The 144179-nt window shown below is 45.6% G+C and overlaps 1 protein-coding gene across 1 annotated transcript; it reads right to left on the bottom strand.

Moving 5' to 3' along the window:
* Nucleotides 1-20843: 20843 nt before the first annotated feature.
* On the bottom strand, nt 20844-86725 carry FAM83C (family with sequence similarity 83 member C). The gene is made up of 4 exons (XM_077252164.1): nt 86080-86725; nt 70488-70655; nt 33718-33842; nt 20844-22059 (listed from the first exon to the last, which is right to left on the bottom strand). Exons 1-4 carry the CDS (start codon nt 86584-86586, stop codon nt 21276-21278), a joined length of 1584 nt encoding a protein of 527 aa, XP_077108279.1. The 5' UTR covers nt 86587-86725; the 3' UTR covers nt 20844-21275.
* Nucleotides 86726-144179: the final 57454 nt, after the last annotated feature.

Raw genomic sequence — 144179 nt, forward strand, 5'->3', positions numbered from 1 at the left:
ATCTGCTGCAACCTGTCAACCACAGAATCCACACCAGGACAGTCAGAAGGCTCAACCTGCCCAGAAGAAAAACGAGGATGAAAACCAAAATTACAAAAGAAAGGCGAAACCAAAGTAGCTGAACTAGCCCGATTATTAAGGGCAAACTCGGCCAATGGCAAAACGGCCACCCAATCATCCTGATCAGCAGACACAAAGCATCTCAAATAGGTCTCCAAGGTCTGATTAGTTCGCTCGGTCTGGCCATTTGTCTGAGGATGAAATGCAGAAGAAAAAGACAAATCAATGCCCAGCCTAGCACAAAAGGCCCGCCAAAACCTAGAAACAAACTGGGAACCTCTGTCGGACACAATATTCTCCGGAATACCATGCAAATGAACCACATGCTGAAAAAACAACAAAACCAAATCTGAAGAGGAAGGCAATTTAGGCAAAGGCACCAAATGAACCATCTTAGAAAAACGGTCACAAACAACCCAGATAACCGACATCCTCTGGGAAACCGGAAGATCAGAAATAAAATCAATAGAAATATGCATCCAGGGCCTCTCAGGGACCGGCAATGGCAAAAGTAACCCACTAGCACGGGAACAACAAGGCTTGGCCCGCGCACAAGTCCCACAGGACTGCACAAAAGAACGCACATCACGTGACAAGGAAGGCCACCAAAAGGACCTACCAACCAACTCTCTGGTACCAAAAATACCAGGATGACCAGCCAACACAGAACAGTGAACCTCAGAAATTACTCTACTAGTCCATCTGTCAGGAACAAACAATTTCCCCACACGACAGAGGTCAGGTCTGTCAGCCTGAAATTCCTGAAGAACCCGCCGTAAATCAGGGGAAATGGCAGAAAGGACCACCCCTTCTTTCAGAATGCCGACCGGCTCAAGGACCTCAGGAGAATCAGGCAAAAAACTCCTAGAAAGGGCATCAGCCTTAATATTCTTAGAACCTGGAAGATACGAAACCACGAAATCAAAACGGGAAAAAAACAAGGACCATCGAGCCTGTCTAGGACTCAGCCGTTTGGCAGACTCGCGGTAAATCAGATTCTTATGATCAGTCAGGACCACAATACGATGCTTAGCTCCCTCAAGCCAATGTCGCCACTCCTCAAACGCCCACTTCATAGCCAACAACTCCCGATTGCCGACATCATAATTGCGTTCAGCAGGCGAAAACTTGCAGGAGAAGAAGGCACATGGTTTCATCAAGGAACCCACAGAATCCCTCTGAGACAAAACGGCCCCTGCCCCAATCTCAGAGGCGTCAATCTCAACCTGAAACGGAAGGGAAACATCCGGTTGGCGCAACACCGGAGCAGAAGTAAATCGGCGTTTAAGCTCCTGAAAGGCAGAGACAGCCGCAGAGGACCAATTCGCCACATCAGTGCCTTTCTTCGTCAAATCGGTCAAGGGTTTAACCACGCTGGAGAAATTAGCAATGAAACGGCGATAAAAATTTGCAAAACCCAAAAATTTCTGAAGGCTCTTCACGGATGTGGGTTGAATCCAATCATAAATGGCCTGAACCTTAACCGGATCCATCTCCATAGATGAGGGAGAAAAAATGAAGCCCAAAAAAGAAACCTTCTGCACCCCGAAGAGGCACTTAGACCCCTTCACAAACAAAGCATTGTCATGAAGGATCTGAAATACCATCCTGACCTGTTCCATATGAGACTCCCAATCATCGGAAAAAATCAAAATATCATCCAAATATACAATCAAGAATTTATCAATATAAGTCCGGAAGATATCATGCATGAAGGATTGAAAAACCGATGGAGCATTAGTGAGCCCGAATGGCATCACAAGGTATTCAAAATGGCCTTCGGGCATATTAAACGCAGTTTTCCATTCATCACCCTGTTTAATACGAACAAGATTATATGCCCCCCGAAGGTCAATCTTAGTAAACCAACTAGCCCCCTTAATCCTAGCAAACAAATCAGAAAGCAAAGGTAAAGGGTATTGAAACTTGACCGTGATCTTATTCAAGAGGCGATAATCAATACAAGGTCTCAAGGAGCCATCCTTCTTAGCAACAAAAAAAAAATCCCGCTCCCAACGGTGAAGAAGATGGCCGAATATGCCCTTTCTCCAAAGACTCCTTAACATAACTCCGCATGGCGGTATGTTCAGGCACAGACAGGTTGAAAAGTCGGCCCTTAGGAAACTTACTGCCTGGAATCAAGTCAATAGCACAATCACAGTCCCTGTGCGGTGGAAGGGAACTGGACTTGGGCTCATCGAATACATCCTGAAAATCAGACAAAAACTCTGGAATTTCAGAAGAGGAAGAAGAGGAGATTGACATCAAAGGAACATCATTATGAACCCCCTGACAACCCCAACTAGTCACAGACATAGACTTCCAATCCAACACAGAATTATGTACCTGCAACCACGGAAAACCCAGCACGATAACATCATACAAATTATGCAACACCAGAAATCGACAATCTTCCTGATGGGCTGGCGCCATGTGCATGGTCACCTGTGTCCAAAACTGAGGCTTATTTTTAGCCAAAGGTGTAGCATCAATCCCCCTTAAAGGAATAGGGTTCTGCAAAGGCTGCAAGGGAAAACCACAATGCCTGGCAAACTCAAAATCCATTAAGTTCAAGGCGGCGCCTGAATCCACAAACGCCATGACAGAAAATGATGACAATGAGCAGATCAAGGACACCGATAACAGAAATTTAGGTTGTACAGTACTGATGGTAAATGAACTAGCGATCCTTTTTGTCCGCTTAGGGCAGACTGAAATGACATGAGAAGCGTCGCCACAATAATAACACAACCTATTCTGACATCTGAGTCCTTGTCGTTCTGTCCTAGACAGAATCCTATCACACTGCATTGGCTCAGGAATTGGCTCTGAGGACGACACCACAGCGCGCACAGTTCTACGCTCCCGCAGACGCCGATCAATCTGAATGGCCAGAGACATAGAATCACTCAGACCGGAAGGCGTGGGAAACCCCACTATAACATCTTTAACGGATTCAGAAAGACCCTTTCTGAAAATTGCCGCCAAAGCATCATCATTCCATTTAGTCAACACAGACCATTTTCTGAATTTCTGACAATACAATTCTGCCGCCTCTTGACCCTGAGACAGGGCCAACAAGGTCTTCTTCGCTTGATCCACAGAATTCGGTTCATCTTATAATAATCCTAAAGCCTGAAAAAAGGAGTCTACATTAAGCAAAGCAGGATTCCCAGATTCCAGGGAAAATGCCCAATCCTGTGGATCACCACGCAGCAGGGAGATGATGATTTTAACCTGCTGAATGGAATCACCGGAGGATCGAGGTCTCAAAGCAAAAAACAGTTTACAATTGTTTTTAAAACTCAAAAATTTGGACCTGTCACCAAAAAACAAATCAGGAGTAGGAATCTTCGGTTCTAAAACAGGAGTCTGAACAATATAATCAGAAATACCCTGTACCCTAGCAGCAAGCTGGTCTACACGAGAAGTTAATTCCTGAACATCCATGCTAGCACAAGACTCCTCAGCCACCCATAAATAAAGAGGGAAAAAAGACAAAACAGACTGCAGAAAAAAAAATGGCTCAACACCTTTCTTCCCTTCTTCTGAGATGCATTTAGCTCATTATTGGCCAGTTGTACTGTTATGATCCGGTGACCTTGGAGCCGCATGAAACTTTCTCTGGAGTAGGTGGAAACTATACTGACCGCAGATCCTGAACTAACACCGCAACTAGAAGTAGCCGTGGGGTGTGCCTTACAAACCCTAGACACCTCGACACAGCCGGAGGACTAAATACCCCTATAGATGGAAATAGGAATACTACCTTGCCTCAGAGCAGAACCCCAAAGGATAGGCAGCCCCCACGAATATTGACTGTGAGTAGGAGAAGAAAAGACACACGCAGGCAGAAAACAAGATTTAGCAAAAGAGGCCACTCTAGCTAAATAGGAAAGGATAGGACAGAATACTAGGCGGTCAGTATTAAAACCCTTCAAAAAATATCCACAGCAGATAATACAAAAAATTCCACAATCTAACTAAAGACGTGGAATGAATATCTGCAACCCCAGAGAATCCAACAAGATTGAGAAAATACTGACACAATCTAAGCTGGACAAGAAAACACAAAAGAATAGCACTGAATCATGAAGCACACAGCATGTGTGCCACAGAAAAAAAAACCAGACACTTATCTTTGCTGATTTGGCAGAAAGGTAGGAGGAACCAGGCAGAGGTCCAACACCTCCCAACAACAATTGACAACTGGCAAGGACTAATGGCTCCTACACACCTAAATACCCCAGTCAGAACTGCAATCAGCAGAAACACCTGACCAGTAGTGTTGAGCGATACCGTCCGATACTTGAAAGTATCGGTATTGGAAAGTATCGGCCGATACCGGCAAAGTATCGGATCCAATCCGATACCGATACCCGATACCAATACAAGTCAATGGGACTCAAGTATCGGACGGTATTCCTGATGGTTCCCAGGGTCTGAAGGAGAGGAAACTCTCCTTCAGGCCCTGGGATCCATATAAATGTGTAAAAGAAAGAATTAAAATAAAAAATATCGCTATACTCACCCTCCGACGCAGCCTGGACCTCAGCGAGGGAACCGGCAGCGTTGTTTGTTTAAAATTTGCGCTTTTACTTGGTTACGTGAAGTCCCGGCTTGTGATTGGTCAGGGCGGCCATGTTGCCGGGACGCGGACCAATCACAGCAAGCCGTGACGAAATTACGTCACGGCTTGCTGTGATTGGTCCGCGTCCCGGCAACATGGCCGCCATTAACCAATCACAAGCCGTGACGTCACGGGAGGCTGGACACGCGCGCTTTTTAAAATGGGCGCGTGTCCAGCCTCCCATGACGTCCCAGCTTGTGATTGGTTGCGCCGCGGTCAACCAATCACAAGCCGGGAGGCTGGACACGCGCGCATTTTAAAATTTTAAAATGGGCGCGTGTCCAGCCTCCCGGCTTGTGATTGGTTGATCGCGGCGCAACCAATCACAAGCCGGGACGTCACGGGAGGCTGGACACGCGCCCATTTTAAAATTTTAAAATGGGCGCGTGTCCAGCCTCCCGGCTTGTGATTGGTTGATCGCGGCGCAACCAATCACAAGCCGGGACGTCACGGGAGGCTGGACACGCGCCCATTTTAAAATTTTAAAATGGGCGCGTGTCCAGCCTCCCGGCTTGTGATTGGTTGATCGCGGCGCAACCAATCACAAGCCGGGACGTCACGGGAGGCTGGACACGCGCCCATTTTAAAATGCGCGCGTGTCCAGCCTCCCGTGACGTCACGGCTTGTGATTGGTTGCGTCTCCCATGTGACTGCGACGCAACCAATCACAAAGCCGGGACGTAATTTTAAAATCCTTAAGGACCTGAAATTACGTCACGGCTTGCTGTGATTGGTTGCGTCTCCCATGTGACTGCGACGCAACCAATCACAACGCCGGAACGTCATTTTAAAATCCTGAAGGACCTGAAATTACGTCACGGCTTGCTGTGATTGGTTGCGTGCCGGTCACATGGGCGGCACGCAACCAATCACAAGCCGGGACTCACGTAAAGGAAAGAAAAGCGCGAATTTTAAACAAAGAACGCTGCCGCTTCCCTTGGTAAGGTGCAGGCTGCGTCGGAGAGGTGAGTATAGCAATATTTTTTATTTTAATTCTCTCTTTTACACATTTTTACATTAATGTTGTTTCGATACCGATACCCGATATCACAAAAATATCGGATCTCGGTATCGGAATTCCGATACAGCAAGTATCGGCCGATACCCGATACTTGCAGTATCGGAATGCTCAACACTACTGACCAGGACTGCAACTCAGGGACAACTGCATTACCACCTACCACCACCGGAGGGAACCCAAAAGCAGAATTCACAACACTCCTCCATGCTTCACGGTGGGAACCAGGCATGTAGAGTCCATCCGTTCACCTTTTCTGCGTCGCACAAAGACACCGTGGTTGGAACCAAAGATCTCAAATTTGGACTCATCAGACCAAAGCACAGATTTCCACTGGTCTAATGTCCATTCCTTGTGTCTTTTAGCCCAAACAAGTCTGTTCTGCTTGTTGCCTGTCCTTAGCAGTGGTTTCCTAGCAGCTAATTTACCATGAAGTAATTACTCACACAATCATGAAGCACTAAAATAAACCGTGGCTGAGAGCGAAAGGCCTCAGCTCTCCCAGAACACCCACAGGGTGTCCAATCAATAGGACCACTCCAAGCAAAGATCAATACGAATAAATAGAGCAAAAAAGTCCACAGATGCATAGTTATATGCCAAAAAATATAAATGGCGTTTTATTACAATAAATCAATAATACAATACAACAACAACGTCATAAGTCAAAAACTGCAAAGATGTGCTGTATGCACTATGCAGAGTAGGAAGGGACAATAAAGAGGAAACATGATGGAAAATTGAGTAGGGGGAAGGTACTAATGGTAAATCCTTTTTGTCAAATGGAAATAAGCCAAAGAAACATTAATCTATACAGGGTCCCACAGGTATCCCATAAGCATAACCAGCGGAAGTTAAGTGTTAAATATCACAGGCTTACCCATGTCAGTTGTCAGAAAGAGTACCCCCTCCTTCTCAACACCCCCGAACGCACGTTTCGCCAGATGGCTTTTTCAACAGGGTTCCTGTTGAAAAAGCCATCTGGCGAAACGTGCGTTCGGGGGTGTTGAGAATTAGGGGGTACTCTTTCTGACAACTGACATGGGTAAGCCTGTGATATTTAACACTTAACTTCTGCTGGCTATGCTTATGGGATACCTGTGGGACCCTGTATAGATTAAAGTTTCTTTGGCTTATTTCCATTTGACAAAAGGGATTTACCATTAGTACCTTCCCCCTACTCAATTTTCCGTCATGTTTCCTCCTTATTGTCCCTTCCTACTCTGCATAGTGCATACAGCACATCTTTGCAGTTTTTGACTTATGACGTTGTTGTTGTATTGTATTATTGATTTATTGTAATAAAACGCAATTTATATTTTTTGGCATATAACTATGCATCTGTGGACTTTTTTGCTCTATTTATTCATATTGATAATTTACCATGAAGGCCTGCTGCACAAAGTCTCCTCTTAACAGTTGTTATAGAGATGTGTCTGCTGCTAGAACTCTGTGTGGCATTGATCTGGTCTCTAATTTGAGCTGCTGTTAACCTGCGATTTCTGAGGCTGGTGACTCGGATAAACTTATCCTCCGAAACAGAGGTGACTCTTGGTCATCCTTTCCTGGGGAGGTCCTCATGTGAGCCAGTTTCTTTGTAGATCTTGATGGTTTTTGCCAAAGCACTTGGGGACACTATCAAAGTTTTCCCAATTTTTCGGACTTACTAACCTTCATTTCTTAAAGTAATGATGGCCACTTGTTTTTCTTTACTTAGCTGCTTTTTTCTTGCCATAATACAAATTCTAACATTCTATTCAGTAGGACTATCAGCTGTGTATCCACCAGACTTCTGCACAACACAACTGATGGTCCCAACCCTATTTATAAGGCAAGAAATCCCACTTTTTAAACCTGACAGGGCACACCTGTGAAGTGAAAACCATTCCCGGTGACTACCTCTTGAAGCCCATCAAGAGAATGCCAAGAGTGTGCAAAGCAGTCATCAAAGCAAAAGGTGGCTACTTTGAAGAACCTAGAATATAAGACATAATTTCAGTTGTTTCACACTTTTTTTGTTAAGTATATAATTCCACATGTGTTATTTCATAGTTTTGATGCCTTCAGTATAAATTTACAATTTTCATACTCATGAAAATACAGAAAAATCTTTAAATGAGAAGGTGTGTCCAAACTTTTAGTCTGTACTGTATATACCCAATACAGGATCATTGGTAAGAAGAGAGCAGTATTTGTCCAAAGCCCCCCTCATTTCTCCCCAATAGTCATTGCAAGAAGAAATTAATCTTACCCAATTGTTGTCTTTTCTTTTCTTATATAGTGTCAAAAGATCCTCCCTCTTCCTGTTCTTTGCACTGTAGAATCCCTTCTGAATAACCTTCTTGTTGAAGCCTCCTTTTTGACATTTCAATGACAATACCTCAGCCTATTGACAAAAGAATGCATCATTCCAGCAATTTCTTCTGAACCTGAGGAACTGACCCACAGGCAGAGGTGTATCTAGCCTTTCCAGCACACAGGGCAAAGGATCAGTTTGGCGCCCCCCCCAAACCCTCCCACATTTGAACTTTAACTCTATTGAAACTGTATGACCAAGCCAAGGTACATTCCCGAATCTCCATAATGTTAAAATAGATACCAATAAAAGTAAAATTAATTGAGACATCAGTAAGTTAAATGTTTTTGAATATCCATATTGAATCAGGAGCCCCATATAATCCTGCATAAAGGTTAATAATGGCCCCATAAGATGCTCCATAGAGACATTTGCCTCATATAGTGCTGCACAAACGTTATGGCCCCATAAGATGCTCCATACAGACACTTGCCCTGTTATAGTGCTGCACAAATGTTATGGCCCCATAGATGCTCCATACAGACACTTGCCCCGTTATAGTGCTGCACAAAGGTTATGGCCCCCATATAGTGCTGCACAAACGTTATGGCCCCATATAGTGCTGCACAAACATTATGGCCCCCATATAGTGCTGCACAAACATTATGGCCCCATATAGTGCTGCACAAAGGTTATGGCCCCCATATAGTGCTGCACAAACATTATGGCCCCCATATAGTGCTGCACAAACATTATGGCCCGCATATAGTGCTGCACAAACATTATGGCCCCATATAGTGCTGCACAAAGGTTATGGCCCCCATATAGTGCTGCACAAACATTATGGCCCCATATAGTGCCGCACAAAGGTTATGGCCCCCATATAGTGCTGTACAAACATTATGGCCCCCATATAGTGCTGCACAAACATTATGGCCCGCATATAGCGCTGCACAAACATTGTGGCCCCATATAGTGCTGCACAAAGGTTATGGCCCCCATATAGTGCTGCACAAACATTATGGCCCCCATATAGTGCTGCACAAACATTATGGCCCCCATATAGTACTGCATAAACATTATGGCCCCATATAGTGCTGCACAAACATTATGGCCCGCATATAGTGCTGCACAAACATTATGGCCCCCATATAGTGCTGCACAAATGTTATGGCCCCATAAGATGCCCCATACAGATATTTGCCCCATTTGCTGTTACTGCGATAAAAAAAAAAATCACATACTCACCTCTCCGTCGCTCAGGCCCCTGGCACTTTCAATATTCACCCGACTTCGTTCCAGCCGCCGCACCATCTCCCGCCTCCTCTGCACTGACGTGTAGGCAGAGGGCGCGCACTAACTACGTCATCGTGCCCTCTGACTTCAGCGTCACTGCAGAAGACGGACGGGCGACTGGAACGAGGAGCAGGTGAATATCGCGCAGCGCAGCGCTCCCCTCCCCGTATACTCACCTGCTCCTGTCGCAGTGCAGTCCCTGCTTCCCCGATGCTGCTGCTTCTTCCTGTACTGAGCGGTCACCGTTACCGCTCATTACAGTAATGAATATGCGGCTCCACCCCTATGGGAGGTCCATTGTGATGAGCCACATACCCTTTTCCATATGGATGTTATTAACTTTGTTCAGCACATCTTTTATGTTCCTCAATTATGAGGATAGAGTCTGCGCCAAAGGTTTTAGATGGACATCTAAGAGTTTACAGATCGGATCACATAAATTCCCATTGCCCGATATTATTGCACGATGTGATGGACCTTCGGTAGTATGTAAAAACATGGAGTTCTTGGATGGTCAACATGCAGAAAATACTCAAGGATGATCATCAGCTGGATTTGGAAGGAAGTGTGTAGATTGAAAGTTAGCTGTTTGTAGCATTCGCCATTTTTCAACTGGTGAAATGCCTCCTTTACATAAAGATTATTTGGCCAAATAACTATATTTCCTCCTTTGTCTACTTGTTTGATTAGTACGCATTTCATCCTTTTTAAATCTTTTAGGGCTTTCCTCTGATCAGATGTCAAGTTGTCATTTCTAGGCTTCACTGAGATTTTCTTAAATTCATCTACCCCCAGTTTAACAAAGATCTCAATATTGGGAAAAAGGTGTAGAGATGGGAATTTCTGTGATTTAGGTTTAAAGATGTGAACTTTCTTACCTTCGGGTTCTGTTGTTACTTGTGTCCCCTGTAATTCTTTGAGGGTTCTTGTGTAGTCCACATATCCTCTTGTTTGTTAGATTTGTCAAATATTTTCTTGAAAACAAATTTTCTAATGAATGATCCATTTCTGTGGTGGCTGAGGGCTAGTCTTATTAGGCTGGGAAGGGGCCAATATCCATGGAATTTCCCAGCCTATTAATATCAGTAGCCAGCTGTCTGCCTTAACTGGATATTAAAAAAAGGGGACCCCACATCATTTTTTAGGGTTCCCAGTTTTAATAACCAGCTAAGGCAAAACAGACAGCTGAGATCTGATATTAATAGGCTGGGAAGCTCTGTGCATATTAACCCCTTCCCAGCATAATAAGACCATCTCAGAGCTGTCTGCTTTCCCTTGGCTGGTTATTAAAAATGGGGTACCCCACACTGTTTTTTCATGTATTCTTTTATTTATTAACAAATACAGGAAACTACACACACAAGGCACTGCTCCACTCTTCCACTTTGAACTCAGCCTCCTGGTTAAAGATTTTTTTCTATTTTTTTTATTATGTTATTTTAAGTAATTTCCCTATCCACATTTGTTTGAAATGCAATTGTCCTTCTCTTACCCCCATTTTGCTTCATTTTTCAGCCCCCTAGATATTACTATGACAGCACCAAAGTTCGGGTCCCCATTGACTTGTATGGGGTTCAGGTCCAGGGTCAAGTTCTGGTTACGTTCTGATACCCGAAACAAACTTTAGACTAAAGTTCAGCCGAACCTGATGAACCCGGACTAGATCTATTTTAAAATGCGCGCATGTCCAGCCTCCCGTGACGTCACGGCTTGTGATTGGTCGCGTCGCCCATGTGACCGCGACGCAACCAATCACAACGCCGGAACGTAATTTTAAAATCCTGAAGGACCTGAAATTACGTCACGGCTTGCTGTGATTGGTTGCGTCCCGGCCACATGGGCAGCGCGCGACCAATCACAAGCCGGGACTTCGCGTAAGGAAGTTAAAGCGCGAATTTTAAGCAAACAACGCTGCCGGTTCCCTCGGTGAGGTCCAGGCTGCGTCGGAGAGGTGAGTATAGCAATATTTTTTATTTTAATTCTTTATTTTACACATTAATATGGTTCCCAGGGCCTGAAGGAGAGTTTCCTCTCCTTCAGACCCTGGGAACCATCAGGAATACCGTCCGATACATGAGTCCCATTGACTTGTATTGGTATCGGGTATCGGTATCGGATTAGATCCGATACTTTGCTGGTATCGGCCGATACTTTCCGATACCGATACTTTCAAGTATCGGACGGTATCGCTCAACACTACTTACAATATGTAAATTGTATGTTTATTATATTTTTGTATTGCTATTTATTTATTGTTTTTCTATTCTGTTTGTTTCAGCGATAATGTGATCAAGGCCACAGGTTGGTCGAAACGCTTTTGTTGCCTATCGCTTCACCTACTGCACTGTTCCAATAAATTTTTCACTTAAAAGCAACAATTTCTAGAGTACGAGTGCAGTGATTATATGACTTAATTATTGTGCTTCCATCACCTGCCACACCCCTGCCTCTACTTTCCCCTCCCGGCATGGAGTATACCTGTTTCAGTAAAATTAACTTTAACCCTTGCTCTGCCTCCTGTCCATTACTGCATCCCGCAACCTGCTCACACAGACAAACCAAATGTGATGAAACCCACAAATAACATTTGAATACATGGCTTTTGTGCATTTTTTAACTGCAAAACCCACAGTGAAATTCCAAGTATGTACTTGATGTGAAAAAGAGAACATGTGGAATATAAGGGCTTGTGCACATGACCATATTATTGGTCCATGTGCGAACCAACAAATATTGGATTGCACACTGACCAACTTTTTGTTATGGGGCCATCCACATGTCCACTTTTTTTTCCTGGACAGAGATGGTCCGGAGAAAAAAGTGACAGCATGCCTGAGATTGATGTGATATTCAAATTGCACTTGGCCATGCAATCAATGAGTCAGTGGAAAATATCGGACTGCATTCAGATGATATCTGAATCAAGTCAGATTTCCACAGACTGGCACAATGGAGAAGATGAAAAAATTATTTTCTCCATCTTCTCGTCATCTGAGAAAGTCGGATCAAACTCTGATCAGAGATAGATTCGTGTGTGATTTGGATAACTTACACAATACTCTCAGATGAGAGAATATATGCTCGTGTGACCCCAGCTTAAACAGAAAGCATAAAATAATCATTAGATAATTAGCAGTCCAGTCCAAAACAAATAAGTGTATTAAAATCTGACTTTAAAATATTAATTACTATAGTTACTCATACATTTGACACACCCAATTTACACTAAAAATACTTCACAAAGCAGACTAGTTATATGCAGCTGGATTACACACCCTTGGTGGTGTGGTAATAACATATAAGAATATCACTTATTCTAATTACTTATGTATAGGTGTCAACCATCCATTGCATAAATATTAATTATACTGCTGGAGATTTTTTAACACATTGCTTCACTGATATCTGCGAATGGATTTTTTCATTGTTACAGTGTGTCTTACATCCTTATCTTTAAAGGGGCTGTCTAGATACTACTGTTACATACTTATGCCCTTTCCCCTCCTTATGGTGTCCCTTTTGTAGCTCTTAGGGTATATGCACACAGCATCTATTTCAGGTGGATTCTGCCCGGAATGCGCTTGAAACTGCGCTCAAGAAATGTTAAAAATAATTAACATATGTACAGCAATGTTGTTTTGACAATGCTGCATATATGTGTAGCTGTTTGTAACTTTTTTTAATCACTTCAGACTTTGTAAGAAATGACCCGAACATTCTTCACGTGGCTTCTGCTTGGATGCTGCCATTATTTTTCATGTGAAATTTTTTTTTAAAAGATGCCAGCATCAAGGCTGCCGATAAAATGCCATAAAAGACGAGAAAGACAATGTTTCAGTAAAAATAGTGCCTTTTTTTCCTAAAGTGTTTTCTGCTTCCAAAACTACACTGCTCAAAAAAATAAAGGGAACACTCAAATAACACATCCTAGATCTGAATGAATGAAATATTCTCATTGACTACTTTGTTCTGTACAAAGTTGAATGTGCTGACAACAAAATCACACAAAAATCATCAATGGAAATAAAATTTATTAACCAATGGAGGCCTGGATTTGGAGTCGCACACAAAATTAAAGTGGAATGTAATGTCCTTAAAACAAGTCAAAATGATGCTCAGTATTGTGTGTGGCCTCCACGTGCATGTATAACTTCCCTACAATGCCCTGGGCATGCTCCTGACGAGGCGGTGGATGGTCTCCTGAGGGATCTCCTCCCAGACCTGGACTAATGCATCTGCCAACTCCTGGACAGTCTGTAGGGCAACGTGACGTTGGTGGATGAAGCGAGACATGATGTCCCAGATGTGCTCAATCGGATTCAGGTTTGGGGAACGGGCGGGCCAGTGCATAGCTTCAGTGCCTTCATCTTGCTGCTGACACACTCCAGCCACATGAGGTCTGGCATTGTCCTGCATTAGGAGGAACCCAGGGCCAACCGCACCAGCATATGGTCTCACAAGGGGTCTGAGGATCTCATCTCAGTACCTAATGGCAGTGAGGCTACCTCTGGCGAGCACATGGAGGGCTGTGCGGCCCTCCAAAGAAATGCCACCCCACACCATTACTGACCCACTTACAAACTGCAAATGCTGAAGGATGTTGCAGGCAGCAGATTGCTCTCCACAGTGTCTCCAGAGTCTGTCACGTCTGTCACATGTGCTCAGTGTGAACCTGCTTTCATCTGTGAAGAGCACAGGGTGCCAGTGGCGAATTTGCCAATCCTGGTGTTCTGTGGGAAATGCCAATCATTTTGCATGGTGTTTGGCTGTGAGCACAACCCCCATCTGTGGACACCTGGCACTCAGACCATCCTCATGGAGTCGGTTTCTAACCGTTTCTGCAGACACATGCACATTTGTGGCTTGCTGGAGGTTATTTTGCAGGGCTCTGGCAGTGCTTTTCCTCCTTGCATAAAGGCTGAGGTAGCGGTCCTGCTGCTGGGTTGTTGCCCTCCTGCGGCCCCCTCCATGTCTCCTGGTGTACTTGCCTGTCTCTTGGTTGCACCTCCAGCCTCTGGACACTACGCTGACAGACACAGCAAACCTTCTTGCCACAGCTCACATTTATGTGCCATCCTGGATTACCTGCACTACCTGAGCCACTTGTGTGGGTTGTAGAGTCCATCTTGCATGAGTGTGAAAGCACAACCAACATTCAAAAGTGACCAAAACATCAGCCAGAAAGCATTGGTACTGAGATGTGGTCTGTTGTCCCCACCTGCAGAACCACTCCTTTATTGTGTGTCTTGATAATTGCCAATAATTTCCATCTGTTGCCTATTCCATTTGCACAACAGCATGTGAAATTGATTGTCAAACAGTGTTGCTTCCTAAGTGGACAGTTTGATTTCACAGAAGTTTGATTTACTTGGAGTTATATTCTGTTGTTTAAGTGTTCCCTTTATTTTTTTGAGCAGTGTATTTGGGCACTGTGTAAGATGCCGTGTGCACAAACCCTTAGAACGTCTAACTAATGTACTCAGTGCCAGTAAGAAAGATGCAGCTTCTAATTTGCCAGTAACTATTGACTGGCTTGCATAATAGCAGAGTACACGCTGCTGGCACTGATGTACAAGAGGCTCCGGACAGTGGAACTACTGGGCATGTGTGTCCACTGGCTCTTTATACAGTAGGTGGATCTTCTGGGTGAAAATGAAAAGAACACTAGGTGGCGTTATAACTAATGTGTGAAAGCAAAATGGAAAAACTGTAGAAAATTCCATTTTTACATTAGTTTGCCACTTTTCAAAGGCTGGCTAAAGAGAAAAGGCAAAATAAAAATGTGGTCCTTATACTCATGTACCCCCACTGCTCAGGTGGTCTCTGCAATGATTGGAAATGATGATGTGTTGCTCAGTGATCTGATCACTGAGACTATTAATTGACAACGAGGTCAGGTGAATGAAGAGTGGGTTACTTCTGTTTCTGGCATAGATCCATTCCCTCTAATCAGTTTTCAAGCAATTATTAGTGGAAAACACTGTGAATTGTATATAAATATGAGCTTTTGTCTAGCACCTTGGACACGACTATAAGTATTTTTGACTAATAGCATGCAATGATTTACGACCATGCACAGTCACCACTGAATTGAGGGAATGGGTAAAAAACAAATGATACCTCTATTTTAGGATTTGATCCTAAAAATATGATAATTTGTGTCATAAATTATACCATAGTTTACGGGTAACTACACGGCATAAAAATCCAACACAAGTTCTATAACTTTAACCCCTTTACACCCAAGGGTGGTTTGCATGTTAATGACCAGGCCAATTTTTACAATTCTGACCACAGTCCATTTATGAGGTAATAACTCTGGGATGCTTCCATGGATCCCAGTGATTCTCACTTCGTTTTCTTGTGACATATTGTACTTCATGATAGTGTTAAAGATTTTTTTATATGACTTGCAATTATTTGTGAAAAAAGCGTAAATTTGGCAAACATTTTGAAAATTTCGCAATTTACCAACTTTGAATTTACCCTTAAATCACAGAGTTATATCACACAAAATACTTATTAAGTAACATTTCCCACATGTCTACTTTACATGAACACAATTGTGGAACCCAAATTTTTTTTTGTTACAAAGTTATAAGGGTTAAGGTTAAACAGCGATTTCTCATTTTTGCAACACCAAATGTGAGGTGATCCCCCCAAAAAAATGAAGTCATTTTGAGGGGTCTATATGATAGAAAATATCCAAAAATGATACCATTCTAAAAACTGCACCCCTCAAGGTGCTCAAAACCACATTCAAGATGTTTATTAACCCTTCTGGTGCTTCACAGGAATTTTTGGAATGTTTAAAAAAATGAACATTTAACTTTTTTCACAAAAATATTAATACAGATCAAATTTTTTTTATTTTACCAAGGGTAACAGGAGAAATTGGACCCTTAAAGTTGTTTTGCAATTTGTCCTGAGTTCGCTGATACCTCATATGTGGGGGTAAACCACTGTTTGGGCGCATGGCAGAGCTTGGAAGGGAAGGAGCGCCGTTTGACTTTTCAATGCAAAATTGGTTGGAATTGAGAATGGATGCCATGTCGCATTTGGAGAGCCCCTGATGTGCCTAAATAGTAGAAAACCCCCAGAAGTGACACCATTTTGTAAACTAGACCCCCTAAGGAACTTATCTAGATGTGTGGTGAGCACTTTGAACACCCAAGTGCTTCACAGAAGTTTATAATGTAGAGCCGTATAAATAAAAAATCATATTTTTTTCACAAAAATGATCTTTTTGCCCCCAATTTTTTATTTTCCCAAGGGTGACAGAAGAAATTGGACCCCAAAAGTTATTGTGCAATTTGTCCTGAGTATGCTGATATGTGATATGTTGGGGTAAACCACTGTTTGGGCGCATAGCAGAGCTCGGAAGGGAAGGAGCACCATTTTACTTTTTTTACCCAAACTTGGCTGGAATTAAGATTTAACGCCATGTCGCGTTTGGAGAGACCCTGATGTGCCTCAACAGTGGAAACCCCCCAGAAGTGACACCATTTTGGAAACAAGACCCCCTAAGGAACTTATCTAGATGTGTGGTGAGCACTTTGAACCCCCAAGTGCTTCACAGAAGTTTATAACGTAGAGCCATAAAATTAAAAATTATTTTTTTGGCAAAAATGATCTTTTCACCCCAATTTTTTATTTCCCAAGGGTAACAGAAGAAATAAGACAACAAAAGTTATTGTGCAATTTGTCCTGAGAATGCTGATACCACATATGTGGGGATAAACCAGTGTTTGGGCGATTGGCAGAGCTCAGAAGGGAAAGAGCGCCAGATTTTACTGTTTTGGTTTGCAGGTGCCATGACCCACTGGGAGAGCCCATGATCCATGAGGTGCCAAAACAGCAGAATCCCCCCATAAGTAACCCAATTTTACGAACTATACCTCTCAATGAATTCATCTAGGGGTGCAGTGATCATATTGACACAGAATTGGGTGTGTCACAGAATTTTATACCATTGGGCAGTGAGGACAAAATCAGTACATTTTTACCACCAAAATTTTGTTTTAGCCAAATATTTTACATTTTAACACAAGAAGTGGGTAAAAATGGCAACAAAACTTGTAACAAACAGACAAGGAAGGTCATATATGGGGATCACCACACGATAGATTTAAACAAATTTTGAACACAGCTTTATTAATAGATGATCACAAATATGAAACATGCATTTAGGAAAAAACACGCACAATTAAAACCAATTAAAAAAGGTAACATACTTGTTCCTTTGAAACAAAAGCCTATAATAAGACTTAACACCTGCGCCAGGGAAAAGTGGGTAAAACCTGTCTGAAAGGGTGCCTATATGGACACCACTGTGCGGGGACTCAAAGTGTAGCAGGGCAAGCCCTAGAGTCGTCCCTAGGGGTAAGAAATAATAAGCAGCAATCCTACCTCACCCAGACATGGTGAGCACCAATCCACTCTTGATAGAAACAATGAATGGAGCCACCCCTTGGTGGTAAGGAAACCCTCATGCAATATATAAGAGTAATTTGCCCAAATTGTCTGGGTGAGGTAGGATTGCTGCTTATTATTTCTTACCCCTAGGGACGACTCTAGGGCTTGCCCTGCTACACTTTGAGTCCCCGCACAGTGGTGTCCATATAGGCACCCTTTCAGACAGGTTTTACCCACTTTTCCCTGGCGCAGGTGTTAAGTCTTATTATAGGCTTTTGTTTCAAAGGAACAAGTATGTTACCTTTTTTAATTGGTTTTAATTGTGCGTGTTTTTTCCTAAATGCATGTTTCATATTTGTGATCATCTATTAATAAAGCTGTGTTCAAAATTTGTTTAAATCTATCGTGTGGTGATCCCCATATATGACCTTCCTTGTCTGTTTGTTTCTTGTTATACTCAATTGTTGGTCAGGGTTATGATCCCACTTTTTATACCGTGGTGCCCCCTCAAACGTATATGAATAGAGGCAACAAAACTTGTCTCACAGTTTCTACTGAACGTGGCAATACCCCATATGTGGCTGTATAGTTCTAATTAAAAAATATGGCATGGGTACCCCTTTATTCTTGGTATCCAACCTTGCTGAAGCTGACAGCTGATGGTTGCAGCCCCAGCTGTGAGTTTTGTCTGGCTGGTTATCAAAAATAGGGGGGAACCCACGCCATTTTTTTTATTAATTACCGTATTTATTTACAGCTCAGTAGCGGCAGATGAAAACTCCTATCCGTCGCTCCAGCTGTCACTGTAATAACATGAAATAGCATGAAAGACAGAAAAACCTGGAATAAAAATCCAAGAAAAAAATGTACTAAAAAAGTTTTTATTTTATTACGTCACAAAAAGGCACATTACATTACAAAATTATATCATGACAAAAATAGTTTATACAGAGAAGGATTGATGACAAAAGATGAAGCCATCACAAAACGCGCATTGGTGCTGTGTTTGTGGTGTCTTAAAGAGGTACTATGGATAAGAGCACTCTTGTATTTATGAGTTAGGTAGCAGTGATATAATATACTAGCATATGGCACTTTATGGATCCTGATTGTTAAGAATTGTATATAACTAATATTGAGCTATGGTAATGCACCTGTCTATTTAAGCACTAGCACTTTATATGTTTTTCATGAATGCTGTACCCACCTCATTACATTTTTTTGAGACGCACATCTTTTGTCATCCTTCCCTCTCTGTACAGTATAAACTATTTTTGTCATGATACAATTTTGTAATTTAATGTGCCTTTTTGTGATATAATAAAGTAAAACTTTTTTAGTACATTTTTTTCTGGGATATTTTTACTCCAGTTTTTTCTGTCTTTCTTATTGATGAGGAGTGTCCATATGGGTATTACCCAAGTCCTAGAAATTCAGGCAGGTAACTATATCTGAGATGATATAGCAATGTATTCTGTTCTGATTCTCTTGTTTTCCACTGTTATTAGCAGCAGCAGGGGTAGGCTGATCGGAGTAACAGTCTCTTTTATTACTTAAATGTAACTCTCATCTTTCTCCCTTGCTCGTGCCGATCGCCGGCAGAGCAGGGGAGAATGATGAAAGCCATGTTCAGCACCCGCCGATGGGGAACAGCGCTTACTGTAATGCTTCTTCCCTGGCACCCATCCTTGTGGTACTGATGCAGCGCAGGCATGCCACACGTGTGCCGCAAGTAATACAGACACGGACACTGACATCTGTGGTACCGGAAATATCAGGATGTGTGAAAGAGACCTTATAGCAGGTTTTTATGTTTGGCTGCTATCACACACTAAAAGACGTTATTTTATTGAAAAAAATAGTTTTTGCATCACCATATTTTGAGAGCTATAATTTTTTCATATTTTGGCCGACAGAGTCATGTGAGGTCTCGTTTTTTGCGGGATGAGTTGACGTTTTTATTCGTACCATTTTTGGGAATATGACATTTTTTGATCGCTTTCTATTCTGAATTTTGGGAGTAAGAGCTATAACTTTTTTATTTTTACGCTGATGGAGCTGTATGGGGGCTTGTTTTTTGCAAGACAAAATTACGTTTTCAGTGGTTCCATGTTTATTTATATCCGTCTTATTGATTGCGGGTTATTCCACTTTTTGTTATGCAGTATGAAGATAAAGCATTGTTTTTTGCCTTTTTTTATGATGTTCACTAAAGGGGTTAACTAGTGGTAAAGTTTTATAGGTCGGGCCATTGCCAATGCGGCAATACCAAATATGTGTACTTTTATTGTTTAGATTTTTTTTCGTTCAAATATTTATTTAGTGATCGAACAAATATTGTTTTTTTATTATTATTTTTGATTTTTTTAAAAAAAAATATTTTTACAATTATTTAGAAAAATTGTAAACTTTTTTCTGACTTTCTTAATTTGTCCCACTATGGGACAATCATTTTTTGCGGGCTGATTGCTTCTATAACATGCAGATGAATCAGCATCTGCATATTATAGAAGCTGTATGCGCTGCACTCAGTGCACTGACACCGAGAGACTTCCTGATCATGCACTGCGCATGACAAGAAGTTTCTTAGCTATGGTGACCCGGATGTCATCATGATGACATTGGTTACCATGGCAGCAATTAGGACCCTGTGGCATCTCCGATCCAAAGGCAGAGGGGCTGTCAGCCATCTGCCTGCTCCCGGAATGCTGTGATCAAGTTCGTTTGCAGCATTCTGGGGTTAAAGTGCCGGGAGCGGTCTGTGACAGCTCCTGGCACCTAGTGCCGGGTGTCAGCTGTGAGAATCAGCTGACACTCAGCCGCGATCGGCCACGCACCCCCCATGTGCGCGCCGATCGCGATGACGTACTATTCCGTCCATGGTCAGACAGGCCAAGGTCACGGAATAGTACATCGGATGGCAGAAAGGGGTTAACAAAACTGTTTACTATTCAGTTTGTTGTGAGCATCCTGCTATATAGGACACACTCTATAGCTTTAAGTAAGAATTTTTAGAAACACATATAGGGTGTGCAGGGTTTTCGAAAGTAAAAAATATGGTTTTGATACTGTATTAGCCAGTTGAAAAAAGATTGATTGCTCCCAGTAGGAGAAACAAAATAATAATCTTGTAATTATAATATATTTTAATGGCTAACAAAATAAAATAAGTGATGTTACAAAGCAAGCTTTCAAGACTATTTAGGTCTCTTTATCAGGCACAGTGTAACAAAGCATCTGGGGAAGCACAAATATATGCGCAAAAAGATCAAAGGCGTGAGATAAATGGACATTTAAAAAAACAACAGGATTTTCGAAGCATGATGTTCCAAAACTGGTTTGGTAGGATTTTAGCAATAAATCCAACAGAACATATTGTACAATTTAGAATACATCAATAGTCCGTTAGGAGATGAATATGACATGGATGTAATTCATAGATCTTAGAACAGACAGTCCATCTTGTCGGACAGCAACATTACCCCACACATGACTTTCCAAGCAGGGGTAACATTTTGACATTTTTGTTAATTAAAGTACTTTCCACTACATCACATTGCTTAAGGCTGACCCTGAAAACGACTGTACACCTTATTCTCTAGTAATTTGTTATTAACTTGTGTAATAAGTTCTAATTTGCTATGTCCAAGGGTCATCCTTTTAAAATCTTTGCTAGCATCCTCCCTTTTAATATCAGCTAAAGCAGTCTTATTCGTGGGAGTGCTATCATAATTATTTTTTTTATTTATAGCCACATCACTTTTCATTCTTGGGGATATCTTGTTTTGTGGATGTAGAAGTTTGTTCTGAAAATGTTCAAGCTTGGCTCTAATAGTAGAGGGTGGGTCGATCAGATCAGGGGTAGATTTTGAAAATGCCTTTTGTTGCATGGCCATGAGGTTATTTTGTTCTGTGTGAGGAACTGACGGTCGTCTCTGATCTTTCGGTGATTCCACTTTTTGTTTATTTCTCTCGTCGTTTGTGTTTCTGTGATAGTACCTTGACAGCACTGGTTTTTCTTCGCGTATCACAGTGACTGCCTGGTTACTAATGAAGGGTGGTGTCTTTACACTGTTTTGGCTATCTGAGCTAGAGTTACTGTCAGATTGGTGTAAGCGATCAAGAGCTAGAGGTGATTGAAGAGGAATGTCTACAGCTTGCCATCTGCTCCTGGTGGGTGTAGACCCAAATGGTTTGTTGTTTTCATTTTCCGTATTACAGAAGTAGTCATTTTCTAATGAATCTGCATACAAACATCGAAATTCTCTGTCAAACTCTTCCACTATGTTCCCTTTGAAGTAGGTTGCCATATTACTGTGGACATGACCCGAAAGCCAGCTGAAACTGAAAGACAATAAATGTCAGAATAGGTTTTGCTAGGCAAACAAGTAAACATTTTTTAAAACATTTTTTTTAAATCACAAAATCTCAAGAAAAGGGTATGCTCACACTGGTGTATAACACGGCTGAGAGCTATCCAATGTTTTATCAAATAGCAATGGGCCCAATGTTATACTAAGCGGCAGTGCAGATCTGTGATTTTTTTCTCTCATGTTGATTCGGCATGTGAAAACAATCACAGCATCCTGCCAATGCGTCCGATAAGATCACGCTTACCCATGGATGTGAGGGAAACATCGGACTGCACTTGCATGTGTAGTGGGGTCGGGTTAGCCGTCCTAAATAGTGATGAGCGAATATACTCGTTACTCGAGATCAGGGCCGCCATCAGGGCATTACAGCCATGACTGGCGTAGGGGGCCCGGTGGGCAGAGGGCGCCCGCATCGGGCCCCGTCTCATCTGCTCACCGGCCCCCCCCTGCAGGCGCTGCGGCACGCTATTGACGTGTGGGCCCGCGCCCGCACGTCAATAGTTAACAGCCGCCAGCCAGTCGGAGGCTGGCAGCTGAGTTGAGCCACAGTGCGTGCTTCACCTGCGTGGAGGGAGTGAGCTTTGCCCGCCGCAGGAGCACGGCCAGGTAAGAACTCGTGTTTTTTTTTTTTTTGGAGAGCGGCGATCCAGGGGGCCCCGGGGCAGAATGCTGGACACGCTGGGGCAGAGATGCTGGACACAGGGGCAGAATGCTGGACACGCTGGGGCAGAGATGGTGGACACGCTGGGGCAGAATGCTGGACACGCTGGGGCAGAGATGCTGGACACAGGGGCAGAATGCTGGACACGCTGGGGCAGAGATGATGGACACGCTGGGGCAGAGATGCTGGCCACAGGGGCAGAATACTGGACATGCTGGGGCAGAATGCTGGCCACAGGGGATGCTGTGCTGGACATGGGGAAAGACTGTGAGACATGGGGGCAGAATGTGTTATGAACTGGTGGTTTAGGAGCAACATGGGACGTGCTCTGGAGGAGGTGGTACCTGTACTGACCGCAGTTCCTGAGCTTAACACAACACTAGAAGTAGCCGTGGGATGTTCCTGTCACTCCCTAGATACCTCGTCACAGCCGGAGGACTAACTACCCCTAAAGATAGAAACAGGAAAGCTATCTTGCCTCAGAGAAAATTCCCAAAGGACAGACAGCCCCCCACAAATATTAACTGTGAGTGGAGAGGGAAATGACATTAACAGAATGAAACCAGGATGTAGCAAAGGAGGCCAATCTAGCTAGACAGATAGTACAGGACAGAATACTGTGCGGTCAGTATTAAAAACTAGAAAAATCCACCACAGAGTTTACAAAAATCTCCACACCTGACTAAAGGTGCGGAGGGTAAATCTGCTTTCCAGAGCTTCCAGCTTAACTGAACAAAACATACTGACAAGCTGGACTAGAAAAAACATAGAATGTGCTGAACGATTAAGTCCACAACAAGTGAACTGCAAAAGAACAAAGCAAGGACTTATCTTTGGTGAACTGGACAGAATATCAGGGAAATCCAAGAGAGATGTAAATCCAACCAGGAACCATTGACAACTGGCACAGGCTGAAGGACAGAGCCAGGATAAATAGCCGAGCCAGAATAGACGATCAGTGGAAGCAGCTGCTGAATGCTAAATCCAAGAAGCAGCAGTTCCACTTAAATCCACCGGAGGGAGCCCAAGAGCAGAACTTATAAAAGTGCCACTTACAACCACCGGAGGGAGCCAAAGAGCGGAATTCACAATAGTACCCCCCCTTGAGGAGGGGTCACCGAACCCTCACCAGAGCCCCCAGGCCGATCAGGACGAGCCAAGTGAAAGGCACGAACAAAATCGGCGGCATGGACATCGGAGGCAACAACCCAAGAATTATCCTCCTGGCCATAACCCTTCCACTTGACAAGATACTGAAGCCTCCGCCTCGAAAAACGAGAATCCAAAATTTTCTCCACCACATATTCCAACTCCCCCTCAACCAACACCTGGGCAGGAGGATGAACCGAGGGAACAACGGGCACCACATATCTCCGCAACAAGGATTTATGGAAAACATTATGGATGGCAAAAGAGGCTGTAAGGGACAAACGAAAAGACACCGGATTGATAATCTCAGAAATCTTATAAGGACCAATAAACCGAGGCTTGAACTTAGGGGAAGAAACCTTCATAGGAACATGATGAGAAGATAACCAGACTAAATCCCCCACCCGAAGCCGGGGACCAACACACCGACGGCGGTTAGCAAAACGTTGAGCCTTTTCCTGAGACAACGTCAAATTGTCTACCACATGAGTCCAAATCTGCTGTAACCTGTCCACCACAGAATCCACACCAGGACAATCAGAAGGCTCAACCTGCCCCGAAGAAAAACGAGGATGAAAACCAAAATTACAAAAGAAAGGCGATACCAAAGTAGCCGAACTAGCCCGATTATTAAGGACAAACTCGGCCAACGGCAAGAAAGCCACCCAATCATCCTGATCAGCAGACACAAAGCATCTCAAATAGGTTTCCAAGGTCTGATTAGTTCGCTCAGTTTGGCCATTAGTCTGAGGATGGAACGCCGAAGAAAAAGACAAATCAATGCCCATCCTAGCACAAAAGGCCCGCCAAAACCTAGAAACAAACTGGGAACCTCTGTCAGAAACAATATTCTCCGGAATGCCATGCAAACGAACCACATGCTGAAAAAACAATGGAACCAAATCAGAGGAGGAAGGCAATTTAGGCAAAGGTACCAAATGGACCATTTTAGAGAACCGGTCACAAACCACCCAGATAACAGACATCTTCTGGGAAACAGGAAGATCCGAAATAAAATCCATGGAAATATGCGTCCAGGGCCTCTCAGGGACCGGCAAAGGCAAAAGCAACCCACTAGCGCGGGAACAGCAAGGCTTGGCCCGGGCACAAGTCCCACAGGACTGCACAAAAGAACGCACATCCCGCGACAAGGAAGGCCACCAAAAGGACCTAGCAACCAAATCTCTGGTACCAAAAATCCCAGGATGACCAGCCAACACTGAACAATGAACCTCAGAAATTACCTTACTAGTCCATCTATCAGGAACAAACAGCTTCCCCACAGGACAGCGGTCAGGTTTATCAGCCTGAAATTCCTGAAGCACCCGCCGCAAATCAGGGGAGATGGCAGAAAGAATCACCCCTTCTTTAAGAATGTCAACCGGCTCAAGGACTCCAGGAGAATCAGGCAAAAACTCCTAGAGAGGGCATCAGCCTTAACATTCTTAGATCCCGGAAGATACGAGACCACAAAATCAAAACGGGAGAAAAACAGGGACCATCGAGCCTGTCTAGGGTTCAGCCGCTTGGCCGACTCAAGGTAAATCAGATTCTTATGATCGGTCAAGACCACAACGCGGTGCTTGGCTCCCTCAAGCCAATGTCGCCACTCCTCAAATGCCCACTTCATAGCCAACAACTCCCGATTGCCAACATCATAATTGCGCTCTGCAGGCGAAAATTTTCTGGAAAAAAAAGCACACGGTTTCATCAAAGAACCATCAGAATTCCTCTGAGACAAAACGGCCCCTGCCCCAATCTCAGAAGCGTCAACCTCAACCTGAAAAGGAAGAGAAACATCCGGCTGACGCAACACAGGGGCAGAAGTAAATCGGCGTTTCAGCTCCTGAAAGGCCTCAACAGCCGCAGAGGACCAATTTGTCACATCAGCACCTTTCTTCGTCAAATCGGTCAGGGGCTTAACCACACTGGAAAAGTTGGCAATGAAATGGCGATAAAAATTAGCAAAGCCCAAAAATGTCTGAAGGCTCTTCACCGATGTGGGTTGAATCCAGTCATGAATGGCTTGGACCTTAACAGGATCCATTTCTATAGACGAGGGAGAAAAAATAAAACCCAAAAAAGAGATCTTCTGAACTCCAAATAAGCACTAAAGGTACCTTCGCACTAAACTATATCGCTAGCGATCCGTGACGTTGCAGCGTCCTGGATAGCGATATCGTTGAGTTTGACAGGCATCAGCGATCAGGATCCAGCTGTGATATCGCTGGTCGGTGGTTAAAGTTCAGAACTTTATTTGGTTGTCAGATCGCCGTGTATCGTTGTGTTTGACAGCAAAAGCAACAATACCAGCGATGTTTTACAATGGTAACCAGGGTAAATATCGGGTTACTAAGCGCAGGGCCGCGCTTAGTAACCCGATGTTTACCCTGGTTACCAGTGTAAAATGTAAAAAAACAAACAGTACATACTCACCTTCGCGTCCCCCGTCGTCCGCTTCCTGCACTGACTGAGCGCCGGCCGTAAAGTGAAAGCACAGCACAGCGGTGACGTCACCGCTCTGCTGTTAGGGCCGGCACTCACAGTCAGTGCAGGAAGCGGATGCCGGGGGACGCGAAGGTGAGTATGTACTGTTTGTTTTTTTACATTTTACACTGGTAACCAGGGTAAACATCGGGTTACTAAGCGCGGCCCTGCACCTAGCAACCCGATGTTTACCCTGGTTACCCGGGGACCTCGGCATCGTTGGTCGCTGGAGAGCTGTCTGTGTGACAGCTCTCCAGCGACCAAACAGCGACGCTGCAGCGATCGGCATCGTTGTCTGTATCGCTGCAGCGTCGCTTAGTGTGAAGGTACCTTTAGACCCCTTCACAAATAAAGCATTATCATGAAGGATCTGGAATACCATCCTGACCTGCTTCACATGAGACTCCCAATCATCGGAAAAAAATAAAAATATCATCCAAATACACAATCATGAATTTATCAAGATAATTGCGGAAAATATCATGCATGAAGGACTGAAATACAGAAGGAGCATTAGAAAGCCCGAAAGGCATCACAAGGTATTCAAAATGGCCTTCGGGCGTATTAAATGCAGTTTTCCATTTGTCACCCTGTTTAATACGAACAAGATTATATGCCCCTCGAAGGTCAATCTTAGTAAACCAACTAGCCCCCTTAATCCGAGCAAACAAATCAGAAAGCAAAGGTAAAGGGTATTGGAATTTGACCGTGATCTTATTAAGAAGGCGATAATCAATGCAGGGTCTCAAGGAGCCATCCTTCTTGGCAACAAAAAAGAATCCCGCTCCCAATGGTGACGAAGACGGCTGAATATGCCCCTTCTCCAAAGACTCCTTGACATAACTCCGCTTGGCGGCATGCTCTGGCACAGACAGATTGAAAAGTCGGCCCTTAGGGAACTTACAGCCAGGAATCAAGTTAATAGCACAATCACAGTCCCTATGTGGAGGAAGGGAACTGGACTTGGGCTCATCAAATACATCCTGGAAATCCGACAAAAACTCAGGGACTTCAGAAGAGGGGGAAGAGGAAATTGACATCAAAAGAACGTCACAATGTACCCCTTGACAACCCCAACTAGTCACAGACCTAGATTTCCAATCCAGCACCGGATTATGTTCCTGTAACCATGGAAAACCCAGTACAACAACACCATGCAAGTTATGCAACACCAGAAAACGGCAATCTTCCTGATGTGCTGGAGCCATGCACATGGTCAGCTGAGTCCAATACTGAGGTTTATTCTTGGCCAACGGTGTAGCATCAATGCCCCTCAAAGGAATAGGGCTCTGCAAAGGCTGCAAGGAAAAACCGCAGCGCCTTGCGAATTCCAAGTCCATTAAGTTCAGGGCAGCGCCTGAATCCACAAATGCCATGACAGAAAAGGACGATAATGAGCAAATCAGGGTCACAGATAAGAGAAATTTAGGCTGTACAGTACTGATGGTAACAGACCTAGCGACCCTCTTAGTACGCTTAGGGCAATCAGAAATAACATGAGCAGAATCACCACAGTAAAAACACAGCCTATTCTGACGTCTGAATCCCTGCTGTTCTGCTCTAGTCAAAATCCTATCACATTGCATAGGCTCAGGACTCTGCTCAGAGGACACTGCCATATGGTGCACAACTTTGCGCTCGCGCAGGCGCCGATCAATCTGAATGGCTAGAGACATAGATTCGCTCAAACCAGCAGGCGTGGGGAACCCCACCATAACATCTTTAAGGGCTTCAGAAAGACCCTTTCTGAAAATTGCTGCCAGAGCATCCTCATTCCATTTAGTGAGCACAGACCATTTTCTAAATTTCTGGCAGTATAATTCTGCCGCTTCCTGACCCTGACATAGGGCCAACAAGGTTTTTTCTGCATGATCCACAGAATTAGGTTCATCATACAATAATCCGAGTGCTTGAAAAAATGCGTCAACATTAAGCAATGCCGGATCCCCTGATTCAAGGGAGAATGCCCAGTCCTGAGGGTCACCACGCAGCAGAAAGATGACGATCTTAACCTGCTGAATGGGATCACCAGAGGAACGGGGTTTCAAAGCAAAAAACAATTTGCAGTTATTTTTGAAGTTCAAAAACGTGGATCTATCCCCAAAAAACAAATCAGGAGTAGGAATTTTAGGCTCTAAAGCCGGAGTCTGGACAACATAATCTTGGATACTCTGTACTCTTGCAGCAAGTTGATTCACACGAGAAAACAAACCCTGAACATCCATGCCAGCGCCAAAATCCTGAACCACCCAGAGATTAAGAGGAAAAAAAAAGACAAAACAGACTGCAAAAAAAAAAAAGGTTCAGAACTTTTTTTCCTTCTTTTGAGATGCATTTAATTCATTTTTGGCCAGTTGTACTGTTAAAACTGGTGGTTTAGGAGCAACATGGGACGTGCTCTGGAGGAGGTGGTACCTGTACTGACCGCAGTTCCTGAGCTTAATACAACACTAGAAGTAGCCGTGGGATGTTCCTGTCACTCCCTAGACACCTCGTCACAGCCGGAGGACTAACTACCCCTAAAGATAGAAACAGGAAAGCTATCTTGCCTCAGAGAAAATTCCCAAAGGACAGACAGCCCCCCACAAATATTAACTGTGAGTGGAGAGGGAAATGACATACACAGAATGAAACCAGGATGTAGCAAAGGAGGCCAATCTAGCTAGACAGATAGTACAGGACAGAATACTGTGCGGTCAGTATTAAAAACTAGAAAAATCCACCACAGAGTTTACAAAAATCTCCACACCTGACTAAAGGTGCGGAGGGTAAATCTGCTTTCCAGAGCTTCCAGCTTAACTGAACAAAACATACTGACAAGCTTGACTAGAAAAAACATAGAATGTGCTGAACGATTAAGTCCACAACAAGTGAACTGCAAAAGAACAAAGCAAGGACTTATCTTTGGTGAACTGGACAGAATATCAGGGAAATCCAAGAGAGATGTAAATCCAACCAAGAACCATTGACAACTGGCACAGGCTGAAGGACAGAGCCAGGATAAATAGCCGAGCCAGAATAGACGATCAGTGGAAGCAGCTGCTGAATGCTAAATCCAAGAAGCAGAAGTTCCACTTAAATCCACCGGAGGGAGCCCAAGAGCAGAACTCACAAAAGTGCCACTTACAACCACCGGAGGGAGCCAAAGAGCGGAATTCACAACAAGAATGCTGGACACGGGGGCAGAATGCTGGACACGGGCAGAATGCTGGATACAGGGGCAGAATGCTGGACACAGGGACAGAATGCTGGACACCAGGGCAGAATGGAGATACAGGGTATGACTGGAGACACAGGGGGCAAGATTGGAGACATGGGGGCACTATTGGAGCCATAGGGGGCAGAATGGAGATACGGGCATGATTGGAGACACGGGGCAGAATGGAGACATGGGGCAGAATGGAGATACATGGTATGATTGGAGACACGGTGCAGGATGAAAGACATGGGGGCATGATTGGAGACAGATGGAGCAGGGTTGGAGACAGATCATGCAGGATCATGGGACAGGATGGATACGATGGAGACAGATGGGGCAGGATGGGGAGATCATATGGGGCAGGATGGATACTCATGAGGGCAGGATGGGTGAACATATGGCTGAAGCCAGGAATAAGACACACGGGGCCAGGGTGGGGGATATTATTATTACCATAGGGGCTAATTAAGGGATATTATTACTGCAGTGATGTATTTATTTTATTTTTTGAGGACACTGTTTTAAATGGGGGGGCGGTCCTGTTACTGTGTAGAGTGACACTATGTTGCCTCTTTTTCTTCATGTGGTGTAATGTAGAAGTTGGAAAAAATTAAGTAATGTGTTCTGCAAGCGGAGCTTGAGATAACTGTGTTATTTCCTGCAGAGACAAGTCCTGGCTGGATGAAGTGATGGCGGTCTGTGCTGGATGAAAGAAGGACTTCACCTAGAGACGTCACTGGTGAGTCAGTGTGTTACCTATACACTGACACTATACACTGTATACTATATACAGAGGTCCTGTGTATAATGTCACCGGTTATCACTGTATAACCTGTACACAGACACTGCATACTAAGTACACATCTCCTGTGTATAATGGCACTTATGGTGATATTAGTATTGTGTTTTTTTTTATTACTGATCAGTATTGTATTCAGTCACTATGTGGTGTTAATATGTGGTCTTGATATGGTGTGGTGGTATTTGTTCCTTGTATATGCTATTATTTGGTCACTATGTGGTGGTAATATGTGGTCTGGTCATGGTGTGGTGGTATGTGTTCCTTGTATGTGATATTATTCGGTCACTTTGTGGTGGTAATATGTGGTCTGGTCATGGTGCGGTGGTATTTGTTCCTTGTATGTGATATTATTCGGTCACTGGTGGTAATATGTGGTCTGGTCATGGTGTTGTATTTGTTCCTTGTATGTGATATTATTGGTCATTTTAAAAATTGAAAAATAATTAAAAATATACCTAAATTGTATTGCATATTTTAACAAATATTTAGTAGGTTACAGTAGAGTAGGGCCCGGCCAAATGTGTCTACCGTGTTATGGTGGTGGCTTAAAAAATCTTTTGGCCAAAACAAAAGCTGCCGGCTATATGTGTGATCTGGTGATGGGAACTGTCAATGTGTAATAGGTGAGAAGTGGAGATTTTCCAAGAGAGAGCGGTGGGACTGTGGACAGTTTGAGGGGTGGAGCGTGGAGGCGGGGCTGGGGTGGAGCCTGGGTGGAGTCTCAAGGGGGCCCCGAAAATTTTGCCAGTATGGGGCCCCGAAATTTCTAGTGGCAGCCCTGCTCGAGATTTCCCGAGCACGCTCGGGTGACCTCCGAGTATTTTTTAGTGCTCGGAGATTTAGTTTTCCTCACCTCAGCTGAATGATTTACATCTCTTAGCCAGCTTGATTACATGTGGGGATTCCCTAGCAACCAGGCAACCCCCACATGTAATTATGCTGGCTAACAGATGTAAATCATTCAGCTGCGGCGATGAAAGCTAAATCTCCGAGCACTAAAAAATACTCAGAGGTCACCCGAGTGTGCTTGGAAAATCTCGAGTAACAAGTATATTTTCTCATCACTAGTCCTAAACCTCCCACCTAAGCATGTCTCGGTTTAGGGTCCCTTGGGTTAGAGGAAGGGTTCTTCATGTTTTCAGCCAGAAGGGGCCTGGGCACCCATAAAGCTCAGAAGGACTTAAGTGCTCAGAAACAAGATAGATACCTTGCAACGCTGGTGTTTAATCATATTGCCCAGCCATCCAGCCCCCCCATTATTAGCTTGGTCAAAGCCATGCAAGCATCAGCAGCTTCTGGATGAAAGCTTTATTTACCAGTAGACATGGCAGGAAAGACAGGCAGGTCGCTCGCCATGTGGCAGATGATTGTGTGGGCTAATGCCCTCGGAGCTGGGGCAAAACGGCTGCTGAGGAACCCACACGTAAGGCAAGGAATCTGGACAGAGAGGATGCTGAAATGCTGTATGAGATGGTAGGACCCGGGCTCGAGTCGTGTGTGGAGGAAAGGATAAAAGGGAAAACTGAAATGATGTACACTGTAAAACCTGATGTAACTATTGTAATGGAACTGGAAGACCTGCAAAGAAGCGAAAGTAACTGTTGTGCTTGAACTTATCCTTGGACTGTGTCTCAGTTAATCCCAAAGGGACTGTAGCAGTCTGACTGGAGTTTTGCCAGTGCAGAGAATGGAGCAGCAGGTGAGCTGTCAAAGGGACATGATTTTTATGTAGAGGGAGGCCAGGGCATGCAAAGCCCGAGTAGCTCAGCCACGACTACGGCCCTGGCCGACCTTTACACACGCACAGAGACAATGGAGAGGATGGAGGAATTAACTTCTCCGCACCTGTGCTGCAAATCAGATCACAGTAAGATGACACTTGGATCAAACTCTAACAAAGTTTGAGCCGTCATTAGCATAATCAACCAGATTCATTCGCATGAGAGAATATGCGACAGTGTGAGCGAGCTTAAAAAAATTCTATACCAGCCAGACTTTTCCATTAGGCTTCTTGAAAGCTAGTAGTTTTGATTGATGTAACAATAACAATTATGTATCAGCAATATTCAATCACTTGCAGGATTTATGCATACTGTTGTATCATGGCTTCATGTTTTGGTGGTCCTTAAAGGGAATCTGTCAGTAGGATTTCACGCCCCAAACTATGTATGAGCATGTAGCTCTTTAAAAGATAATTCCAGGAATACCTATACTTGACCAGTCCGTTTCTTCATTGCTGAGAAATTAGAGTTTGAATTGATATGCAAATGAGACTGAAGAACTATTTGTAGATCTGAAGCCTCTATCACTCCAGCTCTATTTCCCACCCAATTCTCCTTCTTGCTTGACTGAAAGCCTTTATGCTGTGTGGCTTCTGTTAAAGGATTCCTCAGTTAAGATGGGGGAAGTGGTGATGGATGGTGAGTTGGGTTGGAGTTACACAAGCTTCAGATCTTCAAATAGTTCTTCAGCCTCACTTACATGTCAGTTCAAATGCTGATTACTCAGTAAGGGAGGAACGGACTGGTCATGTACAGGTATTGCTAGACTTGTCTTTGAAAGAGCTACATGAGCATAAAAATAGTTTGAATGGTTAAATCCTGATGACAGCCCTTTACTACATGCAATAGTGGCACATCACATCATGCATTAAGAAGGTTTTCTTCCCTAGAATAATTTTTTCATGCGGTAATGATGCTGTGCCTCAAAGAGGCTTGACTCAAAATACCTGCCTACAAGTCAGATGCATGGAAACTCCATTTACTACCTTGCATGGTCTAAGCACATGGCTATGCTGTATCGATGAGCTCCAACAATGAGGTACATTTCCAATCCAGCAATGTAACAATTGACCAAAATATAAGACCACAAAACCAAGGTCTGGTTGAAGAGACCTAGACCTGCAGCTAGAGTGCTGGGGCACAATTTATTTAAAATGACTTTATGCACATCAGTATTAATGCTAGACTAAGATGCACCTAATTCTTCAAGAGGCACTTGCCACTTAATGGATCAGGTGCATCATGTAACTGGTGTACACCTCCACCACATTATGCCAGTCAGAAAGTGGAGTGTCATTTCTAGCATAAGGTATGTCACGACTTTTTATGAATTTGTCGGGCGAGTTTTGCCATGTCTTGTTCTGCCCCATCTCTGCCCACTTTGGTCAAAACTTGCATGAAAATGTGAAAAGTTGCAAAACTTTTGCTCATCTATGAAACATTTGATGGTGTTCTATGGCAGAATTGTGGCTGAAACATCTTCTTGAATCGGGGTCTTAGATTTTTTAGGAGTTAGAGTATCATTTACAAAAAATCTGATATAGGATTACCTGTAGGAACCAGCAATGACATGTTCACAGTCAATCAACAGAAATTTCTCTAGTGACTGTCCATAAAATTTCTTTCCAGACTTCGTACAATACGTGTCTCCAGTTATTGTACGGATCTTCATTTGCTATAAAACAGAAAATTGTGAAATATTAAAGTTTTTTTTTTCTTTTTTCTGTTTTCCAAAGAAAACATTGATTCACACACAGATATACAGGAACACAAGTCTAACTACCATAAAGTCCCTAAAATGTCAAGGTTTGTACTTTACAAAGATTGCATTAGTCTCCTCAATACTATAAGATAATGCAGACTACATTTAACGAACATGCACCTGCTTTTCCTTTGTTTTCTCTAATGTCATCCTTTTTTGAAATGCACAAAAGAAAGAAAATTCTAATATAGTAAAGTATTCATAACATCTGTAAAACTGAGAAATAATAGCTATAAACATAATAGATTGGTTATAATTAGGCATATTGGTAGCTAAAATAAAATAGACACTGATATAATCATCATCTACACAATCATCTCATGGTAATTTCAGACAACTTGAACTTGCTTGATAGATTATGTCATAAAAAGACGATCTGTAAATGATTTTAATATTAATGCTAATTAATGTGTGTGTCTCTGCTCATTGTCCCCTGTATGTGAAAAAGCATACATGCATAACCAGAAAGACATACTGTCAGTTCAGGGAAGGCATTGCATTGGGTAGCGGAAGGAGCAATGTGTCCAAGGAAGTGAGAAAATTGAATTTCCACCAACTATGGTACTAGCACAAGGTTAAGCCGTGGACACATTAGCCTGGAATGTCCATCAAAAGCAGTTTTAGTTTTTGCAGGATTTGTGTGAAAGAACAAATACACATTAAAATATTCCAATTAATCTCTCGGGCCTCCTTCTTTGTCTATAACATGCTATTTTATTGTTTTGGTTGTTTTCTATCCTGAAACAGAATGAAAAGACTGTGATACAATGGTGGTCACCCACGCAGGATGCCATATGATTGCTAAGGAACTAGAGCTACAAGATAAATAGAGTATATGCATAACTAAACTAAGTGTCTACATATATATAATACTAAAGCTACAGGTACCTTACTGGAGCTGAAAGCAAAATTAAAGTCCCATATAAATAATTTTATTTGCAGACTTTTTTACATACCCGTATATACTCGAGTATAAGCCGAGATTTTCAGCCCAAATTTTTGGGCTGAAAGTGCCCCTCTCGGCTTATACTCAAGTCACGGTCTGTGGCAGGGTCGGCGGGTGAGGGGGAGAGGGCGCTGAGGCATACTTACCTAGTCCCGGCGATCCTGACGCTCCCCTGCCCGTCACACGGTCTCCGGGTGCCACAGCTCTTCCCCTGTTCAGCGGTCACGTGGGACCGCTCATTAGAGAAATTAATATGGACTCCACTCCCATAGGGGCGGAGCCGCCTATTAATTTCTCTAATCAGCGTTGCCGGTGACCGCTGACAGAGGAAGAGCTGCGGCACCGGAGACCAGCTGTCCGGGGGAAGGAGCGGGACGCCGGGAGCAGGTAAGTATCGCATATTCACCTGTCAACGATCCACATGCCGGGCGCTGCTCCATCTTCCCGGCATCTCTCCGCTCTGACTGTGCAGGTCAGAGGGCGCGATGACGCATATAGTGTGCGCGGCGCCCTCTGCCTGATCAGTCAGTGCGGAGAGACGCCGGGACCGGACGCTGGGGAGCTGCAAGCAAGAAAGGTGAGTATGTGTTTTATTATTTTTATTGCAGCAGCAGCGTTATATATGGCACAGATTTATGTGGAGCATTTATGGGGCCAAACTGAACGCTGCAGAGCATACGAGGCTGAAGTTGGTTTCTTATTCGTTCAGTTTCTTATTCGGAGCTGAAGTTGGTTTCTTATTCGTCAGTTTCTTATTCGGCAATTTTTTTTTTTCTGTTTTTTATAGGTTTAAGAACAAAAAATAATCATCACAATAATAAAACACAATGCAGCGAGGTGCCGTGACGTGAATACGCTTAAAAACGGCTACAAAAACAATAAAACTGGCACAAAAATGGGCATCAAAGTGGGCAACAAAGAGCACTGAAGAAAGGGTTAAATGCCTTTGGGCCACTGATCTCACACTGCAGACATATAGAACAGGGTGCCCCACATCCAAACCAGTTATTTCCAGCCTGGCCCAAATGGGTTCTGGGCACCAGAACTGGCATCAAAGTGGGCAAACAGCCCATTTTCACAGATTTGAATAAGTAACTGATGTTTTTAAGTGGTTAAATGCCTTTGGGCCACTGATACCACAGTGCACAAATATAAAACAGGGAGCCCAACATCAAAAACAGGTATCTTCAGCCTGGCCCAAATGGGTTCTGGGCACCAGAACTGGCAACAAAGTGGGCAAACAGCCCATTTTCACGGATTTGAATAAGTAACTGATGTTTTTAAGGGGTTAAATGCCTTTGGGCCACTGATCTGACACGTAAAATACACAGAAAGCGATGCCCTGCATCAAACCCAGGTCCCTTCAGCCTGGCCCAAATGGGTTCTGGGCACCAGAACTGGCATCAAAGTGGGCAAACAGCCCATTTTCACAGATCTGAATAAGTAACTGATGTTTTTAAGGGGTTAAATGCCTTTGGGCCACTGATCTGACACTTAAAATTCACAGACAGTGATGCCCTGCATCAAACCCAGGTCCCTCCAGCCTGGCCCAAATGGGTTCTGGGCACCAGAACTGGCATCAAAGTGGGCAAACAGCCCATTTTCACAGATTTGAATAAGTAACAGATTTTTTAAGGGGTTAAATGCCTTTGGGCCACTGATACAACACTTAAAATTCACAGACAGTGATGCCCTGCATCAAACCCAGGTCCCTCCAGCTTGGCCCAAATGGGTTCTGGGCACCAGAACTGGCATCAAAGTGGGCAAACAGCCCATTTTCACAGATTTGAATAAGTAACTGATGTTTTTAAGGGGTTAAATGCCTTTGGGCCACTGATAAAACACTTAAAATTCACAGACAGTGATGCCCTGCATCAAATCCAGGTCCCTCCAGCCTGGCCCAAATGGGTTCTGGGCACCAGAACTGGCATCAGATTTGGCAAACAGCCCATTTTCACAGATTTGAATAAGTAACTGATGTTTATAAGGGGTTAAATGCCTTTGGGAAACTGATCTGACACTTAAAATACACAGAAAGTGATGCCCTGCATCAAACCCAGGTCCTTCCAGCCTGGCCCAAATGGGTTCTGGGCACCAGAACTGGCATCAAAGTGGGCAAACAGCCCATTTTCACAGATCTGAATAAGTAACTGATGTTTTTAAGGGGTTAAATACCTTTGGTCCACTGATACCACAGTGCATACATATAGAACACGGAGCCCCACATCAAAAAGAGTTCTCTTCAGCCTGGCCCAAATGGGTTCTGGGCATCAGAACTGGCATCAAAGTGGGCAAACAGCCCATTTTCACAGATCTGAATAAGTAACTGATGTTTTTAAGGGGTTAAATGCCTTTGGGCCACTGATACGACACTTAAAATTCACAGACAGTGATGCCCTGCATCAAACCCAGGTCCCTCCAGCCTGGCCCAAATGGGTTCTGGGCACCAGAACTGGCATCAAAGTGGGCAAACTGCCCATTTTCACAGATTTGAATAAGTAACTGATGTTTTTAAGGGGTTAAATGCCTTTGGGCCACTGATACAACACTTAAAATTCACAGACAGTGATGCCCTGCATCAAACCCAGGTCCCTCCAGCCTGGCCCAAATGGGTTCTGGGCACCAGAACTGGCATCAAAGTGGGCAAACAGCCCATTTTCACAGATTTGAATAAGTAACTGATGTTTTTAAGGGGTTAAATGCCTTTGGGCCACTGATAAAACACTTAAAATTCACAGACAGTGATGCCCTGCATCAAATACAGGTCCCTCCAGCCTGGCCCAAATGGGTTCTGGGCACCAGAACTGGCATCAAAGTAGGCAAACAGCCCATTTTCACAGATCTGAATAAGTAACTGATGTTTTAAGGGGTTAAATGCCTTTGGGAAACTGATCTGACACTTAAAATACACAGAAAGTGATGCCCTGCATCAAACCCAGGTCCTTCCAGCCTGGCCCAAATGGGTTCTGGGCACCAGAACTGGCATCAAAGTGGGCAAACAGCCCATTTTCACAGATCTGAATAAGTAACTGATGTTTTTAAGGGGTTAAATACCTTTGGTCCACTGATACCACAGTGCATACATATAGAACACGGAGCCCCACATCAAAAAGAGTTCTCTTCAGCCTGGCCCAAATGGGTTCTGGGCATCAGAACTGGCATCAAAGTGGGCAAACAGCCCATTTTCACAGATCTGAATAAGTAACTGATGTTTTTAAGGGGTTAAATGCCTTTGGGCCACTGATACGACACTTAAAATTCACAGACAGTGATGCCTTGCATCAAGCACAGGTCCCTCCAGCCTGGGCCAAATGGGTTCTGGGCACTAGAACTGGCATCAAAATGGGCAAACAGCCCATTTTCACAGATTTGAATAAGTAACTGATGTTTTTAAGGGGTTAAATGCCTTTGGTCCACTGATACCACAGTGCATACATATAGAACACAGAGCCCCACATCAAAAAGAGTTCTCTTCAGCCTGGCCCAAATGTGTTCTGGGCATCAGAACTGGCATCAAATTGGGCAAACAGCCCATTTTGACAGATTTGAATAAGTAACTGATGTTTTTAAGGGGTTAAATGCCCTTGGGCCACTGATCTGACACTTAAAATACACAGAAAGTGATGCCCTGCATCAAACCCAGGTCCCTCCAGCCTCGCCCAAGTGGGATCTGGGCACCAGAATTAGCCTCAAAGTGGGCAAATATAGTGGGTTGGTTTTGGGAATGCCTTGGTTACAGCATCAAAACCCTGTTATTAATTGGGTTACTGAGGAAATTGTTCAATGGTTCTTATCTAAGTCCTTGAAGTCTGTATCTGTGTTGTCTGTCGGTCTGGAAGCTATTCCGGAGTACCTGAAGGTCTTTGAAGACGTGTTCTCTGAAAGCGAGACTGAGGTTCTACCACCACATCCATCTTTTAATTGCGCCATCAATTTACTTCATAGGGCTAAATTGCCCAAGGCCCGTTTGTTTAATCTTTCTTGTCCTGAGCGGCTGGCCATGAAGGAGTATATTGCCGAGAGTCTTCGTAAGGGGCATATCCGCCCTTATGTTTCTCCTGTGGCAGCTGGCTTTTTCTTTGTAAAGAAAAATGATGGTTGTTTGAGTCCTTGCCTCGACTTTTGGGAACACAACAAAATCACTGTGAGAAACACTTACCCACTTCCTCTCATTCCTGACTTGTGTAACCAATTGTCTGGGGCCAAATGATTTTCAAAGTTGGATTTGTGGGGAGCCTATAATTGGATAAGTGTTTGAGAGGGAGACGAGTGGAAGACGGCGTTTCTGACGTGAGAAGTTCTTTTTGAAAATCTGTTCATGTCCTTTGGGCTAACAAACACCCCTTGCCATTTTTCTAAATTTTATTAATGTTGTGTTTGCTGATCTGATCGGTCGCTTTGCGGTTATTTATCTTGACGACATCTTGGTTTACTCCCCTGACAGTGAAACCCATTCGCACTAGTTGCGTACTGTCCTTTATAGACTCAGGGAAAAACTACTTTTTTCAAAATTTGAAATGTTAATTTTTTGTACAGGAGTTATCATTTTTGGGTTTGATTGTTTCCAATGAGGGGTTTCGCACTATTTGCAACGCTTCTTGGGGTTTGCAAACTACTATCGAAAGTTCATCAAGTGTTTTTTGCAGGTAGTTAATAGTGATGAGCGAATATACTTGTTGCTCAGGAAATCTCCCGAGTATTTGTGACTGCTCAGAGATTTAGTTTTTGTTGACGCAGCTGCATGATTTATGGCAATTATGGCACTTAGCCTCTCTCTTCCCACTGCTCTGTAGCGGTGGCAATGGGGTAATAGTTGGGTGGTTGATGTGACCTTTGAATTGTAAGGTCACATCAAGCCCGGCTTAGTAATGGAGAGGTGTCAATAAGACAGCTATCCATTACTAATCCTATAGTTGTTAGAGGTTCAATAAAGACACAGCCTGTGACGGGGTGTACGGCAGAGCAAGAAGGGACAACAGGCCAAGGGATGATTCCACAAATTTATTATCAAGAACGCTGGAACAACACATGCAGGTAGATCTACAGAGTCCACAATTAGTCCAACGGAACAGGTTCGGGGCACCTCCCGATAATCCTTGTGCCAGCTAACAAAGCAATAGTCCACACGAGTCCAAGGGATCCCAAAACAATCTCACGAATGACGAGATATGTCCTCAGCTCAAGTCTCGCAGTCACAGATGGACATGGGGTCTTGCCTCAGCTAAGAATCCCCACTCCTTCTCATACAAGGATCAATACACATCTGATCTCAAAAATAAGAATGGATTGTCTGAGCTCCTGGGATCCGCCCATGAATGGGGGTAGGAGTCACACCTATTCAATGGTTGGGTCCACCAGAAGAGTCTAGACTGGTCGGCTCCGCTTAGTCTATATAGTATGTACATTTAACTAGCCACCTGCTGTGAGGGAGAATGGCTATTCCTCCACTAGTGGTGTTGACAAAGCTTAATTACATTATAGCTTAGGGCTGCAAGTATTGGGGAAGGAGACATATTGTTACAGGTGAACTCCCAGCACAAGAAAATACATAAATTACAGCTAATAGAAACCAGAGAACAGTTACATACATCAAATGGCATATTATTCAAATATAGGACAGGGCAAAAGTACATATCATGACAATCCCTTCCCCTCCCAATTTGTGTACGTACTAGGGACCTCTACAGGTCGCTGGTTAAGTACACACAGGCAGAGCATAACTTACATGTGGCTTCATGCAGCCACGAATTGGCATTGTAGCTCTCCCACATCATTGCCCAGGAGAACATCTGCAGGCAGACCACCCATCACCCCAACCACACATCGCCTGACCCCAAAACCAAAGTTCAGATCCACAGTGGCTGTGGGAATAGTCCTCCATTGTCCACCAGCCAGTTTAATGACAATCCCAGGTCCTCTATGAATTGTCTCAGGCCGAACCACTCGGGTATCAGCCAGTGTGAGGAAAGCCCCTAAGTCACAAAATCCAATAAGTCTCTGTCCATCCAGCACGACCTCCTGCAAGTGTTTACCTCGATGAGCAGAAGTCGTCATAGCTGCAGGTCGCACACCATAAACTCCTAGTGGTGCAACATGGGTGGGTGAGGCACTAGGCCAGTCCTAACGTAGTGGTGACACGTCTTCCTCCATGGCACTTGGCTGTACATAATTATTAATACGACTGGGTACAGGATCAATCCTCATTTGAACAGCTGGGCAGGAGGCTTGCAGATGCCCCGGCTGCCCACATCGATAGCATCTGTGCTGGGTCTCACTCCATCCAAGGCGTCCTCTTGGGCGAGGGGTAAGGGAATCTGGAGGCCGGCTCCAACCTGAAGGTGCTGTAGGGGTTTGAGGACGACTCCCCCATGGGCTGGCTGGGCATAAGGCCTGCAGACGCCCCTGATGCCCACAACCATAACACCTGCACTCTGCTACTTCCTCTCCTCGTCGTATTCCAGAAAATGCAGTAGAAGCAACTGGAGGCACATTTACACTGGTATCAGCATGAGGTGGTGGCTTAGAGGAATGGGGAACAATGGGGACAGAAGAACTGGGGGCCACCGATGTTGTGGAGCTGGTAGGCCTCTCTCCATCCTCCAACAGAACCCTCCACTGAGGCCTGACCAGAAGAAAAACGGGGATGAAACCCCGAATTGCAAAAGAAAGGGGAAACCAAAGTGGCCGAACTAGCCCGAATATTAAGAGCAAACTCCGCCAACGGCAAAAAGGCAACCCAATCATCCTGATCCGCAGACACAAAACACCTCAAATACGTCTCCAAAGTCTGATTAGTTCGCTCCGTCTGGCCATTAGTCTGAGGATGGAAGGCAGACGAAAAAGACAAATCAATGCCCAACCTGGCACAGAATGCCCGCCAAAATCTAGAAACGAACTGGGTACCCCTATCAGAAACGATATTTTCAGGAATACCATGCAAGCGAACCACATTTTGAAAAAACAAAGGAACCAACTCAGACGAGGAAGGCAACTTCGGCAATGGCACCAAATGAACCATCTTAGAAAAACGGTCACACACCACCCAGATAACAGACATCCTCTGAGAGACAGGAAGATCAGAAATAAAGTCCTTCGAGATGTGCGTCCAAGGCCTCTTCGGAATAGGCAAGGGCAACAACAACCCGCTAGCCCTAGAACAACAAGGCTTGGCCCGAGCACACACATCACAAGACTGCACAAAAACACGCACATCTCGAGACAGAGATGGCCACCAGAAGGATCTAGCCACCAAATCCCTGGTACCAAAAATTCCAGGATGACCCGCCAGCGTAGAAGAATGAACCTCCGAGATGACTCTACTGGTCCAATCATCAGGAACAAACAGTCTACCAGGTGGACAGCGATCAGGTCTATCCGCCTGAAACTCTTGCAAAGCACGTCGCAGATCTGGGGAAATAGCGGATAATATCACCCCATCCTTAAGGATACCTGTAGGTTCCGAATCACCAGGGGAATCAGGCTCAAAACTCCTAGAAAGGGCATCTGCCTTCACATTCTTAGAACCTGGTAGATATGAGACCACAAAATTAAACCGAGAGAAAAACAACGACCAGCGCGCCTGTCTAGGATTCAGGCGCCTGGCAGACTCAAGATAAATCAGATTCTTGTGATCAGTCAAAACCACCACCTGATGTCTAGCACCCTCAAGCCAATGACGCCACTCCTCAAATGCCCACTTCATGGCCAAAAGCTCCCGATTACCGACATCATAATTTCTTTCGGCGGCAGAAAACTTTCGAGAAAAGAACGCACAAGGTCTCATCACTGAGCAATCGGAACTTCTCTGCGACAAAACCGCCCCCGCTCCGATCTCGGAAGCATCGACCTCAACCTGAAAGGGGAGAGAGACATCAGGCTGGCGCAACACAGGGGCAGACGAAAAGCGGCGCTTAAGTTCCCGAAAGGCCTCCACAGCGGCAGAGGACCAATTGGCAACATCAGCACCCTTCTTAGTCAAATCCGTAAGAGGCTTAGCAACACCAGAAAAACCAGTTATAAATCGACGATAAAAATTAGCAAAGCCCAAGAACTTCTGAAGACCCTTTAGAGAAGTAGGCTGCGTCCAGTCACAAATAGCCCGAACCTTGACAGGGTCCATCTCAACAGAAGAAGGGGAAAAAATGTACCCCAAAAAGGAAATCTTTTGAACCCCAAAAACACACTTAGAACCCTTTACACACAGAGAATTCTCCCGCAAGACCTGAAAAACCCTCCTGACCTGCTGAACATGAGACTCCCAGTCCTCAGAAAAAATCAAAATATCGTCCAAATACACAATCATAAATTTATCCAGATATTCACGGAAAATATCATGCATAAAGGACTGAAAAACTGAAGGTGCATTAGAAAGGCCGAAAGGCATTACTAAATACTCAAAGTGGCCCTCAGGCGTATTAAATGCGGTTTTCCACTCATCCCCTTGCTTAATTCGCACCAAATTATACGCCCCACGGAGATCAATCTTGGAGAACCACTTAGCCCCCCTTATGCGAGCAAACAAATCAGTAAGCAGCGGCAACGGATACTGATATTTGACAGTAATTTTATTCAAGAGTCGATAATCAATACAAGGCCTCAGCGAGCCATCCTTTTTAGAGACAAAGAAAAACCCAGCTCCTAAAGGTGATGAAGAAGGACGAATATGTCCCTTTTCCAGGGACTCCTTAACATACTCTCGCATGGCAGCATGCTCAGGTACAGATAGGTTAAACAAACGACCCTTTGGAAATTTACTGCCTGGAATCAGATCTATGGCGCAATCACACTCTCTGTGGGGAGGGAGAGAACCAATTTTAGGCTCTTCAAAAATATCCCCAAAATCCGACAAAAATGCCGGAACCTCAGAGGGAATAGATGACGAGATAGAAACCAAAGGTATGTCCCCATGAGCCCCCCGACATCCCCAGCTTAACACAGACATAGTTTTCCAGTCCAGTACTGGGTTATGAGATTGCAACCATGGTAATCCAAGCACTAACACATCATGTAAATTATGCAACACGAGGAAGCGAATCATCTCCTGATGGTCTGGAGTCATACGCATAGTCACTTGCGTCCAGAACTGTGGTCTATTACAAGCCAGAGGTGAATCAATACCCTTCAGAGGTATAGGAACTTCCAGAGGCTCCAAATCAAACCCACAGCGCCTGGCGAAGGACCAATCCATGAGACTCAGAGCGGCGCCAGAGTCCACATAGGCATCCACGGTAATAACTGATAATGAACAAATCAGAGTTACAGACAGAAGAAATTTAGACTGTAAAGTGCGAATAGAAACAGACTTGTCAGCCTTCCTAGTACGTTTAAAGCATGCTGATATAACATGCGCGGAATCACCACAGTAGAAGCACAAGCCATTTTTGCGCCTATAATTCTGCCGCTCGCTTCTTGACAGAATTCTGTCACATTGCATTTTCTCTGGCGTCCCTTCAGAAGATACCGCCAAATGGTGCACGGGTTTGCGCTCCCGCAAACGCCGATCAATCTGAATCGCCATTGTGATGGACTCATTCAGACCTGTGGGCGTAGGAAACCCCACCATGACATCCTTAACGGCATCAGAAAGGCCTTCTCTGAAAATTGCCGCTAGGGCACACTCATTCCACTGAGTAAGCACAGACCATTTACGAAATTTTTGGCAGTATATCTCAGCTTCATCTTGCCCTTGAGACAGGGCTATTAAAGCTTTTTCAGCTTGAATCTCCAAATTAGGTTCCTCATACAGCAACCCTAAAGCCAGAAAAAACGCATCCACATTGAGCAACGCAGGATCCCCTGGTGTCAATGAAAATGCCCAATTTTGAGGGTCACCTCGCAGCAAAGAAATCACAATCTTAACCTGCTGAACAGGATCTCCAGAGGAGTGAGGTCTGAGAGAAAGGAATAATTTACAATTACATTTGAAATTCAGAAACCGAGATCTATCTCCGGAAAATACCTCTGGTGTAGGAATCTTAGGTTCAGAAATAGGAGTACGTATAACATAATCTTGTAAATTCTGAACCTTCGTAGCAAGATTATTTAAACCTGCAGCCAAACTCTGAGAGTCCATCCTTAAACCGGAGAGATCAGAGCCATTCAAGGATTAGAAGGAGAGAAAGGCAAGGCTGTAAGATAGAGCAGAAATACAACTGAGCCAACTATGTAGCAAACATGTGAGGGAAAAAAAAAAAAAAATCTACAGACTTCTTTTACTCTCCTTTCTTCTGCCAATTACTTTAACAGTGGCCGGTCATACTGTCATGATTCCCCAATGGCATGGGAACATCAGAAACACAAAATAACAGACTAGCCCTCGGGTGATGGAAACTCAAGCTGACCGTGACCTAAATCTACCACACAACTAACAGTAGCCAGGAAGCATTCCTACGGCTGCCTAGATGCCATGCGCCAGCCGGAGAACTAACTACGCCTGGAAGAGGAAGGAACAGACCTGGCTTACCTCTAGTGAAATTCCCCAAAGATGATAGTAGCCCCCACATATATTAACGGTGAGTTCAGAGGAAAAGACATACACAGTATGAAGGTAGATTTAGCAAAGCGAGGTCCACTTACTAGATAGAGGAAGGATACAAAAGAGGACTTCACGGTCAGCTGAAAAACCCTTTCAAAAACCCATCCTGAAATTACTTTAAGACTCCTGTGTCAACTCATGACACAGGAGTGGCAATTTCAGTCCACAAGAGCTTCCAGTAACAGGAAATGACAAACTGTAAACTGGACAAAAAAATACAAAACAAAAAGGACAAGAGTCCACTTAGCTGATCAGCAGACTGGTAGCAGGAACATGCAACTGAAAGACTCAGGTTACAATGATGACCGGCAAGGAAGTGACTGGAGAGCAAGGCTAAATAGGGAACTCCCAAAACTGATGGAAGCAGGTGAGCTGAGGCAGAAAAGAACACACAAGTCTCCAGTACCACCAGCCACCACTAGGGGAGCCCAAAAAGCGGATCACAACAAGGTTCGGGGGCACCTCCCGATAATCCTTGTGGCAGCTAACAAAGCAATAGTCCACATGAGTCCAAGGGATCCCAAAACAATCTCACGAATGACGAGATATGTCCTCAGCTCAAGTCTCGCCCCGTTTGCTTCCGCAGTCACAGATGGACATGGGGTCTTGCCTCAGCTAAGAATCCCCACTCCTTCTCCTTCAAGGATCAACTCACATCTGATCTCAAAAATAAGAATGGATTGTCTGAGCTCCTGGGATCCGCCCATGAAGGGGGGTAGGGGTCACACCTTCTATTCAATAATTGGGTCCACCAGAAGATTCTAGACTAGTCGGCTCTGCTTAGTCTATATAGTATGTACATTTGACTAGTCACCTGCTGTGAGGAAGAATGGCTATTCCTCCACTAGTGGTGTTGACAAAGCTTAATTACATTATAGCTTAGGGCTGCAAGTATTGGGGGAAGGAGACATATTATTACAGGTGAACTCCCAGCACAACAAAATACATAAATTACAGCTAATAGAAACCAGGGAACAGTTACATACATCAAATGGCATATTATTCAAATACAGGGCAAAAGTACATATCATGACACAGCCAGAATAAAGTCTTTTAACCCCTTCAAGTCGCGGCCCTTTTTCGTTTTTGTGTTTTCGTTTTTCGCTCCCCTCCTTCCCAGAGCCATAACTTTTTTATTTTTCCGTCAATATGGCCATGTGAGGGCTTATTTTTTGCGGGACGAGTTGTAATTTTGAACGACATCATTGGTTTTACCATGTCATGTACTAGAAAATGGGAAAAAAATTCCAAGTGCGGTGAAATTGCAAAAAAAGTGCAATCCCACACTTGTTTTTTGTTTGTTTTTTTTGCTAGGTTCACTAAATGCTAAAACTGACCTGCCATTATGATTCTCTAGGTCATTACGAGTTCATAGACACCTAACATGTCTAGGTTATTTTTTATCCAAGTGGTGAAAAAAAATTCCACACTTTGCTTAAAAAAAAAAAAAAAAAAAAGTGCAATTTTCCGATACCCGTAGCGTCTCCAATTTTCGTGATCTGGGGTCGGGTGAGGGCTTATTTTTTGCGTGCCGAGCTGATGTTTTTAATGATACCATTTCGGCGCAGATACGTTCTTTTGATCGCCCGTTATTGCATTTTAACGCAATGTCGCGGCGACCAAAAAAACGTAATTCTGGTGTTTCGGATTTTTTTCTCGCTACGCTGTTTAGCGATCAGGTTAATGCTTTTTTTTATTTGATAGATCGGGCGATTCTGAACGCGGCGATACCAAATATGTGTAGTTTTTTTTTTTTATTATTGTTTTATTTAGGATGGGGCGAAAGGGGGGTGATTTAAACTTTTATATTTTTAATATTTTTTTCACATTTTTAAAAACTTTTTTTTTTCACTTTTGCCATGCTTCAGTAGCCTCCAAGGGAGGCTAGAAGCAGGCACAGCCCGATCGGCTCTGCTACATAACAGCGATCATCAGATCGCTGTTATGTAGGAGAATTGCAGGTGTGCTGTGAGCGCCGACCACAGGGGGGCGCTCACAGCCACCGGCGATCAGTAACCATAGAGGTCTCAAGGACCTCTATGGTTACCTTCCTGATGCATCGCCGACCCCCGATCATGTGACGGGGGTCGGCGATGACGTCATTTCCGGCCGCCCGGCCGGATGCGGTAGTTAAATGCCGCTGTCTGCATTTGACAGCGGCATTTAACAGGTTAATAGCGGCGGGTGAATCGCGATTTCACCCGCCGCTATTGCGCGCACATGTCAGCTGTACAAAACAGCTGACATGTCGCGACTTTGATGTGCGCTCACCGCCGGAGCGCACATCAAAGCAGGGGACCCGACATGCGCAGTACATGTACGGCGCATGTCGTGAAAGGGTTAATTAAATAAAACAATAAACACAGTTTGCCATCTTTATTATTCAGCTAATCCATGAGACACCCTCGATCTCCTGTAATGAATAAAAAAAAAACAACAAAAAAAAAAACAATATTCCATACCTGTCAGTTGTTCTGTCCCACGCAGTAATCCATATCTGGGGAAAATACAGTTTGCAACCAGGACTATGCTAAGATGCTACCAGCCCAGCTGCAAACTACTGGGGAATGAGGAGATGCTGCCAGCGCAGCCTCAGTGACTAGCGGTGAAGTCACTGAGTCTACCCTCCCTTCTGGCCTGACCCGCGCTGAACTCTGGAGCGTGGGAAAATGCCAGTTCATTTTCCCAAGCTGCAGAGTTCATTGCAGTTCAGGCCGGAATAGAGGGCAGACTCAGTGACATCAGCACTAGTCTCTGAAGCTGCGCTGGCATCATCTCATTAATTCACCAGTAGTTTGCAGCCATGGTGGTCGCATTTCAGCACCGCTCCTAGTTGCAAACTGTATTTTCCCCAGATATGGATTACTGCGTGGGACAGAACGACTGACAGGTATGGTATATTGTTGTTTTTTTTTTTTTTTTTTTTTTTTAATTACAGGAGAACAAGGGTGTTGTATGTATTAGCTGGATAATAATGATGAAAAACTGTGTTTAGTGTTTTATTTCATTGAAAGACTTTATTCTGGCTGCGACTTTATTGAGCCTGTAACAACTATAGGATTATCAATGGATAGGTGTCTTCTTGACAATTCTCCCTTACTAAGCCGGGCTTGATGTGACCTTACAATATAAAGGTCACATCAACCCCCAAACTATTACCCCATATACCACCAATACAGGGCAGCGGGAAGAGAGAGGCTAAGTGCTGAAATTGGCGAATCTTAAAAATGCGACATTTCTGGGGAGGCTGAGAGCTAGTGTTTGTAGCCAGGAGGGGTCAATATCCATGGCCCCTTCCTAGGCTATGAATATCAGCCTGCAACTGTCTGCATAGCCCTTTCTGGGATTTAATTATAAGGGTACCCCATGTCATTTTTTGGGGGCCACCCTATTTTAATAGCCAGTAAACCCTAAAAATACAGCTGTGGGCTCATATTCATAGCCTGGGGAGATCCATGGGTATTAACCCCTTCTTAGGCTATAAACATTGGCCTCCAGTCGCTGGCTTTCCCTCTCTGGATTGGAAAATTACGCGGGAGCCCGCAACATTTTTTCCCTCCAAAATAATATTTTATTAATTACATACATGTCCTCTAATTTGCACACACACTATACTAATTGTATTGATCACTGACATATACAGTACATATCTAACTATTCTGCATCTGCTTAGTGTATGTAAACCATGTCTTCTATCCTGTCGGCTCCAGCAGTGATTTTAGAGAGGCTGACAAATGAATTACCGGCTATTCTTCTATGTATCTCTCATTGCAATATAAAGACTATATATATACAGTATATATATATATATATATATATATATATATATATATATATATATATATACACTCACCGGCCACTTTATTAGGTACACCATGCTAGTAACGGGTTGGACCCCTTTTGCCTTCAGAACTGCCTCAATTCTTCGTGGCATAGATTCAACAAGGTGCTGGAAGCATTCCTCAGAGATTTTGGTCCATATTGACATGATGGCATCACACAGTTGCCGCAGATTTGTCGGCTGCACATCCCAAAGATGCTCCATACCAGGCAGGATGAATCCATGCTTTCATGTTGTTTACGCCAAATTCTGACCCTACCATCCGAATGTCGCAGCAGAAATCGAGACTCATCAGACCAAGCAACGTTTTTCCAATCTTCTACTGTCCAATTTCGATGAGCTTGTACAAATTGTAGCCTCAGTTTCCTGTTCTTAGCTGAAAGGAGTGGTACCCGGTGTGGTCTTCTGCTGCTGTAGCCCATCTGTCTCAAAGTTCGACGCACTGTGCGTTCAGAGATGCTCTTAGGCCTACCTTGGTTGTAACGGGTGGCAATTTGAGTCACTGTTGCCTTTCTATCAGCTCGAACCAGTCTGCCCATTCTCCTCTGACCTCTGGCATCAACAAGGCATTTCTGCCCACAGAACTGCCGCTCACTGGATTTTTTTTCTTTTTCGGACCATTCTCTGTAAACCCTAGAGATGGTTGTGCGTGAAAATCCCAGTAGATCAGCAGTTTCTGAAATACTCAGACCAGCCCTTCTTGCACCAACAACCATGCCACGTTCAAAGGCACTCAAATCACCTTTCTTCCCCATACTGATGCTCGGTTTGAACTGCAGGAGATTGTCTTGACCATGTCTACATGCCTAAATGCACTGAGTTGCCGCTATGTGATTGGCTGATTAGAAATTAAGTGTTAACAAGAAGTTGGACAGGTGTACCTAATAAAGTGGCCGGTGAGTGTATATATCCATATGCAAGAAGAAAGAGAAGGCACTCACCGATCTAAATTTCCCAACTTTATTTCATCTTAATGTTAAAAAAATTCCATGGCCGGGGGAGTGAGGAGCGGAGTTGTTGTGAGCAGGGATAGACGACGGCCGTTTCGCGCTGTGCTTGCGCTTCCACGGGTCGGTATTTTTTTAACATGAAGATGAAAATAAAGTTGGGATTTTTAGATCGGTGAGTGCCTTCTCTTTCTTCTTGCATATGGTCATGGATTTTCGTGTATTTTCAGAAGAGCACCTATGATCTTGATGCACGGCATTCATTAATACCTGGGCCTGAAATTTTTGGATAACCTCGTTTCACAGACAGTGCCGTTCGTTTTTGGTCTTCTTGGTGTTAGATATATATATATATACACACACACTAGCTATTAAACCTGTTCTACGCCCGGTGGCGAGCATTTATATTGGTATATGGTCTCCATCCTGGTATGCGCCTCTTCCATCCTGCCCCCTAATCTTGTCATGTGCTGCTACCATCTTGCACCCCCATCCTTTCATATGCTGCTCCCATCCTGCGCCCCCTTCCTGTCATGTGCAGCCCCATCCTGCACCCTCATCCTGTTTTGTGCGCCTCCATCTTGTCATGTGCTACTCTTTTCCTGTGCCCTCATCATGTCATGAGCTCCCATCCTATCATGTGCTGCTCCCATCCTGCGCCCCCATGCTGTCATGTGCTGCTTCCATCCTGCACCCCATCCTGTCATGTGCTGCTCCCATTCTGCACCCCCATTCTGTAATGTGCTGCTCCCTGTTGTGAATTCTGCTCTTGGGCTCCCTCCGGTGGTTGTAAGTGGTAGCGCTGCTGTTTCTGAATCACAGCATTTATCAGGTGTGTTCACTTTTTGCAATTTTGACTGGGCTATTTAGTCTTGCTTCACCCTTTAGTCAGTGCCAGTTGTCCATTGTTCCTGGAGGATTCACATCCCTGCCTGGTCTCCTCTGCTTTGCAGTTCAGTTCTTCAAAGATAAGTTCTGGCCTTGATTTTGCTGTCCACATTCTGTGGCCTTGTTGTTCAGTTCTTTTCTATGTTTTGTCTTGTCCAGCTTGGTCTGTATAAGGATTTATTTAGCCAAGCTGGGATCTCTGAAGATGAGTTTTTGTATTTTCTGTGGTGGATATTTTTCTAGTGTTTTTATACTGATTGCATTGTCCTATCCTTTCTATTTAGCTAGAATTGGCCTCCTTTGCTAAATTCTCATTTCAGTCTGTGTATGTTTTTTCCCTCTCCTCTCACAGTCAATATTTGTGGGGGGCTGCCTATTCTTTGGGGATTTTCTCTGAGGCAAGATAGTTTTCCCTTTTCTATCTCTAGGGGTAATTAGTCCTCCAGCTGTGTCGAGATGTCTAGGGAGCGCTAGGTACATTCCACGGCTACTTCTAGTTGCGGTGTTAAGTTCAGGGTCTGCGGTCAGTACAGCTACCACCTTCTCCAGAGTACGTCTCATGCTGCTCTTAGGCCACCAGATCATAACAGCTCCCATCCTGCGCCCCCATTCTGTCATATGCTACTCCCATCCTGCACCCCCATTCTGTCATGTGCTGCAACCATTCTGCGCCCCCATTCTGTCATGTGCTGCTCCCATCCTGCGCCCCATTCTGTCATGTGCTGCAACCATTCTGTGCCCCATTCTGTCATGCGCTGCTCTCATCCTGCGCCCCATTCTGTAATGTGCTGCACCCATTCTGCGCCCCCATTCTGTCATGTGCTGCTCCCATCGTTGATGGCCCCCATAAGATGCTCCATAGCATAATATGCCCCGTATGCTGCTGCTGCGATTTAAAAAAAAAATGACATACTCACCTCTCGTCGCTGGGTGCCGAGTGCCTAAGCAGGCAGGGACACCAGCGCAGTATGGGGGTCAGGTGCTGGAGTCGCCGCTGGCTAAGGCCCCCAATGTAACAGCGTTTCCCTCCCCCGGCCTGTGTCCCTGGACTGCTATGTAATCAAGCTTGAGTCAACAACCAGAAGGGCGAGCCCTCCCCCATGGAGGGGTGGATCCCAGGACACAGAACAATAGACTCATGTGTTGGCTGATTCAATTGTGTGGTGACTTGCGAAGGGCTGGGATCATATGCTGAGGTGAGACCCTGGTGCCCGTGTGTGGAGGGTTAAAAGCTGCCATGCGGAATGGTGTTGTGTCCCTCATCTGTTGGATCCAGTAAACCCATCCCAGGATTATTTTTCTTTTCCCTGGCATCGGATTGTCAGGTGACGCCCCCGGATCTGCTCCCTTTGTGTGGACTCATTGTAGACTAATTACGGACGCTGCAGAATTACTTTAATTTGTGTTGTCCTAGTTCCCTGTTCCGATAAATTTTATTGGATTGATTACTGGCGTGTTGTCTCTTCCTGCTCTGTCGCATGCCCCATCACACCGGGCACTTGCGATATTCACCTGTCCCTGTTCCACCACCGCGCGCCACTCTGTCATCCGTGTCCTCTGGCTGTGACTGTTGAGGCAGGGGGCGCGCACTAACCACGTCATCGCGTCCTATGACCTGAACGTCACAGCCAGAGGATGCAGAAGACCCAGCGGTGGAACGGGGACAGGGGAATATAGCATGGCTCACCCTCCCCCTTCATACTCACCCTCCTGGTGCGTCTCTGCTTCTCTGTCGGAGATCGCGGTATGTGTTCAGTGCTTACTCATACCGTGATCTCCTGGACCACAATCCTCCTCCCTGGATGCGTCACACTGTGGGATCCAGACTGTGCAGACGCGTTGCGCTTGCGCAGTCTATAAAGGCTTTGGACAGAGTGACGCTATCAGCGTTATATTATATATATATATATATATATATATATATACTGTATATATATATATATATATATATATATATATATATATATATATATATACAGTATATATACACACACACACACATTTATTCTATGTGTATATCTCTACTCTATCGTAATCTAACCTGTCACTCTGATTAAAATGTACGTGGCTGATCATTTGCCGGCCTTTAATCTATCTATCTATCTAGAATATATATACTAAATATAAATAAATAAATATATATATATACGTTTTGAAGAATATTACGTTTTAAAACTATGTGTAAATGATTAATAAAATTTCTGTATGTAAAATCTCATGTTAAAATCGCACTGCAGTCGGATGTAGATCGGATGCTAGGTGTGAAAAGTCAGATTGTACTCGCACAAAAAACGCCTGACACTCACATGACACTTGCATTGCACTCGTCAGACTTTCCTGCAATAAATCGGACCGATTTTTAAATCGCTAGTGTGTCTCCAGTCTGTGTATGTAATAGTGGTGTGAGATCAGTGGCCCGAGGTCATTTAACCCCTTAAAATTCAGTTACTTATTCAAATCATTAAAATCAATGCCAACTTTGATGCCAATTCTCATGGCCAGAACCCAATTGGGAAAGCTAAAGTGACATGAATTTCATGCAGGGCATCAAAATGCATGTCATAATGGTGTCAGATCAGTGGCCCAAAGTCATTTAACCGCTTACAAAATCACTTACTTATTCAAATCTGTGAAAATGGGCTGTTTGCCGACTTTAATGCCAATTCTGGTGCCCAAAACCCATTTGGGCCAGGCTGGAGGGACCTGGGTTTGATGCAGGGCATCGCTTTCTGTATATTTTATGTGTCAGATCAGTGGCCCAAAGGCAGTTAACCCCTTAAAAACATCAGTTACTTATTCAAATCCGTGAAAATGGGCTGTTTGCCCACTTTGTTGCCAGTTCTGGTGCCCAGAACCCATTTGGGCCAGGCTGAAGACACCTGTTTTTGATGTTGGGCTCCCTGTTTTATATGAGTGCACTGTGGTATCAGTGGCCCAAAGGCATTTAACCCCTTAAAAACATCAGTTACTTATTCAAATCTGTGAAAATGGGCTGTTTGCCCACTTTGATGCCAGTTCTGGTGCCCAGAACCCAATTGGGCCAGGCTGAAGACACCTGTTTTTGATGTGGGGCTCCCTGTTTTATATGTAAGCACTGTGGTATCAGTGGCCCAAAGGCATTTAACCCCTTAAAAACATCAGTTACTTATTCAAATGTGTGAAAATGGGCTGTTTGCCCAATTTGATGCCAGTTCTGGTGCCCAGAACCCATTTGGGCCACGCTGATGGGACTTGGATTTGATGCAGGGCATCACTTTCTGTGTATTTTACATGTCATATCAGTGGCCCAAAGGCATTTAACCCCTTATAAACATCAGTTAATTTATTCAAATCTGTGAAAATGGGCTGTTTGCCAACTCTGATGCCAGTTCTGGTGCCCAGAACCCATTTGGGCCAGGCTGGAGGGACCTGTGCTTGATGCAGGGCATCACTGTCTGTGAATTTTAAGTGTCGTGTCAGTGGCCCAAAGGCATTTAACCCCTTAAAAACATCAGTTACTTATTCAAATCTATGAAAATGGGCTGTTTGCCCACTTTGATGCCAGTTCTGGTGCCCAGAACCCATTTGGGCCAGGCTGGAGGGACGTGGGTTTGATGCAGGGCATCACTGTCTGTGAAATTTAAGTGTCAGATCAGTGGCCCAAAGGCATTTAACCCCTTAAAAACATCAGTTACTTATTCAGATCTGTGAAAATGGGCTGTTTGCCCATTTTGATGCCAGTTCTGGTGCCCAGAACCCATTTGGGCCAGGCTGAAGGGACCTGGGTTTGATGCAGGGCATCGCTTTCTGTGTATTTTACATGTCAGATCAGTGGCCCAAAGGCATTTAACCCCTTATAAAAATCAGTTACTTATTCAAATCTGTCAAAATGGGCTGTTTGCCCACTTTGATGCCAGTTCTGGTGCCCAGAACCCATTTGGGCCAGGCTGGAGGGACCTGTGCTTGATGTAGGGAATCACTGTCTGTGAATTTTAAGTGTCGTGTCAGTGGCCCAAAGGCATTTAACCCCTTAAAAACATCAGTTACTTATTCAAATCTGTGAAAATGGGCTGTTTGCCCACTTTGATGCCAGTTCTGGTGCCCAGAACCCATTTGGGCCAGGCTGGAGGGACCTGGGTTTGATGCAGGGCATCACTGTCTGTGAATTTTAAGTGTTGTATCAGTGGCTCAAAGGCATTTAACCCCTTAAAAACATCAGTTACTTTTTCAAATCTGTGAAAATGGGCTGTTTGCCCACTTTGATGCCAGTTCTGGTGCCCAGAACCCATTTGGGCCAGGCTGGAGGGACCTGGGTTTGATGCAGGGCATCACTTTCTGTGAAATTTAAGTGTTGTATCAGTGGCCCAAAGGCATGTAACCCCTTAAAAAAATCAGTTACTTATTCAAATCTGTGAAAATGGACTGTTTGCCCACTTTGATGCCAGTTCTGGTGCCCAGAACCCATTTGTGCCAGGCTGGAGGGACCTGGGTTTGATGCAGGGCATCGCTTTCTGTGTATTTTATGTGTCAGATCAGTGGCCCAAAGGCATTTAACCCCTTAAAAACATCAGTTACTTATTCAAATCCGTGAAATTGGGCTGTTTGCCCACTTTGTTGCCAGTTCTGGTGCCCAGAACCCATTTGGGCCAGGCTGGAGGGACCTGTTTTTGATGTTGGGCTCCCTGTTTTATATGAGTGCACTGTGGTATCAGTGGCCCAAAGGCATTTAACCCCTTAAAAACATCAGTTACTTATTCAAATCTGTGAAAATGGGCTGTTTGCCCACTTTGATGCCAGTTCTGGTGCCCAGAACCCATTTGGGCCAGGCTGGAGGGAACTGTGCTTGATGCAGGGCATCACTGTCTGTGAATTTTAAGTGTTGTATCAGTGGCCCAAAGGCATTTAACCCCTTAAAACATCAGTTACTTATTCAGATCTGTGAAAATGGGCTGTTTGCCTACTTTGATGCCAGTTCTGGTGCCCAGAACCCATTTGGGCCAGGCTGGAGGGACCTGTGCTTGATGCAGGGCATCACTGTCTGTGAATTTTAAGTGTTGTATCAGTGGCCCAAAGGCATTTAACCCCTTAAAAACATCAGTTACTTATTAAACTCTGTGAAAATGGGCTGTTTGCCCACTTTGATGCCAGTTCTGGTGCCCAGAACCCATTTGGGCCAGGCTGGAGGGACCTGGGTTTGATGCAGGGCATCGCTTTCTGTGTATTTTACGTGTCAGATCAGTGGCCCCAAGGCATTTAACCCCTTAAAAACATCAGTTACTTATTCAAATATGTGAAAATGGGCTGTTTGCCCACGTTGTTGCCAGTTCTGGTGCCCAGAACCCATTTGGGCCAGGCTGAGGACACCTGTTTTTGATGTGGGGCTCCCTGTTTTATATGTATGCACTGTGGTATCAGTGGCCCAAAGGCATTTAACCCCTTTAAAACATCAGTTACTTATTCAAATCTGTGAAAATGGGCTGTTTGCCCACTTTGATGCCAGTTCTGGTGCCCAGAACCCATTTGGGCCAGGCTGGAAATAACTGGTTTGGATGTGGGGCGCCCTGTTCTATATGTCTGCAGTGTGAGATCAGTGGCCCAAAGGCATTTAACCCTTTCTTCAGTGCTCTTTGTTGCCCACTTTGATGCCCATTTTTATGCCAGTTTTATTGTTTTTGTAGCCGTTTTTAAGCGTGTTCACATCAGGGCTCGTCGCTGCATTGTGTTTTATTATTGTGATGATTATTTTTTGTTCTTAAACCTATAAAAAACAGAAAAGAAAAAATTGCCGAATAAGAAACTGACGAATAAGAAACCAACTTCAGCTCCGAATAAGAAACTGAACGAATAAGAAACCAACTTCAGCCTCGTGCAGAGCATTCCATATGGGGCAGCTTTATAATGAGCATCTATGGGGCCAAACTGAACGGTGCAGAGCATATATGGCACAGATTTATAAGGAGCATCTATGGGGCCAAACTGAACGGTGCAGAGCATATAGGGCACAGATTTATAATGAGCATCTATGGGGCCAAACTGAACGGTGCAGAGCATATAGGGCACAGATTTATAATGAGCATCTATGGGGCCAAACTGAACGGTGCAGAGCATATATGGCACAGCTATATATGGATCATCTATGGGGCCATAATGAATGGTGCAGAGCATATAAGGCACAGATTTATAATGAGCATCTATGGGGCCAAACTGAACGGTGCAGAGCATATAGGGCACAGATTTATATGGAGCATCTATGGGGCCAAACTGAACGGTGCAAAGCATATAGGGCACAGCTATATAAGGAGCATCTATGGGGCCATAATGAACGGTGCAGAGCATTCTATATGGCACAGCTATATATGGATAATATATGGGGCAATAATCAATGGTATGGAGCATTATATATGGCACAACTTTATATGGAGCATCTATGGGGCAATAATGAACGGTATGGAGCATCTATTTTTATTTTTGAAATTCACCGGTAGCTGCTGCATTTTCCACCCTAGGCTTATACTCGAGTCAATAAGTTTTCCCAGTTTTTTGTGGCACAATTAGGGGGGTCGGCTTATACTCGGGTCGGCTTATACTCGAGTATATACGGTAGTTTAGACTTTATGACATACAGCTCTGGCAAAAATTAAGAGACCACTGCAAAATTTTCTGTTTGTCTGATTTTTCTCTTTATAGGTATATTTTTGAGTAAAATGTAAGTTGTTCTTTTATTCTATAAACTACTAACAACATGTCTTCGAAGTTCCAAGCAATACATTTTGTATTTATTTTCTGAAAATGAAAAATGGTCAAAATAACAAAAAATGCAGGGGGTAGTGGCACCATCACCTCAGTATTGGTAAGGTCACACTTTCTATTATTATCCTTGTGGTTTACTTGGTATGTAAACGTGTTGCTGTCAGACGTACTGTTAAGTAGTGGTAACCTGGGCACGCCACTATGGTTTGTGTTGTGAATTTGCTTTTTGCTCCCTCTAGTGGTTACTAGTTTTTTGACTCTGGTTTTTCTGTCATTCCTTTTATCCGCACCTGGGTCGTTAGTTAGGGGTGTTGCTATATAAGCTCCCTGGACCTTCAGTTCAATGCCTGGCAACGTAGTTATCAGAGCTAGTCTGCTGTGCTCTTGTCTACTGATCCTGGTTCCAGTTTTATCAGCTAAGTCTGCCTTTTGCTTTTTGCTATTTGTTTTGGTTTTGTATTTTTGTCCAGCTTGTTCCTAATCTATATCCTGACCTTTGCTGGAAGCTCTAGGGGGCTGGTGTTCTCCCCCCGGACCGTTAGACGGTTCGGGGGTTCTTGAATTTCCAGTGTGGATTTTGATAGGGTTTTTGTTGACCATATAAGTTACCTTTCTTTATTCTGCTATCAGTAAGCGGGCCTCTCTGTGCTAAACCTGATTCATTTCTGTGTTTGTCATTTCCTCTTACCTCACCGTCATTATTTGTGGGGGGCTTCTATCCAGCTTTGGGGTCCCCTTCTCTGGAGGCAAGAAAGGTCTTTGTTTTCCTCTACTAGGGGTAGCTAGATTCTCCGGCTGGCGCGTGTCATCTAGAATCAACGTAGGAATGATCCCCGGCTACTTCTAGTGTTGGCGTTAGGAGTAGATATATGGTCAACCCAGTTACCACTGCCCTATGAGCTGGATTTTTGTATTCTGCAGACTTCCACGTTCCTCTGAGACCCTCGCCATTGGGGTCATAACAGTTTGCCAGGCCCGTATTAAATGTTTAATGCATTGCAGAAGAGGGATTATAAGAAAGAAGATTCTGAGTTTTTTTTTTTTTTTCTTCTTCCCCTTTACCTCAGAGTGGCTATGCTTGCTGCAGACATGAATGTCCAGACCTTGATTACAAGTGTGGACCAGCTGGCTACTCGTGTGCAGGGCATACAAGACTATGTTATCAGAAATCCTAGGTCAGAACCTAAAATACCGATTCCTGAACTGTTTTCCGGAGACAGGTTTAAGTTTAGGAATTTCGTGAATAATTGTAAATTGTTTTTGTCCCTGAGACCCTGTTCATCTGGAGATTCTGCTCAGCAAGTAAAAATTGTTATTTCGTTCTTACGGGGCGACCCTCAGGATTGGGCTTTTTCGCTGGCGCCAGGAGATCCGGCATTGGCTGATCTTGATGCGTTTTTTCTGGCGCTCGGTTTACTTTATGAGGAACCCAATCTTGAGATTCAGGCAGAAAAGGCCTTGCTGGCTATGTCTCAGGGGCAGGACGAGGCTGAAGTGTATTGCCAAAAATTTCGGAAATGGTCCGTGCTGACACATTGGAACGAGTGTGCACTGGCCGCTAATTTTAGAAATGGCCTTTCTGAAGCCATTAAGAATGTTATGGTGGGTTTTCCCATTCCCACAGGTCTGAATGATACTATGGCACTGGCTATTCAAATTGACCGGCGGTTGCGGGAGCGCAAAACCGCAAATTCACTCATGGTGTTGTCTGAACAGACACCTGATTTAATGCAATGTGATAGAATCCTGACTAGAAATGAGCGGAAAATTCATAGACGCCGGAATGGCTTGTGCTACTACTGTGGTGATTCTACACATGTTATCTCAGCATGCTCTAAACGTATAGCTAAGGTTGTTAGTCCTGTCACCGTTGGTAATTTGCAACCTAAATTTATTCTGTCTGTAACTTTGATTTGCTCACTGTCATCTTATCCTGTCATGGCGTTTGTAGATTCAGGTGCTGCCCTGAGTCTCATGGATCTCTCATTTGCTAAGCGCTGTGGTTTTACTCTTGAACCATTAGAAAATCCTATCCCTCTTAGGGGTATTGATGCTACACCATTGGCAGCAAATAAACCGCAGTATTGGACACAGGTTACCATGTGCATGACTCCTGAACACCGCGAGGTGATACGTTTCCTGGTTTTACATAAAATGCATGATTTGGTTGTTTTAGGGCTGCCATGGTTACAGACCCATAATCCAGTCCTGGACTGGAAGGCTATGTCAGTCTCAAGTTGGGGCTGTCGTGGTATTCATGGGGATTCCCTGCCTGTGTCTATTGCTTCTTCTACGCCTTCGGAAGTTCCGGAGTATTTGTCTGATTATCAGGATGTCTTCAGTGAGTCTGAGTCCAGTGCACTGCCTCCTCATAGGGACTGTGACTGTGCTATAGATTTGATCCCAGGCAGTAAGTTTCCTAAGGGAAGACTGTTTAATCTGTCGGTACCTGAACATACCGCTATGCGTTCATATATCAAGGAGTCTCTGGAGAAAGGACATATTCGTCCGTCTTCTTCCCCTCTTGGTGCGGGATTCTTTTTTGTGGCAAAAAAGGACGGATCTTTGAGACCTTGTATTGATTATCGGCTTTTAAATAAGATCACTGTCAAATTTCAGTATCCTTTACCGCTGTTGTCTGACTTGTTTGCCCGGATTAAGGGTGCCAAGTGGTTCACCAAGATAGACCTTCGTGGTGCGTACAACCTTGTGCGCATTAAGCAAGGTGATGAATGGAAAACCGCATTCAATACGCCCGAAGGTCATTTTGAGTACTTGGTGATGCCTTTTGGGCTCTCCAATGCGCCTTCAGTTTTTCAGTCCTTTATGCATGACATTTTCCGGAAGTATCTGGATAAATTTTTGATTGTTTATCTGGATGATATTTTGGTTTTTTCTGATAATTGGGATTCGCATGTGGAGCAGGTCAGGTTGGTCTTTAAAATTTTGCGTGAAAATTCTTTGTTTGTCAAGGGCTCAAAGTGTCTCTTTGGTGTACAGAAGGTTCCCTTTTTGGGGTTCATTTTTTCCCCTTCTGCTGTGGAGATGGACCCAGTCAAGGTCCGAGCTATTCTTGATTGGACTCAGCCCTCGTCAGTTAAGAGTCTTCAGAAGTTCTTGGGCTTCGCTAACTTCTACCGTCGTTTTATTGCTAATTTTTCTAGCATTGTGAAACCTTTGACGGATATGACCAAGAAGGGCTCCGATGTAGCTAACTGGGCTCCTGCTGCCGTGGAGGCTTTCCAGGAGTTGAAACGCCGGTTTACTTCGGCGCCTGTTTTGTGCCAGCCTGACGTCTCACTTCCCTTTCAGGTTGAGGTGGATGCTTCGGAGATTGGGGCAGGGGCCGTTTTGTCACAGAGAGGCCCTGGTTGCTCTGTTATGAAACCTTGTGCCTTTTTCTCTAGGAAGTTTTCGCCTGCCGAGCGAAATTATGATGTGGGCAATCGGGAGTTGTTGGCCATGAAATGGGCATTTGAGGAGTGGCGTCATTGGCTCGAGGGTGCTAAGCATCGTGTGGTGGTCTTGACTGATCACAAAAATCTGATGTATCTCGAGTCTGCTAAACGCCTTAATCCGAGACAGGCCCGCTGGTCATTGTTTTTCTCCCGCTTTGATTTTGTTGTCTCGTATTTACCAGGTTCAAAGAATGTGAAGGCCGATGCTCTTTCTAGGAGCTTTGTGCCTGATGCTCCTGGAGTCGCTGATCCTGTTGGTATTCTTAAAGATGGAGTTATCTTGTCAGCTATTTCTCCGGATCTGCGACGTGTGTTGCAGAGATTTCAGGCTGATAGGCCTGAGTCTTGTCCACCTGACAGACTGTTTGTCCCGGATAAGTGGACCAGCAGAGTCATTTCCGAGGTTCATTCCTCGGTGTTGGCAGGTCACCCGGGAATTTTTGGCACCAGAGATCTGGTGGCCAGGTCCTTTTGGTGGCCTTCCTTGTCAAGGGATGTGCGGTCATTTGTGCAGTCCTGTGGGACTTGTGCTCGAGCTAAGCCTTGCTGTTCTCGTGCCAGCGGTTTGCTCTTGCCCTTGCCTGTCCCGAAGAGACCTTGGACACATATCTCCATGGATTTCATTTCTGATCTTCCGCTATCTCAGGGCATGTCCGTTATCTGGGTGATATGTGATCGCTTCTCCAAGATGGTCCATTTGGTTCCTTTGCCTAAGCTGCCTTCCTCTTCCGATCTGGTTCCTGTGTTTTTCCAGAACGTGGTTCGTTTGCACGGCATCCCTGAGAATATTGTGTCAGACAGAGGATCCCAGTTCGTTTCCAGGTTCTGGCGATCCTTTTGTAGTAGGATGGGCATTGATTTGTCGTTTTCGTCTGCTTTCCATCCTCAGACTAATGGACAGACGGAGCGAACCAATCAGACTTTGGAGGCTTATTTGAGGTGTTTTGTCTCTGCTGATCAGGACGATTGGGTGACATTCTTGCCGTTGGCTGAGTTTGCCCTTAATAATCGGGCTAGTTCCGCCACCTTGGTTTCGCCTTTTTTCTGCAACTCTGGTTTCCATCCTCGCTTTTCTTCGGGTCATGTGGAGCCTTCTGACTGTCCTGGGGTGGATTCTGTGGTGGATAGGTTGCAGCAGATCTGGAATCATGTGGTGGACAACTTGAAGTTGTCACAGGAGAAGGCTCAGCGCTTTGCCAACCGCCGCCGCGGTGTGGGTCCCCGACTACGCGTTGGGGATTTGGTATGGCTTTCTTCCCGCTTTGTTCCTATGAAGGTCTCGTCTCCCAAATTTAAACCTCGTTTTATTGGGCCTTACAAGATATTGGAAATCCTTAATCCAGTATCTTTTCGTCTGGATCTTCCTGTGTCGTTTGCTATTCACAATGTATTTCATAGGTCCTTGTTGCGGCGGTACATTGTGCCTGTAGTTCCTTCTGCTGAGCCTCCTGCTCAGGTGTTGGTTGAGGGCGAGTTGGAGTACGTGGTGGAGAAGATCTTGGATTCTCGCCTCTCCAGGCGGAGGCTTCAGTACCTGGTCAAGTGGAAGGGCTATGGTCAGGAGGATAATTCCTGGGTGGTCGCCTCTGATGTTCATGCGGCCGATTTAGTTCGTGCCTTTCATGCCGCTCATCCTGATCGCCCTGGTGGTCGTGGTGAGGGTTCGGTGACCCCTCACTAAGGGGGGGGTACTGTTGTGAATTTGCTTTTTGCTCCCTCTAGTGGTTACTAGTTTTTTGACTCTGGTTTTCTGTCATTCCTTTTATCCGCACCTGGGTCGTTAGTTAGGGGTGTTGCTATATAAGCTCCCTGGACCTTCAGTTCAATGCCTGGCAACGTAGTTATCAGAGCTAGTCTGCTGTGCTCTTGTCTACTGATCCTGGTTCCAGTTTTATCAGCTAAGTCTGCCTTTTGCTTTTTGCTATTTGTTTTGGTTTTGTATTTTTGTCCAGCTTGTTCCTAATCTATATCCTGACCTTTGCTGGAAGCTCTAGGGGGCTGGTGTTCTCCCCCCGGACCGTTAGACGGTTCGGGGGTTCTTGAATTTCCAGTGTGGATTTTGATAGGGTTTTTGTTGACCATATAAGTTACCTTTCTTTATTCTGCTATCAGTAAGCGGGCCTCTCTGTGCTAAACCTGATTCATTTCTGTGTTTGTCATTTCCTCTTACCTCACCGTCATTATTTGTGGGGGGCTTCTATCCAGCTTTGGGGTCCCCTTCTCTGGAGGCAAGAAAGGTCTTTGTTTTCCTCTACTAGGGGTAGCTAGATTCTCCGGCTGGCGCGTGTCATCTAGAATCAACGTAGGAATGATCCCCGGCTACTTCTAGTGTTGGCGTTAGGAGTAGATATATGGTCAACCCAGTTACCACTGCCCTATGAGCTGGATTTTTGTATTCTGCAGACTTCCACGTTCCTCTGAGACCCTCGCCATTGGGGTCATAACAGGTTTGATGCTTTTGCTGGGAATTAGGTGCATTGACAGTGCTCCCTGTGTTCCACTCTGTACTACTATAGTAATAGCAATACGCCAATGTGTATGCTATCACTTTTTGTTGTACTACCTGCTCAGTAGTGGTGCCACTTATACTTGTTTGGCTCATGTACCAAACATTCTTTTTGGCTACCAGTTTTAAATTTTGTATGTTTAAATGTTAAATTCTTTTTACTCTAATAAAGATTGTTATAAGGTTTATATACGCATCTCTCTTATATGATTTCATGTGTGTAGCGTAGAACGTGTGCCTACTAGTAGTTTATGTGGACGCTGTACTTTTCTTAAAAAAATTGCTTATTGATATTTCTCCTTTGCAATTTTGACGCGTCCTTCTGATTAGGGGTATTTTTCTGATTTGCATGATTGCTAATAGAGAAGGTAATAAAACAAAAAAAGTCCGGAGCACTCCTTTAACAGTAAGGTAAGAGTCAGTGATCATCAGACTGTAGAACAGTGGAGGCAACCTGTTGCCACAGCTAAAAAATTAGTATGGGGCCTTTGTTTTCAATAGCTTTTTGTGTACAGACACTGTACAGTGTATGTGATCACTCCCATTCATATTTAACTGTCAGTTTATGTCAATGGAAGAATATGTTGCAGTCCTCCACCCTCTGTCTGAAAGTGAACACCCTGCTTTTATCCTGAGTAATGAAAAAATCCCACAAGTCAGCATGTCTTCAAGAAAATGTAAGGATTTCAAGTTCAGACCTGTCAAATAATGAGAATCTTTATGTCAGTATAGTACCGTCATAATTCTAAGAAAAAACGATTCTACCAAGCAATAAAATAAATGGGTACATACTAGGAAAAATCTGAAGTTTATCTGATATTATGAATCAGAATCATTATTGTACATTACAGTTTTGCAGAATTGCATGCGCAAACTATGTACAGTACAATGGCACCTGGAGTTTGCCCCCCACAGTGTACCTCCATAGTACTTCAGAATGGCTTTCCCTACTGTAATGCAGATCACCATAGATAGACAGTCCAATTATTGATCAAAATTGTTATACTCGGCATAGCACAAAATGGACAGGACTATTTTCTCCACCCCCACCTCTTTTAATCTCTTTTTGTCTGTCAGTCTTATGTATTGTTACTAGAATAGTTCTACTATAACTCCCAACTTTGAGTGACAAAAAAGAGGGACACACTTCCATGCATGTAATAAATTTTTTTATTTACCACTAAGCCAGTACCCTAACCCAACCCATTCCTTTATATGCTCCCACGCAGAAATATTGCTCCTAGTGAAGACAATTCGTGTTCTCACACTGTATGGTAACCCTTTCATGTCTCCTACAGTGCCTTCACACAAAATGATTCCCCCACACAGTCCAGTGCTTCCGACCAACTAAATTCCTACACACACAATATAAGACCCTAGACAGTGTCCACCACACACCGTAGAATCCCCCACACAGTCTGATGTCCCCTCACACAAACAACTCAGCTACAGCAACAAACACACAACCCTAATACATCAATTCACACACAATTGTGCTACATCAATACACACACAACTCCGCTATATCAATACACACGTGCACAACTGTTACACCAACACACAACTCTGCAACTTCAACAAATACATACAACTCCGCACATGCACATTATACACTACTGTTGACATACCAGCTTTTTGTCATGTAAAAGTCCTACAAGGAAGAATAATTTCAGAGCTTTTATCAAACTTAAAGTGTTGTCCACTACTTGGACAATCCCTTCTCAATCTTTATGTTTTCCCCCAGTAAAATAATAAGACATATAATCACCTTTGATGCTGGCGTAGTTCCAGCAGTGTCAGCACTGGCTCTTCTGGTGTTCATGTGACAATGGCTGCATGGATCACATGACATACCAATCAATGCTGGCTTCATTCTCTCTTTCTTCCGACAAATCAGTCATCCAGACGAAGTGAGAGCTGTGGCTGCTCTCACTCCTTCCTGATGTCAATTACGTCTGAAAGAGACTAAAGCCAGCGCTGACTGGCCATAGAGATCTCCTGACATAACAATATCACGTGAACACCGGAAGAGCCAGTGCCAACAACACTGGAATGGCACCGGTACGAGAGGTGAATATAGCTGTGATTGGCATTTTCATTGATGCACAGGCTTTTTATTTCCACTATGTATATGCAGTATATATGACCATCAGTCTGTCCATAGAGTGAATGGTAGAGATAGGTCTTGTTGGCTCCCTTCTCCACCTGTATATTTAACTGTATCTGTTTACTATGGACATGGATACAATTGAAGACAGTACATATTTCCAACTTCTCGGGACAGCTCGAGTAGTGTAAATCTTGGTTTAACATAGTTTGTTGTACGCTACAAACGTCAGAGCTCAGGAGACATCTGCAAGGAGAATATATGTGGCAGTTCATGAAGATCATGGACTTGCAGTATAACACCACAACCAATAATTGTTAATGTGATCAGATTGGCAGACGTGTCACAAAAGACTTGCATGTCTGATTTTTGGTTGAAAGTTGCAGAATTTTGCCATCATAGACTTTAATGTTATCGTGCAAGAAGTGTAGCTTATGCTGAACTGTCCAGAACTTCAATTAGGCTAGAACTTTGTGGCAACACATGTCACATGACAACAAAACTCAGGTAAGTTGTTCAACAGAAAAGATGCCTGTGACTAACTTTTGAAAGTTTATTTTAGAGCTATAATTTGGCTATTAAAAAAAAACTGCTGAATCGCAGGCAGGTCACATGCTCAACTGAGGTTTATGGAATGCGACTTACAGCCAAAAATCCAACTGTGTTGGATTTGTTGTGACAGTTGCAGTTTGCAACACAACCCCTTTGACAATACAATATATTAGTGCATCACCGTGTAGCCCTGGCATTAGGCAGGGTCAGACAAGCGTATAATAATAATCTTTATTTTTACATAGCTCTAACATATTCCGCAGCGCTTTACAGTTTGCACGCATTATCATTGCTGTCCCCGATGGGGCTCACAATCTAAATTCCCTATCAGTATGTCTTTGGAATGTAGGAGAAAACCCATGCAAACACGGGGAACATACAAACTTCTTGGAGATGTTGTCCTTGGTGGTATTTGAACCAGCAAGGCTGCAGTGCTAACTACTAAGCCACCTTGCTGCCCAGAAAAATCATCCAATTTTGAAAACTCAGATGATTTTCAACAATATTGTCATCCATGTGCCATTTACAGTCATGGCCAAAAGTATTGACCCCCTTGAAATTGTTGCAGAAAGTGAAGTATTTCACCTAGAAAATTATTGCACTTACACATTATTGTTATATAAATATTTATTTCCTTTGTGTATTGGAACAACATAAAAAGACAGAAAAAAGCAAATTGGACATACTATCACACAAAACTGTGCTCTCTGCAAAAAAATGCCCCATATATCTCTGAACTAATCTCCCGATATCTCCCACCACATAATTTCTGGTGCTCCCAAGACCTCCTTCTTTCCTCCACAATTGTCTGGTCCTTATCCAATTGCCTGCAAGACTTCTCTAGAGTATCCCCCATGCTGTAGAATTCTGTGTCCCAACACATCCGTTTATCCCCTACATTTGGAACTATTGGAGCGGAACTTCAAAAACCCATCTCTTTAGAACAGCTTACAGCCAGCAATGACCATGGTACTGTAAGAAGAAGGACCGGACCGGGGTAGCTGTCTTGTGCTGGGTCTGGAACTGTCGGGCTGCCTCCTCTGTTGTCCAGGGAAAAACCTAGAGACCCGGACCGACCTTTGCACGACAGAGCAGAGGGCGTGACTACTAAGAAAAAGCCTGAGCACGCGCGTAAGCAGACAGATTTGGCGGGTTGGCGGGAAGAGACAGAACGTGGCAGGGACAAGAGAGCGCTCCGACTACTGAGCACTGGAATACCGCTGGCCTGCTCTTGTGCTTCCCTATGGTAACTCACAAAGACTATGACCAGTATCTTGCCGTGTGCCCACTGGCTCATGCAATCCGAGGTGCCAGACGCTCCAGGCCTGTGAGTAATGCGTGCGCACCGCTTAAAAAAGACCGGGTGACTTGCTGACAACTGTGCTCCCACCCCCCTGTATACATATGCCGAGCCATGTTAGGCTCCGTTAGTGTTGTGGACTGTATTGCACCCTGAGACCCCAGACCAAGGAATTCGATAAAGACACCGAGGACAAGCCGCTGCCCTTGGGATTCGACCCATGGACACCTACAGGATGACATCGGATCCATCCCGCGCTGACTGTGTTGGCGCCATCGTACCTATTTTGGACTCTTCAGTCAGGAAGCCATCAGACTGATAAGTTAACTCTTGAGAACTGTTGCTTTCTTTATTATAAACTTTACCCCTATCCCGTATACCAAACTTTTAAACCCCAGTTTTACCCTACCTCCTCCCTGCGTGGAATATACCCCTGTTCCAGTAAACCAAGTTAACTCTTGCTCTGTCTCCTGTCTGTTACTGCATCCCGCAACCTGCTCACAGTACCACCTCACCACTAACAGAGCTGCCACTTCACCAACACTGGAGCTGCTGCAACCCCGAACCTACTGTCTCCTTTCCCTTTATCCAGTAGAATGTAAGGTTGCAAGGGTATGGTCCTCTTACCTATGTACCTGTCTGTCACTATTAGGTATTGAAATTTCTATTTGTGTTTTGTATGTAACACCACCTCGTGTACATCACCAAAGAATCAATGGTGCTCAAAACATAAATAATAATAATCCCCAGCATGATGTTCCACCCAGTCTTCATCCCTGCCTTCCTTGCCTATATACACACAGCAGAAAGCTTCAGTCTTCGGCACCTGTGTTTCGTCATCATCATCATAGATTTGCTGTGGTGGTCCACTGACCATTTGCACTACCCCTCCCACATACTCAACCTCAAACAGAACAAGTGGTTGGGCATCAATGTACTCTATTTCTTCCTCTTGTGGGGCAAAGTCAGGTGGATAGCCCACGGAACCATAGCCAGCAGAGTCATCAAAAAGCAGATGTGACTGGTGCATGACTTGGGGCTCAGACTGCTTGGCTGATTTTCAGTGGTGTGAGGTTTAAGACTGATACGCATGGGCCACAGGTGGAAAATATGTGCTTTTAGCAGGGGACCAGGTGGAAGGCACTCAGCCATCCAATCTAAAACCACCTCTAATTGTTCTAGCCTCACCATTCATCTAGCTGTACTAGGGTCTATGAAATTACACAGAACTTCTTGTTGCCTGCGTGTAGCAGAGGAAGGTGCTACGTTTGGGTGTGTAGCAGTAACAGATCAGGTTCGTCTTCTCCCTCCCTGAGCAGCTACAGTACACCATTAGCAGCAGCAACACGGTCATGAGCCCTATTTGATGCTCCCCTCACTGTTTTCACTCAAAAAAGCGCAATTTAGATGCTAAGTATACAGAGAGAGAGTGGCCAACAGATTATTACGCTGTCTCTTTTTCAGAGTACTCAAAAAAAACCCACACAAAAACAGGGTTGGCTACCTTCTCCACCTACAACTCTTCCACCTACACTGCCACCTCAACCTCCTCCTCCACTTGGACCTCCGGTTCAAGATTATATATTTTTAATTATTTTTATTCTATGTTATTTTAAGTTATTTCCCTATCCACATTTTGCAGGGCAGTTGTCCTACTCTTCCCACATTTAGCTTCCTTTTTCAGCCCCTTAGCATTACTATGAGCATTTTATAGCCATTTTAAAGTACCAAAATTAGTTTCATCATTGACTTCTACTGAGGGTCAGGGTCAAGTTCGGGGGCAAGTTCGGATACAGAGCCGAACTTTGAATTCTAGTTTGGCCCAACAACCACAGGTTCTCTCACCCCTAATTGTTGATATTTTTCAACAATTTTGGTTCCCAAGTCCTAAGACAGTTCTCTTCTCCTCTTTCTGTTCTCCTTGTTTAGTGTGGCACACACAAACACACAATGCAAAGATTAAGTCAACTTCTCCCATTTTTATCTAGTTGCAGGTGTGATTTCATATTGCTCATACCTGTTACTTGCCACAGGTGAGTTTGAACGAGCATCATGTTTGAAACAAAGTTGTTTACCCACAATTTTGGAAAGGTGCCAACAATTTTGTCTGGCCAATTTTGTTTTTTTTTGTGAGATATAATGTCCAGTTTGCTTTTTTTTTCTCACTTTTATTTGTGTTGCTCCAGTACACACAAAGGAAATAAATATGTGTATAACAAAACAATTCTAATTGCAATCATTTTCTGGTGTGAAATACTTCATTTTCTGGAACAAGTTTAAGGGTGCCAACACTTTCGGTCATAACTGAATGTGTCTGTATGTTACATCACAGTCTGACACTCGTGCGGCATTTGATTTTCTACATTAACATTTTAAAATGTACATGATCAAATTCAGTTTCCCATGTTAATAATACCAATGTATCTGTACATATCGAATGCAATACAGACGTTCCATATGAGATCTGATTTTTTGAAAGAGCAAGTTTCATCCAATATACGGAAGATAACAGTGCATGCTGCAAATTTTTTCGCACGGACACTGTGAAATATCCATTTGAAAAACTGATATCTGTACAGCCCTATTGAATTACATTGGTCAGCGTGATGTCCGATTTTTACACAGAGAGCACGTCATTATAATATGCTCGCCTGAATGAGGAGATCCTCATGATGGTCGAGTTAAGATTTGTTTTGGTGTCCATTCTTGTATGTATACTGCACAATATACATTAAATACACTGAACTTACAGGTATTTGAACTTTATTGAATCCCAACTTCTCAAACATCTCTATGAAGTAGATAAGATTCTTCTCATCAAGCAACAGGTACACAGGGACTTTTCGTTTACTTGATGCTTCTATCATATCACATAAGAGGTCCACATCTGTGAATAGATCCATGACCAAAGCAATGACCTACAAAAAACAATAACATAATAATAAATATGACAAATACATTGAAATATTCAGTCTATCTTCTGTAGACAAAGCATAGCTGAAAGGGAAGTCTTCCTATAATATGCCATACTGTGAGGTTGCCATGACTGTGACTATGGTACTAAGCAGTATCAAAAACAAGCAGCTTTATTTAACCCCTTCACCCCCGAGCCTGTTTTCACCCTCCTGACAAGGCCAAATTTTACAATTCTGACCAGTGTCACTTTATGTAGTAATAACTCTGAAACGCTTCAACATTTCCCAGTGATTTTGAGAAAGTTTTTCCGTGACACGTTGAACTTTATGTTAGTGGCAAATTTAAATCCATATTTTTTGTGTTTATTTGTAAAAATATCAGAATTTTGGCGACAATGTAGAAAATTTTGCAATTTTCAAACTTTTAATTTTTATGTCCTTAAACTAGAGAGATATATCACACAAAACAGTATATTAAATTCAATAATTAACATTTACCACATATCTACTTTACATCAGCATCCTTTTTTTTATTTTTTTTTGTTAGGAAGTTAGAAGAGTTAAAAGTTATTCAGCAATTTCTCATTTTTTCCAACAAAATTTACAAAAACAATTTTTCTAGGGACGACATCACATTTGAAGTGATTTTGAGGGGCCTATATGACAGAAAATACCCAAAAGTGGCACCTTTTTAAAACTGCAGCCCTTGAAGTGCTCAAAACCACATTCAATAACTTTATTAACCCTTCAGGTGTACAAACTACACCCCCTAATTAAATTATCTAGGGGTGTAGTGAGCAACTTGACACCACATATGCTTCACACAATTTTATAACATTAAGCAGTGATGAAAGAATAATTACATTTTTACCACCAAAATGTTGTTTTAGCCACAAATTTTTAATTTTTATAAGTGATAATAGGAAAAAATAGACCTCACAGTTTTTTTCTGTAATTTCTACTTAGTGCGCCAATACCCTACATTTAATCTGGAACTACTTTTGAGGCACAGTGCTGATTTTGTTGGTATGGACTGTGGGTGCCATATCACATTGGCAGAGCTCTTGAAGGGCCTGAACAGCAGAACTCCCCATAAGTGATCACATTTTACCAACTACACCTCTCAATTACTTCATCTAAGGCCTGTTTCACACTTCAGTGGCTCCGGTACGTGTGGTGACAGTTTTCTCACATACTGGAGACACTGACTCACGCAGACACATTAAAATAAATGTGTCTCTGCACATGTCAGCGTGTTTTCACAAACCGTGTGTCCGTTTGAAAAATACGTAGACATGTCAGTGTTCGTGGGAGCGCACAGATCACACGGACCCATTAAAGTCAATGGGTCCATGTAAACACGTACCGCACACGGATGCTGTCCGTGTGCCGACTGAGTACCACACTGACTGTGCAGGAGACAGCGCTACAGTAAGCGCTGTCCCCTGCTTTGGGTGCTGAAGCCAGAATTCATTCCTTCTTCCCAGCAGCGTTCGCTGGAGAGAAGGAATAAAAAATCATTGTTTTTTTATTTTTTTGTTGTTAAAATAAAGTTTCCGGCAACCTCCCCCCTCCCACCCCCTGTGCGCCCACCCGCTGGAAACAAAATACTCACCCAGCTCCCTCGATGCTTCCTCTCAGCGCCGCAGCTTGTCCTGTATGAGCGGTCATGTGGTACCGCTCATTACAGGGATGAATATGCGGCTCCACCTCCCATTTCCAGCGGGCGGGCGCACAGGGAGTGGGAGGGGGGAGGTGACAAGAAACTTGATTTTAAAGACAAAAATAATAAAAAAACATTGATTTTTCATTCCTTCTCTCCAGCGAACGCTGATCATATTGACACCATGGGTGTGTCACAGAATTTTATATCATTGGGCAGTGAAGAAAAAATAATTGCTTTTACCACCAAAAGTTTGCTTTAGCCCCATATTTTACATTTTGAACAAGAGGAAATGGGTAAAATGGAACTAAAAATTGTCACACAATTTCTGCTGAACGTGGAAATACCCCATATGTGACTGTACAGTACTGCTTAGCCACATGATGAGGCTCAGGAGGGACGGAGTGCTATTTGACTCTTGGAGCACAGATTTTCATAGAATAGTTTGCGGATTCCATGTACAGAGCCCTTACATGCAGAAGAGCAGAATCCCCCCTCAAGTGTTCCCATTTTGGAAATTACACCCTTCTGGGAATTTATCTGCAGGTGTAGTGATGATTTTTGACTCCATGAGTGTTTTCCAGAAACGAACAGCTATGGATGTTGCTAAGTGAAAATTGCAAATTTGCCACTGTAGTACCCAGTACATTGTAGTGACCAGAACGTTAAGCCCAGCTTGTGATTGTGGAGATAAGCACCTGAAGCGCCCCCACACCGCCGCAGGGCTGAGGGGCACCCGGAGCCGGGCCTCTAGGTCTCAGTCTTAAGTTTGTCACGGTGGCTAGACCCGGTCCGTGGCCCTGTCCGTCAGTGGGGGACGTCCGGTGAAATAAGTAGTGTTGTAACGGTGCAGTTGTGGGGTGCAGGTCGCGGTAAATAACGAGGACACCAGGTTGCAGTCTCTTTACCTCTTTACTGGAGATCTCTGAGTCCTCAGTCCAGAGTACGGCTCACCAGGCTGCGCAAGTCCGGCCGGTCCAATGGCACCTCCAGAGTCCTCTTCACAGGTGGAAATCGGTGCCTTCCTTCTTAGCGCTATGTGTTGTAGTCCTCCCCTACTGTGCTTACGGAAAGTACCCCACAACTGTTGTGTCTGTTTCTTAAGTTCCCTCACAACTCGATTAAATGATGTTCTTCTAATCGTCCGTCCCTCCCTGATGTTACGGTTAGAACGGCACCCGTTTGTCGGGTAGGCCTGGAGTTCTTCCGGGACCCTAGAGACGCCCCTCTCCCGCAATTGCCTCCCAAGACTTCATAGGTGATATGTGTTAGACAGCCCGCCTTAAACTGACTGTCCTGCCGCTGTTTAGAGTATTGCTTGAAGCTGAATGTTATAATACTCCCTCGGCGTTCCGGCCACCGGTAGTGCACCTCAGTAGGGTGTTGCTTCGGTCTTACAGCACGACCCCTGCTGGAATTCTCCTATCGCTTGATCTCGTTTCTCACTCAGCACAATCTATCTCGCTTCTAGTCCTTTCTTGAATCCCGCCGCTTCCCGGAGCTGGCGCGGACCCGTTACGTTCTTTCCAATGCCAAGCCTCTGTCAGGATCCCACCCCTGACAGAGACCCTACTGTCTCTTCCTCCACAACACCCTCTGCCACTGAGTGTTGCTTCGTCCAATCCAGTCAGCTTTCTGATCTAACTTCCTGCCTGACCCCCAGTTTACCCACTATGGTGGGGAGTGGCCTAATGAATAGAACCCTTAGCTCCCCCCGGAGGCCCGGCTGTGAAATGTATTGGTGTCTGTGATACCTGATCAGATGAACTCCTTCAGTGCCATCGGACGCACCATGGCTCCCCATAGTGGCGGAGCCACAGTACTGCAACGACCAGGACTCTGGGGCGCTGCACTCCCCCCTGGTTAAACACAGTACTCCGGGACTGGGAAGAAAACAACAATACAAGTTAGCAAAAAGACATACAATTTTTGTTGAGTGTAATAACAATAAGCATATTTAAACAGGCTTCCCTTTATGGGAGGTGAGGACACTTGAACGTTACAAACATGGTTAACATTATAAATTACAGGCTATAAATAACTCCTGTTACCAAACCGGGTATTCTACTAAGTGCAAACATTATTGAACAATAATTTAACTTTGCCTTTAAGGATATACACTCTTAGTCCATTAAAGACCTTCCTATAGTCACATTATAAGGTACTTCAACTTTTTTCATTCTCCTACTTTGAATCTGCAGGACCGCCTGTCCTATCGGCACCAGACCTACTGCCTCTCCTTTCTGTTACAGGACCGCCCCGTTCAGCCAGGGCCTACTGCCTTTTCAACTACTATACACAGTATAGAACATAACATTACTTTCAGTTTGAGAACACCGAGCCGGCTCTACTTGGCTCCTATAAGGACTCACCCACTAACCCTTACAGGTTCACTTTCTGTCCTTAGTAACACATTACTAACTTTCGATGGGGAACGCAGGGTTTACCTTCTATCCCCCCCCCCCTTTTCTTATCAACATTATCAACTATCTTCTTTTCACAACATTAAACTTTCTCATTTCTTCCTTCTACTTTTTCTTTCAGAGAACATTATCAATATTTCTTCACATTTAACCAGTTAAACACATATAACTTTTCTCATATAAACATTATCATTATTTCCTTCGGTCAAGACATTATTGCTACTCATCTTAAGCAATATTACTATCGAAGCATAACAAACGAACATCCCCTTTAAGAGAAGACCAAGTCTCTGTGAGGTAGCACATCTTCTCAAGCTACCAGTCCATACTTATCAAAGGTTCCAGTGCGGTATCTTCGCAAAGAGTCTTTAAATAAAACCAGTAGGAAGCGCCTTTAAGAAGGTGCAAACTATATACAGGAAGTTTGTATCATGCATTGTTCATGATTCAGCAGTTTTTATAACATTGTGGAACACCAAGCAAAAATGAAAGTGAAAGCAAAAATAAAAAGCAATAGGGATCCCGGGTAAACAAAGGGATCCCTTTAAGAGTTAACCCAGGACGGGTTTTAGCAGCAAAACAGCAAGGAAATAAACAGTTAACTATTTACAGTTTCAGGTTTCCGAGGCTTAGTTGGACGGCTTCCAGGGCTGCACCTGGCACTTAACCCTTCCTGGCCTGGGAAAAGTGAGGTCCAGGGCTACACCCAGTGCTGGACACACGCCGTTAATCCGTCTTTCATGTATGGTTAAATCATGCACAGCGATGGAGGTCTGCGCAGCTTGAGTATGGGCATTTGCTGCAGCAGAGGCAGCGGATGCTGCAAGATCAGTCACTGGAACGGAGTCAGCAGCTGTGGCACCAGCAGTCACGGGAGTGGTGTCAGTCATCAGGGCAGGGTCGTCCTTCATACCTGCTTCAGATGCGGTTCCTCCGGTGCCGATCTGCTCCATCTCCGCTGGGGTCTGGAACGCTAGCTGCAGGGCCTTGCGCTGCAGCGTTGTTATCTCCGTTTGCAGCATCTCGCTTTCCGGCAGGGCCTTGCTTTCCAGCTTCGGAGCGCTGGGACTTCTTTCCTGCTCCGGACCAGATGAGGCTGCCGACAGATGTCCGGTGAGGCTCCTGATGATGGCCTTCTTCCACCCGGCCTCGGTGCTCAGCTGCGTCCGCCGGGGTCGGTCGCCGAGCTCGTCCACTCCGGCCTGCAGGAATTCAGCATCAGCGGTGGAGGCCTGGTTGCGGTGCCCCTCCGGGTAGCTGGGGGCGTCCTCGGCTCCGACCCCACGCTCCGGCTCCGGGTGGCTCGCCATGGCGTCCTCCATGTCTCTGACTTCTTCTTCCTGGTCCTTTTCCCGCTCTCTCCTTCGTGGGCGGTTCCGTTTTCTCTGTCTCTACCCACCATTGAGGATCAGGAGGCGGATCTCGGCTGCTGACGGACACGTCCTCAAGGGGCCGAGATATTTAGACTGGGCGGCCATTGTCTTTCGCGCTCTTCAGCTTGTTCACGCCCACTTCCACGCCCTTCTTCTTCTCCTGCGCTCTCCTTAGCGCTGTAATGGCGGCGGTTTTGGCGCGAACTTTTGGCGGCAAGTGACAATCCACAGTCTTTGCAATAAAGCACAGTCCAAGCACAGTAAATCACAGTTCCAAGGCACACATGACCTGATTCTTCAGGCTTAAGTAGATCCTGTTCGTGACGCCAAGTTTGAAGCGCCCCCACACCGCCGCAGGGCCGAGGGGCACCCGGAGCCGGGCCTCTAGGTCTCAGTCTTAAGTTTGTCACGGTGGCTAGACCCGGTCCGTGGCCCTGTCCGTCAGTGGGGGACGTCCGGTGAAATAAGTAGTGTTGTAACGGTGCAGTTGTGGGGTGCAGGTCGCGGTAAATAACGAGGACACCAGGTTGCAGTCTCTTTACCTCTTTACTGGAGATCTCTGAGTCCTCAGTCCAGAGTACGGCTCACCAGGCTGCGCAAGTCCGGCCGGTCCAATGGCACCTCCAGAGTCCTCTTCACAGGTGGAAATCGGTGCCTTCCTTCTTAGCGCTATGTGTTGTAGTCCTCCCCTGCTGTGCTTACGGAAAGTACCCCACAACTGTTGTGTCTGTTTCTTAAGTTCCCTCACAACTCGATTAAATGATGTTCTTCTAATCGTCCGTCCCTCCCTGATGTTACGGTTAGAACGGCACCCGTTTGTCGGGTAGGCCTGGAGTTCTTCCGGGACCCTAGAGACGCCCCTCTCCCGCAATTGCCTCCCAAGACTTCATAGGTGATATGTGTTAGACAGCCCGCCTTAAACTGACTGTCCTGCCGCTGTTTAGAGTATTGCTTGAAGCTGAATGTTATAATACTCCCTCGGCGTTCCGGCCACCGGTAGTGCGCCTCAGTAGGGTGTTGCTTCGGTCTTACAGCACGACCCCTGCTGGAATTCTCCTATCGCTTGATCTCGTTTCTCACTCAGCACAATCTATCTCGCTTCTAGTCCTTTCTTGAATCCCGCCGCTTCCCGGAGCTGGCGCGGACCCGTTACGTTCTTTCCAATGCAAAGCCTCTGTCAGGATCCCACCCCTGACAGAGACCCTACTGTCTCTTCCTCCACAACACCCTCTGCCACTGAGTGTTGCTTCGTCCAATCCAGTCAGCTTTCTGATCTAACTTCCTGCCTGACCCCCAGTTTACCCACTATGGTGGGGAGTGGCCTAATGAATAGAAGCCTTAGCTCCCCCCGGAGGCCCGGCTGTGAAATGTATTGGTGTCTGTGATACCTGATCAGATGAACTCCTTCAGTGCCATCGGACGCACCATGGCTCCCCATAGTGGCGGAGCCACAGTACTGCAACGACCAGGACTCTGGGGCGCTGCACACCCGTAAATTAAACAAGCTCTCATCGCTACAGAAATGCCTAACATGTTAATGCTATATCTATGTATGTTTAGGTACACTGTTGGGCTCAGAAGGGGTTGGGGGGCATTTGGATTTGACAGAACAAAATTCACTGGATTTCTTTTGGGGGATGAGAAGCCATTTTGCTTTTCCAGAGCCTTTGTGCTACCAGTAATGTGGAGGCTCACTATATTTCCATTGACAGATGACAGACCTGAGTGGAGACATGTTTTTTTTTGTGGACTGAGTTGAAGCTTTTATTGGGAACATTTTTCATAAAATTTGGGATCACGTTTATCCTGCCTCTATGCTGAGCACTTACATTTGGTTTCCATCTAAATCTCTGAATGGCTTGATTCAGATGAAACCCCCAACAGATCCAATCACTATAATGAGGCAGCAGAGTTACTCTGGACTCCGTCTGGCCTCTGTTCAGCACTGTCATGTGAGGGCTTGTTTTTTGTGGGTTGAGTTGACTTTTTCATTGGTATAATTGTTGGGCACATGACATTTTTTTGATTGCTTTCTATTCCAACTTTTCGGAGGCAGAATGAACACATTTTTGATTGCTTTCTATTCCGACATTTCAGAGGCAGAATGAACACAACCCACAATTCAAAAAATTTTTTATGCTGTTCACCGTGTGGTTAAAGTAATAAGGCAGCTTTATTCTTCAGTTCAGTATCATTACAACGATACCACATTTCTCTAATTTTTTTCATGTATTGCCATTTTTATACAATAAAAACTATTTTATAGAAAAAACAATTCTTTTTGCATCGCTGTGTTCTGAAAACAATACCTTATTATTTCTCCACTTACGGAGCTGTATGGCAGCTTTTTTTTGTGGGACAAAATGATGGTTTCAGTGATAACAGTTTTATTTACATTTTACTTTTTAATCGTGTTTTATTCCACTCTTTGTTCAGCAACATGTTGAAAAAGCATAGTTTTTCATCACGTTTTTTATAGATTTTTTTACATTTTTTTACATGTTATATATATATATATATATATATATATATATATATATATATACATACACAGCTCTAAAAAATATAGGGAACACTTAAACAACAGAATATAACTCCAAGTAAATCATACTTCTGTGAAATCAAACTGTCCACTTAGGAAGCAACACTGTTTGACAATCAATTTCACATCCTGTTGTGTAAATGGAATAGAAAACAGAGGGATATTATTGGCAATTATCAAGACACCTTCTGTAAAGGAGTGGTTCTGCAGGTGGGGACCACAGACCACATCCCAGTATGAATGCTTTCTGGCTGATGTTTGGGTCACTTTTGAATGTTGGTTGTGCTTTCACATTCGTGGTAACATGAGACAGACTCTACAATCCACACAAGTGGCTCAGGTAGTACAGCTCATCCAGGATGGCACATCAATGCAAGCTGTGGCAAGAAGGTTTGCTGTGTCTGTCAGTGTAGTGTCCAGAGGCTGAAGGCGCTTCCAGGAGGCAGGCCAGTACACCAGGAGACGTGGAGGGGGCCGTAGGAGGGCAACAACCCATCAGCAGGACCGCTACCTCAGCCTTTGTGCAAGGAGGAACAGGAGGAGCACTTCCAGAGCCCTGTAAAATGATCCCCAGCAGGCCACAAATGTGCATGTGTCTGCACAAATGGTTAGAAACCGTCTCCATGAGGATGGTCTGCGTGCCCGACGTCCACAGATGGGGGTTGTGCTCACAGCCCAACACCGTGCAGGATGCTTGGCATTTGCCACAGAACGCCAAGATTAGCAAATTCTCCACTGGCACCCTGTGCTCCTCACAGATGAAAGCAGGTTCACACTGAACACATGTGACAGACATGACAGAGTTTGGAGATGCCATGGAGAGCAATCTGCTGCCTGCAACATCCTTCAGCATGACCGGTTTGGCAGTGGGTCAGTAATGCTGTGGGGTGGCATTTCTTTGGAGGGCCGCACAGCCATGTGCTCGCGAGAGGTAGCCTGACTGCCATTAGATACTGAGATGAGATCCTCAGACCCCTTGTGAGACCATATGCTGGTGAGGTTGGCCCTGGGTTCCTCCTAATGCAGGACAATGCCAGACCTCATGTGGCTGGAGTGTGTCAGCAGCAAGTTGAAGGCATTGAAGCTATGGACTAGCCTGCCCGTTCCCCAGACCTGAATCCGATTGAGCACATCTGGGTCATCATGTCTCGCTTCATCCACCAACATCACATTGCACCACTGACTGTCCAGGAGTTGGTGGATGCTTTATTCCAGGTCTGGGAGGAGATCCCCCAGGAGACCATATGCCACCTCATCAGGAGCATGCCCAGGTGTTGTACAGTAGGGAGGTCATACAGGCACATGGAGGCCACACACAATACTGAGCATCTTTTCCTTGTCAGGAGGCATTTCCACTGAAGTTTGATCAGCCTGTAATTTGATTTTCCACTTTGATTTTGAGTATCATTTCAAATCAAGACCTCCATTGGATATTCATTTGGATTTACATTGATAATTGTTATGTTTTATTGTTCTGACACATTCCACTACGCAATGAATAAAAATTTGCAACTGGAATATTTAATTCAAGATATTTTAGTTTTCCCTTTATTTTTTTGAGCAGTGCTTATATATATATATATATATATATATATATATATATATATATATATATATATATACTGTATATATATATATATACACACACATATATACATACATGTACTTATGGGTATAATGTTTTTTTTAGTATTATTTTGTGATTTCTAAAAAATATTTTTGCAATTTTTTTTAAAATTTTTTACTTAGTTCCTCTATGGGACTTTTACTTTTATTACTCTGTTAGCTGGTAAAATGCATTGCACTACACCAGCACTGTAATGCATTATACCTCTCAGCGCTGCACTGACAGAGGCCTCTTAGGCCATGCTCCTGGCATGGACTAAGCAGACCACCATCGCTGGAAAACTCACAGGTCGCCATGACTACCTTGCGTTGCCATGGCGACCATCGTGCCCTCATGATGACGTCATGATAGCACTAATTGGAAGGGAGATGGAGCCTTTCCCGGCTTCCTAAAAGTTGCAATCGATATCAATTGTGGCATTTATGGAGTTAAAAAGCTGGGCGGTGAGCCGGCTGTGATCGTGCTGGCACAACTCCTGCATGACGCCATGATGTACCTATACGTCATTGGTTGGGACCCCCTGTCAGACCATGGAAAAAAGCTTGATGGCAGAATAAAATCAAAGGAGTTTAATTAAACAGGTTTTACAGGTCAATGCATTTCAAGGTTCTGCATGACCTCTTCATCAGGACAAAAAACCTAAAGCTGGGGTCACACTTGCGTGTGCAATGCGAGAAACTCACACGAGTCTCTCGCATCAATATCCGGCACAGCCGCTGGCACTCGGGACCGGAGTGTGTGGCTGCATAGAAATACATGCGGCCGCATGCTCCGGTCCCGAGTGCCGGCAGCTGTGCCGAGTATTGATGTGAGAGATTCGTGCGAGTTTCTCGCATTGCACAGGCAAGTGTGACCCCGGCCTAAGAGTACCTGTCAGAAATATTCATCTTATAAACTGTCGTTTAAAAAAAAACAAAATGCCAAACCAGGCACATGACTGAGTCAGAGTTGAGTCAGAAATCTCCTTTGGCAGCTGACATCATATGTCGGGAAAGACTCATAAGACCCCCATTTACATAAGTCATTTCCTGGCCCAGCTGAAATCAGTGAGTCTGGCTAATCTTGCTCTAATGTGTATGGACACTACATTGAATTACGGCATGTGAGCTTATTATAATAACATTTTGCTTCTGTGACTCATTTACAGTTTATCATTAATGCTGAAACTTGTGATTTTCCCTGCAGGTGTCTGAGTCATGTTTACCTGTGTGACACCCCACACTGGTAGTACAGGCAGTTGCTTCATGTGACTGGTTCTTAACTGAAGATGATCATCATCTGCTATGATTTATGTTTGTTTCCCTAAGCAGGATTGCTTCTCATCTCAAGTCTAACTTTCCAGTTTTGGAGTTTTGGATCTGTATCAGACCAGTTTTAGAATACCGTAACGCGACTGCATATTAATTCATAATATTCACAATATAATGATTGCAAAACATAGATCAGGTACAGATCTATGAAGCCATAAAAAAATGTTCAAATGTTAAAGGGGTTTTCCCCTTTTAGAAAAGTGGTCCTGACTCCTGAAGCTTTTGCTGTAATGTGAAATAACACAACTAGATAGTACACAGACTCGCCTGATACATCGCCGGCTGTGTTTTGTTTACAGGGGTAATGTCAGGACTAAGCGTAGATCACCACCACTGCAGCTAATCCCTGAGCTCAGCAGCTTGTGCCATCTACATTGGTTGAGTACTATTTGGCTAAGGAAAGGCCATCAATGTTAAAGTTCCGGACAACCCCTTTAAATGGGTTTCCTCTATTTTACAAAAACTGCCCTAAAGTAGGAAATGTTGTAAAAGAAAAGAAGTAAGCATGACTTTACGCTTCAATTCCCAGTAATCCATTAGTGCCCACTGGTATCTGACATGTGGACTTCCCATCCAATGACATGAGCGCTACTGGTAATTACTTGCTGCTTTTACACTGAAAGATTTTCATCAATGCGCTTTCTAAAGAAAACTGGTGGCCGATCACAGGATGAACGAGCAAAACATTGTGCAGTGCAAAAGATCATTGTTCTTGGCGGTCTACCGATTGGTGGTCATTAAATGCCATTGGTCAGACCTTGTAAACCTTAAGGTGTGTATGTTTGCTGTGTCAATGTATTTATTCTAGCAAATGGGAGATTGGAGTAAGTTAGCCATAGCAGACACCTTTACAAACCGTTACAAACACAAGGTTCCAGCTTGTTAGAATCTCATTGCCTAATCCTTGTATTCCATTTTATAGAGTATTAGTCAGGAGACTCCCAATATACTTTAGATAGTTTACAGATTTTATGTGTGTGAGATGGAAAATGGCATCTTGGGCCTCAGTTATATGGAAATAATACCCATATTTAGCTGACCTTATGCCTAATGTAACCTACTCTTTAGATCAAATGCCCAAATTTGAAAGAAATCCTGGTAAAAAAAATAGAACTCATTCACCTCGGAAGAAGGTTGGTATTTCTGCACTTTCCTTTCTGTTTCATAATAGCCATGTACCAGGACCATTCCTAGTTATAAAATATATGACAGTGTTGTTCACTTATCTGTTACATTGAGAAATGTCTGTAGAATTATTAATTTAAATAAATATGTATGTGCCAAGTGCATGTGGCAACAGGATGTAACCTCACCCTGGAAAAAAGTGTGGCAGCATGTATGAGTAAATGCAAGCTGAGCAACCGAAAAATACAATTTAATGAAAACCTTTCACCAGAAAATGCTGTTCCTACTGTGGCATGGTGATACAGAGCACATTATAGAACAAGAGGAACAGAGCAGATTTATAAAATGTTATATAATGGTGAAACATGTCATTTATTTATGGAAATCCCTGCTCCTTCTTGACTCAAGGGGCCAGTGTGCACGCTTATCAGTGAGTAATAGGGGTGTGTGTGTGTGTACAGGGACAGCTGTCATTCACTGATAAGACCATCCACTACACCTCTAAGATAAGGATTAGCAGGGATTTAAAGGGAATCTATCAGCACGTTCTTGCTACCTCATTTGAGAGCAGCATAATGTAGGAAAAGAGACCTTGATTTCATCGAGTTTAGTTTACTGGATGCAGCAGTTGTGACACAATCAGTTTATAGATGTAGCAGATCTCAGAAAGCTGACACTACACACACTACAGCTTTCTGAGTACATTGTCTATTGACAGTGAGCTGATTATCACAAGAGGGGGCAGAGCGGACCAGTAGTCGCGTGAGACCTAGTCTAGGCAGTGATAATATCCTGGTGATAAAACATTGTAAGTGAACAATAGCACACAGCCTAATAAGGGACACATCCCCGTATTCAGTGTTTCAACCCCTACATTATGCTGTCCTCCGACTACATATCAAAAACCTGCTGACAGTTTCCCTTTAAAGGAATAAAATGCAAGTTACACTGACTCTTTTCCCCAACCCTATATAGCAATCTGACACACTCCCCCAGCTCTATACCATGATGCTTGTAGATGAAAGGACAATTAAACTCTGTTTTCTATGTTCACTATAGATATGTTAAAGTCTTAAACACAGTGTAATGTGCACAGAAAGTAATTTAGAAGGCCTCTGTAGAAACCGTGATGATTGCCCAGCAGCAATCATCAGCATTCTTTGTTCCTTGACTATCCCTTTTATCGGATTTTATTCTAGCTTGTATTTACATGTGGTAACAATATTGATCTGACATCTTTGCCTTTTCTTGTCAGTCCTGTCACTAGCTTCACCAGCATTTGTATGTGGCTCTGTTTGGGTAAGGATTGCTGTACCTAGGCAACACTATTCTAAAACACAATGCTTTCTTTATCACTGTTGTAGAAATATATAGAATCACAATATTGAACTTGTACACTGCCCAGGGAAAAAACTGCATTTACTGTGTATGAGCCATTTGAACTTTTACACTGAACAAGGAGGAGCTGAGCAGATTGTTATATGAATTTGCGGGAAAAGAATCAATATTTTATTAATATATATTCCTGCTCTTTTTATCTATAGGAGTCCAGTGGGCAGACACTTTAAGGCATATGCAAAAAGGTATCTGCCAATCACTAATTAGGACTAATTAGGACCGTCCACTGGACTCCTAAGCATAGAAAGAGCACAGATTTAAACTAATCAAACATGAGAGATATGAAATCTCTGCACAAAATTGTATAAATCTGCCCACCACCTTCTACTCTGTGTCCTGCTTCCTACAGATAAGAGAATTATAACGCAAAAGGGAATCCATCAGCAGGTTTCTGCTATGTAATCTGAGAAAAGTATAATGTGAGGGCAGAAACGCTGATTCCAAGAATGTATCACATATTAGGCAGTGTGCTATAGTTTCAATTCAATCAGTGTTTTTGTTCAGCAGCAGATTATTACTGCAGGACCAGGTCTCATGTGCAGACCAGTCAGACTACTTTGTGTAACTCCACCCCCTCACCACTGATTGGCTCCTTACTGACGGTGCACAGTGCACACAGGAAGCTGCCAATCAGGGATGTGGGAGGGGTAATACACAGCTCAGCATTCTGACCACTGCTACATCTATTAAGAAAACATGGATTTTATCAAAACTGCAGCAAACAGTCCAACAAGTGACACATCACTAGAATCAGGACCTCTGCCTCTACATAATGCCACTTAAGATTAAACAGCAAAAGCCTGCTGACAGATTCCCTTTAAAATTGCCAAACATATTAGATAATTATCATCCATTTCATTAGAACCAACATACTATTTAATATGCATGACCTCATAACAATGGCTGATGTCAGAAAATAAAACAATTAGTTGGATGTCAGCATGGCCGTTCCTATGGTTTTTAAGGGAAATAATCTATAACAATTGTTCCAATAGCAGCTGTCTGCATTGTATGGCCATCTTTGGGCTTCTCTCCCCTCCCCCTTCGTTTGTTTGTAACCCTCTGTATGCTTCTCATATAGACTTTATCCTTCCACTCCCACTCTATTAGGTTTAAAATCCCCTCTTTCTTTTTTTAAAAAAAGTTTACTCTCTAAAAGAAATAAAGAGCAGATATTTGTATTATATATTTCATTTGTAAACTATTTTCATTGATTGATTTGCAATCCCTGTTAATCTTCACTATTATATTTGGCAGTCGTGTAACATCTTGTTCTTATCATGAAACTTCAGTTCTGCAAAAAAATAATGATTAACTATATTCAGTTGCAGCTAAGCCGATATCCTACCTCCCACTCCTTCATCTCAGGTCACAAACACAGGGGTCATGGAATTTTAAGGAACTATTGGGAATTTTCTTTCCACAAAATAGTAGCTCTGAATTGTGATGGCATGAATTCATATTTATTTAGTACTTATTCAGGCAACCTAATTCCTAAGACAAGGTATAAAATCCCTGTCTACCCAATATCCATGTCACAGTTCTTGGACAGCTCTGAAAATTACATATCCAAGGAAAAGTTTTTCTCAAACTAATTCCGTCTGATTTTGATTCAAATCTCGGATCAAATTTGCCAATGCAAGTCTGTGGGTCTGTGAAAAAATCGGACAGAACTCAGATGCCATCCATGCGCTGTCTGTTTCTCATGGATTGTTTAAGCCCGAGAAACATCTCTAGGAAAATAGATGAAACTGTGACCTGTGACCAAACTATGATGGTAAAAACTGACTCACGACCAAACTCTGATTACCCTGATCTAAAAAACGAATGAAACTAGGGCATATTTTTGCTTACGTTACGACAAAACTCACTGATGTATCTGAACGAAGCCTAATTTTCACCCACCTTATTTCTAGTGCATTGCAAATGTATTTAAATAATTAATTTTGGAGGAAAATGCACTTACCGATTTTGCTTTACTAATGAGGGATCTGATCAGGTCTTTGATGATGTTATTACGCTGTTTTTGGAAGATAACTTGCACTTCTGTTCCTTTACTACGAGTGAGAATAGGAATATCTGGCCACCCCAGCTCCAGATTAGGTGCCTCAATATCAGACATCATAGGAAAGTAGGTGCCAGATGTCAGCTCAGAAGGACAGGAGTCAGGGAATCCAGGACCACCGCCGTCTCCATCCTTGTCTAATGCATCCTCCAATTTATTAATAGTTGTACTACTGCAGATATAGTCAATGTCCAAGCTGGATAGAAAGGGCAACTCTTTTTCATCGCTGAGTGCCTGTAGATATGCCTTCTCTCCTTGTTCCACCAAAACATCTGTGGCCAGCCGGGCAGACTCATTGTAATTCAGCACCGATGACGAACTTTGTCTCCAAGGGTTTTTAAGGTCTTCTACTCTGCTTTTCAGTTGTCCAACAGTCCGAACTCCTCTCCTTATTTCAGAATTAAGCATCACTGCAGGAATATCAGTAGTCTTCCTCTGATAACTGGGGAAAGCTCTGACTTGTGTGTTGTAAGGCCTTTGTCTTGGTTGTATGCCAATCAGCTGACAGTATTGCTTTTATACTTGTCACTTGTAATGAGTTTCACTATGTAGCTACATGATCTCTCCCACTCCACAAGACTTCCTCATACTTTTGCAATCTGCCAGTAACTACTGAACTTAGTTTTGTGATCTTCCAGCTAAATGTTGCCCTACCCCCAGCGCTGCTACCTGTTTGTTGAGTTTTTTGTAAACCTACCCAGCTAAAGACTGTTGAAGTAGTTACTATCCAACTTGTTCCAACAGGCTACAGATAAGGCTTCCTGACAACCATGTGCTACTTTCTTGGACAATGCAATTCTGACTAAATGGTTCCTTCTATTGTTCCACAGTAAGCTGTAACAGAAGGGCTGATATATATATATATACATATATATAAAAAATATATAAAAAAGAGTTTTTTGCAAAGCCAGCTGGAGGAAGGGACCTGGAGGAAGACACATGTGGTGTCGAAACATGTCGTCTATAAGGGATTGAATGTATGCAATATTGTTACTGAAGAAATCTGGAACGTTTTAATGGATAAATAAAAGGTATATTTTACACTACCATTGGACTGATCGCTGGAGAAACAAAAAGTTTTTTCTTTACATACATATATACACACATATGTATACCGAACATGCAAATTTCAGAGAGATTATATATATATATATATATATATATATATATATATATATATATATAACATTTACATATTCAGTTACTTCTATTATTTTACTAAATGATCATAGATTGGTCTGACAGATTTCTAAAACAGGTATTCCTCCAGTAAGATTTCAGTAAAGTCTCAGCTGTCAAATATACTTCTAGATAGGGCTCAACTATCAAAGGCAATCCCATAAAAAAATAAATGGAATGGAAATCCCCCATTCTGGTGCTCGATTGGGGTCTCAGCAGTCAGGCCCACATCGATCTACTAGTTGTCACCTACGCTATAAATGGAGCTTACTTGGATACCACATTTGGTTACCAAAGTAAAAGAATGACAGCATGTTTAGGCAAGCACATAACTTAAAACAAAATCTTTTAAATAAAAACTTTTCTATCAAATTTTTGCAATTGTTGCAACATGTCACAAGACCCCCAACAATTGCTGAAACTAAGGGAAGAATTCAGTTTATCCCCAGGTCATGAGCAGACTCATTATTCATATGGACTGTATGACTAAAAATACAATGGACCTGGACCCTTATAGGTCAAAACTTCTGACGTGGCTATTTCATACCAATGTTGTGTTTTTTTTAAGGTCAGTTACCCTTTAACTACCAACCCCCTCACCTATTTTCTGTTATATATATGGCAGCAACATTATAGACCTTGCATTCCCTCACATCTATGGCTATTGAGGCTCATTATACGCTCTGTGCACATTAATACAGTACTGTTCCTTTTCAGGAACTGTATATTTATAGTCAAGGATGGGATTGTATCCTGTGTTATTACAGCAGGAAATCCTTTCACAAAGTTTTATGTGGCATGAGATAAATATATAACAATAGAAGACTCTTTCCTTTCCTTATAATTTGTTACACTTTACCTTCTCTGATACATTTTATCAGTTCCAGCGTGGAAGACAAGAGGGAGTTGTGAATTGTAGCCAAATTGTCAACTGTAACAATTATTAGGTCATGAGTAGTGTTGAGCGATACCTTCCAATATTCAAAAGTATCGGTATCGGATTGGATCGGCCGATATCCAAAAAATATCGGATATCGCCGATACCGATACCCGATACCAATGCAAGTCAATGGGACACAAATATCGGAACGTAAATAAGCCCTTTCTGTCCTTCTATATGCTGTTCCGGAGAGGGGAGGAGTGTGGGTGGTGCGTGGGCGGAGTGTCTGTGTGTTCAGGCGGGGTCTGTGCGGGCCTGCCAGGGATCTAATTCTATGAGGGGCTGTATGCGGCGTGCCGGGGCTCGATGCGGCGTGCCGGGGCTCGATGCGGCGTGCCGGGGCTGTATGTGGTCTGCCCGGGCTCTATGCGGCATGGGGGGTCTCTGTGTGGCGTGGGGGGTCTCTGTGCGGCATGGGGGGGTCTCTGTGCGGCGTGGGGGGGTCTCTGCACGGCGTGGGGGGTCTCTGTGCGGCATAGGGGGGTCTCTGTGCGGCGTGCTGTGGCTCTGTGCGTGTGTGCAGGTATCGTCTGATGGAACTACAAGTCCCATCGGACGATGCCTGCTACACTGACAGTGATTGACACATTAGCCAATGATGGGACAGTAGTAGTCCCATCATCCAGCTAATGTGTTGAATGTAAAAAAAAATACTCCATACATACATACATACATGCTACATACATGCTACATACATGCTACATACATGCTACATACATACATACATATTACATACATGCTACATACATGCTACATACATGCTACATTCATGCTACATACATACTACATGCTACATACATGCTACATACATACTACATACATACTGCATACATACTACATACATACATACATACTACATAGAGTACATTCATACAGTACATACATGACATACATATAGAAATACAGTACATGCTACATGCTACATACATGCTACATACATACATGCTACATACATGCTACATACATACATGCTACATACATGTTACATGCTACATACATGCTACATACATGCTACATATATACATGCTACATACATGCTACATACTACATACATACATGCTACATACATACATACTACCTACATACTGCATACATACTACATACATACATACAACATACATACTGCATACATACTACATACATCCATACATACTACATACATACATACATACATACATACTCCATACATACATACTGCATACATACATACATACTACATCCATACTACGTACATACATACATACTCCATACAGTACATTCATACATTGCATACATGAGATACATATAGACATACAGTACATTAAACATAGATTACAGACTCACCATTACTTGTCATTTTGATCCCTGAAGCCAGTGTCAACCTGTAAAAAATATGAAAAAAAACAAACAACCAATATACTCCCTGTCCGCAGAAATCCACCAGTGACCCACGACGATCTCCCGTGGAGAACGGCAGCAACAGTGGTGCAACCGCTCTCCAGGGGCCCCAGAAACACAATGACGGGAGGAAGGTATTCCTCCGCCGCTGTAAAAAAAAAGTCCCTAGTCTGACTTATGGCATTGCTGTATGAGAAATTTTCCCAGGCAGCAATTGCCATAAAGTGAGACTTTGAACTCAGGTAACCTCAGTGATGCACTGCAGGAGCCATTGTCTCCTGTCAGTGTGTCACTGAGGGTCCTATAGAGCAGTGACGCCTCTCCATTATTAACCCGGCTTAATGTCACCTTACAATAGCAGGGTGACATTAACCCCTTACTACCCCATATCCCACCGCTACACAGGAGTGGGAAGAGAGGGGCTAAGTGCCAGAATTGGCACAACTTACAGATGCGCCATTTCCGGGGCGGCTGCGGAATGGTATTTGTAGCCGGGAGGGGCAATATCCATGGCCCCTCTCTAGGCTATGAATATCAGCCCACAGCTGTCTGCATAGCCTTTCTGGCTTTAAAATATAGGGTCCCCCTATTTCAATAGCCAGTAAAGGATACTGTTGTGAACTCTATTTTTGGGCTCCCTCTAGTGGTCACAAACGGTACTGTGTAGTGTTGTCTTTCTGCAGGTTGCAGCATCAGCTGGTTCGTTATCCTTGGTTGGTTTCCTATTTAGCTCACCTGGAAACTCAGTCCCTTGCCTGCTATCAATGTATTCAGTGCTCTTCAGATTCCTTGTGTCTACCTTGCTCCCAGTCTCTCCAAGACAAGCTAAGTTTTTGTTTGATCATTTTTTGATTATCAGCGTTCATTATGTTTTTAGTCCAGCTCGCTAAAATGTGATTTCCTCGCTTGCTGGTTGCTCTAGGAGACTGAGTTTCTCCCCCCACACCGTTAGTTGGTGTGGGGGTTCTTGAAATCTCAGAGTGGATATTTTGTATGGGTTTTTTACTGACCGCTAGTGTTGAGCGATACCTTCCGATATCGGAAAGTATCGGTATCGGAAAGTATCGGCCGATACCATCAAAGTATCGGATCTAATCCGATACCGATACCCGATTCCAATGCAAGTCAATGGGACGAAAATATTGGAATTAAAATAAACCCTTTATAAACTTGTAGGTTCATTCTACATGAAGGAAAACAACTAAGAATAATGTAGGATGTATTGGGGGACGTGGCGGAGACATTAAAGGCACATAGGTTTAGCCCAATCTAATAGAATAGCAGGATTTTGTTTTGTTTTTTATGACGTTCGGCGTTAGAAAGATTTTGACTATGTTAATTTTTTTTTTATTTTGTCAGATATTGATGTTTCACTACTTCCACGCCCTTCACCTTCTTTTTTACTTCTCCCACACTTTCTTCTTCATTATCCTCATCATCAGCTTCTTTGACATCAACTTCTTCACCTTATTCATCTTCTTCTTCATCTTCTACCTATTATTTTTTTTGTTACTTTGTTCATATTCTTTTTATTTTACTATTATCTTCTTCATATTCTACTTCTTCATCATATTCTTATTTGTGACAGGCATTCCCGTAGTTGTTATCTATAAAAGTTTGAAGATTACACCTTCCGTTCTGCCTGTCACAAAACAGTTACATTTGTCCGCGTTCAGTTTGGCCTGCAGCATCAGGCTTTATCCAGGGGCACCACGAGGAGGAACGGACTCACCCCCATACACTGCTTAGTCTTCTTCTGCTTATAATTTAGATAATATCTTTTGCTCTGATATTTAGTGTTATGCTTAATGTTCTTCTGCTCTTTGTTCTGCAGCCTCTTGTTCTTCTGCTTCTCGGTCTTCCAGGTCGTCGTCGTCTCCAGGGTCGTCGTCTCCGGGGTCGTCGTCATCGGGGTGGTCTTCAGGGTCATCGTCTCCAGGGTCGTCGTCATCACGGTGGTTGTCGTCTCTGGTGTTGTCGTCATCTTAGGGGTGGTCTTCCGGGTCATCGTGTTTAGTCTCTTGAACTTGGAAATGTAGCAGAAGGTACAAGAAGGCTGAGAAAATGCCGAGAAACAGCTGATGGAACTGGAACTCGGATGGCTACCCGAAGGTCCAAGAGCCAATGGAACTACCGAGGACCAGCTGACGTTACTGGAACCCGGTTACTAAGCAGGAGGTACCCGTGCCTGAAAGCACCACCAAAGACCACCTGACGTTGGTGGAACTCGGATACCCAGAGGGAGGCACCTAAGCCAAAGGCTCTGCCCGGAACCAGCTGACGGTACTGGAACCAGGATGGGGAGCAGAAGGTGCAAGAGCAAAAGACACTGCCGAGAACCAGCTGACGGTGCTGGAACCCGGATGGGTAGCCGAAGGTCCAAGAGCCAATGGAACTACCGAGGACCAGCTGACGTTACTGGAACCCGGTTACTAAGCAGGAGGTACCCGTGCCTGAAAGCACTACCAAGGACCACCTGACGTTGGTGGAACTCGGATACCCAGAGGGAGGCACCTAAGCCAAAGGCTCTGCCCGGAACCAGCTGACGGTACTGGAACCAGGATGGGGAGCAGAAGGTACAAGAGCAAAAGACACTGCCGAGAACCAGCTGACGGTACTGGAACCCGGATGGGTAGCCGAAGGTCCAAGAGCCAATGGAACGACCGAGGACCAGCTGACGTTACTGGAACCCGGTTACTAAGCAGGAGGTACCCGTGCCTGAAAGCACTACCAAGGACCACCTGACATTGGTGGAACTCGGATACCCAGAGGGAGGCACCTAAGCCAAAGGCTCTGCCCGGAACCAGCTGACGGTGCTGGAACCAGGATGGGGACCTATTCAAGCTTGTCTTCCTAGAGCCCCAACTGGCGGTGTTAGAGCCCAGGGTCAGCAGGAGGAGGAGAGGGAGCAGAGTGTAGGCCGAAGCCTGCACTGGCGGCAGCTTTGGGTCTGTTGTGCCTGCGTGGCAGTTGCAGGACACGTTGCCGGCTGCACAGCAGGGGAACAGCTGGCGGTGCTGAACCCCACTGACACATTGGCTGGTGTTTTTCTCTGTGCAGCTAGCAGTACCGGGCCCCAACTGGCGGTGTTGGAGCCCGGGCTCTGCAGGGGGAGCAGAGTGTAGGCCGAAGCCTAATTGAACCAATTTCAAAGGTAACCTTTAACCCTCCCTCAGGGGTTACAAGGTAGAAGAGCCACAGCTTATGCAGCAGTAGTGCTGCACAAGTCAAAGGTTGCTCTTTTAATTTTTCTCCTTGCACACGCTGAATGAAACACGTATAACATTTAGCCCTTTATACAGTCAAACTGTGTTGGAGGCGCGAGTTCCCTTCGTAATGAGACGCAGCACAGATGTCAAGAATCCCACCTTGGTGCTGGGTGCAGCCTCCTGAGCGTTGTTATTTGCTGTACAGGAGTCGGCGCTGTCGTGTTATCCCCTGGCCTAGCGCTGTTAGCGCTGCCCATCTTCTGACATCATTTAATGTCGGCCGGTGCGGTTCGCGATGACCATGAATCCCAGCCCCGCAGTGTCTTAACATTGTTAAAACACTGCGGGGCTGGGATTCATGGCCTGGCGCAGCACATATGTTCGCCTCTCACACTCGGGTCCTTACACCCGCTTCAGACTGTGCGGCGTCAGCTGATCCTTTATCGCATGCCACGGCCATGAAGCCGCACAGTCTGAAGAAGGCGGAAGGAGATGAGGGACAGGCGAACTGATGCACTGCTCATGCCCATCAATCACACCCTCGCAGTCCCAATAAATAAGACACCGAGGGGCGTTGTGTGGGTCAGGGCGGCCGCAGAGGCGCAGGCAGCCAAACAATGATGCCAGAAGACGGGCAGCGCTACCAAGGGGGTTGCAGCGTGTCATTACAAAGGAAAGTCACACCTCCGGGATGGTTAAATGGTCACACAGAGGACACATTTTTGACGTGTTTTCAGTTCCACATGTGCGGGGAGAATACGTTTATGAGCCACCTTGCACACATGCAGCATTACCGCTGTACAAGGTGGCTGTAAAACGTACAAACGCCTGGGGGAGGGGGGACAGGTTCCCTTCAAGTTCAGTTCTTGTGTCTGCGTGGCTTTTGCAGGACACGATGCCGGCTACACAGCAGGGGAACAGCTGGCGGTGCTGAACCCCACTGACACATTGGCTGGTGTTTTTCTCTGTGCAGCTAGCAGTACCGGGCCCCAACTGGCGGTGTTGGAGCCCGGGCTCTGCAGGGCGAGCAGAGTGTAGGCCGAAGCCTAATTGAACCAATTTCAAAGGTAACCTTTAACCCCCCCTCAGGGGTTACAAAGTAGAAGAGCCACAGCTTATGCAGCAGTAGTGCTGCACAAGTCAAAGGTTGCTCTTTTAATTTTTCTCCTTGCACACGCTGAATGAAACACGTATAACATTTAGCCCTTTATACAGTCAAACTGTGTTGGAGGCGCAAGTTCCCCTCGTAATGAGACGCAGCACAGATGTCAAGAATCCCACCTTGGTGCTGGGTGCAGCCTCCTGAGCGTTGTTATTTGCTGTACAGGAGTCTGCGCTGTCGTGTTATCCCCTGGCCTAGCGCTGTTAGCGCTGCCCATCTTCTGACATCATTTAATGTCGGCCGGTGCGGTTCGCGATGACCATGAATCCCAGCCCCGCAGTGTCTTAACATTGTTAAAACACTGCGGGGCTGGGATTCATGGCCTGGCGCAGCACATATGTTCGCCTCTCACACTCGGGTCCTTACACCCGCTTCAGACTGTGCGGCGTCAGCTGATCCCTTATCGCATGCCACGGCCATGAAGCCGCACAGTCTGAAGAAGGCGGAAGGAGATGAGGGACAGGCGAACTGATGCACTGCTCATGCCCATCAATCACACCCTCGCAGTCCCAATAAATAAGACACCGAGGGGCGTTGTGTGGGTCAGGGCGGCCGCAGAGGCGCAGGCAGCCAAACAATGATGCCAGAAGACGGGCAGCGCTACCAAGGGGGTTGCAGCGTGTCATTACAAAGGAAAGTCACACCTCCGGGACGGTTAAATGGTCACACAGAGGACACATTTTTGACGTGTTTTCAGTTCCACATGTGCGGGGAGAATACGTTTATGAGCCACCTTGCACACATGCAGCATTACCGCTGTACAAGGTGGCTGTAAAACGTACAAACGCCTGGGGGAGGGGGGACAGGTTCCCTTCAAGTTCAGATCTTGTGTCTGCGTGGCTTTTGCAGGACACGATGCCGGCTACACAGCAGGGGAACAGCTGGCGGTGCTGAACCCCACTGACACATTGGCTGGTGTTTTTCTCTGTGCAGCTAGCAGTAACGGGCCCCAACTGGCGGTGTTAGAGCCCAGGGTCAGCAGGAGGAGGAGAGGGAGCAGAGTGTAGGCCGAAGCCTGCACTGGCGGCAGCTTTGGGTCTGTTGTGCCTGCGTGGCAGTTGCAGGACACGTTGCCGGCTGCACAGCAGGGGAACAGCTGGCGGTGCTGAACCCCACTGACACATTGGCTGGTGTTTTTCTCTGTGCAGCTAGCAGTACCGGGCCCCAACTGGCGGTGTTGGAGCCCGGGCTCTGCAGGGGGAGCAGAGTGTAGGCCGAAGCCGAATTGAACCAATTTCAAAGGTAACCTTTAACCCCCCCTCAGGGGTTACAAAGTAGAAGAGCCACAGCTTATGCAGCAGTAGTGCTGCACAAGTCAAAGGTTGCTCTTTTAATTTTTCTCCTTGCACACGCTGAAACACGTATAACATTTAGCCCTTTATACAGTCAAACTGTGTTGGAGGCGCGAGTTCCCTTCGTAATGAGACGCAGCACAGATGTCAAGAATCCCACCTTGGTGCTGGGTGCAGCCTCCTGAGCGTTGTTATTTGCTGTACAGGAGTCTGCGCTGTCGTGTTATCCCCTGGCCTAGCGCTGTTAGCGCTGCCCATCTTCTGACATCATTTAATGTCGGCCGGTGCGGTTCGCGATGACCGTGAATCCCAGCCCCGCATTGTCTTAACATTGTTAAAACACTGCGGGGCTGGGATTCATGGCCTGGCGCAGCACATATGTTCGCCTCTCACACTCGGGTCCTTACACCCGCTTCAGACTGTGCGGCGTCAGCTGATCCCTTATCGCATGCCACGGCCATGAAGCCGCACAGTCTGAAGAAGGCGGAAGGAGATGAGGGACAGGCGAACTGATGCACTGCTCATGCCCATCAATCACACCCTCGCAGTCCCAATAAATAAGACACCGAGGGGCGTTGTGTGGGTCAGGGCGGCCGCAGAGGCGCAGGCAGCCAAACAATGATGCCAGAAGACGGGCAGCGCTACCAAGGGGGTTGCAGCGTGTCATTACAAAGGAAAGTCACACCTCCGGGATGGTTAAATGGTCACACAGAGGACACATTTTTGACGTGTTTTCAGTTCCACATGTGCGGGGAGAATACGTTTATGAGCCACCTTGCACACATGCAGCATTACCGCTGTATAAGGTGGCTGTAAAACATACAAACGCCTGGGGGAGGGGGGACAGGTTCCCTTCAATTTCAGTTCTTGTGTCTGCGTGGCTGTTGCAGGACACGTTGCCGGCTGCACAGCAGGGGAACAGCTGGCGGTGCTGAACCCCACTGACACATTGGCTGGTGTTTTTCTCTGTGCAGCTAGCAGTACCGGGCCCAAACTGGCGGTGTTGGAGCCCGGGCTCTGCAGGGGGAGCAGAGTGTAGGCCGAAGCCTAATTGAACCAATTTCAAAGGTAACCTTTAACCCCCCCCTCAGGGGTTACAAAGTGGAAGAGCCACAGCTTATGCAGCAGTAATGCTGCACAAGTCAAAGGTTGCTCTTTTAATTTTGCTCCTTGCACATGCTGAAAGGAACACGTATAACATTTAGGCCCTTACACAGTCAAACTGATTTTGAGGCGTGAGTTCCCTTCGTAAAGAGACGCAGTACAGCTGGCAAAAATGCCACCTTGGTGCTTTGCGCGGCCTCCTGAGCATCGTTATTTGTTGCACAGGAGTCTGCGCTTTTGTGTTATCCCTTGGCCTTGCGCTGTTAGCGCTGCCCATCCTCTGACATCATGTAATGTCGGCCGTTGCGGTTTGCGATGACCATGAATCCCAGCCCCGCAGTGTCTTAACATTGTTAAAACACTGCGGGGCTGGGATTCATGGCCTGGCGCAGTACATATGTTCGCCTCTCGCTTGGGTTCTTACACCCGCGTCAGACTATGCGGCTTCAGCTGATCCCTTATCGCATACCATGGCCATGAAGACGCACAGTCCGAAGAAGGCGGAAGGAGATGAGGGACAGGTGAAGAAATGCACCGTTCATGCCCATCAATCACACCCTCGCAGTCCAAATAAATAAGACACCGAGGGGCGTTGTGTGGGGCAAGGCGGCCGCAGAGGCACAGGCAGCCAAACAATGATGCCAGAAGACGGGCAGCGCTACCAAGGAGCTTGTTGGGTGTCAATACAAAGGAAAATCACACCTGAGGGACGTTTTAATGGTCGCAGACGACTCATTTTAGACGTGTTCAGTTCAACCTGGGCAAGGAGAATAAGTTTCTGAGCCACCTTGCACACATGCAGCATTACCGCTGTACAAGGTGGCTGTAAAACATACAAACGCCTGGGGGAGGGGGGACAGGTTCCCTTCAATTTCAGTTCTTGTGTCTGCGTGGCTGTTGCAGGACATGTTGCCGGCTGCACAGCAGGGGAACAGCTGGCGGTGCTGAACCCCACTGACACATTGGCTGGTGTTTTTCTCTGTGCAGCTAGCAGTACCGGGCCCCAACTGGCGGTGTTAGAGCCCAGGGTCAGCAGGAGGAGGAGAGGGAGCAGAGTGTAGGCCGAAGCCTGCACTGGCGGCAGCTTTGGGTCTGTTGTGCCTGCGTGGCAGTTGCAGGACACGTTGCCGGCTGCACAGCAGGGGAACAGCTGGCGGTGCTGAACCCCACTGACACATTGGCTGGTGTTTTTCTCTGTGCAGCTAGCAGTACCGGGCCCCAACTGGCGGTGTTGGAGCCCGGGCTCTGCAGGGGGAGCAGAGTGTAGGCTGAAGCCTAATTGAACCAATTTCAAAGGTAACCTTTAACCCCCCCTCAGGGGTTACAAACTAGAAGAGCCACAGCTTATGCAGCAGTAATGCTGCACAAGTCAAAGGTTGCTCTTTTAATTTTGCTCCTTGCACATGCTGAAAGGAACACGTATAACATTTAGGCCCTTACACAGTCAAACTGATTTTGAGGCGTGAGTTCCCTTCGTAAAGAGACGCAGTACAGCTGGCAAAAATGCCACCTTGGTGCTTTGCGCGGCCTCCTGAGCATCGTTATTTGTTGCACAGGAGTCTGCGCTTTTGTGTTATCCCTTGGCCTTGCGCTGTTAGCGCTGCCCATCCTCTGACATCATGTAATGTCGGCCGTTGCGGTTTGCGATGACCATGAATCCCAGCCCCGCAGTGTCTTAACATTGTTAAAACACTGCGGGGCTGGGATTCATGGCCTGGCGCAGTACATATGTTCGCCTCTCGCTTGGGTTCTTACACCCGCTTCAGACTATGCGGCGTCAGCTGATCCCTTATCGCATGCCACGGCCATGAAGACGCACAGTCCGAAGAAGGCGGAAGGAGATGAGGGACAGGCGAAGAAATGCACCGTTCATGCCCATCAATCACACCCTCGCAGTCCAAATAAATAAGACACCGAGGGGCGTTGTGTGGGGCAAGGCGGCCGCAGAGGCGCAGGCAGCCAAACAATGATGCCAGAAGACGGGCAGCGCTACCAAGGAGCTTGTTGCGTGTCAATACAAAGGAAAATCACACCTGAGGGACGTTATAATGGTCGCAGATGACTCATTTTAGACGTGTTCAGTTCAACCTGGGCAAGGAGAATAAGTTTCTGAGCCACCTTGCACACATGCAGCATTACCGCTGTACAAGGTGGCTGTAAAACATACAAACACCTGGGGGAGGGGGGACAGGTTCCCTTCAATTTCAGTTCTTGTGTCTGCGTGGCTGTTGCAGGACACGTTGCCGGCTGCACAGCAGGGGAACAGCTGGCGGTGCTGAACCCCACTGACACATTGGCTGGTGTTTTTCTCTGTGCAGCTAGCAGTACCGGGCCCCAACTGGTGGTGTTAGAGCCCAGGGTCAGCAGGAGGAGGAGAGGGAGCAGAGTGTAGGCCGAAGCCTGCACTGGCGGCAGCTTTGGGTCTGTTGTGTCTGCGTGGCAGTTGCAGGACACGTTGCCGGCTACACAGCAGGGGAACAGCTGGCGGTGCTGAACCCCACTAACACATTGGCTGGTGTTTGGCTCTGTGCAGCCAGAACATCTGGGCCCCAACTGGTGGTGTTAGAGCCCAGGGTCAGCAGGAGGAGGAGAGGGATTACAGTGTAGGCCGAAGCCTGCACTGGAGCAAGTTGAAAGGGAAACTTTAACCCCCCCCCCAAGCGTTTGTAGCTGAAAGAGCCATCGTGTACAGCAGTAATGCTGGAAAAGTTAAACTTAGCTCTTTTAATTATGGTCCTTGCACATGCTGAACCTAACACTTATGAAAAGTGTCCCCTCCTACCGTGATACCGTCCGGTTGGTGGAACTTTCCTTTGTGATGTGACGCAGCACAGCCGTCATTCTTACCCCCTTGGCGCCGTGCGCCGCCTCCTCAGCGTTGTTTGAATCAGTCCCGGAGCCTGCGCTGTTAGGTTAGCCCTTGGCCATGCACACATTTTGCGCTGCCCGTCTTCTGACATCATTTGGTGTCAGACTGGCTGCGCCTGTGCGGCTGCGCTGGCCGAGATCCCGCCTCGCAGTGTCGTCTAATGTAATCCCACCGCGGGCCTGGGATCCGTGGCCATGCGCAGTGCATATCCTCACCTCTCACTCCCCTCCCTACGGCTTCTTCAGACTGTGCGGTGTCACGGCCGTGGCATGCTATTAGGGACCAGCTGACACCGCACAGTCTGAAGATGCCGTAGGGAGATGAGTGAGAGGTGGAGGTTCAGATATGCACTGCGCATGTCCATGGATCTCAGGCCCCCAGTGGGATTAAATCAGAAGACAGTACGAGGTGGGATCTCGTCCAGCGCGGACGCACAGGCGCAGCCAGCCTGACACCAAATGATGTCAGAAGACGGGCAGCGCAAAATGTGTGCATGGCCAAGGGCTAACCTAACAGCGCAGGCTCCGGGACTGATTCAAACAACGCTGAGGAGGCGGCGCACGGCGCCAAGGGGGTAAGAATGACGGCTGTGCTGCGGTAGGAGGGGACACTTTTCATAAGTGTTAGGTTCAGCATGTGCAAGGAGCACCACGAAAAGAGGCACTTTTTCCCTTTGCATCATTACTGCTGCACAAGGTGGCTCCTTCAGTAACAAACGCCTGTGGGGGGGGGGCAGGTTCCCTTAAATTTAACTTGTTGTGCCTGCGTGGCGGTCGCAGTACACGTTGCCGTATACACAGCAGGGGAACAGCTGGCGGTACTGAAGCCCACTAACACATTGGCGAGGTGTTTGGCTCTGTGCGGACAGCACTTCTGGTCGACAACTAGCGGTGTTGGAGCCCAGGGACAGGAGGGGGAGGTGGAGGTGGAGGAGATAGGAGGGATTGCCACACACACAGCAGGGGAACAGCTGACGTTACTGAACCCCAATAACAGAGGAGGGACTGTTGGGACTGTGCGTACAGCACTACCAGGCAACAACTAGCGGTGTTGGAGCCCAGGGACAGGAGGGGGAGGTGGAGGTGGAGGAGATAGGAGGGATTGCCACACACACAGCAGGGGAACAGCTGACGTTACTGAATCCCAATAACAGAGGAGGGACTGTTGGGACTGTGCGGACAGCACTTCTGGACGGCAACTAGCGGTGTTGGAGCCCAGGGACAGGAGGAGGAGGAGGAGGTGGAGGAGATAGGAGGGATTGCCACACACACAGCAGGGGAATAGCTGACGTTACTGAACCCCAATAACGGAGGAGGGACTGTTGGGACTGTGCGGACAGCACTACCAGGCAACAACTAGCGGTGTTGGAGCCCAGGGACAGGAGGAGGAGGAGGAGGTGGAGGAGATAGGAGGGATTGCCACACACACAGCAGGGGAACAGCTGACGTTACTGAACCCCAATAACAGAGGAGGGACTGTTGGGACTGTGCGGACAGCACTACCAGTCAACAACTAGCGGTGTTGGAGCCCAGGGACAGGAGGAGGAGGAGGTGGAGGAGATAGGAGGGATTGCCACACACACAGCTGGGGAACAGCTGACTTTACTGAACCCCAATAACAGAGGAGGGACTGTTGGGACTGTGCGGACAGCACTACCAGGCAACAACTAGCGGTGTTGGAGCCCAGGGACAGGAGGAGGAGGAGGTGGAGGAGATAGGAGGGATTGCCACACACACAGCTGGGGAACAGCTGACTTTACAGAACCCCAATAACAGAGGAGGGACTGTTGGGACTGTGCGTACAGCACTACCAGGCAACAACTAGCGGTGTTGGAGCCCAGGGACAGGAGGAGGAGGAGGTGGAGGAGATAGGAGGGATTGCCACACACACAGCTGGGGAACAGCTGATTTTACTGAACCCCAATAACAGAGGAGGGACTGTTGGGACTGTGCGTACAGCACTACCAGGCAACAACTAGCGGTGTTGGAGCCCAGGGACAGGAGGGGGAGGTGGAGGTGGAGGAGATAGGAGGGATTGCCACACACACAGCAGGGGAACAGCTGACGTTACTGAACCCCAATAACAGAGGAGGGACTGTTGGGACTGTGCGGACAGCACTACCAGGCAACAACCAGCGGTGTTGGAGCCCAGGGACAGGAGGAGGAGGAGGAGGTGGAGGAGATAGGAGGGATTGCCACACACACAGCAGGGGAACAGCTGACGTTACTGAACCCCAATAACAGAGGAGGGACTGTTGGGACTGTGCGGACAGCACTACCAGGCAACAACTAGCGGTGTTGGAGCCCAGGGACAGGAGGAGGAGAAGGTGGAGGAGATAGGAGGGATTGCCACACACACAGCAGGGGAACAGCTGACGTTACTGAACCCCAATAACAGAGGAGGGACTGTTGGGACTGTGCGGACAGCACTACCAGGCAACAACTAGCGGTGTTGGAGCCCAGGGACAGGAGGAGGAGGAGGAGGTGGAGGAGATAGGAGGGATTGCCACACACACAGCAGGGGAACAGCTGACGTTACTGAACCCCAATAACAGAGGAGGGACTGTTGGGACTGTGCGGACAGCACTACCAGGCAACAACTAGCGGTGTTGGAGCCCAGGGACAGGAGGAGGAGAAGGTGGAGGAGATAGGAGGGATTGCCACACACACAGCAGGGGAACAGCTGACGTTACTGAACCCCAATAACAGAGGAGGGACTGTTGGGACTGTGCGTACAGCACTACCAGGCAACAACTAGCGGTGTTGGAGCCCAGGGCAGGAGGAGGAGGAGGTGGAGGAGATAGGAGGGATTGCCACACACACAGCTGGGGAACAGCTGACTTTACTGAACCCCAATAACAGAGGAGGGACTGTTGGGACTGTGCGTACAGCACTACCAGGCAACAACTAGCGGTGTTGGAGCCCAGGGACAGGAGGGGGAGGTGGAGGTGGAGGAGATAGGAGGGATTGCCACACACACAGCAGGGGAACAGCTGACGTTACTGAACCCCAATAACAGAGGAGGGACTGTTGGGACTGTGCGGACAGCACTTCTGGACGGCAACTAGCGGTGTTGGAGCCCAGGGACAGGAGGAGGAGGAGGAGGTGGAGGAGATAGGAGGGATTGCCACACACACAGCAGGGGAACAGCTGACGTTACTGAACCCCAAAAACAGAGGAGGGACTGTTGGGACTGTGCGTACAGCACTACCAGGCAACAACTAGCGGTGTTGGAGCCCAGGGACAGGAGGGGGAGGTGGAGGTGGAGGAGATAGGAGGGATTGCCACACACACAGCAGGGGAACAGCTGACGTTACTGAACCCCAATAACAGAGGAGGGACTGTTGGGACTGTGCGGACAGCACTTCTGGACGGCAACTAGCGGTGTTGGAGCCCAGGGACAGGAGGAGGAGGAGGAGGTGGAGGAGATAGGAGGGATTGCCACACACACAGCAGGGGAACAGCTGACGTTACTGAACCCCAATAACAGAGGAGCGACTGTTGACTGTGCGTACAGCACTACCAGGCAACAACTAGCGGTGTTGGAGCCCAGGGACAGCAGGAGAAGCAGAAGAACACAATGTAGGCCGAAGCCTGATTGGAGAAAGTCGAAAGGGAACCTTTAACCCCCCCCCCAAGGCGTTTGTAGCTGAAAGAGCCAGCTTGTGCAGCAAAAAAGATGCAAAAGGAAAAGGTGGCTCTTTTCATGATGCTCCTTGCAAACACAGAACTAAACACATAAAATGTGTCCCCTGATACCGTGAGACCGTCCCGGAGGTGGGACTTTCCTTCGTAATATGACGCAGCACAGCCGTCATTCCTACCTCCTTGGCGCCGTTCCCCGGCTCCTCAGCGTTGTTTGATTCCGTCCCGGAGCATGCGCTGTTATATTATCCCTTGGCCAGGCACACTTAGCGCTGCCCATCTTCTGACATCATTTGGTGTCAGGCTGGCTGAGCCTGTGCGGCCGCGCTGGCCGAGAGCCCGCCTCGCAGTGTCGTCTAATGTAATCCCACCGCGGGCCTGGGATCCGTGGCCATGCGCAGTGCATATCCTCGCCTCTCACTCCCCTCCCTATGGCTTCTTAAGACTGTGCGGTGTCACGGCCGTGGCATGCTATTAGGGACCAGCTGACACCGAACAGTCTGAAGAAGCCATAGGGAGATGAGTGAGAGGTGGAGGTTCAGATATGCACTGCGCATGTCCATGGATCTCAGGCCCCCAGTGGGATTAAATCAGAAGACACTGCGAGGCGGGCTCTCGGCCAGCGCGGCCGCACAGGCGCAGCCATCCTGACACCAAATGATGTCAGAAGACGGGCAGCGCTAAGTGTGCCTGGCCAAGGGATAACATAACAGCGCAGGCTCCGGGACGGAATCAAACAACGGTGAGGAGCCGTGGCACGGCGCCAAGGGGGTAGGAATGACGGCTGTGCTGCGTCATATTACGAAGGAAAGTCCCACCTCCGGGACGGTTTTACGGTATCAGTGGACACATTTTATAAGTGTTAAGTTCTGCGTGTGCAAGGAGCTAAACAAAAATAGCTACCTTTTCCTTGTGCAGCATTACTGCTGCACAAGGTGGCTCTTTCAGTAACAAACGCCTTGGGGGGGGGGGACAGGTTCCCTTACATTTCAGTTGTTGTGTCAGCGTGGCGGTCGCAGGACACATTGCCGGCTACACAGCTGGGGATCAGCTGACGTTACTGAAACCCAATAACACTGGGTCATATGTTTTGACTGTGCAGACGGCACTTCTGAGCCTCAACTGGCGGTGTTGGAGCCTAGGAATTAAAGTTCAGGTGGTAGAAAGATGAACACAACAGGAGACCTGGATACTGTAGACAGTCACCTAATTATTTAATCAGGAAGAGGAGTGGCAAATTCCTGCGAGATCCAGGCCTTGTTCATTTTCAGGAAAGTAAGCCGGTCAACGTTATCGGAGGATAGTCGCATGATACGGTCAGTTAGTACACTGTCATGATTCCCCAATGGCATGGGAACATCAGAAACACAAAATAACAGACTAGCCCTCGGGTGATGGAAACTCAAGCTGACCGTGACCTAAATCTACCACACAACTAACAGTAGCCAGGAAGCATTCCTACGGCTGCCTAGATGCCATGCGCCAGCCGGAGAACTAACTACGCCTGGAAGAGGAAGGAATAGACCTGGCTTACCTCTAGTGAAATTCCCCAAAGATGATAGCAGCCCCCACATATATTAACGGTGAGTTCAGAGGAAAAGACATACACAGTATGAAGGTAGATTTAGCAAAGCGAGGTCCACTTACTAGATAGAGGAAGGATACAAAAGAGGACTTCATGGTCAGCTGAAAAACCCTTTCAAAAACCCATCCTGAAATTACTTTAAGACTCCTGTGTCAACTCATGACACAGGAGTGGCAATTTCAGTCCACAAGAGCTTCCAGTAACAGGAACTGACAAACTGTAAACTGGACAAAAAATACAAAACAAAAAGGACAAGAGTCCACTTAGCTGATCAGCAGACTGGTAGCAGGAACATGCAACTGAAAGACTCAGGTTACAATGATGACCGGCAAGGAAGAGACTGGAGAGCAAGGCTAAATAGGGAACTCCCAAAACTGATGGAAGCAGGTGAGCTGAGGCAGAAAAGAACACACAAGTCTCCAGTACCACCAGCCACCACTAGGGGAGCCCAAAAAGCGGATCACAACAGTACCCCCCCCTTAAGGAGGGGGCACCGAACCCTCACAAGAACCGCCAGGGCGACCTGGATGAGCCCTATGAAAGGCACGAACCAAATCCGAGGCATGAACATCAGAGGCAGTTACCCAAGAATTATCTTCCTGACCATAGCCCTTCCATTTAACCAGATACTGGAGTCTCCGCCTGGAAATACGGGAGTCCAAGATCTTCTCTATAACGTACTCCAATTCACCCTCAACCAGCACAGGAGCAGGAGGCTCAGCAGAAGGAACCACCGGCACCTCGTATCTCCGCAACAACGACCGATGGAACACATTATGGATAGCGAAAGATGCCGGGAGGTCCAAATGAAAGGAAACAGGGTTAATAATCTCCAAAATCCTATAGGGACCGATGAACCGAGGCTTAAATTTAGGAGAAGAAACCCTCATTGGGACAAAACGGGAAGACAACCACACCAAGTCCCCAACACGAAGGCGAGGACCAACCCGACGCTGGCGGTTAGCAAACCGCTGAGTCCTCTTCTGGGACAAATTCAAATTGTCCACCACTTGTTCCCAAATCCGATACAACCGATCCACCACAGCATCTACTCCAGGACAATCCGAAGACTCCGCCTGACCAGAAGAAAAACGGGGATGAAACCCCGAATTGCAAAAGAAAGGGGAAACCAAAGTGGCCGAACTAGCCCGATTATTAAGAGCAAACTCCGCCAGCGGCAAAAAGGCAACCCAATCATCCTGATCCGCAGACACAAAACACCTCAAATACGTCTCCAAAGTCCGATTAGTTCGCTCCGTCTGGCCATTAGTCTGAGGATGGAAGGCAGACGAAAAAGACAAATCAATGCCCAACCTGGCACAGAATGCCCGCCAAAATCTAGAAACGAACTGGGTACCCCTATCAGAAACGATATTTTCAGGAATACCATGCAAGCGAACCACATTTTGAAAAAACAAAGGAACCAACTCAGACGAGGAAGGCAACTTCGGCAATGGCACCAAATGAACCATCTTAGAAAAACGGTCACACACCACCCAGATAACAGACATCCTCTGAGAGACAGGAAGATCAGAAATAAAGTCCATCGAGATGTGCGTCCAAGGCCTCTTCGGAATAGGCAAGGGCAACAACAACCCGCTAGCCCTAGAACAACAAGGCTTGGCCCGAGCACACACATCACAAGACTGCACAAAAACACGCACATCTCGAGACAGAGATGGCCACCAGAAGGATCTAGCCACCAAATCCCTGGTACCAAAAATTCCAGGATGACCCGCCAGCGTAGAAGAATGAACCTCCGAGATGACTCTACTGGTCCAATCATCAGGAACAAACAGTCTACCAGGTGGACAGCGATCAGGTCTATCTGCCTGAAACTCTTGCAAAGCACGTCGCAGATCTGGGGAAATAGCGGATAATATCACCCCATCCTTAAGGATACCTGTAGGTTCCGAATCACCAGGGGAATCAGGCTCAAAACTCCTAGAAAGGGCATCTGCCTTCACATTCTTAGAACCTGGTAGATATGAGACCACAAAATTAAACCGAGAGAAAAACAACGACCAGCGCGCCTGTTTAGGATTCAGGCGCCTGGCAGACTCAAGATAAATCAGATTCTTGTGATCAGTCAAAACCACCACCTGATATTTAGCACCCTCAAGCCAATGACGCCACTCCTCAAATGCCCACTTCATGGCCAAAAGCTCCCGATTACCGACATCATAATTTCTTTCGGCGGCAGAAAATTTTCGAGAAAAGAACGCACAAGGTCTCATCACTGAGCAATCGGAACTTTTCTGCGACAAAACCGCCCCCGCTCCGATCTCGGAAGCATCGACCTCAACCTGAAAGGGGAGAGAGACATCAGGCTGGCGCAACACAGGGGCAGACGAAAAGCGGCGCTTAAGTTCCCGAAAGGCCTCCACAGCGGCAGAGGACCAATTGGCAACATCAGCACCCTTCTTAGTCAAATCCGTAAGAGGCTTAGCAACACCAGAAAAACCAGTTATAAATCGACGATAAAAATTAGCAAAGCCCAAGAACTTCTGAAGACCCTTTAGAGAAGTAGGCTGCGTCCAGTCACAAATAGCCCGAACCTTGACAGGGTCCATCTCAACAGAAGAAGGGGAAAAAATGTACCCCAAAAAGGAAATCTTTTGAACCCCAAAAACACACTTAGAACCCTTTACACACAGAGAATTCTCCCGCAAGACCTGAAAAACCCTCCTGACCTGCTAAACATGAGACTCCCAGTCCTCAGAAAAAATCAAAATATCGTCCAAATACACAATCATAAATTTATCCAGATATTCACGGAAAATATCATGCATAAAGGACTGAAAAACTGAAGGTGCATTAGAAAGGCCGAAAGGCATTACTAAATACTCAAAGTGGCCCTCAGGCGTATTAAATGCGGTTTTCCACTCATCCCCTTGCTTAATTCGCACCAAATTATACGCCCCACGGAGATCAATCTTGGAGAACCACTTAGCCCCCCTTATGCGAGCAAACAAATCAGTAAGCAGCGGCAACGGATACTGATATTTGACAGTAATTTTATTCAGGAGTCGATAATCAATACAAGGCCTCAGCGAGCCATCCTTTTTAGAGACAAAGAAAAACCCAGCTCCTAAAGGTGATGAAGAAGGACGAATATGTCCCTTTTCCAGGGACTCCTTAACATACTCTCGCATGGCAGCATGCTCAGGTACAGATAGGTTAAACAAACGACCCTGTTGTGAAATTGGATTTTGGGCTCCCCCGGTGGCCACTGGTGGAATTGAACTTGTGTGCATCATCCCCTCTGTTCACCTGTTCCCATCAGGATGTGGGAGTCGCTATTTAACCTTGCTCCTCTGTCACTTCCATGCCGGTCAACATTGTAATCAGAAGCCTTCTGTGCATGTTCCTGCTACCAGACAACTTCCAGCTAAGTCGGACTTTTGTCCTTGTTTGTTTTTTGCATTTTGTTCCAGTTCACAGCTGCAGTTTCGTTTCTGTGTCTGGAAAGCTCTTGTGATCTGAAATTGCCACTCTGATGTTATGAGTTAATACTAGAGTCTTAAAGTAATTTCAGGATGGTGTATTGATAGGGTTTTCAGCTGACCATGAAAGTACCCTTTCTGTCTTCCTGCTATCTAGTAAGCGGACCTCGATTTTGCTAAACCTATTTTCATACTACGTTTGTCATTTTCATCTTAAATCACCGCCAATATATGTGGGGGCCTCTGTCTGCCTTTCGGGGAAATTTCTCTAGAGGTGAGCCAGGACTATATTTTCCTCTGCCAGGATTAGTTAGTCCTCCGGCCGGCGCTGGGCGTCTAGGGATAAAACGCAGGCTACGCTACCCGGCTACTGTTAGTTGTGCGGCAGGTTTAGTTCATGGTCAGTTTAAGTTTCCATCCTTCCAAGAGCTAGTTCCTATGTATGCTGGGCTATGTTCTCTTGCCATTGAGAACCATAACAGTTTGACCGGCCCACAAAGGGTTAAATTAATTGGCAGAGAAAGGAGAGAAAAAAGAAGTCTGCTGAAAAATTTTTTTTTTTTTTTTTTTTTCCTTCAGTTCTGAGTGTGCTTTCAATTGAATCACTTGCAAGTCTGCCTATATTGCAGCCTTCCTCTCTCTCTCTCCTTCTAATCCTGGAATGGCTCTGTGTTCACCTGTTTAAAATGGATATTCAGAGTTTAGCTGCAGGTTTGAATAATCTCACCACGAAAGTTCAAAATTTACAAGATTTTGTTGTTCATGTTCCTATATCTGAACCTAGAATTCCTTTGCCTGAATTTTTCTCGGGGAATAGATCTTGCTTTCAAAATTTCAAAAATAATTGCAAGTTGTTTTTGTCCCTGAAATCTCGCTCTGCTGGAGATCCTGCTCAGCAGGTCAGGATTGTGATTTCCTTGCTCCGGGGCGACCCTCAAGATTGGGCTTTTGCATTGGCTCCAGGGGATCCTGCGTTGCTCAATGTGGATGCGTTTTTTCTGGCCTTGGGGTTGCTTTATGAGGAACCTCATTTAGAGCTTCAGGCGGAAAAAGCCTTGATGTCCCTATCTCAGGGGCAAGATGAAGTTGAAATATACTGCCAAAAATTCCGTAAATGGTCTGTGCTTACTCAGTGGAATGAGTGCGCCCTGGCGGCGAATTTCAGAGAGGGTCTCTCTGATGCCGTTAAGGATGTTATGGTGGGGTTCCCTGTGCCTGCGGGTCTGAATGAGTCCATGACAATGGCTATCCAGATCGATAGACGTCTGCGGGAGCGCAAACCTGTGCACCATTTGGCGGTGTCTACTGAGAAGACGCCAGAGAATATGCAATGTGATAGAATTCTGTCCAGAAGCGAACGGCAGAATTTTAGACGAAAAAATGGGTTGTGCTTTTATTGTGGTGATTCAACTCATGTTATATCAGCATGCTCTAAGCGTACTAAGAAGCTTGATAAGTCAGTTTCAATTGGCACTTTTCAGTCTAAGTTTATTCTATCTATGACCCTGATTTGTTCTTTATCATCTATTACCGCGGATGCCTATGTCGACTCTGGCGCCGCTTTGAGTCTTATGGATTGGTCCTTTGCCAAACGCTGTGGGTATGATTTAGAGCCTCTTGAAACTCCTATACCTCTGAAGGGGATTGACTCCACCCCATTGGCTAGTAATAAACCACAATACTGGACACAAGTAACTATGCGAATTAATCCGGATCATCAGGAGATTATTCGCTTTCTTGTGCTGTATAATCTACATGATGTGTTGGTGCTTGGATTGCCATGGCTGCAATCTCATAACCCAGTCCTCGACTGGAACGCTATGTCTGTGTTAAGCTGGGGATGTAAGGGGATGCATGGGGACGTACCTTTGGTTTCCATTTCGTCATCTATTCCCTCTGAGATTCCTGAATTCTTGTCTGACTATCGTGACGTTTTTGAAGAACCTAAGCTTGGTTCATTACCTCCGCACCGGGAGTGCGATTGTGCCATAGATTTGATTCCGGGTAGTAAATACCCTAAGGGTCGTTTATTTAATCTGTCTGTGCCTGAACATGCTGCTATGCGAGAATATATAAAGGAGTCCTTGGAAAAGGGACATATTCGTCCTTCGTCATCTCCCTTAGGAGCCGGTTTTTTATTTGTGTCTAAGAAAGATGGCGCTTTGAGGCCGTGTATTGATTATCGGCTTTTGAATAAAATCACGGTTAAATATCAATATCCGTTGCCACTGCTGACTGATTTGTTTGCTCGCATAAAGGGGGCCAAGTGGTTCTCTAAGATAGATCTCCGTGGGGCGTATAATTTGGTGCGAATTAAGCAGGGGGATGAGTGGAAAACCGCATTTAATACGCCCGAGGGCCACTTTGAGTATTTGGTGATGCCTTTTGGCCTTTCAAATGCCCCTTCAGTCTTTCAGTCCTTTATGCATGACATTTTCCGTGATTATTTGGATAAATTTATGATCGTGTATCTGGATGATATTCTGATTTTTTCGGATGACTGGGACTCTCATGTCCAGCAGGTCAGGAGGGTTTTTCAGGTTTTGCGGTCTAATTCCTTGTGTGTGAAGGGTTCTAAGTGCATTTTTGGGGTTCAAAAGATTTCCTTCTTGGGATACATTTTTTCCCCCTCTTCCATCGAGATGGATCCTGTCAAGGTTCGGGCTATTTGTGATTGGACGCAACCCTCTTCTCTTAAGAGTCTTCAGAAATTTTTGGGCTTTGCTAACTTTTATCGTCGATTTATTGCTGGTTTTTCTGATGTTGTTAAACCATTGACTGATTTGACTAAGAAGGGTGCTGATGTTGCTGATTGGTCCCCTGCTGCTGTGGAGGCCTTTCGGGAGCTTAAGCGCCGCTTTTCTTCCGCCCCTGTGTTGCGTCAGCCTGATGTTGCTCTTCCTTTTCAGGTTGAGGTCGACGCTTCTGAAATCGGAGCTGGGGCGGTTTTGTCGCAAAGAAGTTCCGACTGCTCCGTGATGAAACCTTGTGCTTTTTTTTCTCGTAAATTTTCGCCCGCCGAGCGGAATTATGATATTGGGAATCGGGAGCTTTTGGCCATGAAGTGGGCTTTTGAGGAGTGGCGTCATTGGCTTGAGGGGGCTAGACATCAGGTGGCGGTATTGACCGACCACAAGAATTTGATTTATCTTGAGTCCGCCAGACGCCTGAATCCTAGACAGGCGCGCTGGTCGTTGTTTTTCTCTCGGTTTAATTTTGTGGTGTCATACCTACCGGGTTCTAAGAATGTTAAGGCGGATGCCCTTTCTAGGAGTTTTGAGCCTGACTCCCCTGGTAATTCTGAACCTACAGGTATCCTTAAGGATGGAGTGATATTGTCTGCCGTTTCTCCAGACCTGCGGCGGGCCTTGCAGGATTTTCAGGCGGATAGACCTGATCGTTGCCCACCTGGTAGACTGTTTGTTCCTGATGATTGGACCAGTAAAGTCATTTCTGAGGTTCATTCTTCTGCGTTGGCAGGTCATCCTGGAATCTTTGGTACCAGGGATTTGGTGGCAAGGTCCTTCTGGTGGCCTTCCCTGTAACGAGATGTACGAGGCTTTGTGCAGTCTTGTGACGTTTGTGCTCGGGCCAAGCCTTGTTGTTCTCGGGCTAGTGGATTGTTGTTGCCCTTGCCTATCCCGAAGAGGCCTTGGACGCACATCTCGATGGATTTTATTTCGGATCTTCCTGTTTCTCAGAAGATGTCTGTCATCTGGGTGGTGTGTGACCGTTTCTCTAAGATGGTCCATTTGGTTCCCCTGCCTAAGTTGCCTTCTTCTTCCGAGTTGGTTCCTCTGTTTTTTCAAAATGTGGTTCGTTTGCATGGTATTCCGGAGAATATCGTTTCTGACAGAGGAACCCAATTCGTGTCTAGATTTTGGCGGGCATTCTGTGCTAGGATGGGCATAGATTTGTCTTTCTCGTCTGCTTTCCATCCTCAGACTAATGGCCAGACCGAGCGGACAAATCAGACTTTGGAGACATATTTGAGGTGTTTTGTGTCTGCAGATCAGGATGATTGGGTTGCTTTTTTGCCTTTAGCGGAGTTTGCCCTCAATAATCGGGCCAGCTCTGCCACCTTGGTGTCTCCTTTTTTCTGTAATTCGGGGTTTCATCCTCGATTTTCCTCCGGTCAGGTGGAATCTTCGGATTGTCCTGGAGTGGATGCTGTGGTGGAGAGGTTGCATCAGATTTGGGGGCAGGTGGTGGACAATTTGAAGTTGTCCCAGGAGAAGACTCAGCTTTTTGCCAACCGCCGGCGTCGGGTTGGTCCTCGGCTTTGTGTCGGGGACTTGGTGTGGTTGTCTTCTCGTTTTGTCCCTATGAGGGTTTCTTCTCCTAAGTTTAAGCCTCGGTTCATCGGCCCGTACAAGATATTGGAGATTCTTAACCCTGTGTCCTTCCGTTTGGACCTCCCTGCATCTTTTTCTATTCATAATGTTTTTCATCGGTCATTGTTGCGCAGGTATGAGGTACCGGTTGTGCCTTCCGTTGAGCCTCCTGCTCCGGTGTTGGTTGAGGGCGAGTTGGAGTACGTTGTGGAAAAAATCTTGGACTCCCGTGTTTCCAGACGGAAACTCCAGTATCTGGTCAAATGGAAGGGACACGGTCAGGAGGATAATTCTTGGGTGACTGCCTCTGATGTTCATGCCTCCGATCTGGTCCGTGCCTTTCATAGGGCTCATCCTGATCGCCCTGGTGGTTCTGGTGAGGGTTCGGTGCCCCCTCCTTGAGGGGGGGGTACTGTTGTGAAATTGGATTTTGGGCTCCCCCAGTGGCCACTGGTGGAATTGAACTTGTGTGCATCATCCCCTCTGTTCACCTGTTCCCATCAGGATGTGGGAGTCGCTATTTAACCTTGCTCCTCTGTCACTTCCATGCCGGTCAACATTGTAATCAGAAGCCTTCTGTGCATGTTCCTGCTACCAGACAACTTCCAGCTAAGTCAGACTTTTGTCCTTGTTTGTTTTTTGCATTTTGTTCCAGTTCACAGCTGCAGTTTCGTTTCTGTGTCTGGAAAGCTCTTGTGATCTGAAATTGCCACTCTGATGTTATGAGTTAATACTAGAGTCTTAAAGTAATTTCAGGATGGTGTATTGATAGGGTTTTCAGCTGACCATGAAAGTACCCTTTCTGTCTTCCTGCTATCTAGTAAGCGGACCTCGATTTTGCTAAACCTATTTTCATACTACGTTTGTCATTTTCATCTTAAATCACCGCCAATATATGTGGGGGCCTCTGTCTGCCTTTCGGGGAAATTTCTCTAGAGGTGAGCCAGGACTATATTTTCCTCTGCCAGGATTAGTTAGTCCTCCGGCCGGCACTGGGCGTCTAGGGATAAAACGCAGGCTACGCTACCCGGCTACTGTTAGTTGTGCGGCAGGTTTAGTTCATGGTCAGTTTAAGTTTCCATCCTTCCAAGAGCTAGTTCCTATGTATGCTGGGCTATGTTCTCTTGCCATTGAGAACCATAACACGACCCTTTGGAAATTTACTGCCTGGAATCAGATCTATGGCGCAATCACACTCTCTGTGGGGAGGGAGAGAACCAATTTTAGGCTCTTCAAAAATATCCCCAAAATCCGACAAAAATGCCGGAACCTCAGAGGGAATAGATGACGAGATAGAAACCAAAGGTATGTCCCCATCAGCCCCCCGACACCCCCAGCTTAACACAGACATAGTTTTCCAGTCCAGTACTGGGTTATGAGATTGCAACCATGGTAATCCAAGCACTAACACATCATGTAAATTATGCAACACGAGGAAGCAAATCATCTCCTGATGTTCTGGAGTCATACGCATAGTCACTTGCGTCCAGAACTGTGGTCTATTACAAGCCAGAGGTGTAGAATCAATACCCTTCAGAGGTATAGGAACTTCCAGAGGCTCCAAATCAAACCCACAGCGCCTGGCGAAGGACCAATCCATGAGACTCAGAGCGGCGCCAGAGTCCACATAGGCATCCACGGTAATAACTGATAATGAACAAATCAGAGTTACAGACAGAAGAAATTTAGACTGTAAAGTGCCAATAGAAACAGACTTGTCAACCTTCCTAGTACGTTTAGAGCATGCTGATATAACATGCGCGGCATCACCACAGTAGAAGCACAAGCCATTTTTGCGCCTATAATTCTGCCGCTCGCTTCTTGACAGAATTCTGTCACATTGCATTTTCTCTGGCGTCCCTTCAGAAGATACCGCCAAATGGTGCACGGGTTTGCGCTCCCGCAAACGCCGATCAATCTGAATCGCCATTGTGATGGACTCATTCAGACCTGTGGGCGTAGGAAACCCCACCATGACATCCTTAACGGCATCAGAAAGGCCTTCTCTGAAAATTGCCGCTAGGGCACACTCATTCCACTGAGTAAGCACAGACCATTTACGAAATTTTTGGCAGTATATCTCAGCTTCATCTTGCCCTTGAGACAGGGCTATTAAAGCTTTTTCAGCTTGAATCTCCAAATTAGGTTCCTCATACAGCAACCCTAAAGCCAGAAAAAACGCATCCACATTGAGCAACGCAGGATCCCCTGGTGTCAATGAAAATGCCCAATTTTGAGGGTCACCTCGCAGCAAAGAAATCACAATCTTAACCTGCTGAACAGGATCTCCAGAGGAGTGAGGTCTGAGAGAAAGGAATAATTTACAATTACATTTGAAATTCAAAAACCGAGATCTATCTCCGGAAAATACCTCTGGTGTAGGAATCTTAGGTTCAGAAATAGGAGTACATATAACATAATCTTGTAAATTCTGAACCTTCGTAGCAAGATTATTTAAACCTGCAGCCAAACTCTGAGAGTCCATCCTTACACCGGAGAGATCAGAGCCATTCAAGGATTAGAAGGAGAGAAAGGCAAGGCTGTAAATAGAGCAGAAATACAACTGAGCAAACTAAGTAGCAAACATGTGAGGAAAAAAAAAAAACAAAAAAAAACAATCTACAGACTTCTTTTACTCTCCTTTCTTCTGCCAATTGCTTTAACAGTGGCCGGTCATACTGTCATGATTCCCCAATGGCATGGGAACATCAGAAACACAAAATAACAGACTAGCCCTCGGGTGATGGAAACTCAAGCTGACCGTGACCTAAATCTACCACACAACTAACAGTAGCCAGGAAGCATTCCTACGGCTGCCTAGATGCCATGCGCCAGCCGGAGAACTAACTACGCCTGGAAGAGGAAGCAATAGACCTGGCTTACCTCTAGTGAAATTCCCCAAAGATGATAGCAGCCCCCACATATATTAACGGTGAGTTCAGAGGAAAAGACATACACAGTATGAAGGTAGATTTAGCAAAGCGAGGTCCACTTACTAGATAGAGGAAGGATACAAAAGAGGACTTCACGGTCAGCTGAAAAACCCTTTCAAAAACCCATCCTGAAATTACTTTAAGACTCCTGTGTCAACTCATGACACAGGAGTGGCAATTTCAGTCCACAAGAGCTTCCAGTAACAGGAACTGACAAACTGTAAACTGGACAAAAAATACAAAACAAAAAGGACAAGAGTCCACTTAGCTGATCAGCAGACTGGTAGCAGGAACATGCAACTGAAAGACTCAGGTTACAATGATGACCGGCAAGGAAGAGACTGGAGAGCAAGGCTAAATAGGGAACTCCCAAAACTGATGGAAGCAGGTGAGCTGAGGCAGAAAAGAACACACAAGTCTCCAGTACCACCAGCCACCACTAGGGGAGCCCAAAAAGCGGATCACAACAGTACACCACCTGCAGCACTAAAGACATGTTCCGACAATACACTGGCCGCAGGGCAAGACAGCACCTCCAATGCATACTGGCTTAGCTCTGGCCATGTATCCAGCTTTGAGACCCAAAACTTGAAAGGTGAAGAGCCGTCTGGGAGTACAGCAAGAGGGCAAGACATGTAGTCTGTCACCATCTGACGGAACCGTTGCCTCCTGCTGACTGGAGCCGTCTGTGATGGTGTAGACTTTTGTGGCGGGCACAGAAAACTGTGCCACAGTTGGGCCATACTGGTCTTGCCTTGGGCAGAGGCACTGCTTCTGCTCCCTCTTTGTGCAGAGCCTCCACCACTGCCTGGACGCACTGAGCTGCTTTGGAATGCACTAGCAGCACTTCTCTCAGTTGGAATGGAGAAGATGATGGAATTCACCAGTGTGTCTTGGTACTCCCGCATCTTTCGCTCCCGGTTCAACGGTGTGATGAGGCTTTCTACGTTGTCCCGGTAGCTAGGATCGAGGAGGGTGAACACCCAATAATCAGACATGTTGAGAATGTGTGCGATGCAGCGGTCGTTTCTCAGGCACTGCAGCATGTAATCCACCATGTGCTGCAGACTGCCAACTGCCCAAGAAACGCTGTCCCCTGCTGGAGGCGTGATCTCTGCCCGCTCGTCATCACCCCACCCTCGCTGTACACACTGAGTACTGGACAATTGTGTAACTCCCTCCTCTGGACGGATGTCTTCCTCCTCCATTGACTCCTCCTCATCCTCCTCACAAACTGTCCCCTGCCTACGCGTTTGTGAGGAACCACGTGGCGCTGACTGTCCAGAAGATGATGGAAATGCTGAATCCTCATCCTCCACCTCTTCCACAACATCATCCCTTAGCGCTTGCAGTGATTTTTCAAGCAGGCAGATAAGGGGGACAGTCATGCTGACTAGTGCATCATCTGCACTCGCCATCTGCGTGGAATAATCAAAGGGACGCAAAACCTGGCAGACGTCATTCATAGTGGCCCACTCTGTGGTTGTGAAGTCTGTACGGCGCTGAGTGCGACTTCTTTGTGCCTGAAGCAGCTGGTACTCCATTACAGCTTGCTGCTGCTCACACAACTGCTCCAACATATGTAACGTGGAATTCCACCTGGTAGGTAGGTCACATATAATGCGATGTTCCGGCAGGCGGTGTCGGCGCTGCAGAGCCGCAATGCGCGCTTTTGCCGTGCTGGAACGCCGCAAGTGAGCACACTCTAGGCGGACCTTGTGCAGCAGTGCATCAAGATCCAGATAGTCCCTCAAAAAACTCTGCACGACCAAATTGAGCACATGTGCCAGACATGGGATGTGAGTGAGGTTGCCGAGGCCCGGAGCTGCCACCAGATTTCGGCCATTATCACACACTACCATGCCTGGCTGGAGATTCGCTGGCACAAACCACACATCGCTCTCCTGCTTGATGGCATTCCAGAGCTCCTGCGCTGTGTGGCTTCGATTCCCCAAATAAATTAATTTCAAGACGGCCTGTTGACGTTTGGCCACGGCTGTGCTCATGTCGGTCGTAACAGGTAAACGTTCATCACGGGTCCATGTGGAGGTGGACTGTGACGGCTCCTGCAGCGATGATTCTGAGGAACTGGTGTAAGAGGAGGAGTCAATGCGTACAGAATGGATTCCTGCAATCCTTGGAGTGGGCAGGACACGTCCTGCGCCACTCGCACGGTCTGTACCCGGCTCAACGACATTAACCCAATGGGCAGTGAGGGAAAGGTATCGCCCCTGTCCATGTTGACTGGTCCACGCATCGGTGGTGAGGTGGACCTTGCTACTGACGGCGTTCAGTAGCGCGTGTTTTATGTGTCCCTCCACATGCTTGTGCAGGGCAGGGACGGCTTGCCTGCTGAAGTAAAAGCAGCTGGGCACATTGTACTGTGGGACTGCCAATGACATCAAGTCACGGAAGCTGTCAGTCTCCACCAGCCTGAATGACAGCATTTCCAGTGACAGAAGTTTGGCAATGCCTGCAGTCAGAGCCTGTGCTCGTGGGTGGTTTGACGAGAAAGGCCGCCTTTTCTCCCATGCCTGTACTACCGATGGCTGTAGACTGGGCTGGGAGTGTGTGGATGACTGGGAAAGTGGTGCTGCGGGTGGAATCACAGCGGGTCTCTGGACAACAGGGCCAGAGGTTCTTCCACGGCGATCCTGGGAGGAAGCCGAACCAGCTGCGTGTGAGCTGGAGGAAGAGGCAACACGAGCTGAAGAGGTGGTAGCTGCCGCTGTTGGTTGGCCTAGCTCTTCAGTGTGTTTTTCTAACTCCGCCGGGTGCCTGGTGCGCACATGTTTCCACATGTTGGAGGTATTGAGGTTGCTGACATTTTTCCCTCTTTTGACTTTGTGATGACACACCTTGCATTTGACATAGCAAATGTCATCTGCAACTGTGTCAAAAAAGGACCAGGCACTGCAAGTCTTGGGAGCGCCCTTTTTGGCTTTTGGAAGAGACATGCTCCTAACGGGTGCCAAAGCGGAGGCTGCAGGATCCGCAGTCTTCCCCCTCCCTCTCCCTCTTTGGGCCGTACGGGGAATCTCTTCCTCAGAGCTGCTCCCACCACCTTCCTGTCCCTCACGCCAAGATGGGTCAAGGACCTCATCATCTACACTACCCTCTGCCCCCAACTGCTCCTCCTGGGTAGTCTCAGCAGCAGAGCACGCACCAGTAAGTGGCACCTGAGTGTCATCATCAGCTGATGCGGCCTGCGATGTGGTGAACGGAGCCACTGGCCCACCCGCCTCTTCAGAGGAAGAGAGAAAAAGCTGTTGGGCATCACTGCACCCTGCCTCTTCTTCCATTTCTCCAATGCTGCTTGGCTGGCCCCCTGTTTCCAAGCCAAGAGATTCAGAGAACAGAAGTAGAGACGGCTCCTGTCCTGGGCTCTCTGTCTGCCTGGGCAATTTGGCAGATGGTGAAGAGACAGATGGCTGCTCTCCAGTGCTCTGTGTCTGAGAGGATGTGGCACTAATTGAAGTAGATGCATTAGCTGCCATCCATCCGACAACGGCTTCAATTTGTTCTTCACGCAGCAGCGGTGTACGGCGCTCTGTGACAAAGCTGCGCATGAATGACTGTTCCCTGGTGAAAGTGGGTGCTGATGAGTCACCGGTGCCCGCAGCAGGCACAGAATCCTCACGTCCCCTCCCTGCTCCGCGCCCACACCCACGCCCACGTGCCTTACTCACTGCCTTCTTCATCTTGGTTGACTGATAAAGATAAGCAGAAAAGTACTAACGGATTTGTGTGCTTATTCCTGAACAACTCCTCCTAACAGGTATAAGAAACACTAATTTTCTAAAGTGTGGACTAGACTTTAATATGAGCTAATGTGGCCTACACAAATGTAAATTGGTGTCACTGGTGTGTTTGGTGAACTTTATTATTTATTTATTTTTTGGGGGCTGAACTGACAACAGATAGAGCTGCAGTCACACGGAGACCGTGCAGACAGACGTAAACGGCGCTGCAAGGCCCCAAAACCCTCCTCTACGTTATCCTATGTAGTGTTTTTCCACAAGTTAGCTGGAGACGGGTGGAAAGACACTAATAGGAATTTTTTGAAAAAATGTGCAGCAGCCTGCACTACTTAAAACAAAATGAAAATTGATTTTGCGGTATGACGCAGTGAAGAACCCTGAGCTGGAGACAACCAGGCTATGGCTGCTCACAGACTACAGGGCGAGCTGCAGTCACACGGAGACCGTGCAGACAGCCGTAAACGGCGCTGCAAGGCCCAAAAACCCTCCTCTACGTTATCCTATGTAGTGTTTTTCCACAAATTAGCTGGAGACGGGTGGAAAGACACTAATAGGAATTTTTTGAAAAAATGTGCAGCAGCCTGCACTACTTAAAACAAAATGAAAATTGATTTTGCGGTATGACGCAGTGAAGAACCCTGAGCTGGAGACAACCAGGCTATGGCTGCTCACAGACTACAGGGCGAGCTGCAGTCACACGGAGACCGTGCAGACAGCCGTAAACGGCGCTGCAAGGCCCAAAAACCCTCCTCTACATTATCCTATGTAGTGTTTTTCCACAAATTAGCTGGAGACGGGTGGAAAGTGGAAAGACACTATTAGGATTTTTTTGAAAAAATTAGCAGCAGACTACACTTCTTGGAAAAAAAAAAAAAAAGAACAGTATGAGGCAATGAACCACCCTCCCTGAACTGAATACAACCAGCTATGGATGGCCTATGTGGCTGCACTCAGACTAGAGAGTGGGCTGCACTCACACACACACACACACAGACCTTGCAGATCGCTGTGAAAACAGCGCTACAAGGCAAAAGCAAGGTGAATAGTAGGTGAACACAGCGGTTGCTAAATTAGCCTTTGGAAAGCACAAAGAAGCAAATCGCTATCTCTAAACTGTCTAAACTGTCCCTCAGTCAGCAAACAGCGTCCTGTCACTAACTGAATTCACAGCAGAGTGATCGCAAAATGGCGCCAGCGACTTTTAAACTGCATCATGACATCATTTCAGCAGCCAATCACAGCCATGCCAGTAGTTTCATGCCCTCCATGCTGAACAGGATGTGCCCACACTTGGAATCATTCTCATTGGATGAATTTGTGCAGTTTGAATCTGTGAACTTCCGATTCCGGTATCCGATACGCGGCAAGTATCGGAATCCCGGTATCGGAATTCCGATACCGCAAGTATCGGCCGATACCCGATACTTGCGGTATCGGAATGCTCAACACTACTGACCGCATAGATTCCCTTTTCTATTTTCTGCTATCTAGTATTAGTGGGCCTCATTTGCTGAATCTGCTTTCACCCCTGTGTATGTGCCTTCCTCTCACCTCACCGTTATTATTTGTTGGGGGCTTCTATATCTTTGGGGATTATTTCTCTGGAGGCAAGAGAGGTCTTTCTTTCTCTCTAGGGGTATTTAGTTCCTCAGGCTGGCTCGAGACGTCTAGGATTTTTAGGCACGTTCACCGGCTACTTCTAGTGTGTTTGGATAGGTTCAGATTTGCGGTCAGTCCAGTTTGCCACCTCCCTAGAGCTTGTCCTATGTTTGTTACTTAGCTGGAGTAATTTGTGATCCTCAACCACTAAGGATCATAACAGTATAGCAGGAGGAAAAGTGTTTAATGCATCGCAGAAGTGGGATAAAAAGAAGACCTGAGTACATTTTTTTTTCCTCCCGCTTTTCCTTTGCTGCAGTCTGTTTAGCTTCTTTCATCCCCTTGAACTCTGGGTGGTTTTGAGCTCAGCTGCAGACATGAATGTTCAGACTCTGACTTCCAGTGTGGATCATCTTACTGCATGGGTGCAAAGTATTCAGGATTTTGTTATTCATAGCCCTATGTCAGAACCTAAGATACCCATTCCTGAGTTGTTTTCTGGAGATAGATCTAGGTTTCTAAATTTTAAGAATAATTGTAAGTTATTTCTATCTCTGAGACCTCGTTCCTCTGGTGATTCCGCTCAGCAAGTTAAAATTGTTATCTCCTTGTTGCGTGGTGACCCTCAAGATTGGGCTTTCTCTCTGGCGCCAGGAGATCCTGCATTGCTTAATGTAGATGCATTTTTTCTGGCTCTTGGGCTGCTTTATGAGGAGCCTAATCTTGAGAATCAGGCAGAAAAAGCGTTGCTGGCTATCTCTCAAGGTCAGGATGAAGCAGAGGTGTATTGTCAAAAATTTCGGAAATGGTCGGTGCTTACTCAATGGAATGAGTGTGCCCTGGCTGCAAATTTCAGAGAAGGTCTTTCTGAGGCCGTTAAGAATGTTATGGTGGGGTTTCCCACCCCTACAAGTCTGAGTGATTCTATGGCTTTAGCCATTCAGGTTGATCGGCGTTTGCGTCATAGACGTCAAAATGGGTTGTGCTTTTACTGTGGTGATTCTACTCATGTTATCTCAGCATGCTCTAAACGCTTAAAAAAAATCGCTAAACCTGTCACCATTGGTACTATACAGCCTAAATTTATTTTGTCTGTTACTTTGATTTGTTCTTTGTCGTCCTACCCGGTTATGGCTTTTGTGGATTCGGGTGCTGCCCTGAATCTGATGGATTTGTCGTTTGCCAGGCGCTGTGGTTTTGTCCTGGAGCCTTTGGAATTTCCTATCCCTCTGAGGGGTATTGATGCTACGCCATTGGCTGAGAATAAGCCTCAGTATTGGACGCAAATGACCATGTGCATGACTCCCGTACATCAGGAGGTGATTCGCTTTCTTGTTCTGCATAATTTGCATGATGTTGTCGTTTTGGGTCTGCCATGGCTGCAAGCTCATAATCCAGTTTTAGATTGGAAAGCTATGTCTGTGTCAAGTTGGGGTTGTCAGGGAATTCATGGCGATACTCCATTGGTGTCTATTGCTTCTTCCACTCCTTCTGAGGTCCCTGAGTTTTTGTCTGACTACCAGGATGTATTTGATGAGCCCAGGTCCAGTGCCCTGCCCCCTCATAGGGATTGTGACTGTGCTATAAATTTAATTCCTGGTAGTAAATTCCCTAAGGGACGACTTTTTAATTTGTCTATACCAGAGCATGCCACGATGCGGAGTTATATAAAGGAGTCTTTGGAGAAGGGACATATTCGCCCATCCTCTTCCCCTCTTGGTGCAGGATTTTTTTTTGTGGTCAAGAAGGACGGTTCTTTGAGACCTTGTATAGATTATCGTCTTCTGAATAAAATTACAGTCAAATTTCAGTATCCTTTGCCACTATTGTCTGATTTGTTTGCTCGGATTAAGGGTGCCAGTTGGTTCACCAAGATAGATCTCCGTGGTGCGTATAACCTTGTGCGCATTAAGCAGGGAGATGAATGGAAAACAGCATTTAATACGCCCGAAGGCCATTTTGAGTACTTAGTGATGCCTTTTGGACTCTCTAATGCTCCTTCTGTGTTTCAGTCCTTCATGCATGACATCTTCCGAGAATATCTGGATAAATTTATGATTGTTTATCTGGATGACATTTTGGTCTTTTCTGATGATTGGGAGTCCCATGTGAAGCAGGTCAGGATGGTGTTTCAGGTCCTGCGTGCTAATGCTTTATTTGTGAAGGGCTCAAAATGCCTCTTCGGAGTACAGAAGGTCTCCTTTTTGGGTTTTATTTTTTCTCCTTCTACTGTGGAGATGGACCCAGTCAAGGTCCAGGCTATTCATGACTGGACTCAGCCCACGTCTGTTAAGAGTCTTCAGAAGTTCTTGGGTTTTGCTAATTTTTACCGTCGTTTCATCGCTAATTTTTCTAGCGTGGTTAAACCTTTGACGGATTTGACCAAGAAGGGTTCTGATGTGACTAATTGGTCTCCTGCGGCCGTGGAGGCCTTTCGGGAGCTGAAGCACGGGTTTTCTTCAGCTCCAGTCTTATGTCAGCCAGATGTCTCTCTCCCCTTCCAGGTCGCGGTTGATGCTTCTGAGATTGGAGCAGGGGCTGTTTTGTCGCAGAGAAGCTCTGATGGCTCTGTGATGAAGCCATGTGCTTTCTTTTCAAGAAAGTTTTCGCCTGCCGAGCGGAATTATGATGTTGGCAATCGGGAGTTGTTGGCTAAGAAGTGGGCATTTGAGGAGTGGCAACATTGGCTCGAAGGAGCTAAACATCGTGTGGTGGTCTTGACTGATCACAAAAATCTGATTTACCTTGAAGCTGCCAAGCGCCTGAATCCTAGACAGGCTCGTTGGTCGTTGTTTTTCTCCCGTTTCAACTTCGTGGTCTCATACCTGCCTGGTTCGAAGAACATGAAAGCTGATGCACTTTCTAGGAGTTTTGTGCCTGACTCTCCGGGAGTTTCTGAGCCGGCTGGTATTCTCAGGAGAGGGAGTTATTTTGTCTGCCATTTCCCCAGATTTGCGACGAGTGCTGCAGAAATTTCAGGCGGATAGACCTGACCGTTGTCCACCAGAGAGACTGTTTGTCCCGGATAGATGGACCAGCAGAGTTATTTCCGAGGTTCATTCTTCGGTGTTGGCGGGTCATCCTGGGATTTTTGGTACCAGAGATTTGGTGGCTAGGTCCTTCTGGTGGCCTTCCTTGTCGCGGGATGTGTGTTCCTTTGTGCAGTCTTGTGGGATTTGGTGTGGCTGTCTTCTCGGTATGTTCCTATGAAGGTCTCCTCTCCTAAATTCAAGCCTCGCTTCATTGGTCCTTATAAGATCTTGGAAATCCTTAACCCGGTGTCTTTTCGTTTGGATCTCCCAGCATCGTTTGCCATTCAGAATGTGTTCCATTGGTCTTTGTTGCAGAGGTATGTGGTACCTGTGGTTCCTTCTGTTGAGCCTCCTGCTCCGGTGCTGGTCGAGGGCGAATTGGAGTACGTGGTGGAGAAGATTTTGGATTCTCGTATCTCTAGATGGAGGCTTCAGTATTTGGTTAAGTGGAAGGGCTATGGTCAGGAGGATAATTCCTGGGTTGTCGCCTCTGATGTTCATGCGGCCGATTTGGTTCGTGCCTTCCACGTGGCTCATCCTGATCGCCCTGGGGGTCTTGATGAGGGTTCGGTGACCCCTCCTCAAGGGGGGGGTACTGTTGTGAACTCTATTTTTGGTCTCCCTCTAGTGGTCACAAGCGGTACTGTGTAGTGTTGTCTTTCTGCAGGTTGCAGCATCAGCTGGTTCGTTATCCTTGGTTGGTTTCCTATTTAGCTCACCTGGATACTCAGTTCCTTGCCTGCTATCAATGTATTCAGTGCTCTTCAGATTCCTTGTGTCTACCTTGCTCCCAGTCTCTCCAAGACAAGCTAAGTTTTTGTTTGATCATTTTTTGATTATCAGCGTTCATTATGTTTTTAGTCCAGCTCGCTAAAATGTGATTTCCTCGCTTGCTGGTTGCTCTAGGAGACTGAGTTTCTCCCCCCACACCGTTAGTTGGTGTGGGGGTTCTTGAAATCTCAGAGTGGATATTTTGTAAGGGTTTTTTACTGACCGCATAGATTCCCTTTTCTATTTTCTGCTATCTAGTATTAGTGGGCCTCATTTGCTGAATCTGCTTTCACCCCTGTGTATGTGCCTTCCTCTTACCTCACCGTTATTATTTGTTGGGGGCTTCTATATCTTTGGGGATTATTTCTCTGGAGGCAAAAGAGGTCTTTCTTTCTCTCTAGGGGTAGTTAGTTCCTCAGGCTGGCTCGAGACGTCTTGGATTTTTAGGCACGTTCACCGGCTACTTCTAGTGTGTTTGGATAGGTTCAGATTTGCGGTCAGTCCAGTTTGCCACCTCCCTAGAGCTTGTCCTATGTTTGTTACTTAGCTGGAGTAATTTGTGATCCTCAACCACTAAGGATCATAACAGGATACGCAGACAGCTGTGGGCTGATATTCATAGCAGCCGTCGGCTTTCCCCCTCTGGCTCAGAAAATTGCGCAGGAGCCCACGCCACTTTTTTCCGTTTTTTGTTTTCTTTAAATTCAACGCTCATAAAGGCCTGTTTCACACTTGCGTTGGTACGGGTCCGTCGCTATGCGTTGGGCCGACGTACCGACGCACGTTGTATAATTTGTGCACGACGTGGGCAGTGGATGCAGTTTTTCAACGCATCCGCTGCCCATTCTGAAGTGCGGGGAAGAGAGGGCAGAGTTTCTGCCACGCATGCGTGGTAGAAAATGGCGGATGCGATGGACAAAAAAAGTTCACTTGAACGTTTTTTCGTGCTGACGGTCCGCCAAAACACGATAGATCCGTTGCACGACGGACGCGACGTGTGGCCATCCATCACGATCTGTTGCTAATACAAGTCTATGGGAAAAAAACGCATCCTGCGAGCACATTTGCAGGATCCGTTTTTTTCTGCCAGATCTGTTTTTTCCACCGGATCCGTTTTCTTTCTGCCAGATCCGTTTTTTTCTGCCAGATCCGTTTTTTCTCATAGAGTTGAATTAGGGCCGGATTGCGCCTGATGGCCACATGTTTCATCCGTTTTTTGCAGGATCCGTCAAAAAAGCTGTTTCCGCCAGACGGAAAACACATACAGAGGAACGTTTTTTCTGTCCGTCGAAAAAAAGCACAGCGACAGATCCAGCAAAAAATGGATGAAACAGATGTGAAATGATGAATCCGGCCTCCGAATCCATTTTTTCATGCATGTTTCCATTCAAATCATGAACATTTTCCGTTTATTTATTTCCAAAAACTGCATCAAAACTGGTCAAAAAACGGAACGAAAACTGCATCAAAAACAGCATCAAACACCGCATCAAAAACAGCATCTAAAATCGCATCAAAAGCTGCGCCAAAAACCGCATCAAAAACCGCACCAAAAACGGCACCAAAAACCAGCATCAAAACCTGCACCAAAAACTGCATGTCTTGTTTTGGCAGACCGTCAGCACGAAAAAACGTTCAAGTGAACATTTTTTTGGCCGTCGTGTCTGCCATTTTCTACCGCGCATGCGCGGCAGAAACTCCGCCCTCTCCTCCCCGGACTTCAGAAAGGGCAGCGGATGCGTTGAAAAACTGCATCCGCTGCCCACGTCGGGCACAAATTTCACAACGTGCATCGGTACGTCGGCCCGACGCATTGCAACGGACCCGTACCGATGCAAGTGTGAAAGAGGCCTTTATGAGCGTTGAATTTTAAAAAAACCCCAAAAAAACGGAAAAAACCGGCGTGGGCTCCCGCGCAATTTTCTGCGCCAGAGGGGGAAAGCCGACGACCGGGGGCCAATATTTGTAGCCTGCTATGAATATCAGCCCGCAGCTGTCTGTGTAGCCTTTACTGGCTATTAAAATAGGGGGACCCCCCAAAAAAATGACGTGGGGTCCCCCTATATTTTATAGCCAGAAAGGCTATGCAGACAGCTGCGGGCTGATATTCATAGCCTAGAGAGGGGCCATCAATATTGGCCCCCCTGGCTACAAATACCAGTCCGCAGCCGCCCCAGAAATGGCGCATCTGTAAGATGCGCCAATTCCGGCACTTAGCCCCTCTCTTCCCACTCCCGTGTAGCGGTGGGATATAGGGTAATAAGGGGTTAATGTCACCCTGCTATTGTAAGGTGACATTAAGCCGGGTTAATAATGGAGAGGCGTCAATAAGACACCTATCCGTTATTAATCCAATAGTAAGAAAGGGTTAATAAAACAAGCACACATTAGGAAAAAGTATTTTAATATTCTTCATTTCACCATACTTACCATACTTCAGCGCCTGCAAAAAACGTAAAATAATAAACCGTATACTACCTGTCCGCCATAGTCCAATTAATAACGAGTGTCCCACGATGATCTCCCCTATAGAACAGTGACATCGGGTGATGTCACTGCTCTATAGGACCCTCAGTGACACACTGACAGGAGACAATGGCTCCTGCAGTGCATCACTGAGAGGACAAGGTCTCACTTTATGGCAATTGCTGCCTGGGAAAATTTCTCACCCAGCAATGCCATAAAGTGAGACTAGGTACTTTTTTTTACAGCGGCGGAGGAATACCTTCCTCCCGTCATTGTGTTTCTGGGGCCCCTGGACAGCGGTTGCAACAGCTGTTGCTGCCGTTCTCCACGGGAGATCGTCGTGGGACACTGGTGGATTTCTGCAGACAGGGAGTATATTGATTGTTTGTTTTTTTCATATTTTTTACAGATGACACTGGCTTCTGGGACCAAAATGACAAGTAATGGTGAGTCTGTAATCTATGTTTAATGTACTGTATGTCTATACGCATGTCATGTATGTAATGTATGAATGTACTGTATGGAGTATGTATGTATGTACGTAGTATGGATTTAGTATGTATGCAGTATGTATGTATGGAGTATGTATGTATGTATGTATGAAGTATGTATGGATGTATGTAGTATGTATGCAGTATGTATGTTGTATGTATGTATGTAGTATGTATGTATGCAGTATGTATGTAGTATGTATGTATGTAGCATGTATGTATGTAGTATGTAGCATGTATGTAGCATGTATATATGTAGCATGTATGTAGCATGTAACATGTATGTAGCATGTATGTATGTAGCATGTATGTATGTAGCATGTATGTAGCATATATGTAGCATGTATGTGTGTAGTATGTATGTAGCATGTATGTATGTATGTAGTATGCGGCATGTAGCATGTATGTAGCATGTATGTAGCATGTAAGTAATATGTATGTGGAGCGCCCCCACTGCCACAGGGCCGAGGGGCACCCGGTACCGGGCCTCTGCGTCTCAGTCCTGGGGTTGTCACGGTGGCTAGGCCCGGTCCGTGACCCTGCTGAAGGGCGTCCAGTGAAAGTTGAGAATGTGATGATGTTGTGGCGCGGTGTAGGTCGCGGTGAATAACGAGGACACCAGGTTGCAGTCTCTTTACCTCTTTACTGAAGGCTTCAGGATCCTCAGTCCGGAATACGGTTAACCAGGCTACCTGAGTCCGGCCGGTCCGATGGCACCTCCAGAGTTCCCTTTGCAGGTGGAAATCTGTGCCTACCTTCTAGCGCTTGTGTGTTGTAGTCCTTCCCTGCTGTGCTTACGGGATAGTCCTCACAACTGTTGTGTCTGTTTCTGAAGTTCCCTCACAACTCGATTATGATGTTCTTCTTCATCCCCCCAGATGATATGGCTAGGACGCACCCGTATGACGGGTAGGCTCGGAGCTCTTCCGGGACCCTAGAGTCGCCCCTCTCCAAATGTTGCCCCCTGTGTCTGCTTAGGTGATTTTGGGTGAGACAGCCCGCCTAGAACTGACTGTCCTGCCGTAGGTTTGAAGTAAGGCCTGGAGCTCAATACTTCCTCGGCGTTTCCGGCCACCGGCTACGCGCCTCAGTAGGATGTTGCCTCGTCTTACAGCACGACTCCTACTGGTGTTTCTCCTTGTTGCGTTGATCTCGTTTCTCACTCAGCACAATAAACCTCGCTTCTTGTCCTTTCTTGGGGTACCGCCTCGATGAAGTGCAGGCGCGGTCCCGTAACGTTCTTTCTGTTCGCTAGGCCTCTGTCAGGATCCCACCCCTGACAGAGACCCCCCTGAATCTTCCCCTGCAACACCCTCTGCCACAGGATGTTGCCTGGTTCCAACCCAGTCAGCTTCTGCCTAACTTCCTATCTAACCCCCAGTTTTACCAGATTGTGAGGAGTGGCCTAATACATAGCACCCATAGCTCCCCCTGGAGGACAGACTGTGAAGTGTATTGGTGTCTGTGATACCTGGTCAGGTGAACTCCTTCAGTGCCATCAGACGTACCATAGCCCCCCTTAGTGGCGGAGCATCAGTACTGCAATGGCCAGGACTTTGGGGCGCTGCATATGTATGTAGCATGTATGTAGCATGTATGTATGTAGTATGTATGTAGCATGTAGCATGTATGTATGTAGTATGTAGCATGTATGTAGCATGTATGTATGTAGCATGTATGTATGTAGCATGTATGTAGTATGTATGGAGTATTTTTTTTTTTTTTTACATTCAACACATTAGCCGGATGATGGGACTACTACTGCCCCATCATTGGCTAATGTGTCAATCACTGTCATTGTAGCAGGCATAGCCCGATGGGACTTTTAGTCCCATCGGACGATGCCTGCACAGACACAAAGACCCCCGGCAGGCCGCACAGACCCCGGAGAGGCCACACAGACCCCCCAGCAGGCCGTACAGACCCCCGGCAAGCCGCACAAACCCCGGAGAGGCCGCACAGACCCCTGGAAGGCCGCACAGACCCCGGAGAGGCCACACAGACCCCCTGGCAGGCCGTACAGACCCCCCGGCAAGCCACACAGACCCCGGAGAGGCCGCACAGACCCCCCAGCAGGCCGTACAGACCCCTGAGAGGCCGCACAGACCCCCCCCCGGCAAGTCGCACAGACCCCGGAGAGGCTGCACAGACCCCAGAGATGCCGTACAGACCCCCCAGCAGGCCGTACAGACCCCCCGGCAGGCACGCACAGACCACGCACGGTCCCTCACAGACCCCGCCCGCACAGAGACACGCAGTCTCCACCCACACTCCGCCCACACTCAATTATACTGCATTTTTGCAATGTGTGAACTTCCGATTCCGATTTCCGATATTGCAGAAATATCGGAACTCGGTATCGGAATTACAATACAGCAAATATCGGCCGATACCCGATATTTGCAGTATCGGAATGCTCAACACTAGTCATGAGTGTTTAGCCCCCTCCTATTCTCTGACAGCAATCAGAGCTATTATAACATGGTGAGGAATTAAAGCATAAAAGGGCAGATTTATCATTTTATTTCAGTTTTCAGATGTCAATAAGTTGCACATTTTGGTGCACAACGCTTATTTGCAAGAGGTGAGCAAATCAATTCACAGGACCCTGGTCCAGTGGCCAAGTCATTAGTCTGTGGTGACTAGAGAGGAGCCCTGCAAACTGCATCCTACCTGCTGGAATCTTTAGCGCCTCTTCTGATTTGTAGACCAGGCACAATGTCATCGTTGCAATGTCAAACATTTATGACATTGTGCTGAACCTACTAATCAGAAGAGGTACTGGGGATGCCAGCAAGTAGGAGGAGGTTTGCAGGGCTTCTGTCTGGTGGCCACAGACTACTGACATAACCGCTGGACCAGTGACTAGCAAATCAATATCAAGAGTTTGCACAAAAATGTAGCAACCTTTTGTCCGTTTTGCGCTGGCCCCTTCACTTTCTATAAAAGTGGGCAGGGATTGGCAAATAGAGTCATAGCCAACTACAAAAGTGGGAAGTTTGCTTTCACATACCCCAGACAACTAGCATAAATTATAGCTGAAATCTTAAAGCGGATGTAAATTTTGTTTTCTGCTATACAGAAAGCCCTTACAGGAGCTCATTGTTAATTCAAGGCTGGTGAATAAAAAGCCAATCTTGATTAATTTTCCCCATTTGTATATTCAAAACATTCAAGTACAGTATACTATATAAATGGGTATTCATTAATGATGATCGAATACATTTGTAACTATTCGTTACTCGCACGGATAGTACGCTATTTGGGCTATTCGTTACTCGGCAAGTAATTTGCTATTCACCTCAGTAGGATTGAGCGAAACGGGTCAGCCATTTTCAGAAGTCGCCGACTTTTGGCAAAGTCGGGTTTCATGAAACCCGACCCGACCCCTGTGTGGGGTCGGCCATGAAGTCGGCGATCTTCTGAATCTGGTATCGGAATTCCGATACCGAGTTCCGATATGTTTGCGATATCGGGAATCAGTATCGGAATCCATATTTAAGTGTAAAATAAAGAATCAAAATAAAAAATATTGATATACTCACCCTCAAACGCGCCCTGGTACTAACCGGCAGCCTTCCTTCCTAAGAATGAGCGCGTGAATAACCTGCGGTGACGTCGCGGCTTGTGATTGGTCGCGTGAGCGGTCACATGGGCGGTCACGCGACCAATCACAAGCCGTGACGTCATCTAAGGTCCTTCACTCGCTCATTCTTAGGAAGGAAGGCTGCCGGAAAGAAGCAGGGCGCGTCCGAGGGTGAGTATATACCTAATAGGAAAATACTCACCCTCGGACGCGCCCTGCTTCTATCCGGCAGCCTTCCTTCCTAAGAATGAGCACGTGAAGGACCTTAGATGATGTCACGGCTTGTGATTGGTCGCGTGACCGCCCATGTGACCGCTCACATGACCAATCACAAGCCGCGACGTCACCGCAGGTCATTCACGCGCTCATTCTTAGGAAGGAAGGCTGCCGGTTAGTACCAGGGCGCGTCCGAGGGTGAGTATGTCAATATTTTTTATTTTGATTCTTTACTTTACACATTAATATGGATCCCAGGGCCTGAAGGCGAGTTTCCTCTCGTTCAGACCCTGGGAACCATAGTATCCCATTGCACTGCATTGGGTTTCGTGTTTCGGCCGAACCCGACCCCGACTTTTTTATAGGATCGGCCGATTTCACTCGACCCGACTTTTGAGAAAGTCTGGTTTTGTGAAACCCGACCCGATCCTATAAAAATAAAAGTCGCTCAACCCTACACCTCAGTATATTCGAGTGACCCGCCCAGCATCTTTGGCACTTTGTTTGCAGCCAATGAACATGCTGAGCTTGCTTGCCAGTCACAGTAAAGAGCCATCTTTGGTGTGGTATTACTGTGATTGGCTGGCCTTACAGCATCATAGGGGATATTTAATCCCTGCTGGCGCCATCTTGCTCACATTACAGCCGGAAAAAGTGTAGTGTGAGCGTAGTGAGAGTGAAAGCTGAATATAGGGAGGTTGTGATTACAAAAAGCTCTTTTAAGAGCTAGTGAGAGTGAAGATTAGTTCTCTGTTAGGTGGAGATAGCGTAGATAGTGATTTAATAAGGGGGAAAGGGAAATGCAGGCACCTGGGTGTTATCATTGCAAATACATGCTGCAGATCTCTGATAGTTTGCATTGTGTTGTATAGTGTAGAAACAGACTGTGGGATTAGGGAGAGAGGCAAGGTTTCATATTTTGTACCATATTATACAAAGCAGCTCTTTTTAGAGACAAATAATATTACTCAGTACCAGCATATACTAAACAATTTTTTTGGAGCTACATAATATTCCTGCATACCAGCATATACTAAACCACTTTTTTTCAGGTAATTAATATTCCTCAGTCCCAGCATATTCTAAACATCTTTTTTTAAGTTAATTGCAAATAATATTTCTCGTTTATTGCTAAAATAGCTAAAATGTATTTAGCAGTTGTGCGACTGGAGCAAAACCTGCAGAGATACACAAACTTTACTATTTACCAGTAGTTTCCCTGAGTCTGCTGTTGGCATGTGTCATAAAGTTGATATAAAAAAATAATAATTTTCTTTTGGTTAAATAAATAGCATATATTTATCTAGCAGTTGTGCGACTGGAGCAAACCTTGCAGAGATACGCAAACGTCACTATTTACCATTTCCCTGAGATTCCTGTTGGCATGTGTCATAAAGGCGATATACAGGTCCTTCTCAAAAAATTAGCATATAGTGTTAAATTTCATTATTTACCATAATGTAATGATTACAATTAAACTTTCATATATTATAGATTCATTATCCACCAACTGAAATTTGTCAGGTCTTTTATTGTTTTAATACTGATGATTTTGGCATACAACTCCTGATAACCCAAAAAACCTGTCTCAATAAATTAGCATATCAAGAAAAGGTTCTCTAAACGACCTATTACCCTAATCTTATGAATCAACTAATTAACTCTAAACACATGCAAAAGATACCTGAGGCTTTTAAAAACTCCCTGCCTGGTTCATTACTCAAAACCCCCATCATGGGTAAGACTAGCGACCTGACAGATGTCAAGAAGGCCATCATTGACACCCTCAAGCAAGAGGGTAAGACCCAGAAAGAAATTTCTCAACAAATAGGCTGTTCCCAGAGTGCTGTATCAAGACACCTCAATGGTAAGTCTGTTGGAAGGAAACAATGTGGCAGAAAACGCTGTACAACGAGAAGAGGTGACCGGACCCTGAGGAAGATTGTGGAGAAGGACCGATTCCAGACCTTGGGGAACCTGAGGAAGCAGTGGACTGAGTCTGGTGTGGAAACATCCAGAGCCACCGTGCACAGGCGTGTGCAGGAAATGGGCTACAGGTGCCGCATTCCCCAGGTAAAGCCACTTTTGCACCATAAACAGCGGCAGAAGCGCCTGACCTGGGCTACAGAGAAGCAGCACTGGACTGTTGCTAAGTGGTCCCAAGTACTTTTTTCTGATGAAAGCAAATTTTGCATGTCATTCGGAAATCAAGGTGCCAGAGTCTGGAGGAAGACTGGGGAGAAGGAAATGCCAAAATGCCTGAAGTCCAGTGTCAAGTACCCACAGTCAGTGATGGTGTGGGGTGCCATGTCAGCTGCTGGTGTTGGTCCACTGTGTTTCATCAAGGGCAGGGTCAATGCAGCTAGCTATCAGGAGATTTTGGAGCACTTCATGCTTCCATCGGCTGAAATGCTTTATGGAGATGAAGATTTCATTTTTCAGCACGACCTGGCACCTGCTCACAGTGCCAAAACCACTGGTAAATGGTTTACTGACCATGGTATTACTGTGCTCAATTGGCCTGCCAACTCTCCTGACCTGAACCCCATAGAGAATCTGTGGGATATTGTGAAGAGAAAGTTGAGAGACGCAAGACCCAACACTCTGGATGAGCTTAAGGCCGCTATTGAAGCATCCTGGGCCTCCATAACATCTCAGCAGTGTCACAGGCTGATTGCCTCCATGCCACGCCGCATTGAAGCAGTCATTTCTGCCAAAGGATTCCCGACCAAGTATTGAGTGCATAACTGAACATTATTATTTGATGGTTTTTTTGCTTGTTATTAAAAAACACTTTTATTTGATTGGACGGGTGAAATATGCTAATTTATTGAGACAGGTTTTTTGGGTTATCATAAGTTGTATGCCAAAATCATCAGTATTAAAACAATAAAAGACCTGACAAATTTCAGTTGGTGGATAATGAATCTATAATATATGAAAGTTTAATTGTAATCATTACATTATGGTAAATAATGAAATTTAACACGATATGCAAATTTTTTGAGAAGGACCTGTACTGTATTTTTTGGATTATAAGACACACTTTTATGATCCCCAAAATTAGGGGGAAAATGGGGGTGCATCTTATAAACCGAACACTGTTATTACAGAGGGGTCAATGCTGTGGGCACGGAGCTGGGGGTGTTGCGGTGATGGTGTGGTGGTCCTGTGGTATGCGGTCATTTCAGCAAAGCTAAGTCCTTGCTTGTCTTTTTGCAGTTCACTTGTTGTGGACTTTGTTGTTTGGCATTTTCTATGTTTTGTTCATTTGTCCAGCTTATCATTATGGATCTATTTAGCTAAGCTGGAAGCTCTGGGCAGCAGAGTTTGCCCTCCACACCTTTAGTCAGGTGTGGAGATTTTTGCATTTCTCTGCGGTGGACTTTTTCTAGTTTTTATTACTGACCGCACAGTTTTCTGTTCTGTACTAATTCTGTCTAGCTAGTAGTGGCCTCCTTTGCTAAATCTTGTTTCATACTACGTATGTCATTTCCTTCTCCTCTCACAGTCATTATTTGTGGGGGGCTGTCCTATCCTTTGGGGATTTTCTCTGAGGCAAGATAGCATTCCTATTTCTACCTTTAGGGGTAGCTAGATCTCCGGCTGTGACGAGGTGTCCAGGGAGTGACAGGAACATCCCACGGCTACTGCTAGTGTCTGTGTTAAGATTAGGAACTGCGGTCGGTATAGTTACCACCTGCCCAGAGCTAGTCGCATGTCGCTCCTTAATCACCAGACCATAACAGTACAACTGGCCAAAAATGAGCTGAATGCATCTCAAAAGAAGGAAAATAAAAAGAGTTCTGAGCCATTTTTTTTTTCTTTAGTCTGTTTTGTCTTTTTCCTTCCTCTTTATCTCTGGGTGATTCAGGATTTGGATGCGGGCATGGATGTTCAGGGGTTGTTTTCTCGTGTGGATCAGCTTGCTGCAAGAGTACAGAGTATTCAAGATTATGTTGTTCAGACTCCGGCCTTAGAGCCTAGAATTCCTACTCCGAATTTCTTTTACGGGGATAGAACTAAGTTTTTGAACTTTAAAAATAACTGCAAATTGTTTTTTGCTCTGAAACCCCGTTCCTCTGGTGACCCCATTCAGCAAGTAAAAATAGTTATTTCTCTGCTGCGTGGTGACCCTCAGGACTGGGCATTCTCCCTTGAGTCAGGGGATCCGGCATTGCTTAATGTAGATGCATTTTTTCAATCGCTCGGATTATTGTATGACGAACCTAACTCTGTAGAGCATGCTGAGAAAACACTGTTGGCCCTGTGTCAGGGTCAGGAAGCGGCAGAATTATACTGCCAGAAATTTAGAAAATGGTCTGTGCTCACTAAATGGAATGAGGATGCTCTGGCAGCAATTTTCAGAAAGGGCCTTTCTGAAGCCCTTAAGGATGTTATGGTGGGGTTCCCCACGCCTGTTGGTTTGAGCGAGTCTATGTCTCTGGCCATTCAGATTGATCGGCGCCTGCGTGAACGCAAAGTGGTGCACCATATGGCAGCGTCCTCTGAGCAGAGTCCTGAGCCTATGCAATGTGATAGGATTTTGACTAGAGCGAAACAGAGGGGATACAGACGTCAGAATGGGCTGTGTTTTTACTGTGGGGATTCTGCTCATGCTATTTCTGATTGCCCTAAGTGTATTAAGAGGGTCGCTAGATCTGTTACCATTAGTACTGTGCAGCCTAAGTTTCTCTTGTCTGTGACCCTGATTTGCTCATTGTCATCTTTTTCTGTCATGGCATTTGTGGATTCGGGCGCTGCCCTGAACTTAATGGACATAGAATTTGCCAGGCGCTGTGGTTTTTCTTTGCAGCCTTTGCAGAGTCCCATACCCTTAAGGGGTATTGATGCTACACCGTTGGCCAAGAATAAATCTAAGTATTGGACTCAGCTGACTATGTGCATGGCTCCAGCACATCAGGAAGATTGTCGTTTTCTGGTGTTGCATAATTTACATGATGTTGTTGTACTGGGTTTTCCATGGTTACAAGTACACAATCCAGTGCTGGATTGGAAATCAATGTCTGTGACTAGTTGGGGTTGTCAAGGGGTACATAGTGACGTTCCTTTAATGTCAATTTCCTCTTCCCCCTCTTCTGATGTTCCTGAATTTTTGTCAGATTTCCAGGATGTATTTGATGAGCCCAAGTCCAGCTCACTTCCTCCACATAGGGACTGTGATTGTGCTATTGACTTGATTCCTGGCTGTAAGTTCCCTAAGGGCCGACTTTTCGATCTGTCTGTGCCAGAGCATGCAGCCATGCGGAGCAATGTAAAGGAGTCTTTAGAGAAGGGGCATATTCAGCCGTCTTCGTCACCTTTGGGAGCGGGATTCTTTTTTGTTGCCAAGAAGGATGGCTCCTTGAGACCCTGTATTGATTATCGTCTTATTAATAAGATCATGGTCAAATTCCAATACCCTTTACCTTTGCTCTCTGATTTGTTTGCTCGGATTAAGGGGGCTAGTTGGTTTACCAAGATTGACCTTCGAGGGGCATATAATCTTGTTCGTATTAAACAGGGTGACGAATGGAAAACTGCATTAAATACGCCCGAAGGCCATTTTGAATACCTGGTGATGCCTTTCGGGCTTTCTAATGCTCCTTCTGTATTTCAGTCGTTTATGCATGATATTTTCCGCAATTATCTTGACAAATTCTTGATTGTGTATTTGGATGATATTTTGATTTTTTCCAATGATTGGGAGTCTCATGTGAAGCAGGTCAGGATGGTATTCCAGATCCTTCGTGATAATGCTCTATTTGTGAAGGGGTCTAAGTGCCTATTTGGAGTTCAGATGGTCTCTTTTTTGGGGTTTATTTTTTCTCCTTCGTCTATAGAAATGGATCCTGTTAAGGTCCAAGCCATTCATGACTGGATTCAACCCACATCTGTGAAGAGCCTTCAGAAATTTTGGGGCTTTGCTAATTTTTATCGCCGTTTCATTGCCAACTTCTCTAGTGTGGTTAAACCCCTGACCGATTTGACGAAGAAAGGCGCTGATGTGACTAATTGGTCCTCTGAGGCTGTTGAGGCCTTTCAGGAGCTTAAACGCCGATTTACTTCTGCCCCTGTCTTGCGTCAGCCGGATGTTTCTCTTCCTTTTCAGGTTGAGGTTGACGCTTCTGAGATTGGGGCAGGGGCCGTTTTGTCACAGAGGAATTCTGATGGTTCCTTGATGAAGCCATGTGCCTTCTTTTCCCAAAAGTTTTCGCCTGTGGAACGCAATTATGATGTCGGCAATCGGGAGTTGTTGGCTATGAAGTGGGCATTTGAGGAATGGCGACATTGGCTTGAGGGAGCCAAGCACCGCATTGTGGTCTTGACCGATCATAAGAATCTGATTTACCTCGAGTCGGCCAAGCGGCTGAACCCTAGACAGGCTCGGTGGTCCCTGTTTTTCTCCCGTTTTGACTTTGTGGTCTCATATCTTCCAGGATCTAAGAATGTTAAGGCAGATGCCCTCTCTAGGAGTTTTTTGCCTGATTCTCCTGGAATCCTTGAGCCGGTTGGCATTCTTAGGGAAGGGGTGATTCTGTCTGCCATCTCCCCTGATTTGCGGCGGGCGCTTCAGGAATTTCAGGCTGATAAACCTGTCCGCTGTCCTGTGGGGAAGCTGTTTGTTCCTGATAGATGGACAAGTAAGGTAATTTCTGAGGTCCATTGTTCTGTGTTGGCCGGTCATCCTGGGATTTTTGGTACCAGAGATTTGGTTGCTAGGTCCTTTTGGTGGCCTTCCTTGTCGCGGGATGTGCGTTCTTTTGTGCAGTCCTGTAGGACTTGTGCCCGGGCTAAGCCTTGCTGTTCCCGCGCTAGTGGGTTGCTTTTGCCTTTGCCTGTCCCGGAGAGGCCTTGGACGCATATTTCCATGGATTTTATTTCGGATCTTCCTGTGTCCCAGAGGATGTCTGTTATCTGGGTGGTTTGTGACCGGTTCTCTAAAATGGTCCATTTGGTACCTTTGCCTAAATTGCCTTCCTCCTCTGTTTTGGTTCCATTATTTTTTCAGCATGTGGTTCGTTTGCATGGCATTCCGGAGAATATTGTGTCTGACAGAGGTTCCCAGTTTGTTTCCAGGTTTTGGCGGGCCTTTTGTGCTAAGATGGGCATTAATTTGTCTTTTTCTTCGGCGTTCCATCCTCAGACAAATGGCCAAACTGAGCGAACTAATCAAACCTTGGAAACCTATTTGAGATGCTTTGTGTCTGCTGATCAGGATGATTGGGTGGCTTTCTTGCCGTTGGCCGAGTTTGCCCTTAATAATCGGGCCAGTTCGGCTACTTTGGTTTCGCCTTTCTTTTGTAATTTTGGTTTCCATCCTCGTTTTTCTTCAGGGCAGGTTGAGCCTTCTGATTGTCCTGGTGTGGATTCTGTGATGGACAGGTTGCAGCAGATTTGGACTCATGTGGTAGACAATTTGACATTGTCCCAGGAAAAGGCTCAGCGTTTTGCTAACCGCCGTCGGTGTGTTGGTCCTCGGCTTCGTGTGGGGGATTTGGTCTGGTTATCCTCTCGTCATGTTCCTATGAAGGTTTCTTCCCCTAAGTTCAAGCCTCGGTTTATTGGTCCTTATAAGATTTCTGAGATTATCAATCCGGTATCTTTTCGTTTGGCCCTTCCAGCCTCTATTGCCATCCACAATGTTTTCCATAGATCTTTGTTGCGGAGATATGTGGTACCCGTTGTTCCATCTGTTGATCCTCCTGCCCCGGTGTTGGTTGAGGGGGAGTTGGAATATGTGGTTGAGAAAATTTTGGATTCTCGTTTTTCGAGGCGGAGGCTTCAGTATCTTGTCAAGTGGAAGGGTTATGGCCAGGAGGATAATTCTTGGGTGGTTGCCTCCGATGTCCATGCCGCCGATTTGGTTCGTGCTTTCCATTTGGCTCGTCCTGATCGGCCTGGGGGCTCTGGTGAGGGTTCGGTGACCCCTCCTCAAGGGGGGGGGTACTGTTGTGAATTCCGCTCTTGGGCTCCCTCCGGTGGTTATAAGTAGCATTTTTGTGAATTCTGCTCTTGGGCTCCCTCCTGTGGTTTTGAGTGGTATGGCTGCTTCTTGGATTTAGCATCAGCAGCTGTTCTCACTGATTGTCTTTCTGGCTCGGCTATATTAGTCTGGCTTTATCCCTAATTCAATGCCAGTTGTCAATTGTTGAGCTTGGAGTCATGGCTCTCTGAGGATTTCCCTGCCACTCTGACCATTTCAGCAAAGCTAAGTCCTTGCTTGTCTTTTTGCAGTTCACTTGTTGTGGACTTTGTTGTTTGGCATTTTCTATGTTTTGTTCATTTGTCCAGCTTATCATTATGGATCTATTTAGCTAAGCTGGAAGCTCTGGGCAGCAGAGTTTGCCCTCCACACCTTTAGTCAGGTGTGGAGATTTTTGCATTTCTCTGCGGTGGACTTTTTCTAGTTTTTATTACTGACCGCACAGTTTTCTGTTCTGTACTAATTTTGTCTAGCTAGTAGTGGCCTCCTTTGCTAAATCTTGTTTCATACTACGTATGTCATTTCCTTCTCCTCTCACAGTCATTATTTGTGGGGGGCTGTCCTATCCTTTGGGGATTTTCTCTGAGGCAAGATAGCTTTCCTATTACTACCTTTAGGGGTAGCTAGATCTCCGGCTGTGACGAGGTGTCCAGGGAGTGACAGGAACATCCCACGGCTACTGCTAGTGTCTGTGTTAAGATTAGGAACTGCGGTCGGTATAGTTACCACCTACCCAGAGCTAGTCGCATGTCGCTCCTTAATCACCAGACCATAACACTGCACCACCGAACACCTGCTGCACCACTCTTGCTTCCTCCAGCAGCAACCCTGGAACCCCACTTCACCAGAGCCACCACCCCCAGAAAGAATAAAACGCCTGGATTGTAAGAAGCACCACCATTTTATTTAAAAAAAAGTTTTTTCTCCCATTTTTCTCCTGAAAATTTGTGGTGCATCTTATAATCTGGTGCATCTTATAAACCACAAAATACTGTAAAAAAAATTCTATTGGTTAAATAAATAGCGTCTATTTGTCTAGCAGTTGTGAGACTGGCGCAAAGCCTGAAGAGATATGCAAATGTCACTATTTACCAGTAATTTCCCATAGTCTGCTGTTGCTGTGTGTCATAAAGGCGATATAAAAAAAATTTCTATTGGTTAAATAAATAAAGCATATTTATCTAGCATTTGTGCGACTGGCGCAAAGCCTGGATAGATACGTAGATGTCAATGTTTACCAGTAATTTCCCTGAGTCTGCTGTTGGCAGGTGTCATAAAAGTGATATAAAAAATAATAATTTTGTATTGGCTAAATAAATAGCATATATTTATCTAGCAGTTGTGCGACTTGCGCAAAGCCTGGAGAGAAACGCAAATGTCACTATTTACCAGTGTCAATAATTCTCCTTACTCTGTTGTAGTTGTGTGTCATAAAGGCAATATAAAAAAAATTCTATTAGTTAAATAAATAATGTATATTTGTCTCGCAGTTGTGCGACTGGCGCAAAGCCTGCAGAGATACACAAACGTCACTATTTACCAGTAATTTACCTTACACTGCTGTCAGCATGTGTAATAAAGCTGATAGATAAATAATGTTATCCACACATTGCTAGATACAGGGAATTTGTACGTAACTTCTCTGTGAGGGAACTTTTGAAATTTAAAGCCAGGAAAAATTTTTTTCATAACGCATTACATATGAGAAAGGGTGACATTACGGAATGGGGACATGGATGTAGTGGTGCCCGCCAAGGCAGTGTGACAGATCAGAATGTGACTTTATTTCATTTTAGCTTCCTGTTAAAATTCTGTCTGTGAGCTACACCACTATTGAACCCAGACAAGTGCGAGGATGCTGTGGGTTGAATGGCAGGCAAAGGCTCTAATATGTTGAAAAGCAGCACCACCAAGTCTTCCACATGGTCCTGTCTCAGTAGCCAAGAGGCTGGGTCTCACAATCCTCAACTTGGTCTTCCTTCCTCCCCATCAAGAGCCCCATGATACATATAACTCCAACGCTGGCCACTCTGAGGAATGTTCCATTGCAATTATTCTGGACTCTCACAGTGCACCATTAATGAAGTTTATGAAGAGGTGGAGTGCAGTGATGCACAAACATTTGAGCACCCATGGCCAAAAGAAAGCCACGTTCGGGAAGGTCAATTCATGTCTGAAGAGGTGGAGAAAAATCATGACACACAGGTGCCATCAGGTCAGCCTAAAATTGCAACTCAGAAGGAGGATCAGATTGATGAATTGGAAGACGATGTGGTCAATGATGAGACCACTGATCCAACCTGGCACAGTAACATATAGTAACATAGTTATTAAGGTTGAAGGAAGACTTTAAATCCATCTAGTTCAACCCATAGCCTAACCTAACATGCCCTAACATGTTGATCCAGAGGAAGGCAAAAAAAACCCATATGGCAAAAAGTAAGCTCCACATTGGGGAAAAAAATTCCTCCCCGACTCCACATACGGCAATCAGACTAGTTCCCTGGATCAACACCCTATCAAGGAATCTAGTATATATAACCTATAACATTATACTTTTCAAGAAAGGCATCCAGTCCTCTCTTCAATTTAAGTAATGAATCACTCATTACAACATCATACGGCAGAGAGTTCCATAGTCTCACTGCTCTTACAGTAAAGAATACGCATCTGTTATTATGCTTAAACCTTCTTTCATCCAGATTTAGCGGATGCCCCCTTGTCCCTGTCTCAGGTCTATGATTAAAAAGATCATCAGAAAGGTCTTTGTGCTGTCCCCTCATATATTTATACTTTAAAATAAGATCACCCCTTAGCCTTCGTTTTTCCAAACTAAATAGCCCCAAGTGAAGTTGTATCGCCCCCAGGCACAGGGCAGTGGGGTACTCGGTACCAGGTCCCTTCTGTTTCGGTTCTGGGGATGTCATGGTGGCCCGACCCTGTCCGTGGCCCTGCTAAGGGGCGTCCTATTAAAAGTGGTGATGAGTTTGTCAAGTGTTCGTGACGCCACCTGTGGTGTTCGGTCAGGGTGACCGACGCTGCTTAGGGGTCCGCTGGGGTGATGTTATGGCAGCTAGATGGAATACCTTCCCACAGGTGAAGTGTGTCCCCAGGGCTTCCCAGGAAGGTAGATGATGGTGTAGGTCGCAGTAAATAATGAGGACACAGGGTTGCAGTCTCTTTACCTTTTACTGTAGACTTAAGCGTCCACAATCCAGAGCACTGCTAACAGGGCTGGCTGAATCCGGCCGGTCCGAAGGCACATCCAGAGTTCCCTTTGCAGGTGGAAATCAGTAGCCTTTCTACTTGCGCCTGTGTGTTGTAGTACCTCCCTGCTGAGCACCATGGGATAGTCTGTTATGATCCTTAGTGGTTGAGGATCACAAATTACTCAAGCTAAGTAACAAACATAAGACAAGCACTAGGGAGGTGGCAAACTGGACTGACCGCAAATCTGAACCTATCCAAACACACTAGAAGTAGCCGGTGAACGTGCCTAAAAATCCTAGACGTCTCGAGCCAGCCTGAGGAACTAAATACTCCTAGAGAGAAAGAAAGACCTCTCTTGCCTCCAGAGAAATAATCCCCAAAGATATAGAAGCCCCCAACAAATAATAACGGTGAGGTAAGAGAAAGGCACATACACAGGGGTGAAAGCAGATTCAGCAAATGAGGCCCACTAATACTAGATAGCAGAAAATAGAAAAGGTAATCTATGCGGTCAGTAAAAAACCCTTACAAAATATCCACTCTGAGATTTCAAGAACCCCCACACCAACTAACGGTGTGGGGGGAGAAACTCAGTCCCCTAGAGCAACCAGCAAGCAAGGAAATCACATTTTAGCGAGCTGGACTAAAAACATAATGAACGCTGATAATCAAAAAATGATCAAACAAAAACTTAGCTTGTCTTGGAGAGACTGGGAGCAAGGTAGACACAAGGAATCTGAAGAGTACTGAATACATTGATAGCAGGCAAGGAACTGAGTATCCAGGTGAGCTAAATAGGAAACCAACCAAGGATAACGAACCAGCTGATGCTGCCAACCTGCAGAAAGACAACACTACACAGTACCGCTTGTGACCACTAGAGGGAGCCCAAAAATAGAGTTCACAACAGTACCCCCCCTTGAAGAGGGGTCACCGAACCCTCATCAAGACCCCCAGGGCGATCAGGATGAGCCGTGTGGAAGGCACGAACCAAATCGGCCGCATGAACATCAGAGGCGACAACCCAGGAATTATCCTCCTGACCATAGCCCTTCCACTTAACCAAATACTGAAGCCTCCGTCTAGAGATACGAGAATCCAAAATCTTCTCCACCACGTACTCCAATTCGCCCTCGACCAGCACCGGAGCAGGAGGCTCAACAGAAGGAACCACAGGTACCACATACCTCCGCAACAAAGACCTATGGAACACATTATGAATGGAAAACGATGCTGGGAGATCCAAACGAAAAGACACCGGGTTAAGGATTTCCAAGATCTTATAAGGACCGATGAAGCGAGGCTTGAATTTAGGAGAGGAGACCTTCATAGGAACATACCGAGAAGACAGCCACACCAAATCCCCAACACAAAGTCGGGGACCCACACCGCGGCGGCGGTTGGCAAAGCGCTGAGCCTTCTCCTGTGACAACCTCAAATTGTCCACCACATGGTTCCAATTCTGCTGCAACCTATCCACCACAGAATCCACCCCAGGACAGTCAGAAGGCTCAACCTGACCCGAGGAAAAACGAGGAAGGAAACCAGAATTGCAGAAAAAAGGCAAAACCAAAGTAGCAGAACTAGCCCGATTATTAAGGGCAAACTCGGCCAATGGCAAAAAAGTCACCCAATCATCCTGATCAGCAGAAACAAAACATCTCAAATAAGTTTCCAACGTCTGATTAGTTCGCTCGGTTTGGCCATTAGTCTGAGGATGGAAGGCTGACGAAAAAGACAAATCAATGCTCATCTTAGCACAAAAAGTCCGCCAAAACCTGGACACAAACTGGGATCCTCTATCAGAC

The sequence above is a fragment of the Ranitomeya variabilis genome, chromosome 4, assembly GCF_051348905.1.
Source record: "Ranitomeya variabilis isolate aRanVar5 chromosome 4, aRanVar5.hap1, whole genome shotgun sequence".
Taxonomy (NCBI): Eukaryota; Metazoa; Chordata; class Amphibia; order Anura; family Dendrobatidae; genus Ranitomeya; species Ranitomeya variabilis.

Coding starts and splice junctions, on each gene's coding strand:
- FAM83C (XM_077252164.1), bottom strand. CDS start 86,586: ATGCTTAATTCTGAAATAAGGAGAGGAGTTCGGACTGTTGGACAACTG. Junction 33,843..70,487: donor TCAATAAAGTTCAAATACCT/GTAAGTTCAGTG, acceptor TCTGTTTTATAG/CAAATGAAGATCCGTACAAT. Junction 22,060..33,717: donor GTCATTGCTGGTTCCTACAG/GTAATCCTATAT, acceptor ATTGTCTTTCAG/TTTCAGCTGGCTTTCGGGTC.